Raw genomic sequence first — 142,238 nt, 5'->3', positions numbered from 1 at the left:
CGCCGACCTTCTCTCTTTTTCCTCGCCAGGCTTGAATACAGTGAGAAATGTCTATTGAGTTCCCATAGGCTCAAGGTCTCTTCAGAGCAGAGCCAGGAGGGAATTGGTCTCGTTCTTGATTCTTTTCTTTGTAAGAGTCAAAGGGGAGAGGAGGTCTGCCTGTGCGACTTAGCAACCAGCGACTACAATAGATTAAAATATAACCTCTCCTTGGTTACCTTTGTCTCTGCCTACTCAAGCTTACGGTGTGTGAGTGAGTGTGACCAAGGCAGTGGACCACAACTCCCATCCCAACATGTTGCTGGTGATAACCACAGTCAACCACAGCAGTTTATATATGCTTGAGACAGGCGTCTGTTTGAATGGAAATGTCCATGTTGTGAAATCTCTGTTTGCGTTGCTCTATTGGCTCTGGCCTCAGATAAGACGCGGCCTTTACTTGGTCAGGCGTGAGTGACCTTTATGGACCACGTTCAGTTCACATCCTCCATCCAGTCAGTCTCCCTCTGTCCTCTCTGTTCTGCCCCACTACTTAACAGTAACCTATTGAGACCAGGCTTAAGACACACACAGTGACACACACACACACACACACACACATACAGTATGCTCAAAAACAGTGAATCATACACACACACCAATACTACATCAAACAGCCATGCTGATGTAAGTTACACCTACAGAAAGCAATGCTCTCACACAGCTGCCACTTTGTCTACAAAGGTCATCATAGACAATACATTGTTCGTCGTTTCAAAGATGTATTCCCATATGAGAAGTTTTTGTTTCAACTGGCACAGTTACGAAACAATGTTTTCTTGTTTTCTTGACCCCATGTCACACATTGCTCCCATAGCCAAAACAAATACCCCAAATTACCCTAGATTCTTAGTCAGGTCATCTTGCATGAAGCTAAAGTCACCCATTGTCATTTGACATACAATGGCTAGTTTCTGTGTGTCTCTACGTCTTTGTGTGGGTGTTCCTTTTTGCCCAGGGCGGCGGGTAGGAGGTAATGTGATGTGTGTTTAATGCTCTCCTTACTTACCCCTGAGCCCCACACACACACACACAGCCAGCCTCTTATTGACTGACCTGGCCTGTCCCAGTAAACAAAACAAATCCCATTTCCCTGCAATAGAATGGATGTATATAATGGCATTTATGGGTGCCTCAAGACATTTTTATATCAGCTGAGTTGAATTGAGTTGGAGGTGTCTCCCTGAGTGAGTATCTCTTGAGGTAATGATTGGTGAGGCTTGGATAGAAGTTATTCGGTATTATACTTCCTCCCCATAGTTACCCTGTTTAGAGAAACAACTAGGTAGAAAACTAAGGGATACATACACAAGTCTTAACCATCCGTCTTTGTCTCCCTATCCTCTCTCTCTGCTTTATTGGCATGACTGGGTGGTTGCCACGGTAGCCAAAGCAATGTATATATTAGTATTACACACTGTATTGCACACTGTATTACACACAATGTATATATTAATATTACACACTGTATTGCACACTGTATTACACACAATGTATATATTAGTATTACACACTGTATTACACACAATGTATATATTAGTATTACACACTGTATTACACACAATGTATATATTAGTATTACACACTGTATTACACACAATGTATATATTAGTATTACACACTGTATTACACACAATGTATATATTAGTATTACACACTGTATTACACACAATGTATATATTAGTATTACACACTGTATTACACACAATGTATATATTAGTATTACACACTGTATTACCCACAATGTATATATTAGTATTACACACTGTAAATGAACAATATGTTTGAGCAACAATAATAATATATCAACAAAAACAATTCTACATGGAAAATAATACACAGAAAAAGCAACAATTGAGAAATGTAATCTACTAGGGGTTATGTGTATGACATGTTGGGAGCTTTTGTCTCTGTTGTATTATAACATGGCAGGATGTATAACCTGCAACAACATCTACCGTCTCTACGTTTTCTCCGAACAACTTCTCTCTCTCTCTCCAGGTGGTGTTGGCATCGCGGCCACCCAGCTGTGCCAGACAGTGAAGGACGTGACCGTGTTCGGGACGGCGTCGGCCAGTAAGCACGAGACCATCAGCCAGGGCGGAGTCACCCACTGCATTGACTACCGTACACGGGACTACGTGGAGGAGGTCCGCAAGATCAGCCCCAAAGGTGAGAGGTCAGGGGTCATCTGACCTATCTTACAGCACGGAGATGGGCTGCGTCTCAACTGGAACCCTAATGCCTATATAGTGCACCCTATGGGCCCTAGTCAAAAGTAGTCCACTACATAGGGACTAGGGCGCCATTTGGGACATAAGCATGGTGTGACCCATACTTTCCACAATATGATCCGTGATATAAGTATACTGAGATGGGTAATGGGCCCTGAGTCACGCGACCGTTTGTCCTAAGGAATACTCTGTAGTTGCAGTGTTGTGTTTGTCTTCCATTTGCAGATAACAAACTGCTAGACGTTTCCATTTCGCTGCGTCACGACTCTCAGCCCTGATAGTTGGGGTGCATTTGAGACGGTTGGTGGTGTAATAGGCACTAGACAGAAAAGTGCTTTTCCGCTCAGACCAAGTATTTGAGAAGCCTGTAACTCAGTGTGGATCACATCCCCCAACGTATCCCCAAGGCCAGGGCACTTAAGATCCCTCCCGCTTTCTGCCTTAGGAGACATTCAATTCATCACTCATCACCGAAACAGAACGTCCTCCAATTCCTCAATCTTTACTCACTTACCTCTGGTTTCATAGAAGCAGGGTGGAGGATTTTATACCAGGAGCTCATTTGGTAGTACCCCTCGCAGCAGCGAGACAGAGAAAGAGAGAGAGAGAGACAGAGACAGAGACAGAGAGAGACAGAGAGGGGGGGGATAACTGATATTTTGGACAGTAGAACATGTCAAATTAGCGGCAGGGATCGATGAGGAGTTTGTCAGTCTGTGTGACTGTGGCTCAGTTAGGGCAGGGTCCTCCTGAGAGCCTTGTGAATCAACGGGCCTATCAGCTAATGGACAGAGGAGAGGAGAGGAGAGGAGAGGAGAGGAGAGGAGAGGAGAGGAGAGGAGAGGAGAGGAGAGGAGAGGAGAGGAGAGGAGAGGAGAGGAGAGGAGAGGAGAGGAGGACTAACCCACTTTAAGGAGACCCACATTCACAGAAAAAAAACATAATTGGGAAAGATCGAGGCAGCATGAGCAAAGATATATAAAACGTTGCAGAGAAACTGAATGAGCCTGGGTCTCAAGCTTTAGTTTATTATTTATTCTCTCCAAGAAATCACTACCTGGGAATGGAATGGAACTCCAACAGACTAGGTTAGGATAATGTTTATTCCTTGTCTTATCAGTGACATTAAAATGAGTAGAATTCCAGCGTTCTCTCCCCTCCCGTCATTTGGCATATGTATGAGCTGCTCTGCAAAAACATAGCAAGACCTGCCCTCCTCCCTCTACACCACCGGCATTCTAATACGATACCAACCAAGCAACATTGAGCTGTACTGACTACCTCTCTCTGTCTTTCCTCCTCTCCTCTCCTCTCCTCTCCTCTCCTCTCCTCTCCTCTCCTCTCCTCTCCTCTCCTCTCCTCTCCTCTCCTCCAGGGCTGGATATTGTGCTGGATCCTCTGGGAGGCTCAGACACCCACAAGGCCTACAACCTGCTGAAGCCCATGGGCAAGCTCATCACCTACGGTGAGACAGGAAGGACAAAAGACCTCAATCATACTTTGCTTTATTTCAAGACATATCAATACCAGTGGTTTAGAACACAAATAGCACAGTGTGCACAAAACATACACAAAGGGTTGTGAATTATTAGGCACTTCCTGGGTGCACTGCTTCCCTACAGAGGTCCATGTCCTGTGTGTGTGTGTGTGTGTGTGTGTGTGTGTGTGTGTGTGTGTGTGTGTGTGTGTGTGTGTGTGTGTTGTCTGTGGAAAGGCCTCTGTAGTCTCTCTCTGTGATGATGCCAATTTGCAGCGGGCATGGCATGCATGGGACAGTGGGCTTGGGAGGCATGCCTGGAGAACAGGGCCTTGCCTTCTGCATGTTGCAAAGAAGACTAACCACCCTGATCCATTCAGCCGCTCAACCCTTCTCTAACACCCCCCCCCCCCCCCCCCCCCCCCCCGCTGCTCCCATACCAGTTTATCAGAAGTATGCATGGCGGAACAATGGGCGTTCTATCCACACGGAACCTGGAATGTCTGAATGTAGCAGACTGAATACCTCTCCAGCTCCCTCTCCTCTCTCTAAGCACGCTTTTGTGTCCCATCCACAGGAGAGAGGGAGATAGTGAAAGAGAGAGGATGAGACAGAGCGAGAAAGAGAGAGAGAGAGAGGAGGGCAGAGAGGGTTATGAGAACAGAGATTGAGAGAGAAAAGGGGATGTGTGGAAAGTGAGGCTGGGAGGGAGAAACGAGGACAGAGAGAGGGAACGGGAAAGAGACAGAGCATAAAGGAAGAGAGGCAGAACGGGGGAAAGAAAAGAGGAAGAGAGGGAGTGAGTGAGTGAGTGAGTGAGTGAGTGAGTGAGTGAGTGAGTGAGTGGGTGGGTGGGTGGGTGAGGATTGTAGGCTATGTGGTACCTGCCAGGACCTCAGCCTGGCAATAGAACTGTCCATCGGGAAAATGGCACTGAAATGGGACATACTGAAAAGATAATGTTAAAGAGAGATAAAAGAGGGGGACCCAGCGACAAAAAGTTGAGGGCAGAGAGGGTAAGGCCAGAGCAAGGGAGGTAGAGGGAGAAAGAGGGAGTTGGGGTAGATGAGACTGAAGTGGACTGAAGTGGACTGAAGTGGACTGGGGAACAATGGCTGATCAGTCAATCAATTATACACAGACCCAAACTGACCCTACACTGAGAATAAAACCGACACCAGGACCCCTGCCCCATTCTCTCACACACACACACACACACACACACACACCACACACACACACACACACACACACACACACACACACACACACACACACACACACACACACACACACACACACACACACACACACACACACACACACACACACACACACACACACACACACACACACACACACACACACACACTATTAGAGGCAACCCGTTTTAACGCATTAACACCCTTTAACCCTTTGTGCTTTCTCCCCTTGCAGGTGCAGCTAACATGCTAGCAGGCCAGAAGAAGAACCTTCTGGCGGTGGCTAAGACCTGGTACCACCAGTTCTCCATCCACACGCTCAGCCTGATCCAGAACAACAAGTCAGTGTGTGGCTTCCACCTGGGCTACCTGGACGGAGAGGTGGAGGTCATCCTGCAGGCCATGACCACCATCCTGGACCTCTATAGGCAGGGCAAGATCAAACCACGCATCGACTCCACCTATCACCTCGAACAGGTGGGTGTGTGTTTGTGTTTGTGCGCGTTTGTGCGTGTGTGTGTGTATGGTTGGGCGTGGCTCTATGAGACTGGATGAGATTAGGCACATGTGTCTGTGAATAAAAGTCTCTCCCTCCATCAGATGTCTCTTTGAGTGAAAGAGAATCAGATTTACAGAGAGAGGGATAGAGAGAAGGGTGAGAGAAGGGGAGAGAGGGGGAAGAAAGAGGGGACTGATATGTTCATTGGTTAATGCTAGGGCCAGTCAATGGTTAGGCCTGTGATACTGACCAGAGAGAAGTGTTTCTCTCTCTCTCTGTCTCACTCTCTCTCTCTGTCTGTCTCTCTCTCTCTGTCTCACTCTCTCTCTCTGTCTGTCTCTCTCTGTCTCGCTCTCTCTCTCTGTCTCACTCTCTCTCTCTCTCTCTGTCTGTCTCTCTCTCTCTCTGTCTCACTCTCTCTCTCTCTCTCTGTCTGTCTCTCTGTCTCACTCTCTCTCTCTGTCTGTCTCTCTCTGTCTCGCTCTCTCTCTCTGTCTCACTCTCTCTCTCTCTCTCTCTGTCTGTCTCTCTCTCTCTCTGTCTCACTCTCTCTCTCTCTGTCTCGCTTTCTCTCTCTCTGTCTCGCTCTCTCTGTCTCTGTCTCGCTCTCTCTCTCTCTGTCTCGCTCTCTCTGTCTCTGTCTCGCTCTCTCTCTCTCTGTCTCGCTCTCTCTCTCTCTCTGTCTCGCGCTCTCTCTCTCGGTCTCTCTCTCTCTCGGTCTCTCTCTCGGTCTCTCTCTCTCGGTCTCTCTCTCTCTCTGTCTGTCTGTATCCACAGCTTATTCACTTACTCTCTGAACTCTCTCTTTCTCCGCCTCACACCCTCCCTTTCTCTCTGTGTATCTTTTTCTCATTTTCTCTCCTGTTGCCATGGTAACTCCCCGTTGGTCTGCCAGCGCTTCTGTCTTAGGGAGGGGCCCCGGGTATGACAACGAGAGACAGAATGGGATGAAGGAGTGGAGGATGGAAGAGGGTAGATGAGAGAAGGATAGAGAAATGCGGTGGATAGAGTTCAAGGAAAGATGATTGTAACAGGAAGTGGCATGTAGTAATAGCTGTTACAATTCCTCTTGGTGTGAATTCTATTACATATCATCAGCATAAAACAGCTCTTCAACTTGAATTAATAAGATGGTCTATCGATTAATGTGCCCCGGGGATCCCAGACACCACACCCTGACTCCATCTATCACCCCCCCCCCCCCCCCCTGATCTATCCTGTCCTGCTCCATGTCTGCACTATATTAAACATGTTAACTCATATTGAGCAACTCCGTCAGGGCTTTGTACTGTAGAGCATATCAAATCAAATCAAATTGTATTAGTCACGTGCGCCGAATACAACCGGTGTAGACCTTACAGTGAAATGCTGACTTACCAGCCCCTAACCGACAGTGCAGTTGAGAAATATACGGATGAGAATAAGAGATAAAAGTAACAAGTAATTAAAGAGTAAAAAAAGAACAATATATTTAGGGGGGTGCTGGTTCGTCAGTTCTGATGTCTAGAGGGTCTTACCGTTCTCAGACTGACAGACAGACAGACAGTGCTTCTAGTTGTGATTATTAGTGCATACACTGCAGGGAGGTAGGGAGCCACTCACTGTGAGAACACTCAGTTAGACGGCTGAGGCAGACTTTCAGAGAGAGAGAGCGGAGCAGTGAGTGACTGAAGGCTGGATGCTTGAGTACGAACAACAATTACAGTGCTGCTTCAGTAATTGGGCTCGTTGTGGTTTCATTCACACAAGCTACACTTATAAATCCCTGGCGTCCCCGCCCCTGATTACCGCACCTCCATAGTCTCAGTCCTCTCCTCCTCCACCTCCTCCTCCCCTTCATAGGTTTTTCATTAAAGTGGTGTTCCAGAGCTTTTGTATAATATCAGCCAGTAATTTTGAAAGTAGTGTTCACAAGTCAAAATGGGTCCCCGGAAATTGTGCACAAATTGTGTACTACCATTTATCATGGCATGTTACGTCCTGAAAATTAAAAAATATATAAAAAAATATGTATATATTTTTTTATATATAGCATTTTTGGGCAATTCGTATGATATGTTAATAATTCCAATTCGTACAATATGTTACAAATTTGTAAGTGCTTAAGATCCCGGGCTGCATCTTTAATTAAGCATTCCGTCCATCTGAATATCACCTGAATATCACCTCTCCCTCCTTAACTCCGACATGACTCCCCCTCTTCCATGCCTGTGTGTGTGTGTGTGTGTCTCAGGGCCAAGCTTTGACAAGGCTTTGGGTTGCTAGGAGATGGCCCTCTGTTGCCGTGGCATTGGTCTTTCGGTGGTCTGCCTGCCTGCCTGTGCGGGCTGGCGTGGGTGGGGGGTAGACGGGAGGGGTGGAGTGCAGAGGAGGCTGGTAGGATGATCTATAAGAGGACGGGCTCATTGTAATGGCTGGAATGGATTAAATGAAACGGTATCAAACACATCAAACATACGGAAACCACGTTTGACTCCGTTCCATGAATTCCATTCCAGCCATTACACAGAGCCCGTCCTCCTATTGCTCCTCCCACCAGCCTCCTCTGATGGAGAGACAGACGCAGACATTAGGCAGAGACGAGCGGGTCGGTATAGGGTGGGGCTGGCCTGTCTAGGATCCGCCCCTTTGTCACTATGACTGACAAGTAGGCAAGAAACCTATGGGTCAATCAACCCGGGCTGTGGCACAACCCTGGGGACCGGCCTCTGACGTGACGCTGTGACAGGCACCTAGGAACCAGTCAGTCAATGATGGTAATGTGACATGATCAATACATTGTCCAGCTCTCAATGAGTCCCATACGTGTTATCTATCCTGTGGTTTAATGAAACATACGGGGACGACATAGACAGTTTTAAACTGAAGTACTTTCACATGAAAGTAAACGTCGAATTTAGCAGTGCATTTGAATTTTTAAACACAGAATACGGATTCATAATCCCACCAGTTTTTCTTCGTTCTTTCTCTCGATCTACATGATTCTCCATCTACAGATTTTGCCCTTGCTTTCTCTCCGTCAAGCACTGACTCAGGCTCACGTTTACTCCATCTCTCTCAGTTATTAATACATCCTCCCACTAAAGTTTGTACAAACTTCACTCTCCCATGTTCTGATACTTGCCTCTAGTTTGTTTAAGGAGTGATAGACTGGGCAATTTATGCGTGTGGTGCCTGGCCTCATCTCCTTCTAAGGGTTTGGAGAGCAATTTTAGTGTGTGTGTGTGTGTGTGGGGGGGGGGGGTTATGTGGCTATGTATGCATATTTGTGTGAAAGACAAACCAGCGGTCCTGGACACATGATGATAGACGGATATCTACTCTCCCTCCCCCTCTCCCACTGTCCATCATTCATTTGTTCATGTCTGTCTCTCTGCCTCTGCTTCTCTATCCAGGTGGGCGATGCCATGCGGAGAATGCAGGAGAGAAACAACATCGGCAAGGTGATCCTCATCACCGAGCCCATGCCAGAGGAGGAGAAGAAAGAGGAGAAGAAGGAGGACAAGAAAAAGGAGGACAAGAAGAAAGACGACAAGAAGAAGGATGACTCCAAGAAGGAGGACAAGAAAGAAGAGAAGAAGGAAGAGCCGAAAAACGAGGAGAAAAACGAGGTGAAGAAAGAGGAGAAGAAGGAGGAGCCCAAGAAAGAGGAGAAGTGAGAGTGAGGGATTGATGGATGGATGGATAGTCAGGCAGGCAGACCATCGGGGAGCTCTTGTCCTGGGAGCAGGGGTTTGGTTTGGGAGGGGGTGACAGGGCAGGGGAAATGTGGTGGGGGAGGGAAAGGGAGGTGTGGTGTGTGTGGGTTGGACTTGGGAGAGCGGGGGATGGGGGTGGGCTTTATAGACTCATTGCACAGCAGTCAATCTGTCATCCCTACCATCATCTCTCAGACCCCTCCCCAGTCCACTCTGACAGCGAATGCTCAGGCCTGGGCCTATATCCACCCCTCCCCCTCCTCCCCTCTCTCTCCTCCCCCACTCAAGCAAGGGTCACTTTATTTCTGAATCCTTCACGCTCCCTCATCCCCAGTGCACCTTAATGATAGCCGGGCTCACAAAACAGATCCCGCCCTCACCTCGCCACCATGGGAAAATGACCACTACTATATGCTCTCCTATGACTCATGTCATAACAGTCTGAAGGTGTTGCCTGTTGAGACCCCAGAGAGAGAGTCAGAGAGAGAGAGAGAGAGAGAGAGACACAGAGGGACAGTGTGGGTATAATGCCCAGGCCTGGGGCGCATCACTGTTGCCTTGACAACGATAATTCGACCCATTCCAACTCACACAGCGCCCCTCCTCCCTCCATGTCCCTCTCCATGTCGACTCCCACTATGCTAGATTGCCCTGCGCTGACTTCCACCTGCCACCTCTCCTTCTACTGAGTTCCCCCTACCCTCCCCCTCTCCCTGTGGTATAAACCCACAGACAGACAGACAGAACCACACCCACCCACCATCTCACATACGGTCCAGTGTTGTGTTATGTCACTGTGCATGAGTCAGTCAGTGTTTGCTTGTCTGTGATTGGCTATCAGCTCCCCTGGAGATGTTTGCATGGCTGTGTGATGCTTGACTCCAAAGCCAGTGGTTACAGAACTCCCCTGTCAGTCCCCACTACCCACTCTTTATTTAAGTATATGAAGAAAGGTTAGTGGCACATCCCTTAAATGCCATGGCACTTCTAGTATCACACAGCTCCACCTCACAGCTGAGCCCACACTACATGTCCCATAATCCTAGAGGTGACACACTAGAGACCAGACAATAGCGTGTGACAGGATGAAGCTCCAGACAGAGAATGAATGAGCCATTTGGTCCAGTATTAAATAGGGAGGGAGAAATCAGGGCTTAGTTTTGGTGCTCTGTACACACACTGATGTTTCTAATGAACCAACTGTTGGCAAGCAGCGCACAGTGCCAATTAGGAGAGAAAATTGTTTCTCTTCAAACAAGGGGCACACACACACACACACAGGACGATGTGTTCAAAGAGGCAGTGTTGTGTAGAGACACTAAGACATTTGAATGGAGTAAGATAGAGTGAATGCCGCCCAGTTCCTTGATATCAGACCCTGTTCCTCCCCTGACATTCCATGGCATTCCACTCCTTTCACAGTGACCGCTCGCCTGTCGTTTGCCCTGATCTGGAACAGGGGCGTTTAGAAGGGTAAAAAAACTCCTGCTGGTGTGCATTCTCACCCGTCCCTCCCCCTTCTCCTTTCTCTCCATCTCTTTCTCTCTCTCTCTGGTCGGCATAGCAACAGGCAACAGGCTCGTCAGAGATGGCGCTGTGGTCTATTTCTCAGTCTATCTGAGTGAGCGAGTGAGTGAGTGAGCAGTATTACAGAGCAGTAAAGTGTCTAATGAAACCCCCGGCTTTAGTATTAAAGCTGTAGTACAGAGCAGTAAAATCAGGCTAACATCCTAGTTACTACACTCTGGAAATATTTCTCTTTGTATCAGTATATTATGAGGACATTCAAATCCCATATAGTCTGTGTGGGGGTGGCACACCTCGGGCCACAATCAATAGTTGGCCTCTCCCATACGAATGCACTGCTGCCCCTTGTGGACATAATTTAGAACAGCAAGACTGGTTTTCAGAAGTTGATTATAGGGGACCCCTTTGTATCAATGAAGCAGGGTTTTGTTTTCGACCTCCTCTAAATTATATTGAATGAATCTGATACTCGTTCTCACGTCAGAGATGAATTGTCTATAATACAATATGGACGGAAGCTAAACCTGTTATGAGCAGGAGTCCTGCAGTATGGACTTCAAAAACACCCCACTACTCTCCCATTTGGAAAGATGTGAGAATCCATGCCCTTCACACACTTGCCTGTCTGCCTGCCAGTCTGTCTGTGAAGAGTCTCAAAATGGTGACTAGTGACTTTGTAAAGAAGTTGTTGTGTTAGCATGAGTGGCCTCCCTCATGTTGTGTGTCAGTCACTGTGTGTGAAGATGTGTGTGTCCTCAGGTCGTTTGTCAGGTTACGAAAAAAGACTCCCACCTGCCCCTCCTCAACCCCATTACAACCTCCCCTTCCTTACACTCTTTATCTTCACAGCTGTCTAGCTCTAATCCTCTCTTTCTCTCGCTCCTCCCCTTCTCTGATGAGGCCAATGTTAAGAGGACAGTTGGTATAGGTATTTTGCACTCTGCTCGCTGATCTTAATGCACTTCCAGGCATGGCAGTCCCACTCCAGTCCCGCTGGCTCTGAATCCGCTTCGCTCCTTCCCCACTCAAAGAGACCATACTGTATCTGCTGAAACTCACTGGAAGTACAGCGGAAGTGACACTTTTGCATGCACGCGAAACACAAGCACACATCTCCTCCTCTACCCTCTGCCAGCTTCTCCTGGGTGGCAGCTCAAGTCATACCATTCATCCGGGGCTGTGAAAGGGACGACCCGGTGTAGCGGGGACAGCAGTGGGCCTGGGACTGAGTGTGAGTGCCATGCCGGTGTGGGGAGTGACTGTGTTCTGTCAGGCTCTGGTTAGTGTTCTTTTCTGATCTGCTGGGCTCCTTCTGTGAACCTGTGGACGGTGTTTCTGTTTTCTGAATGCCATGTCAGAAGCTAATGCTTCAGTAAAAGGATGTTTTACTTAATATGTTTGTTTTTTTTGGTTTGACCTATGTTTTTTTTGTTTTGTTTTCCAAGGGGTTTAAAGTTCAAAGTTCATACTCTTTACGGTGGGACCTGCCTAACTACATTCCTTTTCAATGTGATGAGCCTTTCTGTTGGGCCTGACCATTTGTGCCAAACTGTATGTACTCCTCTGTCAATGTCTTGACTACAACGGTGCATTCAATGAAAAGGAGAAGAAAACAAATGTTTTTGGGTACTTTTCCTATGACCTTGTAGAAAAACAAAAACAATCTGTGTATGATTTCTGTCCCAAATGCTTATGGTTGCTGATAGAATTTTGCTACAGTTTACAAAAGGTTTTAGTCATTTCTGATTGATTGGGGTCTTGCTCTCATGCCTCGATCCTAACACACACACACACAGACACACAGACACACTACCTTGTTGAGAGGCACCTCCCTCCATATCCAAACTCCTCACAGTCCTCGCTGATCTCAGATCAGTGAAATGTGTCAACAGAGTATTATCAGGCCTCAGACGTCTACAACAACAAACTGACGCCCACATCAGTCGACAGGCCTATGCGTTAACAACCACACCATGTAATCTCCATAACAGGGATGAGTGCATGGACGAGGTGCGTGGACGATTAGGCTGCACAGCAAAGCACACAAACTACAATCTTCTTAGAATTGCAACCAAAAAACCCTAAAAAGAGAAATAAAACATCCATTCAAAAATATACATAACCAGGTGAATCATGGACCATTTCTTTCATCCACCTCTCTCTAGTTTAGCTTTGTGAACACCACCCTACTCCGGTTTCCTGTTTCTCTTAGCCTGACTCCAAATGGTTTGTATGGGATGAGAGAGAGTGAGGTAGCAGATGTGTAGCGGATGTCATAGCGAGGCCATATTTCACAGCTGCACAGATAGAAACGCAGCTCTAGATCTGTCCCAGACGCAACATATCCGCCCGAAAGCCGATCCCAGTTCACATACAGCCTGTTGGTCTCAGACATTCCACTATCCTCTATTGCACCTCGAGAGCTCTTTGGTTCTAGTCAATTATCAGTTAGCCAAAGCCCCGCCCTCTCCCCTCTCCATACACACACTCATCACACCATACGCACACATCACATTAACATCTGGAATTAAATTGCATGCATCCAATGGCATGTGGTGCAGAGATTATATGTCATTTGATTCAATGTTTTTCTTCCTGTTTGATAGAACCAAAAGGTCTCTTAGATGAACTCAGCTGCAGCACACGGGTGGGTGGGTGTAGTGAGTGGCTAGGGCGTGGGGTGTAACTGGGTGTCAGAGAGGACAGGATGAATCTGATGTTGGCTGTGCCTGAGCCCTAACCCACTCCTCCCAACCCCTAGTGCCCGATTGCTTTTCCAGCTTGGTGAATTTACGTTGTGTGTCAGCTTGAATTGCTTTTCCAGCCAGACACACATTCTTATGCAAGAGCTCTAAAACCAGCGATGATCCTTCAAGAAACTAGGGCATTTCATGCATCGGAAAACATCACAGCTCCCAGCTGTATTGTTCTAGATAACAGGGTTCCTTTGATTGGCAGGTCTTAATGTCACTGTTTCACATGGTTTCTCACAGGTCATTCCAAACAGCTTCCCTTACTCTTGATCAGAAATGACTACATTTGAGTACATCTGTTCTTCGTTTTTCTCTCTCTCACACACACTATATCGTCCTCCTTTCCAGTCTTATGTCAATCGCAGTGCTTGGTGGAGTGTATTCCTAGTTAGAAAGAGAATCCCAGTCTGACGGTTATTACCACATCCAGAGCCGTACAGCCCCCACCCATCCTCCCCCCCCCCCCCCCCTTCCCTAAAAGAAAACCACCCAACCATTTCTGGCTGTCTCTGGCTCTTCATTAGCAATCACTAAAAACTGTTGCAATGTGCCAACTACCAACATATTCCACGACTCTATAGAAATGCTGTGAGTGTCTGGTGCATTTGGCTAGGTTTGTTACGATGTGTATAGTACACTAGGATCTGTGTGTAGGTGACCTGGAAAAAAGGCACGTGTGTATAGTTCATTATTCCTTCCACTGTATAGTTCAGTAGTGGCTCTGTGCAGAGGGAGTCCCTTTCCACCCTCTTCCTCACGGTGCCAACAGCAGCCAAATCCCTGCACCTATACCTGCTCCCCCCCCCCTCGCCTCTCCTCACTGCACCCATACCCGCTCCCATTCCCCCTCCTCTTCCCCCATCTGACACTGTCAAGTCAGCCTCATGACAAGATGCACATGAACCCGTCTATGGGAAAGCTTCAGAAAAACAGGTCCATTGTCACTTTCCCGTCCAGACAGCTCAGTTTCCACACACGGTTTACTGTGAGACAGCTATTCTACCTACACAATGATTTGTTTGCTAGGTTTTCGTTCCTTCTCTCCTTCTGTCTATAGTGTTGTTTTTGTTCCTTCTCTCCTTCTGTCTATAGTGTTGTATTTGTTCCTTCTCTCCTTCTGTCTATAGTGTTGTTTTTGTTCCTTCTGTCTAGTGTTGTTTTTGTTCCTTCTCTCCTTCTGTCTATAGTGTTGTTTTCGTTCCTTCTCTCCTTCTGTCTATAGTGTTGTTTTCGTTCCTTCTCTCCTTCTGTTATAGTGCTGTTTTCGTTCCTTCTCTCCTTCTGTCTATAGTGTTGTTTTCGTTCCTTCTGTCTATAGTGTTGTTTTCGTTCCTTCTGTCTATAGTGTTGTTTTCGTTCCTTCTCTCCTTCTGTCTGTAGTGTTGTTTTCATTCCTTCTCTCCTTCTGTCTATAGTGTTGTTTTCGTTCCTTCTGTCTGTAGTGTTGTTTTCATTCCTTCTGTCTATAGTGTTGTTTTCGTTCCTTCTGTCTATAGTGTTGTTTTCCACTCTTCTATTAAGTTGTCCCCACTTTGTTTTTTAAACCCTTTGAATTGATGCTGCTTCTGTGCTTGACTGGGTTTTACTGCGTACGTGGTGCCATGCTGTCCACAGTATGGGCTCTAGAGCTTGTAATGCTTCAATGTGTAATGTTACCATATGCCTTACATGTTTTCCAGGACTAATAAAAATGCATAACGGGAAGAAAAAAAAAGACTGGACCTGGAGCTGTGGCTTTGTTACTGTGTTATTAGGATGCTACTGTGAGGAAACAATATGGAACTGCAATTCCTTGATATTTTATGGCTCATGTTTTGAGTGTTTACATAATGAATGGGAATGCTATCAGCTGTGGGAGTACAGAAAAGATATGGACGGTACGCGGTTACAGTAAGATAAAGACGGGAATGTTCACTGTCAGAAATCTCTGGAGATCCAAAACACGGTACAGCTCAAATAAACAATAGCTGCCAGGACTAATATTGGTCCAATAACAATAGTAGCTCAAAAAACTTTTGTGCCACTATCATCCGTAAAATATCTGTGTAAATCAACTGGTCCTGATTAAGCATGAACAACAGTACAACTATAAAACTCTTAAGAACCAAAAGGACTTCTCTCATTGGCTTATTACTATACAGACTCACACAAGCGTTCCACATTTCTTGGGAGTCTAGGGACACAGTGCAAAATACATACAGATTAAATTCTTACAACACCGGATAGAAACAAACACCTTGATTAAAAACATGGATAAGACTATCCTTGTCAGGTTTTGTTTTGGTCTTGCGACTTGGCAGGGGCCTCCTCAATCCCATGAGCCCTCAGTACCTCAGACAGTCGACTCAGATAGGTGGAGTCTGGATAACCATTCCTGTGTGGACACAAAATTACATTATAGCGTATATCTCAAATGGCACCCTAATTCTATAGTGCACTGCTTTTGACCAGAGCTCAATAGGGCTTTTCTTACATAGGTTACATCCTAAATGGCATCATACCCCCAAAAGTAGTGACCTATAAAGGGAATAGGGTGGCATTTGGGACACACACTAGGTAATAAAATGACCAGCACATAACACTGACCCCTGACTTTCTGCTCTTTACTGTTGCTATTTCAGTCGAGAGTCACTAATGGGTACTGTGACTCCAGTACTCACCCAGACTTGCCCCCCTGCAGGCTGGTCTTGTGGGGGATGCTGTCCCAGCTGACCCTGGCCCCTGGCTCCCTGCCCGTCACAGTGAAGGTGAGGCCTAGCCTGAAGGCTTTCTCCAGCCGCGGTAGGAGTTTCCTGGTCCTCTCACATAGGGGAAGGTAGGCCTCAAATACTCCCCCCCGAAATGCAGAGCCAGGCGAGGGGTGGCCCCTCTACAACAAGAGAGGGACATGTGGCAGATAGTGGGGTGTGTTCCAGATTGTAAAAGCCACCAGACAGTTTAGGAGTTAAACATGACAACTTAGAAATGCAAAGCAAGCAATTACTGACAAGGAATACTTAAGACTTAACATTTTGATATACCGTAAATTCCGGACTATAAGCCGCAACGTTTTTCCCACGCTTTGAACCTCGCGGCTTAAACAATGACGCGGCTAATATATGGATTTTTCCCGCTTTCAATTTTTTTTTCTAAAAAAAAAAACACATTCTGTGACGTGCTCAGTTTTTTGCCGGCATGAAGCTTTCATTAGACCAGTGAAATTGCCGAACGGGTTAAGGTCAAACAACTTTTTAGTTTACTGTTTAGATTAAATCGAGCGCTCTCAAACTTCCCATCATTCTGATTACGGTAGTCATTTTGTCACCCTCATCATGGCAAAGACACGGAGAAATGCATATGATGCAGCTTTCAAGTTGAAGGCGATTGATCTGGCTGTTGGAAAAGGAAATAGAGCTGCTGCACGGGAGCTTGGTCTTAATGAGTCGATGATAAGACGTTGGAAACAGCAGCGTGAGGAATTGACTCAGTGCAAAAAGACAACTAAAGCTTACTGCTAATTATTATTTTTTGTTACAAGCCGTGTTTCGTTAAAGCCTATTTATTTTTGTTACAAGCAGTGTTTTGTTAAAGCCTATTTATTTTTGTTACAAGCCGTGTTTCGTAAAAGCCTGTGTAAAGTTCATTTGTTTCAATGTACCGGTAGGCACCTGCGGCTTATAGACATGTGCGGCTTATTTATGTTCAAAATAATATATATTTTTTAAATTCAGCGGGTGCGGCTTATATTCAGGTGCACTTAATAGTCCGGAAATTACGGTAAGCTGATTTAATAATGCCAAGAGTGCATTTGGACAGTTGACATGACACGTTTAAAATGTCAACTGTAATTGGCTCATCAGATAGCCTGGTAGAGAAGTCTTGCCCTTACCCCCTGAATGCCATCTGGAATGCAGTAGGTGATCTTAACGACGGGGTCTCTGCCATGGCCTGGCAGGGTGAAGGGCATCTCAGAGTAGCTCATGTTACCCTGGACGCCCTGTGGAACTGCCACCTCAGCCTTGGGGCAAACCCTGCATTGGACGTGGACTTTGAGAAGGCACTGTGGGCACAGGGTCACCCCACACCCTGTCCTCTTCACTGACGCCCCACTCTCCCCACACACACAGATCTGTGTCCGTGCCCCAGACAGACTAGACCTTCCCGGGCCGTGACGTGTCAGAGCTCCCCCTGACCCTGACCTCTCCTGGTTCTCTGCTCCACCAGACTGTCTGTTGTTGTCCTTCTGGGTCACTCTGGATCTCAGGTTGCTTTCGTTTGGGGGCGTGACCATGTCTTGATTGGTACCGCCGCCATTCACCGCTCCCGGGCTTCCTCCGTTACCTATCGCTGAATAGCTTAGAAATGTGTCAGTCTTGCGCCCGTCTGCCTCCATGGTCCCTCCCCTCTCCACTTTCTCCTTTATGACAGGGTCTTTCCTCGCTGGTGATTGGCTAACAACTGTGTTCTTGTGTTCTGATTCGCTGTTCCTCGTCCTCTTGGAAGAATCACTCCTCTGGATGTTTTTCTTCTCCCTGTTGGCACCAGGCCCCTCCTCTCCCCCTCTCTGAGTCTCAGACATCCGCTGAGGGCTATTGGTCTGAAACTGTGTGGAGTTCTGGACCCCCTTCATCTGAAATGAACTGGACTGATTCAAAGTGGAGGTAGAGGGGACAGAGAAGTCCTCTTCTCCCCCCCTCTGGCCTGTCTCTCCAGGGAACACCTCCCTCAGTGCTGCCCCCACTTGAGAGCACAGCTGTTTGGGGCCAATCAGAAACACGCTATCTCTCATTGTCTGGATGGAGACCTTCTTGAACCGTTGCCTCACCTCAGCACAGCACACCTCTAAAGTCTCATCTGCTGGGTCAGACACGCCTAACTCTGCCAGAGGCAACTCCTGCAAACAGAAGTCTGTCTTCACCATGGCAACCAGTTTCTGCATCTCCAACTGACAGGTGTTCACCACAGATGACTCCGCCCCCATAAGGATGACAGTGATGTCACTGCTTTTGTCTGATTGGCTCTCCCTCACATGCAGGTCAGAGGTTATGTCCTGTATACGGGTGGCGTAGGCCTCCTTCATGTAATTCCATATCACCATGGAAATGGTTAGCTCTGCACTGTAGGCATTTCTCCTGTCCAAGCTATTGGACCGCCTGGCTCTGGTTGTGGCCTTCTCAGCCTCACTCTGTCCTGGCTCCTGGACCTTGGACCTGGCCCGACCCGAGAAACTACTGGCCCGCTTCAGGGTGGATCCTGACCCGGAGGTTGAGATGGTGGTGGGGATGGTGCTGCCCCCTGACAAGGTGTTCAGAGTTGAGGTGAATGGGGCTGTCTCACCCTGCTGCCCAACATGTGTTGGTATTGAGCTCAGGAAGAGTCCATTCTCCATAGAGGAGGGGGTGAACAGGGGTTCACCTCTCTTGAACAGTATATCCTCTCCACTACTCTGTGTACCTGGCCTGGAGAGTCCCCCAACACCTGACCCTGCTCTGTCTAAGCCAAACAGGTCATGGCCTAACATGGGTCCAAGGCCCGGTCGTATACTTGGAGATGTGTCCCCTACCGTCACTGTGTCCCTAGGTCTGGTTCCTAGCCCAGCCGGCCCTAATGCCTTGAAGCGGGGGGCAAACTTATACCCTCGGGCCCCCTCTGTCCTCCTCTCCGTCTCATATTGCTTTAGCAGCTTATCTACCCTGGCGTCCAGGGGTGTTCCTGCTGTGGAGGAGAGAGTGGGTTTGAGTCTCTCCTCTTCTCCTGGCTTGGAGGAACCAGATGTGGATGAGGGAGATCGTAACAAGCTGGCTACATCCTCCACCGCCTCCTCTCTCTCCCCCAGGAGGAGGAACTGTTTAGCTTCGGACACATCGCTGCTGTTGCCAACTATGTAGATGTTCCGGTCATCCTCACTGAGCAGCAGCTTGGGCAGCCTGACCCGCAGGACCTCCATGGCCCTGGACAGGCCTCCCCTGGGCGAGAGGACGCTCTTGGGCAGCTGGGCTCGCCGGAGCCTGGCCTCGTTCTCCTGGTAGAGCCGGCTCAGCTCCCCACGAGCCCCCCTCAGACGCTCCAGCTCCTGCCCAATGTCCCCCACCCCGGGGACTCTCTGTAGGAACAGGGTGGTCACCCCCTCTGCGGTCACGTCCACCACCTCTACCCCATGCTGGGTGAGGATCTCCTGGTACTCCTCTCCACACTGCCTCTGCAGGTACTGGAACAAGTCTGCATCCATGATCAGGGAGAGGTCCTCTTCCACCATGGGGGGTTCCTCAGACAGACACAGACCCACAGCACCCCCCTCTGCCTGGGCTGTCCCCTCCCCCTCCCAGCCCTGACCTCCAAACGTAAAGTCCCTATGTGGGCCTGAGCCTAGATCACTCTGCTCATCACCTCTCCTGTGATAGCCTGTCGCCTCCTGGGTATGAGTCCTCTTCGCTTGGCCCCTAGTGCCTCTAGTAAGGACTCCCAGAACATCATTGGCCCCAGGTGGGGGTGTATCTGTGGAGGCCAGGGCCACAGGGAGCCCCAGGATTTGGACCAGTGCAGCCTGGACCTGGGAGTAGAGGCCCTGCAAGGTGCAGAGCTGCTCTGGGTTGTTATAGTGGATCTGGACATCATGACTCCTGTCAAGGCTGGTCAGTGCTGCCTTTCCTCCAGGTAGCTGGCTGTAGTCCACAGTAACAGACATGCTCAAGATGACCTGAACGGGAGAGGGAGAGTGGGCGAAAGAGGGAGAACATGTAAGTCTAAACAAAACGTGTCGCCTTTTTCCAAATATCGTGTCAACAACATACCTTATTTGGGTCCAGGTCTTTGTGAGGTTCACTCAAGGTGAGTTCATACTTCTTCCCGTCCACCTTCAGAATGTGTCGGCCATGTTGAAGCACGCGCCTCGCCACTATGCGGGGTCACCAGAGTACAAGAGCTAAATCAATCTCAGTCAGAGAAACACCCTTACTAAGCACTCCTGCCCCTGGCCTCTCCTTGAAATGTATGCCAACACCCGAGCTCACAGTTAATCAATAGTGACAGGCCATGAAGCATAATACCTTGCATTTCATAGTTCATTTGCAAATGGATGCAAAATGAAGTTTAAAAAGAGTGGCCATGGTCAACGAGCCAGATGGAAATCTACTGCTAAGGAACTTAGCAGTGGAAACGACGTACTGTAGTTGTTACTTTATGACTCTACGTTATGGTGAAATAGTCCATTCATCACCATCAAGTCTCCAGTCTCCTGATCTCTTCTCTCTACCAATTCATCATTCACATTCTATCCCCGATGCACCTCACCAGCTCTCCCCTCCCTGGAGCCTCAGACACACACACACACACACACACACACACACACTGACCTCCAATGTCCTCAAAGGTGATGAGGGCAGAGCCGGGTGTTGCCTTGACAATGGTGACAGATGCTATTTCCCCTCCTCCATTCCTGGCGCTCAGGAAGTAGATGTACAGCTTGTCTGTTAGCCGGTCCTCCTTTAAATCAGTGGGCAGGCCACTCACCCTCACTGTCCTGCACAGTTCCGCCATCTGCTGGGCAAAACCGGGTTACAGACATACAGGAGGAATACATAGGTATACCAAGCCAAGTCTCCCTTCAACCAAAACCACTGATCGTAAATTGTCAATACATTTGTCATTGCCATGTAATAGGCCAACGTAACCATTTTTTTGTGGGGGTTATCTGGATATTTCATTAAATGACACCCTATACTGGACGTTGCCACGAAACTTCATCAACATAATCAACAGAAACGTTGTTTTATTCAACTGCTGTGTCAACGGAGGTCATTGCTATGGAAACAGCTTGAGATACCGTTGATGTTGATAGTATACTGTAAAGAGAGATGTGCGAACTGACTGCTTGAGGTTCAAGTAGGGTCCACAAAAAGCAATCGAGCAGTAGGCACAGTATGCCTCAAATTACTTTCATCCACTGTTTCAGAAATAAATTCCCTTCCCGCTCTATAAAAGAGACCATCACTTTTACCATCAGATCACAACATCTGTGAAAATCAAAGGAATGGGTAAGTGTGACCACGGAGACTGGGAAAATGAAACTTCAAGGAAGTGCACAAATCCAACGACACAATTTAAAATGACCTCAAAAAGTAGAGCTCTTCAAAGGCATTGCTTTTTTTCACAACGATATCAACGCAAATATCCTTACCTTACCTTTTTAGAAGCCTCTCATATCTCTCGTTTCGCACCAAAGACGTGGACGTACTTCACTTGCATGTTGTTCAAAACATGGATGGAAAGTGAAACTGTATGACGTAGGAACTTGAGAGTTAAGATTGTTGTTGTTCTTCATTGCAAACGCCAGGGGGCGAACAGAAGGCCAGGTTCACAGGTCCAAAAATGAATCAATGCATTGGTCAATTGAAAACCTAGATTATAATTGTCTAGTAATGAGATACATTTGTTTTTCAACAAATTGTGTGTGTGTGTGTGTGTGTGTGTGTGTGTGTGTGTGTGTGTGTGTGTGTGTGTGTGTGTGTGTGTGTGTGTGTGTGTGTGTGTGTGGACATGGACGTGTATAACTACACCTGTGAGGACCAGAAGTCTCGAAAAGAATACTAAATGAACAAACATTTGACCAACTGGGGACATTTTGTCGTTCCCCACAAGGTCAAATGCTATTTCTAGGGGGTTTAGGGCTAAGGTTAGAATTAGTGTTAGGGTTAGAATTAGGTTAAGGGTTAGAGTTAGGAGTTAGGGTTAGTTTTAGGGCTAGGGTTAGGAGCTAGGGTTACGGTTAAGGTTAGGTTTTCGGGTTAAGGCTAGGGTTAGGGCGGCACACAATTGGCCCAGCCTCATCCGGGTTAGGGAAGGGTTTGGCCGGGGTAGGCCATCATTGTAAATAACAATTTGTTCTTAATTTGCTCTTAACTGACTTGCCTAGTTAAATAAAGGTTAAATAAAAAAATAAAAAGGATAAGGGTACAGGTTAGGCTAAAGTTTCTATATCCACAGTAAACGAGTCCTATATCGACATAACCTGAAAGGCCGCTCAGCAAGGAAGAAGCCACTGCTCCAAATCCGCCATAAAAAAGCCAGACTACGGTTTGCAACTGCACATGGGGACAAATATCGTACTTTTTGGAGAAATGTCCTCTGGTCTGATGAAACAAAAATATAACTGTTTGGCCATAATGACCATCGTTATGTTTGGAGGAAAAAGGGGGAGGCTTACAAGCCGAAGAACAGCATCCCAACTGTGAAGCACGGGGGTGACAGCGTCATGTTGTGGGAGTGCTTTGCTGCAGGAGGGACTGGTGCACTTCACAAAATAGATGGCATCATGAGGGAGGAAAATTATGTGGATATATTGAAGCAACATCTCACGACATCAGTCAGGAAGTTAAAGCTTGGTCGCAAATGGGTCTTCCAAATGGATAATGACCCCAAGCATACTTCCAAAGTTGTGGCAAAATAGCTCAATGACAACAAAGTCAAGGTATTGGAGTGGCCATCACAAAGCCCTGACCTCAATCCTATAGAAAATGTGTGGGCAGAACTGACAAAGCGTGTGCGAGCAAGGAGGCCTACAAACCTTACTCAGTTACACCAGCTCTGTCAGGAGGAATGGGCCAAAATGTACCCAACTTATTGTGGGAAGCTTGTGGAAGGCAACCTGAAACGTTTGACCCAAGTTAAACAATTTAAAGGCAATGCTACCAAATACTAATTGAGTGTATGTAAACTTCTGATCCACTGGGAATGTGATAAAAGAAATAAAATCTGAAATAAATCATTCTCTCTACTATTATTCTTACATTTCACATTCTTAAAATAAAGTGGTGATCCTAACTGTCCTAAAACAGGGCATTTTTACAAGGATTAAATGTCAGGAATTGTGAAAACTGAGTTTAAATGTATTTGGCTGAGGTGTATGTGAAACTTCTGACTTCAACTGTAAATGTAAACGTATGTCCTGGATGTCAGAAAGCTTGGCCCCAGTGATGTACTGGGCTGTACGCACCATTCTCTGTAGCGCCTAGATGCTGAGCAGTTGCCATACCAGGCGGCGATGCAACCGGTCAGGATGACTTTTTGAGGATCTGGGTACCCATGCCAAAACTTTTCAGTCTCCTGAGGGGGAAAAAGTGTTGTCGCGTCCTCTTCACAAGACTCTGTGTGTGTGTGTGTGTGTGTGTGTGTGTGTGTGTGTGAAACCTGCCACTGAACGTTCTGAAATGATACACAGTAAGTTCAACTTTATTTTCATAATATGTCTCACTAACTGAAGAAGAAACAGTCAAACATATGGCATTATTATGGACTATGCATTATTCTCGCCAAAGAGACGATTAATTCAACCAAAGACAGTACAGTATGAAGATGAAACTGCTGAAACTGCTTCTCCAATAGAAATCCCCGATCACACTTGTAGGCGATGTCATGGCGACAATGGCCTACAAGCTCATGCGCAGAAACACGTCATCGCGTCTAACGGGTTGTTTAGCGCTGAACTGCACTTGTGTAGACCGTCAAATCAAAGGCACTCCTTCGATATAATAACGTATTTTTGACGAACATAAAAACGTGTCAGTTTGTCAGTTTCACGATGTTGGAGTAATAAGATGTTGGCTCAAATATAGATTGTGCCTTTAGATTTTGGGAAAATTAATAACAACTAACGAAGAATTTTTCACTTCTCCAAACCCAAATCCTTGCCTGGTCTGTATGGTCTGTTTCTCAATCTTTCCTGGAAGTCTTGCGATGTTGCACCTCAGTGTTTAGAAACTGTGATTCAACCCTTTTCAAATGAAATAAATATCTAATTATCATTATAAACTGGGTGGTTCGAGCCCTGAATGCTGATTGGCTGACGTGTACCACGGGTATGACAAAACGTATTTTTACCGCTCTAAATTACGTTGGTGACCAGTTCATAATAGCGACAAGGCACCTCGGGAGTTTGTGGTATATGGCCAATACAATACGCCTAAGGACTGTATCCAGGCACTCCACGTTGCAACTAAGAACGTCCCATAGCCGTGGTATATTGGCTATATACACCACACCCCCTCGTGCATTATTGCTTAATTATATCATAATAGTACTATTATCATAGTTGGTGAACTTCAGTAACCAGAATGCTCAGCGATATTCTCACTAGCCAATGAATTGCATCAATAAACATGTCCCGAAGCACTACTTAACCAATCAGAGAGGAGTTTGTTACAAGTTGATGCCCATGCTGTGTAGAACAAAATAACGTCGGCTCCGGTGGAGGTCATAGACAGAACTGAAAAAATAGTAGGTGAGTGCTAATTTAATTCGTTCTGACTAGATACATGTATAAATATATAATTAACAAAGCTCCCTAACAGTCAGATATTGCTATTGTAATGCTGTGTGACTAGTTATGTGGGTAACTATTCAGTAAACCGGGAAGGTAGGCATTGGGTAACATGGACACGAGCGACCGATTTGCAAGTTCATGTCGCTGCGTGAGCATGTAGCTACAGATTGTCATGATAGTGTTTGTTACCCTGATCTAGAGCAATCGCTTGGCATGACATGTCCAGGTGCGACATTCCGTGACAAATGTTTCAATTCCCATAGCTAGTTAAATGGTGTTAGTCGTTTTTGTTGCAAAGTCTGCTTGCTTGGCTAGCTAGTATGGCTAATGTAGCTTTGGCACCATTGACAGACCAAGGCCACCGCGTCAGAAGGGACTAAGTCAGAGCTCTGGAAAAACGAACAACACTTTTATTTGGATAGCTTTAGGAGCTACTTACCTACATGTAGATGTATTATACCACCACATTCTCAATTATATAATTAAGATATAGAGTTTTATCTGGTGAGCTCCAATAGAAATTATAGTAAATGTATCGCTTTAATCTTTTAATATTTGTTTTTTCAGGGCTACAGACATGGCGAAACTATTTGAATCCATCGGGAAGTTGGGGCTGGCCCTCGCCGTTGGTGGAGGTGTTGTGAACTCGGCCCTCTTCAATGGTGAGACATTGAGCTCTGTAAATGGATCAGTTGATGTGTAACCTTTTACTTAACTAGGCAAGTCAGTTAAGAAAAAAAATCTTATTTACAATGACTGCCTGTCTGTGGGTTAAATGCCTTGTTCAGGGGCAGAACGACAAATGTTTACGTTGTCAGCTCTGGGATTCGATCCAGCAACCTTTTGGTTACTGGCCCAACGCCCTAACCACTAGGCTACCTGCCGCCCAAAGGGGATCTTGGGCGGCAGGTAGCACTTGGATGCAATACTAGAAATTACGAATGACATATCTGAGGCTTTAAAGTTGTGAGTTCCATAACACTATCAACCTGAATTGACCTAATATTTCTTCACGTCTCAGTTGACGCAGGTCATCGGGCAGTTATATTTGACAGGTTCCGGGGAGTGCAAGACGCCGTAGTTGGCGAGGGAACCCACTTCCTCATTCCCTGGGTACAGAAGCCTATCATCTTTGACTGCCGTTCTCGTCCGCGCAACGTGCCTGTCATCACAGGCAGCAAAGGTAACTAACATGAGTCACGAGGACCGGCACAATGGCTTTCACACTTTAGTCTTTCTCTGGCATACTAAAAGCTTTTACCTACCTATCCTTCTATCGTTTCATTTCAAGCTCTATCCAAGAGTGTTTTCCTTTTTACGTTAACTGTCCTCTTACAGTTTTATTTTTTGGTAATGTTTTAATTCTCCCGCCACAGATCTGCAGAATGTGAACATCACACTGCGTATCCTCTTCCGGCCGGTGACTAGCCAGCTCCCACGCATCTTCACCAGCATCGGAGAGGACTACGACGAGAGGGTACTGCCATCCATCACCACAGAGGTCCTCAAGTCCGTGGTGGTGAGTGTTAGACTAATGCCACGTTTCCTTTATAAGGTTTTACCCTGGTGTTTGGGGTAAAAACAGACTCCACCTCTATAAAAAAAAAAAAAAGTCTGAGTGGCATTGGGTTGCAGTGAAGTCTACGCTATCCTGTTTTTTCCTTGCGTGTATATTTATATAGGTGTGTTTGTGTGTACCTCACAGGCCCGGTTTGATGCCGGTGAGCTCATCACCCAGAGAGAGCTGGTGTCTCGGCAGGTCAGTGACGACCTGACAGAAAGAGCCAACACCTTCGGCCTCATCCTGGATGACGTCTCACTGGTAAGCTGTTCTTTAAAGGGATAACACACTCAAAACGACTAATACCTATGATTTACAATGTTGAATAACGCTACCTTGTGAGAAGAATACTTTTCTGCGCAAATGTTTAATTTCGTCATTTTAATGAGTAAGGAAGCAACAGTGTCTTACTCAGTGGGTCTGGTCATCACTTGTACATGTTCTGTGTTTTTAATTGAAGACGTCATGTTCCTTCTTCCTCAGACACACTTGACGTTCGGTAAGGAGTTCACAGAGGCTGTTGAGATGAAACAGGTGGCTCAGCAGGAGGCCGAGAGGGCCAGGTTTGTCGTGGAGAAGGTAAGAAGGAGAAAGGGTTTGTTTGAAACATTGACAGAGATTTATTCTGTAAGGTGATAAGAATGATAAACGTGCATTTTTAATACACTTTAAGCTGGAAGTGACCGTAAACAACCAAGTGATTCTGCCCTTGCACACCTTCATAAAGGATGAATAGAAGTAAACAGTGTTTCTTCTCTACTTTCCCAGGCTGAGCAACAGAAACAGGCAGCCATCATCTCAGCAGAGGGTGACTCCCAGGCTGCCCTGCTCATTGCTAACTCTCTGCAGGAGGCTGGAGACGGCCTGGTAGAGCTGCGTAAGCTGGAGGCTGCCGAGGACATCGCCTTCCAGCTGTCACGCTCCCGCAACGTCACCTACCTGCCTGCCGGCCAGGGCACACTCCTCCAGCTGCCCCAGTGAGAACCACACACCCTGACCTAACCGCCCCTCCCTGTGACCAGCCAATGCATGGGCCATGGAGAGGATGTGGGGAGAGGGTGAGGGGAATGGGCGTCCACCTTCACACACTCTCCTCCCACTAACTATGGACTGGTGAAATAATTTCAGCTTGGGAGTGTGGTAAAGTTCTGAAGTTTGGCCGTGTGTGTGTGGGGGAGGAGGAGGGAGCCTGAGGCTTGATCTATGGTAAACTACATATAGTAAGTTCTGTCAAAAATACAAAATTGGTGATGCAGTAAATGATATTGGATTTGTCTAGCAAATTCAGCGCAGTGGCCGAGGGGCCTGTGATATGACAAAGTTGTAATTGTGTTAATTTAGGGAAAGAGCTGTTTGGAATGTCATGAGAAAGATGGAACATTTTTAGCCCTATTGTAACCACCACAGCAATCACAATACTGGGGATTTATTGATCTGAGAGGACAAGCTATTTAATCAACTGGATTTACATTCATCTTAGCCAATCAAACTTCCCTGGGTGAATAAGATCCTGCTACTATACACCAAAGCACCCTTGTTTTCCCACTCATAACTTTAAATTACCTCGTACAAACAAATGATCTGAACTAATCTATCCAGAGCCATATATATATATATATATATATATATATACACCCACCCACCCATCCCTTTGACTGTCTATTGTGTAGAGATGGCCTGTCAAATGTCCTCTCACAGCTAGCTCTCCTAAAATCCTCCCAGTTTGATTGCCATGGAGTCCCAGTGCTGCACTCCCCTCTACTTGATTGGATCCTCTACAGAATCATCTTTGGTTTACTAGCACGTTGTCCACATCACCTCATCCATGGTCCTCAGTGACATGGCCTTCCTAGCCCAGTGGTATGAAACGTGCCTGTAAGATGGTCACGGGTCGCAACCTTCCCTCGTTCTTTAAAGTATGTCGCTGTGTCTTTATTTTGGAGGGAGGATATGCAAGCCACCGCATTCCACTAAATGTCTCAACTTAACAATAAAATTGTCTTATTTCTACAGCAAAGTGACAGCTCTTTTTTTTTTTGTGTGTGTACCAAGTCTGACACGATTATGGTTTTCTCATTTATAGCCACAAGAGGGCCCTGTAAATGTATTGTGAGTTTTGCATCCAATTTCTGAATACCTGTACTTGAGTGCATAAATATAAAATGTAGACCAGATTTAACTTCTGTCTGCCATTGTGTCAATTCTGTATAGAGGTTGAAAGTACTCCCTAGGCATCTGATTTTGAGGTATACATTGAGGCAGAGAACAGAAACATTGTTAGGCTGCCATTGCATAAATACATACAATGTAGTTTATACACTGATAAAACTAAAGTAGTGGTAGCCAGTTTTAGGTTTATATTTCTGTTTCATATCAGATGTTTTTGTTATATTGCCGTTCACCTCCTAGCCCAACAGCCTGATATAGGTTGTAGACATTTTAGGACATTTGCATAAAGGAGTTTTTATTTTATTTTTTTTAACTGCATCATTCTGTCTCGTTCACACGGGATGTAAGTATGATTTCCTGTTCGTTTTACACACAGTCATAGTTATGGGCACTACAGTAAATATTAAAATATAATTAACTTATTCGCATGTCCATAATTGGCATACTTCAAATGACAATTACACATTTCAGTACCTAGGTGAGAGGGGAAAGTTGCTAAATATACAGTTGCACATTATTAAACATTTCGTTTTAAAAGAGTGGTTACAGACGTGAACAACGGCGCAGTCAATCTACTGTGTTTGGTTAGTACAGATATCCATCCTTATAGGCTTCTATGTTTAGGAAATGGGCAATGAAAAGTATAAGGTGAAATACTGTATCCAACAGAAATCTCCGACATTTAGCTGTACATTTCATGCAGTAGTTCGCTTTTTCCAGTAACCGATTCCGTGTGAAATCCAGCTCTGGTTTTCTTATAATTTCCCGGCTAAAGATGGGGACAGACGAGTGCGCGCATCGTGCCCTGTCTGGTTTGGAGGGGAGACGAAAAAATTGTGGCGCGCCTACCCAACCCAGACAGCGGCCTGCCTGTCAGTGCCTGGGATGAGCGAGGTCGGTAACGTTAGTGCGCGCGAGACCTTGTCTGGGCCACGTAGCGATGGATCTACAGTAGCACTGCTAACATATCAGTGTCATACATTCTAAAAATGCATTAGTAAACGCATTTGCAATCGAGCATGCAATAGGATTATCAAACAGTGGTGAACCGCAAGAGTAGCTGGCTCTTTTTGTGCGTCTGCAGCACTCCAGAATCCCTGCAACTCTGATTGCACGAAATGAGAAAGAGGGCGCTCTCACCGAAGGTAAGGTATAATTTATCTACAAGTTATTGTATATTTTTAATGTATTTACAAACATGACATTTGTCTACAATGCAAAACAAAGGAAGGATTTTCTTGTCTTGGTTATTATCAAGCTAGACTGCTGACAATAAACCGTCATTGAGTATGTAACGAGCTGTGCGCTATCATGCTAGGTTTTTCATCGGGAATAGGATTTTCTTTAAAAAAATATTGTAGCTATGATTGTTGAACAATTTTATTAACAAATAATGACATGTTTAACCTTGTATAAGATTTGATACTGCAAGATTGTATACTGGTGTAAAATATCGGTTTAGCCGATTTTATATCTGGGAGGTTTTGGGTTAAAAAAAGTGAAAGTCGTCTGTGATTAGCTAGGATTTGCTAGCTAACGTTAGCCGTGTGCCATGGTAATTCACATTTGCGCTAGCTATGTTAGCTAGTATTATTTCTGGTGAAATGGACAGTGCGTAGCGAGCTTGATTAGCTAGGTAGATATAGTCAAATTGTTTCTGTCTTTTGTTAGTATGTCGATTTCCAACCAATGTAAAATGATAGCTACTGTAAGCTGAATCTACCTTGCTAGTTGTTTGTAAGCTAATAAATTAGTTAGCCGAACGGCCTTCAGTCCGACGGTCTTGACCAACCAATGTTTCCTTTTTGTTTAACCCTTTCTTTGCACTTATTTTTTGAAGTTGGTTGTTACCAACAAAACTGCATTCAACCGTGTAACAGTTGTTAATATGCGTTGTTTTGGAGTTTGTAGGATTCAACTAATATAGCCATGCGTATTTTATCAATTGTTAGTATTTGGAAAATATATCGCGGGTTGGTAAAGTTAGCGCCAAATTGACGTAGTTAGCAAGTTAACCTAGCCAGCCAGCTGGCGAAATAGCTAGCTAGGCCAGATTGATTGCAGGCGAAGCCGAGTTAGCATTCGTGCTAGATAGTCTATTATGTTTGAGAAGGGGGCAAAGGATTGCTTTGCAGTGTGTCAGCCGTGATTTAGGCCCAGCTGCAGCCTTGCCAATTCTTGCGAAACAAAATGTCAACTTTTATTACAGCACAATATGTCGGTTGTGCAGACGCTTTTATGAGGCGTCTTTTGCCATGCACACGTTCGCTGTTGAATATAGCCTAATTTCTAAAACAACATTTAGCTTCCAGTTCCTTCATATCACATTGTCGGACCCAACTTGATAGATAAATGTGTTTGTCAATAGTAGCTAAATGGCAGGCTCCCACGAATGACTGAGACATGTATTTTAAGGGCTTTCAGTATTAGTGTTTTTACTTTAAGGTTGACAGACTTCTCACCTGTCAAAACTGAGACTCACCATGGACCGTCTCATTAGCCTACGTTGTTGCATTTCATCATCCGATCCTTCTTCCTTTCCTGTGTTGTCACAGAGGGCAGTGGTGGAAAAAGTACAACATTCTCATACTTGAGTAAAAGTAAAAATGCCTTAATAGAAAATTACTCAAGTAAAAGTGGAAGTCAACCAGTAAAATACTACTTGAGTAAAAGTTTTTGGTTTGAAATATACTTAAGTATCAAAAGTAAATGTAAATGCTGAAATATACTTCAAGTAAAAGTGTAAATCATTTCAAATTCCTTATATTAAGCGAACCAGGTTGCATCATTTACTGGTTTATTTGAATTTACTGATAGCCGGGGGGCACACTCCAACATTCAGACATAATTTACAAACGAAGCATGTGTTTAGTGAGTCCACCAGATCAGACATTAGGGATGATAAGTGTGTGAATGTTGATCATTTTCCTGTCCTGCTAAGCACCCCAAAATACTTTTGAATATCAGGGAAAATGTATGGAGTAAACAGTATATAGTTTTCTTTAGGGATGTAGTGAATTACAGATACCACAAAAAACAACTTAAGTAAAAATACTTGGAATAACTACTTAATTACTTTACACCACTGAGAGAGGGAAAGAGCGAAAAAGAAAAGTAGGCCATGCATTTGGATAGAGTTTAGGACAGAGCAGAGGCTTGTGGAGGTTTAAAGCATGATCGCCTACCACTGCTGCCCTTCTATCTATACATGTAGAAAGCTTAGGCACAAATACCTACAAGGGCATGGGGCTCTCCTCCTGTGCGCAACACAGTGAGCTGGTTAAGGTCTTATGAGTTTGGAGTCAGGAATGTGAACCCTCACACATTTGCCTCAAAGAGAAAGCTCATTAAGTCCACAGACAGAGGGTGGAATTCAATGATGCAGAATAATGCATTGAAACTAAACCTCTGGGAAGGATTCACCTGACACACTTTGATGCATACCCTCGACATGTCACTATATACATGCAATTTACCAACATGAAGTTGTGATTACCAACTGCACAGGATTTGAGCCCATCTTGCAGACACTTTAGATCATTTTTTAAAAACAACTAATTGACCAATGTCAGTTCAAATACTTGAATTCCATTTTGTCTTTTTCTGTGAGCTCGTTGCAGACATTGCGCAGTTTCTCTAGACACAAATCAGATCAAGCCCGAACTGTGCGATGTAGTATGGAGTTGTAGTTTCCAACAGGCCAATATTCTACAAAGTGAGGAATAGAAAGCAGTTGCTTTGCAAGGTATCTCTAACTGAAAATACATGATCTAAGTGATTGACAGTTGGTATTCAGCAGTCATAACAGTATGCCGTATTTACTTTGAAGAACTACAGAAATAGTGATTTTTGTCAAACTGCATAGGCAGCAGCTCTATAGAGATGAGATGACTTAGGGTGAAATAATAGTCATCAATTAAAACAAATGTAATATACACAACATAAGTATTTGATTAAAGTAATGTGAATAAATGATGGTTAATAAGTGATGAGCAGTAATGGGTAGTCACTACCTCACAGCAGCTTGTATTCATTGTTTTATTCTGTGTTACAGCATTCAACTCACATAATACACAGTGCATTTAATGTACACTGCTCAAAAAAATAAAGGGAACACTTAAACAACACAATGTAACTCCAAGTCAATCACACTTCTGTGAAATCAAACTGTCCACTTAGGAAGCAACACTGATTGACAATAAATTTCACATGCTGTTGTGCAAATGGAATAGACAACAGGTGGAAATTATAGGCAATAAGCAAGACACCCCCAATAAAGGAGTGGTTCAGCAGGTGGTGACCACAGACCACTTCTCAGTTCCTATGCTTCCTGGCTGATGTTTTGGTCACTTTTGAATGCTGGCGGTGCTTTCACTCTAGTGGTAGCATGAGACGTTGTCTACAACCCACACAAGTGGCTCAGGTAGTGCAGCTCATCCAGGATGGCACATCAATGCGAGCTGTGGCAAGAAGGTTTGCTGTGTCTGTCAGCGTAGTGTCCAGAGCATGGAGGCGCTACCAGGAGACAGGCCAGTACATCAGGAGATGTGGAGGAGGCCGTAGGAGGGCAACAACCCAGCAGCAGGACCGCTACCTCCGCTTTTGTGCAAGGAGGAGCAGGAGGAGCACTGCCAGAGCCCTGCAAAATGACCTCCAGCAGGCCACAAATGTGCATGTGTCTGCTCAAACGGTCAGAAACAGACTCCATGAGGGTGGTATGAGGGCCGACGTCCACAGGTGGGGGTTGTGCTTACAGCCCAACACCGTGCAGGACGTTTGGCGTTTGGCATTTGCCAGAGAACACCAAGATTAGCAAATTCGCCACTGGCGCCCTGTGCTCTTCACAGATGAAAGCAGGTTCACACTGAGGACGTGACAGACGTGACAGAGTCTGGAGACGCCGTGGAGAACGTTCTGCTGCCTGCAACATCCTCCAGCATGACCGGTTTGGCGGTGGGTCAGTCATGGTGTGGGGTGGCATTTCTTTGGGGGGCGCACAGCCCTCCATGTGCTCGCCAGAGGTAGCCTGACTGCCATTAGGTACTGAGATGAGATCCTCAGACCCCTTGTGAGACCATATGATGGTGCGGTTGGCCCTGGGTTCCTCCTAATGCAAGACAATGCTAGACCTCATGTGGCTGGAGTGTGTCAGCAGTTCCTGCAAGAGGAAGGCATTAATGCTATGGACTGGCCCGCCCGTTCCCAAGACCTGAATCCAATTGAGCACATCTGGGACATCATGTCTCGCTCCATCCACCAACGCCACGTTGCACCACAGACTGTCCAGGAGTTGGCGGATGCTTTAGTCCAGGTCTGGGAGGAGATCCCTCAGGAGACCATCCACCACCTAATCAGGAGCATGCCCAGGCGTTATAGGGAGGTCATACAGGCACGTGGAGGCCACACACACTACTGAGCCTCATTTTGACTTGTTTTAAGGACATTACATCAAAGTTGGATCAGCCTGTAGTGTGGTTTTCCACTTTAATTTTGAGTGTGACTCCAAATCCAGACCTCCATGGGTTGATAAATTGGATTTCCATTGATTATTTTTGTGTGATTTTTGTTGTCAGCACATTCAACTATGTAAAGAAGAAAGTATTTAATAAGATTATTTCTTTCATTCAGATCTAGGATGTGTTGTTTAAAGTGTTCCCTTTATTTTTTTGAGCAGTGTATAAAGAAATCATTTAAATCGAAAACTGTTTATTTTTAATAATCAAGCTGAAACAGGACCAACCTCAAAAAGCATGAATTGCTCAGCACTACCAAACTGGAAAAAGCGGAGTCATATACGACCGAATTTACACTGAATTTAACCTCGACATCTGACAAGGTAATCGTACAATTACCACTGATATTGTGAAGTCTGCTCTCTTCCTGCTCACCACATCAAAGGGCTGTGCTCTCTCATTGTGAGTGAAACTCTACTGTGACTCATCTAAGTAAGGATTTTTACTAAATACGAGTTGCAGAACCTCAGCTGTCCTGTGTGTGGTTGTGGAACGTTTGCACATGCTCTCTTGCCCCCCCCCCCCCCCCCCCCCCCCCACTCTCTGTTTGATCATGTTAATGACCGGAACAGCACTAAGTTTGTGCAAAGTTGTCATAAGTTCTGGTCCAGTAATTTCTTTGCAAATCTTCACTGAGCAGAACGAATCCTCATTCTTCGGTGTAAGGCACGTGTCAAACTCATTCCACGGAGGGCCGAGTGTCTGCGGGTTTTCACTCCACCCTTGTACTTTATTGAATTAAGGTCACTAATTAGTAAGGAAGTCCCCTCACCTGGTTATGTAGGTCTTAACTGAAAGGAAACACCAAAAACCTGCAGACGCTCGGCCCTCCGAATGAGTTTGAAACCCTTGGTGTAAGGGTAGGCCTACATCTGCCTGCACTACACATCAGGAAAGCCGTGACTCATTTCACACGCACCCCACTCAGAGGGATCATCAATGCACAGGCCTCTTGTCTTCTTGACCCTACTACATTCCTGTGCATAAGCAGCTGTTAAGAGAGTACAGGGCCTATTGAATTGGTTCTGGCAGATCTCACATCACGTCTGCACACGGGGCAGGAGAGCATCTGAGGGAGTTTTTAATGCTCCGGTAGGTGAGACAAGGTGCTGTATGGCGCACAGTGCTCTCCACTCCCTCCTCTTGTGGTTGTAATGCACCTAAAGCGGTCCAATTCTCAGAAAGTCAACATGCACCGGAAGAAAGGTGGTGGGTGGGGGTGTATTGTTTTGCTTTTGTCTAAATGCCTATGCATGTCTGTCCTCTGATTTAAAAAAATAATAATAATAATAATACTAATAATTTGTCAACACATAGCCGTAAGCATTTTGTTTGAGTGCTTGCATGTGTGTATTTGAGTCGGTCTGTTCCAGAATTGTACTTCTCGCAGCGTGAGTGTAGTGGATAGAGGAGGGGGTGGACCCAGAGAGTTTGGGACTGTGTGGGGAGCTCGGCCTCAGACACAGTCCAGCGGGCTAGAGTCTGCTGTTAGAGGGCCTCCTTGACTTGATCAGAATCACACTCCACATCGTCGGAACAGACTGCTTTTAGACTAGGGCTGGGAGTTGCCAGGGACCTGAAGATACAATATTGTCACGATACTTAGGTACCGATATGTATTGGGATTCTCACGATTCAATATGCATTCCGAATCGGTACTGCAAATTTATTTTTTAAATTTTTTCAATTTGATGTTCCAAACATGTTTCTCACTATATGTCTTCTGCAGAGAGATGAGAGAGCATGAGAAAATTAGTTTTGATCAGTCATGGAAATGGAAGAGCTGAAAACATGTTCGCTCACTGTTTAAAAAGATGGGAAACAAACTATAGGATGAAAAATACCAGCGTTTTGACACAGGTTTCTAGGAGTGTGTGTGTGTGTGTGTGTGTGTGTGTGTGTGTGTGTGAAATCATTACTTGGAGTCAAAGTATCAGTAATATAGTGATATGTAACTGTACATTTTCCCCCCCATCACTATTGTAGACTGTCTGTAGCAGAATAGTTATGAAATCATTGCTGGTGTGTTCTCTAATATCACTATCTGTCTTGATTATTGCATTGATTTGAAAGCAGCTGTGGACTCTCCCTGTTTTGAGTTGGAAGGGCGGGGGGGTTTGCTAAGACTTGAGGTGGGTTGTGACGGTTAGACTATATTGGGCCGTTGAGCAGGGGATGTTTGTTGTTTATGAGAAAGGAAATGTTTTTTCTAGTAGCTCTCGAAGTCGTTGCAAGTCAAGAAACCAACTCCAGTGCTGAGTCAGTGTCCGTGCCCAAGGTCATTTGGGGTCAAACGTACATGTGGAAATAACAAAAAGCTTACATTTGTAGCTATGTCTGACTTACTAGTGTCATATCCTCGAGCGCTGTGCCTCGAGGGTCACTGCCATGACAGTGTTATAGGGCAGGCAGTAAAAGACCCCTCGAAAGCCAAGTAACAAGAATAAATGCAAGAGCTTCGTTTACATTTCCAAACACTGTCATATACACGAAGTATATTTGGTCTTTGATCACATGCGCTGTGCAGGCTCGCTCAATCACTCACTCACACAGAGAAGCTGATGTACAGTTTCCTGTGGTTGAGCTCGTTTACAACTCCCATACTGTGGTTATTTGGTGCTCTGTAACTGCCACAATAGGTGTGTGTGGGGGTGGGTGTGTGGGGGTGGGTGACATTTATAGGCGTTAAGGTACGAGTGCAAATCATACATGCATTGACGTTTCACACACCATCAGAGTTCAAGGAGCCAATTGAAATGAGCAAATTGCTTACTTTTTCAATAAGTTTGTCGAAAGATAGGCCTACATAATTGCCAATTGTCATTGCTCCGTCATTTAATCGTTATTGTAAAAGAGACTGTGTTCTCAGTGACTTACCTGGTTAAATAAAGGCAAAGTAAATAAAGCAAAATTGTATATTTCACACCAGCTTACGAATATTGTTATATATGGCAGTGTATTAACTGCTATTGAAATGTGAACGCTGAGATTTAAGTATGGTGGAGCTGGTGTTTTGAAAGCCGACAGGGAAGATGGGCGCTTTCTAATTTAAATGTGACGGTATCATTTTTTATTTTTTTATGATTTAAGATGGCATATATCAAGTCTGGTTAACAAGATGGTGAGATTGATGAAAGATGATTTTGACCTGAAAGCATAAATAGATTGTGAGGAGCAGGAGGAGTGTGTTTTGGGGTTAAGTCCTCTCTCACAGAGCTCTGATGCGTGTGGTTTGGATGTTCACACATGCCAGTGAAACAGTTGCGGTGGAACATGTCTCAGTTCACAACGCCTTCCCCCAGGTTTTAGTTTCACATCAGACACACTCACTCTGAGGCAGCACCTCACGCTTGTCACAAAATTCAGCCTAATCTCTTGTTCTCTGTTTTCGCTTGCTCTCCCAGGCGGCAGATTGCAGGTGGCTCCTGAAACGAGGCACAGAAGTTCTGACTGCGGCTCAAAGTCCGGCGTGAAGCTCCCCCTCGAGACGGAAGCTTAAAGGCTGAAGCCCTAACACACAATATAACGTTGACAGCCTCGAGTGAAGAGACTAACCTGAGAGGCTTCATCTGCGGAGAGACCGACACCTCAGAGGTTGAAGAGCAGACACCCCCAGCTTCCAGAGAAGCTTTGAGAGTCAAGCTCAACAGAAGCCTATGGAACAAAGCTGTAGCAGAATGGCACTCGCGGTCTGTCCTCAGTCTTAAGCATGGATGCCCTGTTTGAATCTGGGTGACGCTTTCTTCCCTTCCTCCTTCCTGTCTCCTCAGTGGCGGGAGGGGTGGGGGATTGCTTCCGTTCCCCCTGCCCCTCCTTACAACATAGCGAGGGTACTCTCACAGTTTAAGAATACCAACACTGCTAACAAATCTCTGGCTGTGCTTCAACTAGCACTACTACAGTCTCCCCCTCCCCCACACATGAAATCCTGCCAGAGCCTGAAGGGAGAGGTGTCCAGCCCAGGTGGGATGTCACAGGAGGGGCGCAGAACGCAGCAGGTGGCCCAGTCCTACTACCACTCCCCAGACCTGGACCTAGCGGGCAAGCTGTACAAGCGGGAGGGCGGGGGCAAGCCATACTCTGTGCTAGTGGACAACAAGATGGCAGCCAAGACCCCCATGGGTGACCAGACCCCCAGTCAGATGTCCCCGCAGCATGTCACCTCCTCCCAGCAGCAGTACTACAGAGAGGGGACAGTAGGGCAGGAGGGAGGCACGCAGGGGTCCCAGGCAGGCAATGGGGGCACCTCCGAGGACTCTGAGGAGGAAGAAGAGGAGGAGGAGTCCTTCAAGCGGGAGCAGATCATCGTGGAGGTCAACCTGAACAATCAGACACTTAATGTATCAAAGGGGGACAAGTCCACCCCCCAAACCGATGCCTCAGAGAGACACTGCAGCGAAAAAGAAGAAGAGGAGGAGGAGGAGGAAGAAGAGGAAGAGGAGGAAGATCTGGAGGAAGAGGAAGAGGAGGAAGAGATGGAGAGCCGCAGAACGAGAGCCAAGAGGGCCCGGCGTGGGGTGGCCCCCGCTACCAGCCAGCCCCGGAGGAAGACCCAGTGCACTGCTCTGAGCACCACCGGCATGACCACCAGGGGCCGACGGAAGAAGACCACCCAGCCGCCCAAGAGGACGCGCCGGACTGCCAGGGAGGGCAAGGGGACCCCCTCCTCAGCTGGCTCTGCCACGGGGGATAAAGCGGATGGGGAGGAGCGGGAGACGCTGGCGTGTGAAAAGTGCCCACGCGTCTTCAACACCCGCTGGTACCTGGAGAAGCACATGAACGTCACACACAGGCGCATGCAAATCTGTGACAAGTGTGGCAAGAAGTTTGTCCTGGAGAGTGAGCTGGCCTTACACCAGCAGACTGACTGTGAAAAGAACATCCAGGTAAGGAGGAGAGCTGGTGTTTGTCCCAAATGACCCCCTATTCCCTATACAGTGTACTACTTTTGACCAGAGCCATGTGGGGGCCCTGGTCAAAAGTAGTGCGCTGTGTAGGGAAAAGGGGGCCATTTGGGACGCAGCCCCGGTCTCTGCTTTTTTAATTAGATGTACAATGTGTTTTTGACCTGAGCAATCAAAACGAGTCCATTGATTAGGTACTTTGGCTACAGTTACGTACCAGGTACAGTGAAACTAAAATCTCAGTTTGTCATCAAGGCCAGATTTCTGGGGTTTGAAGGATGTAAGAAACGATTTGTCCAGCAGAGGGAATCGGAGCGTTAGGAACCAGCCTAGACAGAGATTGTTACAGCAGTGTGGGAAATACCATCTGCAGCTCCATACACTGGGATTGTCTCAGCTGCTTCCTCCTGTTCTTGGATTCTGTCAGGGTGTATCGGGGTAAATCACTGTCACAAAACAACAACAATCATCACCTGTTTCATAATGCATTATCTGTGTGTGGTGTTCTGCCGCTCAGTGCGTCTCCTGCAACAAGTCTTTCAAGAAGCTGTGGTCGCTGCACGAGCACATCAAGATTGTGCACGGCTACGCAGAGAAGAAGTTTGCCTGTGAGATCTGTGACAAGAAGTTCTACACAATGGCTCATGTCCGCAAGCACATGGTTGGTAGGTGGACTCCACTTTGTCTGTTCCTGCTCTTCCTGGTAACTCCCAAATGTCCCTAATAGGATATACAGTGCCTTGCAAAAGTATTCATACCCCTTGGATTTCTTCACATTTTATTGTTACAAAGTGGGATTAAAATTGATTTAATTTAAATTTGTCAACAATTTACACAAAATACTCTGTCAAAGTGGAAGAAAATGTGTAATTTTTTTACAATTTTTATGTATAAGTAAAAAAAAAATATTGTTGTTGCATAAGTATTCAGCTCCCTGAGTCAATACATGTTACAAACACCTTTGGCAGTGATTACAGCTGTGAGTTTTCTTGGCTAAGTCTCTAAGAGCTTTACACACCTTTATTGTGCAATATTAGCCCATTATTCTTCTCATAATTCTTCAAGCTCTGTGAACAGCCATTATCTTGAAAACCTCCCCAGTATTTGCAGATGTCAAGCATACCCATACCATGATGCAGCCACCACCATGCTTGAAAATAAAGAGCCAGTTACTCAGTGACCTGTTGAATTTGCCCCAAACATAAGGCTTTGCATTTAGGCCAAAAAGTTTATTCATTTGCAGGATTTCGTTACTGTCCTGTTGCATACAATGGAATATTTGTATTCTTCTTTTCACTGTCATTTAAGTCATTGTTGTGGAGTCACTACAATGTTGTTGAGCCATCTTCAGTTTTCTCCCATCACAGCCATTGAACTCTGTAACTGTTTTAAAATCACCATGGTAACATCCCTGAGCAGTTTCATTCCTGTCCTGCAGCTCAGTTTAGAAGGGATGACTGTATATTTGACCTATCTGGGTGGTTTAATACATAATCTACAGCATAATTATTAACTTAGCCATGCTTAAAGAGATATTCAATGTTTGATTTGTTATTGTTACCCATCCACCAATCACTGCCCTTCTTTATGAGGCTTTAGGAAAACTCCCTGGTCTTCGTAGTTGAATCTGTGCTTGAAATGCAAAACTTGACTGAGGGACCTTACATATGTGGTATGTATGGGGGACAGAGGAAGGGTTAGTCATTTTAAAAATCATGTCAACCCTATTATTTCACACAGTGAGTCCATGTGACTTTTATGTGATTTGTTAAGCCACATTTTACTCCTGAACTCATTTCGGCTTGCCTAAACAAAGGGGCTGAATACACGGAATTATTCTTCCACTTTGACATTAGAGTATGTTGAGTAGATTTTTGACAATTAAATCCCACTTTGTAACATTAAAATGTGAAGAAATCCAAGCGGTAGGCATACTTTTGCAGGGCTCTGTACATCATCTCAATTGGAAGTAACTCACTCGCTTGCCTTTCTTGCTCTTTCGTGGAGCTACATTCAGATCTCTCTTTTATTGAGAGAGAAAATAAATACTCTTCGCTTTTGAGCACCATCAAACACTGTTTTAACGCCCCAATATCTGCCCCCTGTCCCCCTCTGGTAGTTGTCCTCCTTTAACCTGTTCCTTTCTCTCTGCAGCTCACACTAAGGACATGCCGTTCACCTGTGAGACCTGTGGCAAGTCGTTCAAGCGCAGCATGTCCCTGAAGGTTCACTCGCTGCAGCACTCTGGGGAGAAGCCCTTCCGCTGTGAGGTGAGCTGTTTAGACTTGCAGTCACACTGTCCCTCCCACACTCAAACACAAACACACTGAAACAGAAGATTTATTTCACTTTATAGAGTATTGGAAGAGATGTCGACACACTGTCAAAAACAAAAAGAAAAGAAGAAATCCAAAACTGAAGCTTGAAAGCAAAATAAAGATGTTTATTAAAACCATCATGGTGCCCTTCAAAATCATAAATGAAAGATGACAACAAAACACAAATGTTTCGGCCTCAGGTCATCATCATTCGGAATCGTCGGCACGCACGTCTGGCTTCTCTTTCAAGAATAATTGCATGTCACATGATCCAGCAAGAAAACACATCAGAACGTCTATGAATCAGTACCTAGTACAATAGAATGCATGTTCTAGATTATATACAAAAGCGAACAGAGAAATATCATCAAATATTGATTTTACATATACCACGTGATGATTTCCTCAGAATATATAACACAGGATTGTAATAGAGTAGGGTGCTAGAGAGACCACTAGATGGGGGTAGGAAACACCGATAAGTGGCAATATACCAGTTATAGAAACCCTTCAATAACAATTCTTCATTCATGCATGATGGATGGAGAGTTTTTAAATAGAACATCCACCTGCATTCTGTCTGGAGAAGACTAAGTTCAAGATTACTTTATAGAGTGTATACACTTTTTTTTTTCTCATGAATATTCGTTTTATAAGGACAGTGTTTAACAGAGAATGAATAGTATTCATGTCCAATGTATTCATATTTGTTTTAGAATCCTTAAATATTGACTTCCAGCTGGTGAGGTTTGAATTGCTAACTCAGACAAATTGGGCAGGATTCAGACAACTATGGGTTGTTTGAACAGAGGAATATGGCCTGCTGCACTGTGACTGCTCCAAAATGGTGATTACTATTGAACCAAGGCACACTTGACTACATATAAACTATCCCTAAATGTTTATGGTCACAGTTGTAGCAACGGCTAGCTGGTGTAAGCAACCAGGTCTAGATGCAACATGTCCATGTCAAACATTAGCAGACCATGAAAACACATGGTGTACAGAATAACTGGAATAAAAATACAGACGGGTGAAGTTGGATTTTTGGACTGTTTACTTTTTTGAAGAACCAGTGCAGTCAAAACTCTGTTTATTCTGTGTTTTGTGCGATATTGTTGAATGACAGCTGCTGAAACTAACACTATAAAAGTGTGAAAACATTTGATAGGTGTTAATTCCTCCGTTTTTTTCTGTTTTTTTTTCAACCAGCAACTATCTACATAGGACCTTCTAATCAGTGGAGCCCTATACAACGAATCAGTATGAGCAGTTAGAGAGGTAACTCTGGTCAACTCTTGAGTTCAACTCGGGATAACCAGTACAGCGAGGCTCACCGTTTAGCAAGGCACATTTCTATGCCAAGGAATCCTTCATAACTACCTGCCCTGGGTCAAGTAACTTCATTTATACTGAATGTCTGAGCTGTGAGTTGAGGACCAATAAATTCAGATTCCTTCCCTCTCGCATCATCCCGTTCATGTGAGGAAGATGACTGAATATTCAATTGTAATGTTAAAATACCTATCACATTACACATTTTAGTAACGACAGAATGCATTTGAAACTTCACACGCAGTAAAACTTTTTGTATGACAATACAATTATTATATCGCTTGGAGTGGGAGGTGCTTATGCTTTGAAAAGCACAGAAAAGCCGGCATTAACGATAAGTAATAAAATAAAAACAGCACTTTTAAAAGCCCATTTCAAACCATAGCCTGCTAAATTTGCAGTACAACATTTCTTTCAATTAGATTTTGGCACAAATTAAAATGTGGTACCGACTTGCCCATGGATTGATGTTTCAGCTTGGTCTCAACAAAGAGTTCTGCATTTACTAGCCATGTGTGACATTTACACGCAGTTATAAGCTTGCTAGAGTTAGTGGCAGGCGGACGAGCAATATCCACCATCGTAGTATGGATTAAGCCTGAGCTTGAATGTGAAGCTAACTGAAGCTGGCTAGCCTTAGAAAACCCTGAGTAGATCTAGTTCCCTTCGTAGTATACCCCTCAAGTTTTGCATGGATGGAGTTTTGGTTTGCCTGGTGACATCACTAGGTGGTGTAAGTTAATAGACCAATAACAGAGTTCCAACGTTTGCTAATATACAAGATGGCGCCGAGGAACATGGCTGACGTTTTACATTCTCCCAACCAATTGTGCTATTATTTTTTTGTGTGTGTTTTGTGTAACTTATTTTTTAAAGTTGCTGCTACTGTCTCTTATGACGGAAAATAACTTCTGGACATCAAACAAGGATTACTCAACGCGGACTGGAAGAAATGTTTTCCTTTGGCGAGTCCTTCGAGAGGGATGTCCTGCATTCACTGGAACAGGCCTTTTGCGTCAAGAAAAGGGTGCCGCAGATCGGACAGCCTTCTGAGAATCCGTAGGCGAGCGAGTGGGCTCCCACTGCCATCCGTTCTTCTTGCTAGCGTGCAATCATTGGAGGGTGGAATTGATGACCTACGATTGGGATTGTCCTACCAACGGGACGTCGGGGACAGTGCCATCTTGTGTTTCGCCGAGACGTGGCTGAACAACGATACGGACAATATAGAACTAGCAGGATTTTCCATGCACCTGCAGAACAGAGACGCTACCTCTGATAAACGAGGGGTGGGAGGGGTGTCTATTTGTTAATAACAGCTCGTGTGCAATGTCTAATATTAAAGAAGTCTCAAGGTATTGCTCGCCTGAGGTAGAGTACCTTACGATAAGCTGTAGACCACACTATCTACCAAGAGAGTTCTCATCTATATTATTCGTAGCCGTCTATTTACCACCACAGAACGAGGCTGGCACTAAGACCGCTCTCAACCAACTCTATAACGCCATGGGCAAGGGAGAGGGTGCTCACCCAGAAGCGGCACTCCTGGTGGCCGGGGACTTTGATGTGGTTAAACGTATACGTTTTACAATTTTCTTTTTACTAGCATGTCACATGTGCAACCAGAGACAAAAAAAATCCTAGACCGCCTTTACTCCACACACAGAGATGCATACAAAGCTCTCCCTTGCCCTCCATTTGTCAAATCTGACAATAATTCTATCCTCCTGATTCCTGCTTACAAGCAAAAACTATAGCTGGAAGTTCCAGTAACTCGTTTAGAACAGTCTGACTGAGTGGTGATAGGCAACAGCAGGCTCATAAGCATTCATTCTAACTTTACTGCGTTTGCCAGCAACTCTTAGCAATGCTTGAATCACAGCGCTGTTTATGACTTCAAGCCTATCAACTCATGAGATTAGGCTGGCAATACTAAAGTGCCTATTATAACATCCAATAGTCAACGGTATATGAAATACAAATGGTATAGAAATAGTCGACGCGTCATAATACCTATAACTACAACGTAAAACTTCTTAACTGGGAATATTGAAGAACTGGGAATATTGAACCACCATCATATGTGCTGAGCAAGGAACTTAAATGTTAGCTTTTTTTGCATGGCACATTGCACTTTTACTTTCTTCTACAACACTGTTTTTGCATTATTTAAACCAAATTGAGCATGTTTCATTATTTATTTGCGACTAAATAGATGTTATTTATGCATTATATTAAGTTAAAATAAAAGTGTTCATTCAGTATTGTTGTAATTGTCATTATTACAAATATATATGCACATGGGGGCAAAGATCGTACTTTTTTGGATAAATATCCTCTGGTCTGATGAAACAAAAAATAAAACCGTTTGACCATAATGACCATCGTTATGTTTGGAGGAAAAAGGGGGAGGCTTGCAAGCCGAAGAATACCATCCCAACCGTGAAGCACGGGGGCGGTAGCATCATGTTGTGGGGGTGCTTTGCTGCAGGAGGGACTGGTGCCCTTCACAAAATAGATGGCACCATGAGGATGGAAAATTATGTGGATATATTCAACCAACATCTCAAGACATCAGTCAGGAAGTTAAAGCTTGGTCACAAATGGTCTTCCAAATGGACAATGGAAGCATACTTCCAAAGTTGTGGCAAAATGGCTCAAGGACAACAAAGTCAAGGTATTGGTGTGGCCATCACAAAGCCCTGACCTCAATCCTATAGAAAAGTTGTGGCAGGACTGAAAAAGCATGTGTGAGCAAGGAGGCCTACAAACTTGACTCAGTTACACCAGCTCTGTCAGGAGGAATGGGCCAAAATTCACCCAACTTATTGGGTGAAGCTTGTGGAAGGCTACCCGAAACGTTTGACCCAAGTTAAATAATTTAAAGGCAATGCTACCAAATACTAATTGAGTGTATGTAAACTTCTGACCCACTGGGAATGTGATGAAAGAAATATATCATGAAATAAATAATACTCTCTGCTATTATTCTGACATTTCACATTCTTAAAATAAAGTGGTGATCCTAACTGACCTAAGACAGGGAATTTTTACCAGGATTAAATGTCAGGAATTGTGAGTTTAAATGTATTTGGCTAAGGTGTATGTAAACTTCTGTCTTCAACTGTGTGTGTATGTATAATCTGAATCGGCCGATTAATCGGTATCAGCTTTTTTTGGTCCTCCAATAATCGGTATCGGCGTTGAAAAATCATAGTCGGTCAACCTCTAGTTCCAATATATCCAATAACAACAGTAGCTGCATTTGTTTTAAGCTCTTTTCTAGTGACAATTATTTGGACACATCCATAACAATGAGGTAATGCGGCGCAATTTCGCCTGGCATAGAAAATTTGCTCTCTCGTCAGGAAACTATTGTTCAGAGAAGCTAGTCAACAACACAGCTAACACAATCACTTCAAACTGAAGCAGGAAAGACTGCAAACTAGCTGCACTTTGTCTTTTTACCTTTTCTCAATTTACATTTCTTTGTATATATCCATAAAATGATACCAACCGATTTCGACTGACTGAGAAACGCTGCCTGCCTGTCTAGTCCTGACTCCTGACATGTTCTTTACTATGAGACACCTGTGGTAGCCATGCTGGTTAAGTGTGCCTTGAATCAGTGTCACCAGCAAAGCACCCCCACCTCCTCCTCCATGCTTTACGGCGGGAAATACACATGCGGAGATCATCCGTTCACCCACACCGCGTCTCACAGACACGGCGGTTGGAACCAAAAATCTCCAATTTGGACTCCAGACCAAAGGAGACATTTCCACCGGTCTAATGTCCATTGCTTGTGTTTCTTGGCCCCAGCAAGTCACATCTTCTTATTGGTGTCCTTTTGTAGTGGTTTCTTTTAGAGGTCGACCGATTATGATTTTTCAACACCGATACCGACTATTGGAGGACCAAAAAAAGCCGATACCGATTAATCAGACCAAAATAAATTGTACATTATTTTTTATTATTATTATTATATTTTTGTATTTATTTGTAATAATGACAATTACAACAATACTGAATGAACACTTATTTTAACTTAAGATAATACATAAATAAAATCAATTTAGCCTCAAATAAATAATGAAACATGTTCAATTTGGTTTAAATAATGCAAAACAAAGTGTTGGAGAAGAAAGTAAAAGTGCAATATGTTCCATGTAAAAAAAGCTAAGGTTTAAGTTCCTTGCTCAGAACATGAGAACATATGAAAGCTGGTGGTTCCTTTTAACATGAGTCTTCAATATTCCCAGGTAAGAAGTTTTAGGTTGTAGTTATTATAGGAATTATAGGACTATTTCTCTCTATACGATTTGTATTTCATATACCTTTGACTATTGGATGTTCTTATAGGCACTTTAGTATTGCCAGTGTAACAGTATAGCTTCCGTCCCTCTCCTCGCTCCTACCTGGGCTTGAACCAGGAACACATTGACAAAAGCCACCCTCGAAGCAGTCTTACCCATGCAGAGCAAGGGGAAACAACTACTCCAAGTCTCAGAGCGAGTGATGTTTGAAATGCTATTAGCGCGCACCCCGCTAACTAGCTAGCCATTTCACATCGGTTACACCAGTCTAATCTTGGGACTTGATAGGCTTGAAGGGGTGGAACGTTCCAACAGGAATCTGTTCCAAAAAAAACGTAAACCAAAAGGTTGCCAACCAACAACGCATACAAAGTAGCAACGCATACAAACCTAGCTAACTAGCTGCCGAATAGGCATCAACTCACCACGTAGCTTATTCTTAATGTTTGTCCATAGGCAACCAGAGTGAGGACAGACATTTTTCGGAATTAACGTGATGAGTGAAAAATGCAATGAAATAGACCACTCACTATCCGGTATCTTATTCTGCCACTATACAACTTTGTATGCGTTGTTTTTTGGCAACCTTGTTATTTACAAAGTTTTTGGAATAGATTCCTGTTGGAACGTTCCACAAATTATACCCACCCGGCTTGAAGTCATAAACAGCTTGAAACACAGCGAAGAGCTGCTGGCAAAACGTACGAAAGTGCTGTCTGAATGAATGCTTACGAGCCTGCTGGTGCCTACCATCGCTCAGACTGCTCTATCAAATCATAGACTTAATTATAACATGATAACACACAGAAATACGAGCCTTAGGTCATTAATATGGTCGAATCCGGAAACTATCATCTCATCTCGTGGAGTGCAATGTAAGGCAGGTGGTTAGAGCGTTGGACTAGTAACCAAGGTTGCAAAAAATGAATCCCCGAATCCCCCCTGAACAAGGCAGTTAACCTCCGTTCCTAGGCCGTCATTGAAAATAAGAATGTGTTCTTAATCTGACTTGCCTAGTTAAATAAAGGTGTAAAAAAAAAAATACTGATTACCGATTTGTTATGAAAACTTGAAATCGGCCCTAATTAATCAGCCATTCCGATTAATTGGTCGACCTCTAGTTTCTTTGCAGCAATTCGACCATGAAGGCCTGATTCACACAGTCTCCTTTGAAGAGTTTGTGTTGAGATGTGTCTGTTACTTGAACTCTGAAGTATTTATTTTGGCTGCAATTTCTGAGGCTGGTGACTAATGAACTTACCCTCTGCAGCAGAGGTAACTCAGCGTTTTCCTTTTCTGTGGCGGTCCTCATGAGAGCCAGTTTCATCATAGAACTTGATGGTTTTTGCAACTGCACTTGAAGAAACATTCAAAGTTCTTGAAATGTTCCGGATTGACTGACCTTCATGTCTTAAAGTAATGATGGACTGTTGTTTCTCTTTGCTTATTTGAGCTGTTCTTGTCATAATGTGGACTTGGTCTTTGACCAAATAGGGCTAACTTCTGTATACCACCCTTAACTTGTCACATCACAACTGATTGGCTCAAATGCATTAAAAAGGAAAGACATTTCACAATTGAACTTTTAACAAAGCGCACCTGTTAATTGAAATGCATTCCAAGTGACTACCTCATAAAGCTGGTTGAGAGAATGCCAAGAGTTTGCAAAGCTGTCATCAAGGCAACGGGTGGCTACTTTGAATATAAAATATGTTTGACACTTTTGGTTACTACATGATTCCATATGTGTTATTTCATAGTTTTTATGTCTTCACTATTATTCTACAATGTAGAAAATAGTCAAAGTAAATAAAAACCCTTGAATGAGTAGGTGTTCTAAAACTTTTGGCCGGAAGTGTACGTGCCTGTGTCGGGTCTAAACTGCCACTACAAATAATGAAGTGGCCATTTAGGTGTTCAATTACATGTAGTAGTATTAAGAGCAAAGTCATTTTCAGTTTGAATATTGCCTCTTAAAAAGCCACGGTATTCCTTACAAAAAGGAGCCGTTTGCGGCTTCATTGTAACGTTTTGGAATGTTTATTCAAATCGTTCAACTAAAATTGTTACTAAATAACATGTTCGGGGGAAACAAAACCCTTGTTGAACTCACCTCAGGTGTTCGTCTGCATACCCAGCATTCTGGTTTATAGGACATTCTGTAGGAAGTAGGTACCACCTCCCCCAGGGGGGGCCTCTGTGTGGCCAACCACAAAGGGAGGAGGGTTGTCTGGGAACATGTGGTTGGTTGGATTGGTGGTGCTGTGGGGGCTCCATGTGGTTAAATAAAGCAACTCCACTAACGTGTCATTACATTGTTATTAAAGAGTATTGCAGACCCAGTACTGCATAGTGGGCTCCTCCTTCCACTGCATCTGTGTTAGGTATATATTATGTGTGTTTATGTATGTATTATGTGTATATTATTATATAGTAGCCCTTATGAATTTCCATTCCAGGCATGATTTGTGTATGTGCTATGTAGTCTAAATGGCTACGTCCCAAACGCCACCATATTTCCATATATAGTGCACTACTACCCCCTATGGGTCCTGGTCAAAAAGTAGTGCAGTTACTAGGGAATGGGGTGCTGTTTGGGACACCCTAAATGTCTTTCTCTCCTCCCTGTCTCCCTATAGAACTGTGCTGAGAGGTTCCAGTATAAGTACCAGCTACGCTCCCACATGAGCGTCCACATCGGACACAAGCAGTTCATGTGTCAGTGGTGTGGCAAGGACTTCAACATGAAGCAGTACTTTGACGAGCACATGAAAACGCACACCGGTGAGACAGTGAACACACACACAGCTGTTTACACTCACACACTCACTGAGGAATTTGTTTGACACAAACGTGCAATTACAAAGCACACCCTCAAGGACCTATTCCTATAAAAGCCTTTGCACTTTTTCCGGTCATCAAAATGTTTTGAAACCAAATATTCAGACACTAGTCTTCCAATAATGTTAGAAGCCAGACCTCTTCAGTCTTCAACATTCGGAAATGCTCCCTGACCAAAGCCATCCCATTTACTGGAGAGTCTGCATGGCCTTCAGTCTTGATCCCTAGTCAGCCAGTGAGCCTCCGTAGATGCTCTATAAACAGGGCGTCCCAAGACGAGCGGTACCGAGACCTCGCCCGGTCTACATAATGAGAGGGTGGCAAAACATCAGTGTTGCCTCTCCTCCATGTCTACTTATAATGACTACCCTGACTCATTCTATATTACATCTTGCATTTTCTCCCCTGCCGCAGGCCTGTTCTTTTTCAGTCTTTATGTGATCTCTCCCTCCCTAGTGTGGCTGGATTCCCTGCACTCTGCCCTGGTGGTTATTTTTGTATGGTGTAATAATTTGACCCTCTCTCCTGGGCCACCGCTGACCAATTTGGCCTCGTGGTCGGAGACACACCCAGTGATGCCTTGTAATACACGCTCTTCTCCTTCTTCGTCCTTCTTTCTTCTTCCCCCAAGGTTGATCCTTTCCTCTGGAACTTACCTACTTCACAGAAGTTGCAGAACATTAACACGAGGCTCCAGTATAATTTGTCACAATTAAATGATCCACTGTCATACTGTAAATGGTTTACCGGAGCCTCTCAGGAATAAAAAAATGCAGCTCAGATTAAAGCTGAGAGTTGCTTTGAGTATGCTGTGAATGAGTGTATGGGGGCGGTAACGGGTACATTGAATGAAAGGGTAATGAGAGCAGCTCTCGAATGGACAGCCATTGTTCATTTTCACATCTCATCCCAAAGTGTAAACTGGCATCGCTGAGTGGGTGGTTAGACAGCAATGACCCCTAGTACTCTCCTACAGGGACCTTGTCTGATTGCAAAGTTAACTTGTTCATGAAGTTCAGAGAGCTTTAATCAGCACAGGACCAAAAAGGGTTGCCAGGTTGTATATTATTCTTCTCATGCGTGAAGTTCTGGGACGTGTGAAAGTTAAACTAATTGGGGTGATTTAGTCCCTGACTCTCCTCTCTCTCGCTCTCTCCTTTCTCTCCGTCCCCTGCAGGAGAGAAGCCGTTCATCTGTGAGATCTGTGGGAAGAGCTTCACCAGCCGGCCCAACATGAAGCGCCACCGCCGCACCCACACAGGAGAGAAGCCCTACCCCTGCGAGTTGTGTAGCCAGCGCTTCCGCTTCTCCAACATGCTCAAGGCCCACAAGGAGAAGTGCTTCCGGGTCACCAGCCCTGTGACTCTGCAGGCCAGCAGCCTCCCCCTGCCTCTCCACCTCTCTGCCCCCTCCTCCTCTGGCCCTGGCCCGGCCCTCGCCCCCTCAGCTGCCGCCACCTCCGCCCCTCTGGGCCTCAGCCCGGCAGGAGGGGCTCTTCCCCCACGCGCCCCCGTGGGACACGCCACCTTCTCCCACCTGCACATGACCCCCTCTCACCATCTCCCTCACCACCACACGTCACAACAGCAGCAGCACCACCCTGGCACGCCCCTGCCACCACCCCCTCTCCCCCACCACCACCTGCCTGTGCCCCCTGTCTCCCCTCCCCCCGCCCTCTTCAAGAGTGAGCCCCTCACCCACTGTGGGCAGGAGGACAGCAGCTACCTGCGTTACATGGCACCGCAGGACAAAGGGCCTGGGGCCCCCCAGCATCACTGAACCCTATGTGGGCCCTGGGTTCCAGGCCTGCCTGCCACGCCTCGATTACCCCCACCCCAACTCTCCCTGGCCCCTGGTGTAGAACGGCCCCTCGAAGACTGATAGGAACAAGACGCTCAGTACACACCAGTGTGTGTGTGGGAGAGAGTGAGGGATACAGGCAGGTACACTTTCAGTCTACACTTTAGATAAGTGAGTGACCCACTTAGCTAGAGACCCAAGTCAACTGACACAGATTTTACAACCTCTTTGCTCATATCTTTTCTTGTGAAAATATTATTCGAAAATCCTGTGTTCTTAGACAACCTGCCTCCCATGGTAGAAGGCTGTGTGTGTGTGTGTGTGTGTGCCGGTATGTGAGTTATCCCTTGTTTGTGTACATTTTATCCTCTCCACTGACAGCTGCTAATGTCATTATTCTACTAGTGTTTCCTTATCCAGGTAGTGGGTCAGAACAGATCCATTTCATCAACTTAGTCCTTCACGTCGACTGACTTAAACAACGGTTAAACAGTTCTGGGGGAGTTGTAAGTCCTGGTCCTAAGGCTGACCCGTAGGATCATGGGGTCACCAAGGTATTGTTGAATGTTTACCATCCTGGTGCCAACTGGGTCTCCCACTGTCTCCCTAAGGAATTCCACACTGGCTCTACCAGCAGTAGGCCAGGAATCACTGCCATAGGTCACAGTGGGGAGGTTAGAGAATGCCTGTTAGTGCTACTACTAGTCTGTTGCAACAGAGATTCTGCTTAATTGGTGCTTTCCATTGCAGTACTACACACAGTTCTATACATAGGCTAGGTCTCGTAACATCTGGAGTGTAATGTAACAGTGTGGGATTGGTTGTGTTGTTGTGATGCAGTTCTGGGATTTGTCTTCTTGACTGACATGCAGCCTTAGAGCTGACACGGTCAGACGTTCCCAACAGAACCAAACTGACGAACCTGAACGTGCCGTCATGTATACACACACGCTTCAAAAAGCAGTACGTCATCACTGGTCTCACTTCACACAAAATGCTTGTCAAGAGATTATTTGTTATTTTTTTGTCTTCTGTAATCAAAACAGTTAAATACCGCCACTGTGACGGGTTATCACATACGACCCAACCTGGACCTCGCATGTCTCTCTCTTTCTGTCTCGCTCGCTTTCTTTTTCTCTTTCTTTCTTTCTCCGTCTCTCGCTCCTCAATCTCTCTCGCTTTCTTTCTGTCTCTCGCTACTCTGTCTCTCCCCCGCTGCTGCTGCTGAGATAATACGGGTCACCCTGTAAAAGGTCATTAAAACACAAGGTTCTGACTTTTTCAGCACAACTCTTAACTGAAAAATCTGTATTTTTCCAACCAGCCTATCTTCCACAGCTTGATCTGGAGCAGGACACTTTTTGTTGTTGTAATGTAACGGTTTGTTCTCTTTAGTGTTACATATACTGTATAAGGTTACACAAACATTGAGGCCCTGTCACACACATGGGCAAATAATGATGAATCAAAACATGTTGAATGTTGCCTAGATGTAGTGATATGGGCTAACGGTTTACCAATCAAATGTGTTATTTTCTAGTAATATTTTCTGGAAATATGCTACATTCAGTTTCAGACTGAAGAATTGTTCTCATCTCGCTCTGAACATACTGTTGAGTGGTAGTCATAGGAAAGGTTAGAGGGTATGTCTAACATGCGTTTCAATTTCTGGTGTAGATACATTTACTCAAGTTGTACATTTACTCAAAGAAATCACATTTGTATATGTAACCTTTTTATTGTGTGAATGTTCCGCTGTCCCATTGTATGACATTCTGACAGTCCGGTTGTTGTTAGTATTGATGAATGACCGAGAGAGATTCTGTCTTGTCAGATTGTTGGTAGTGGGTTGTAGGGTGAAGGAGGGCGGACAACATCCTGTCTGGGACTGTTATCAGATAAGACTCAGTGTTGAGGAGCAACATTAAGGTGTGTGTTTGTCTCAGTAATGGCAAAATGGAAACCCTCTGGTGCCGTTGTAACAAAAGCTGCTTTTACATAGTCTGGCCCTGGCCGTGTTCTTTCTGCCGCTCAACTCTCTGGGTCTCTCCCTCTGTGCACTTCCCTGCTAACGCCGTGCCATCTGTTGAAGGGGGTTCTGAGGGGGATTTTTGTACACACACACACAAGAATATGTCTGACATGTTTCTGCGGATTGACACAATGGATATAGCGTAGTGGTTCAGGCTGAGTGGTGGATCAGGTTACTGTTTGTATATTGGGAGAAACTGAAGAGGAACAGTAGCAGTCTATTAGCAAGTCCCTGTACCACCTTGAGTTGCGGGTATTTGGCCCATTGGATTTGGTTTAACAGATGCCCCTCGTCTAGAGAGCTACAACCATTCTGCCATTACTGTGGGTCTGTTAGTTGGGCCTCTGTATCAGCTTAACCATGAGTTACTTACTGTTTTTCATGGCGTTTCAATATGAGGCTTTTTATTTCAGCTTTTTTTTTTACGTTCGTTTTAAAAAGCTTTTCCATTTGTGTGTATCCTCTGCACTTTACTTCTGCGTGAGCGAGTCGCAGTGAAGGGAGGGACTGACGACGCATTGTGTGAGTGAAGTGATGTGTTGGGTCATGGAGGAGGGAGGTGGTTGGTTTGGTGAGTGGCTGTTTGAGTAAGGAAAAGGAGGAGAATCAATCTGGAGGTGGATAGCGTGGAAGGGACCATGGCATAAGGAAATGTTTTGTTTAGTTCATATATTTGTTGAATTTTTTTCCCCTGTAAGTCAATTGACTGGCTCTAATATGGACTCCCAAAGAGTGATCGAGTAGCGTTGTTCCTCCTGCTTTGGCGATGTTTACACTAGCCCCTCCCTGCTTCATCTGATCTGAAATACATTGAGGTGTTTGTCTGCCTCATATCCAGACCTTCCTCTTTGTTGCATAACATTTTCTCTTCAGATTTACTGTATGATTCTCCTCCTTTCATATTTGTTATATAGAATGCACTTTTGACAAAAATCCTGGCTAGTTAAGAAAAATAACAATGTATATTCTTTAAAGATGTTTAAAAAAAAAAAAAAAAAAAAATATATATACTTTTTCCCCTCATGTATTTTTAACCACTTAATGTAGCATTGCATATTTTATTATTGTGAGTATCTGGTACAAAATTGTGCAGCTTTATACTGTCCTGGGTTGTTTTTTTTTTGGGGGGGGGGGGGGGGGGGGGGGGGTTTTGTATGTTTGTTTTTGGAGATTGAGGAGAAGTTGTAACGTTGGGCCTTTTTTAATAATGTACATTTAACAGACTGCTAACTTTCAGAAGTAAAAAAACGAGTAGCCATAATTATCACATATTTGTGTGCTGTCGTGTGTTCTTCTCTGTCAGATCCTATGTGGTATTGGTAGCTTCATGTGCATTTGACAACTAATCTTTGCATTAATGGTATCCTGTTCTCACAGCTAATGGAATAAAATGTCAGTCTCAGCTAGGGCTGCACAATTATTCGAGTTATTATCGAAATTGCAATATTGACATGTGCAATAGGCATATCGCAAGAGGTTGCAATTTATTCTTAAATTGCCATGAATGTAACGTTCAAATGTAATGAGGGTCCCCTGGGAAACTGAACAACACTGGTTCCTACCCTGTCACAACAACTTCTACATTTTACATTTTAGTCATTTAGCAGACGCTCTTATCCAGAGCGACTTACAGTAGTGAATTCATACATTTCATTTCATGCATTTTTTTTTCTTATTATTTTCTTTTTTTTTCTTACTGGCCCCCGTGGGAATCAAACCCACAACCCTGGCGTTGCAAACACCATGCTCTACCAACTGGGCCACAGGGAAGGCTACTGTACCTTGCTTGTTCTTTAGTTGTCATGCCAAACTACACTAAGCATAGAATTGGAATACTATTTTTATTTCTCTGATTCCAACAGTTTACCAACGTGTTTTGATCTAAATTGCAAGTTAAATCATAATCGCAATATTTGTTAAATATTGTGCAGCCCTAGTCTCAGCCCTACATCACATTGTCTTTTGCAACGGTGACCACAGGAGTCTTGTATACAGACAGGTCGCAACTGAGGAAGTGCATCATGTTCACTAAGAATGTGAAGGAAACATTTTTTTTTTACCTTAATTTTAATCTAAATTCAGACCCCCCCCCCCCCCCCCCCGGAAAGCTGTGGTTGAAGTTGTGCACCATGTTGAGAACCAAAAGTGGGTTTGCCGCCAAGCCTTTATTTTATTTTTAAAATGTTATTTAACCAGGTAGGCCAGTTGAGAACAAGTTCTCATTTACAATTGCGACCTGGCCAAGATAAAGCAAAGCGGTGTGACAAAAACGACAGAGTTACACATAAACAAACGTACAGTCAATAACAATAGAAAAATCAATGTACAGTGTGTGCAAATATAGAAGATTAGGGAGGTAAGGCAAGTAGAGGTACTGGGGTGCAAAAGAGCAAGAGGGTAAGTAATAATATGGGGATGAGGTAGTTGGGTGTGCTATTTACATATTGGCTGTGTACAGGTACAGTGATCAGTAAGCTGCTCTGACAGCTGATGCTTAAAGTTAGAGGGGGAGATATAAGACTCCAGCTTCAGTGATTTTTTTTAAAATTTGTTTTGCAATTTGTTCAAGTCACTGGCAGCAGAGAACTGTAAGGAAAGGCGACCAAAGGAAGTGTTGGCTTTGGGGATGACCTGTGAAATATACCTACTGGGGCGCGTGCTACGGGTGGGTGTTGCTATGTGATCAGTGAGCTGAGATAAGGCGGGGCTTTACCTAGCAAAGACTTATAGATGACCTGGAGCCAGTGGGTTTGGTAACAAATATGTAGTGAGGGCCAGCCAACGAGAGCATACAGGTTGCAGTGGTGGGTAGTATATGGGGCTTTGGTGACAAAACGGATGGCACTGTGATAGACTACATCCGCTTTGCTGAGTAGAGTGTTGGAGGCTATTTTGTAAATGACATCGCCAAAGTCAAGGATCGGTAGGATAGTCAGTTTTACGAGGGTATGTTTGGCAGCATGAGTGAAGGATGCTTTGTTGCGAAATAGGAAGCCGATTCTAGATTTAATTTTGGATTGGAGATGCTTAATGTGAGTGGAAGGAGAGTTTACAGCCTAACCAGACACCTAGGTATTTATAGTTGTCCACAAATTCTAAGTCAGAACCGTCCAGAGTAGTGATGCAAGTCGGGCGGGTGCGTGCAGCGATCGGTTGAAGAGCATGCATTTAGTTTTACTAGCATTTAAAAGCAGTTGGAGGCCACGGAAGGAGTGTTGTATGGCGTTGAAGCTCATTTGGAGGTTTGTTAGCACAGTGTCCAAAGAAGGGCCAGATGTCTACAGAATGGTGTCGCCTGCGTAGAGGTGGATCAGAGAATCATCAGCAGCAAGAGCGACATCATTGATATACAGAGAGAAAAGAGTCGGCCCGATAATTGAACCCTGTGTCACACCCCATAGACTGCCAGGCCCTCTGATTTGACACACTGAACTCTATCTGAGAAGTAGTTGGTGAACCAGGCGAGGCAGTCATTTGAGAAGCCAAGGCTATTGAGTCTGCTGATAAGAATGTGGTGATTGACCGAGTCGACAGCCTTGGCCAGGTCGATGAAGACGGCTGCACAGTACTGTCTTTTATCGATGGCGGTTATGATATCGTTTAGGACCTTGAGCGTGGCTGAGGTGCACCCATGACCAGCTCGGAAACCAGATTTCTTAGTGGAGAAGGTACAGTGGGATTCGAAATGGTCGGTGATCTGTTTGTTAACTTAGCTTTCTAAGATTTTAGAAAGGCAGGGCAGGATGGATATAGGTCTATAACAGTTTGGGTCCGCTTGTCAGCTTTTGCTTTATGAAACAGGGCTGTTGCCCAGAGTTAATCCTAGGTGGCTGTATTATTCATTACTACATTGATTTAATCAACAGGGTTTGTGCTCTAATTGCTTAGTCATGTTCTTCGATACAGGCTCCAGACGTCTACAGCTCTGATTCTGGTCGTTCCTGTTACACGGGGTGCTGCAACTCACTGACCTCTTTCACTCCTTTTGCAAGCTGGCTCATTCTGTATATTTTGTTCCCTTTTTCTATTTTCTTCTGATTGTTCCATCTCTGGTTGCAGTCAGTTTAGTGTTTTGTCTGGTGACGTTTTAGGATCACTTGACAAGCTCGACTCTGTTGATCTCTGCGAGTGTTTCTCTGCGAGTGTTGTGAGTGGATGTGATTGTATCAACAGAAGGAAGCTGATACTGATCAAACGGCTGAAATCGCTGCATTACCAAACAGAGGCTTTCCTTTATCTCTCACAAATTGAACTGTGTGGCAATTCCTTGTCTGTGGCAACAGTGGGTAGTTACGACCTGGGTCTGTGGTAAGTGTGTAGTAATGGCCTTGTGTTCCATTCCAAATACTGTAGGTCAAGTCTTCTACACCCCTGACCTTTTAGATGACCTGACTTACTCCGTTGTTACCTGGCCTCACAGCATTAGAAGCCGTAATGGCACAATGTCCGCGGGGGATTTTCCTCAAGGAACCATTCTAGGGATGAATAAAGGAAAGGCTTGCACAAACGCAGCTTGACATTTTCCAAAAATGGGCTTTAATTTGAAGCACCACAAGACCACCGCTAATAAGCCTTGTCGTAAGCACTGCAAGAACACTTAGAGCAGTCTTTGTGCATAACTAGACAATATTATGCACCCGTTTTATTTATTTATTAATAGAACTGGGTTTGCCTGGCAGGAAGGAAGCGGGCGTGAAGGTTGACATTGTCATGGAGGACGCCACATAAATCATATGAAAACACGTGATCTTGGATACAATCAAGCTATTTTAAGTAGCTTTCAATGGGAACAGCAAGTCTTCTAACAGCAGTGTGTTTGGCTACAAGGTTTGTGTGTGTGGATATGAAATGTATGTTAGCCTTCAGGAAAGGGGAAGTGAAGATCATAAAGTGCACGTGCCAAGAGGTGGGTCCACGCCACATCAACCAGGTTAAAGGACACCCCGCCCATTAGTCCCTAGAGTGCGTGTCTAGCTGTCTGTTTCGTGTTTTTTGTTGTTTTTTTGTCTTCATGAGTGTCTGTGTGTTCTAGTGCTTGCAGATGTTTACTTGTGTAATCCTGTAGAGACCCTGTAGCCAGAGCAGACTATTAGAGCAAAACCTAACAAAGTTTATTTTCAAAAACTTGATATGAGAGAGTGTATTACTGATACTGAAATATCGCATCTCAGTTCCTTGTTGACATCACAGGGTTAGATGAGAGGAAGTGAGTCCGTGTTTGTGTTCTATGCAGATGAGAGCGAGAAAGAGACAGCACACAGCTAGCACATTTGGGTCCTTGGAGGTTGTGGGAATGCACATTTTTGGTTTCCCAATTGGTTTTGGGAACAAAGCCATAAGTTTTCTAAACGGTTAAACTGAATGTTTTTTAGTTTTTTTTTTATGTTCTGAGAACAGAAGTTAACATTTTAGCCTATTCTGGGAACATTTCTAGGTTGCAGGGAGGTTTCTGGGAGTGTTTTACTCTGGTTCCTTCAACGTTTTTTCTTTACACCTTGACCAAACCGTTTCCTGCGCATGTTGAGTTTAACTATCCCCACCAGATGCGTTCATGATATGCAGGTTAAAATACCAATTTATTTGACAGGTCAAAACACAAATGAAACATTCATGGACATTTTAGATAGCTTGCTGTTGCTAGCTAATTTGTCCTGGGAGATTAAATGCTTATGGTCCTTTTCTTTTGCCCATTTTGAGTCCTACAAAAAAAAGGGGTTTCTACTCTGACAATTAATCCACCCATTAGTTGGGAAACCTAGTTCGAGTTGAGTAAGATTTCTCTCATTGAAGCTTTCTTTTTCTTCTCAAGATTTTAAATGGTGTTTGGCAAACAACTTTTAAGTTGTTACTTCCAACTGGACTGGAATGTGGACCTTGTTCGTCTTTCAATCACCCACGTGGGTGAGGTGGCGCGTTAAGCGTCTAAAATAGAGCCAAGTTCTGTTTTAGCGCCTGGCTACGCAGACGCACGTGAGCAGTTGGGATGAAATGATTGAATAACATGTATATGTACGTTTATTTAGCACGCAACGCGGCTGGTTTAGTCTCCATCTTAAAGTTTCAATAAGACATTTAACACTACTAGCTTGTTTTGGGTAAACTTTTTTTATTTCTTTTTTTACAGATAGGACACATGGAAAATAATTTCCTTGGGCTTCAATCATGCAAACACTTATTTTTTATTATGACACGGCATCTGTGAGATTCAAAGTTATAATCGGATGTTCTCTATCCATGGAATTAGTCCACTACTCCACCAGGTGGGAGCTAGCGTTCCATATTTTTTTACATATACAAAGCAACATTCCCAGAAAGTTGTGGGAAGGTTGTATGCAAAATAACCATTGGACAACCGACAGCAGTGGAAAGTGTGAGTGACTGACTCACCACCGCACTGACGCTGTTTGTGAATATGTGAGTGGGTGGTCAGGTTCATTCTCTTGCACTGTGAGTGGGAGAGGGCCGGGTGATAACACAGCACCAGATAAGTCTGGACTCCCATCTGCGTTCAGAAATAGTCACCTCCCAACTGCTAGGCATTATTGGCTCGTGGAGGAGAAGCAGGGAGGCTGTGTGTCTGAGAGGAGATGGAGACATGAGGGAGGGGTTGGGGAGGGTGGCCTGCTGGGTCGAAGTGGCTGAGCATTCAGAGGTGCAAATGTCTTGCTTTCACCTTTTTTTCTAAACCACTTGTAAACCATTCAGTTTATTTTACCATAAATTTGAACATTGCGTTCTTGGTGTCACCCTTGGGTCAATTAGGGATGTGTGGTTTGCACACACAGCAAAAAAGGCTGTAAATGATCTCACATAACAGGCTTATCATGTGTACATACCACCTAAGCAGTTTTGTTAAGCATACATTGAGAGAACACAACAAACGGAATCTCTCCGTGTTCTCTCTGGAGACTGCTGAGTGATATTCAAACCAGAATCAACCAACCTGTCTACTGCTTCTATGGGTTCACTTACACAAGATCTTGGAGGCGGGCGCCAAATGGGCCGGTGTTGCGTAGCCCATGACGTCATAACCGTAGCAAGCTCAGTGGTTTTGACAGCCAATAAAACGAGCTGAAAGCACTCTATTCCTCGACAATCAAACCCGTACATAACCAAGTAATGTTCAAGACTGGACAAAGTACAGCATGTCGGCGATCAATTCAAGAACATAGGCGACTTTTAGAGAGACCGCGAGGGACAAGAATGCCGTCGGGTATACTGTTTGTGGACATACATTCTTACTGGTACATTTTTGCTATGGTTCCTTCGCTCTGCAAATAAGATGAATTATTTAGTAAACTAACCTTCAGGACGTTTTCCAGTGCGTAAATACAGCGCGTTCACTCGTGGATTAGGAAACATTTGCATGAAGGCTAATTTATATATTAGATGTTCATCAGTCTACTCCGTTTTTAGAACAAATTGTTATAGCATAAGTAATTGATATTCCTGTGAAATGGCATAATTTAATGCGGTACTGTACTATATTCATTGTATGTAGCCTAACATTGTATGACGACGGTTACATTATTAGCCTACAGTAAGTGCTGCAGAGCGCGCTGCATTTTCTGGCATTGTAGATAATTACAACATTGAACAGTGTCCGTCGCTTGGGGGTTATTTACAGGCTTGTACCTATATTATCCTCACTTTACAGATCCCATGTATTGGGTGATAGTGTTCTAGGAACCCTCTGTTGACAGCACGGAACATTGAAGGTCAGTACAGTATGTTCCTTTCCTTCACTTTTAACTGATTCCTTGCAGCTTCAAACAGATCAGCATCGCATGACTTTTAGGTTGATGTTGAAACTGTCCTGATATTAAGATATTCGTTTATTTTGTATGCTGTTGACTCATCGTTTGTGTTACTTGCTCTTTATTACATTTCCCAATGCAATGTCCTGCAGCTGCACAGGTACAGAACATCGCCCCTAATCACTGACATGATAATGTGACTTTAGATTATGGCATTTCAAATGGTCAAAAAAATCAGTGTTGTAGTACTCTAGTCCAGGACCCGACGTGACTCGGAGTCGACCAGTAGTGTCTGAAAATCTCTTTGATGCATAATTTAACATACTAGCAACAACAGCAAATGTTAGAGAGCTAAATTATCTAGATATCCTTACAATGTAACAACATTTAGTATATTAAAACAATTATTGGATGACAGCTTAGCATTGCAAGCACTGACTCGTGACTATAAAGGACTCCACTTCAAGACTTGGGACTTACTCGGACTTAATGTGATTTCAGGGGTATAAATGTGTTTGATGTTTTAGTACACATGTTGGCTGGCTACCAAGCAGAAATGCAACCCATGCTGATATTGGCACAATTATTTTTTTCTCATTCTACCTCTAATCTTTCTAATTCAGGTCCATTGGGGAAAAAAACGTTTCTCTAAATGTTTGTATTTTGTTTGTCTTTTCCTCTTCAATCTGTACTTTTTTTACTCTGCTTCCATCCTCTCCTCCTCCCTGGCCTATTATACACTAATTCTTCCCAGAACCCCTACCTTGTGTGTTTTCCAACCTGCCTCGTCGTGAACGAGGGACCAAAAGGTGCAAAAGAGAGGGATTTTGGTGCCACTCATCTCAGTAAGAGGTTGTGTCAAAGCCAGTCATGAACTGCTTTGGCTCTCCCCCAGGCGAGGACGTTCCCCCACGTTCCAGACGCTCCGCAAACAACATGGCTGCCAACTCAGCAACACCCCCCTCTGACAGGCGCTTCCTCATCTTCTTCGACTTTGACGAGACCATTGTAAATGAGAGCAGTGATGATGTGGTGGTGCAGGCGGCCCCAGGGCAGAACCTCCCCGCCTGGCTGAAGGACACCTACCGACCGGGCCACTACAACGAGTACATGCAGCGGGTGCTGGCCTACATGGCAGAGAAGGGCGTGACCGAGAGCGCCATCCGCTCCGTCATCGAGAAGATCCCTGCCTCTCCCGGCATGCAGGCCCTGTTCCAGTTCCTCCGCCACCGCCCCCCGCAGGACTTTGAGGTGGTTCTGGTGTCTGATGCCAACACCTTCTTCATCGAGTCCTGGCTCCGCCGCGTTGGGGCCCGCCAACTCTTCATCAAGATCTTCACCAACCCTGCCACCTTCGACAAGGATGGCCGGCTGGTGCTGCGCCCCTTCCACTCCCACAGCTGCCTGCGCTGCCCGGAGAACATGTGCAAGCAGGTGATCTTGAGGGACTATGTGATGCGGCGGACGCAGGAGCGTGGGCGGCCGTTCCAGAGGGTATTCTACGTGGGCGACGGGGCCAACGACTTCTGCCCGTCTCTGATCCTGGGCCCCCGGGACACGGCGTTTGCCCGGCGGGACTACCCCATGCACCGGCTGATCACTGAGATCCACGAGGCCAGGCCGGGGGAGTTCAAGGCTGTTACTGTGCCCTGGGCCAGTGGGGATGATGTGGTGGAGCGACTCAGGAAGCACGCAGAGGAGAAATGATGAAGCTAGGGGGCGGGGAGAGTACACCGCCTGCTCACACACATACACAAATACTCACACACAGCAAATCACATTCCCAGATCAAATACCCACAAAACCACATACTGACACACAGTGAAAAACCACTCTACTCTCAAGAATAGAGCATGCCAATTGAACAGGCTTTTGATATATTGCCTGCACCAGTGTCACCCTTCCGCTCAGTCCATCTGTCTTACTCGGACTCAGCCATAGAGCTAGAGATACTGTAGTCTTTCAGTCCACCTCCTTACACTCTAGGCTTAAAGTCAATCAGAAACACCAACCCAGGAAAAGCATCAACTCTGTCAGTTATTACAGAGACCTATGCCTTAGTTGATATCCTACCAATCAGGGCAGTATTGTCAATCTTTTAGAGGGATTGATCCTCTTACGCTGGACTGAGAGGGAAGAGGAACAAACATACATCATTGACTGAATAGGGGGTTCTGCAGTGACACATTTAGGACTGATGTATTACCTATATTCCTTTGTTGACACTAAGCTTTATTGGTTTATTACAGTTTTCAATTGCTAACAAACATCGGTCAATACTGAAGCCACTTTTTCAAAACTCTTCACACAGTCTGCATTACCAACATGCATCTTGGCCAGACAGTTAATCTCACCTCAAACTCAATCAAACATGTCTCAAAATAATCTTGTTCGGCCATAACGCTGGCAACAATTGTCACTCATAACACACTGACAGGGAGCATTACATAAATTAACTTCTCTTTGAAGTTAAATGATTTTCCACATAAATCAGTATTTCATTATAGAATAACACCTTCACTTTGACTGTACTAAAGTATATTTAACAAGAATGAATCAGAAATGCAGCAATTTGCTTCAATAGCCTTTTATTTTTTTCTATGTCTTCACATATAGTAGTTTACTTGTGAAAAATAAAGTTGAAACAAAAAACAAGTTCCTGAAATTCCAGGGCTGCAATAATAATAATAATTTTAAAAAAGTATAGTATAATCACTCATACTGTACAGTACTGTGAGGGTTCTAGTTCTCCCTCTCTCCTGCATTTGGCCACAAGTTCTCAACATCACATCTTATGTCTTCTCTGGCAAGGCATCTTGGAAAGTATCTTCTGGAATGTCTAATCCAACCCTTGCAGTCTTCAGGAGAAGAGTCTCCGCACCCCACATTCATGGCATCCTGTAAAGGACATCTGGTCATGTGGATGGTGGTCATAAACCTTCCACCTCCACACAGAGGAAAACTCCTCTATGGGGTTTAGGAAGGGGGAGTATGGAGGTAGGAATAGTACTAATACATTCATCCAGAAAAGAAATGAGCCTCTGTATTGTAGGGCCCAATGAGTGGTTTGTGTAACAGCAAACCATCATTGGGCAGTGCTGAACACATTGATGTTAGCTCCTCTCTGGCCTGGAACATCCACGGTTGCTGTCTGTCCAATCACATTTCTTCCCCCTGCGGCATTGTTTTGCCAGATTTGAATCCAGCTTCATCCACAAAGATGAATGTATGTGCAGTTTGCCTGGCTTCCATCTCCATTAATCTTAACTACAGTAAATCCACAGTACTTTACATTATGCATAGCTGTGCATGTACCCTGTTTGGTTATTGAACAGACATCTTACCTGGACATATTAATACTGAAGTTCTTTCACACGTTCACAGTTTCTCTCAAAGGGTACAGTGTACAACTGCTTCATCCTTATTTTATGTTTCTCTAGGACTCTGGCACTTGTCGTTGTGCTGACCGTATTCACATTCCCAAAAGTAATATTGTCTGCCAGCACTCTGTCACAAATTTCCCACAGTTTTATTGCATTGTTGCCAATCACCATGTCAACAATGGCAATTTCCTGCACATCTGAAAATATTCTGCCTCTCCCTCCTGTGGGAGGCAACCTTTGGATCCTACTGAAAAACAGAAAAACAAGTCAATATATGTAAAAATGTCGGTACATGTAAAAATGTGAACATACTGTTTTACGTAGTTCAATTATCATTGAAGGATGCACATCTCACCTGTTGTTTTGCCGGAAACTTCGTACTATTGATGCAACTGTTGAACGCTGCAGATTTGGTTGCACCCTTAAACCGGCCTCACTCGAAGCGAGACCATGGTTTACAACATGGTCAATAATTGTGGCCCTTATCTAATCAGAGACCACTGCTCTTGGTCTTCCTCTCCTTTGTCCTCCACGCATTCTCCATCTCCCTGCCACTCTTCTTTCCCCACCAACCTGTCTTCCTTGATCCATGTTTCCAAACTAAATCATTCCGAAGCCGTCCTCTTTTGTCTGTTTAGTAACGAGACTAAAAACAGGACACTGGGGAGGCTTTCAGTTGAAATTGCAATCAGCTGTGTTTGGAATGATTAAATATTCTGATGATATGTTCTATGTTTCAATCTGGTTCCTGCAGAAATGCATAACATTTGCCATCATTCTGTTTTGAATGTGTTTTTAACAGTTTTGGAAACGGTGTGTTAGCATTTGAAAACATGCTGCAAATATATAGTTTTGCAGGTGGTGGAGTATGAATGAATGCATTTTGTGTGAAAGCAATGAAAAATTATTCACAGTTTGGTCCACATACACTTCTGTTTCGCTGACTGTGAAGAGTTTTGACAATGCATGTCAGCAATTGAAAAAAAACTAACAGTCAAACTGGGTCAGTAGGGAAGCAGATCCGGTTAGATAGTGTCCCGTTCTCTGACTATAGCCCTCTCCAGTCCACCCAATGGCATTGTCGATGCTAAATGAATGGGTGGCTATTCCAGTGTAATTCTTAAATCTCATATTATCAATAATAAATGGTGTTGTTTACTCGTTAACAGTGCTCTTTGTGAAATAGAGAATTGACGACTGATCAGGGAAAATGTAATGTGATAACATTGCCATCTACTGGCAGACTTACAGATTTCAAATGGAGACCAGTTTTAAAGGAAAATAAATTGAAATGGAACCGAAAATGTACTGTACCATATGGCATAGCTATATAACTAAATATTGTCGTTTTTAAAACATGTATGTATTATTATTATTTGTGCATGTCTGTTTTTAATATGTACCCCATACTTGTACCTACATGTTCCACCACCAGCAGGAATATAAAGCCATGAACTAAACTTCTGAGTCTGTACTTTGTCTTATCCCAACACACTGTAATTGCACCCCGCTATATTTCTCTCTACACATAAACTCCACTGGAAACAGTGTTCCTTGAGTAAGGCAGCAGCACAATAGGCTTGAACACCATTTAGATACATGCCCACCGCGATGCAACAACCCTCCCTCTCTCAAAACATTAGACCACGGGGGATAATTAGCTGTGAGATAGGTTTTGGCCTATGTGATAAAGGAAAGGTCTAAATAATGTCTCCAAAGTGGGTGAAAAATAGTAGACCATAACACCAAAGAGATTATGAATTTATTCTGTGCAATCGCTGATAAAATGCATACTTTCTTTCAACATATCACAAGGCCTACTGAATTACAGAGGCACATTTGTCCCTCATGCCAGTCATCTGACACCCCAGAACTATGCAATTATCAATGAACAATTATCAATTTCTACAACAAGCACTGAAATAATTATAATTGTGCCAACACTGCTTGAGTCCCTGAGAATGTATCCATTGTTTGTATTATAAGCAGGCCTAGCCCATCTAGAATATATATATGACACTAGCCTATCTAAAAGATATGTATGGCATTATACAGAATTTGAGAACAAGAACAGTCACTTGTATTGTTTCACATAATGACTGTAAGCACTTAAACTGTCTACCAACAGCCGTCTATTAGAGAAAGCTAGTTGAACAATTTATATAGTGTGATAATGGTTGCAATATATCTGCATTTGGCAAATAAATGACTGCCATCTCCACCTTAAAGGCCCAATGCAGACGTTTTTATATCAACATCAAATCATTTAAGTCCCTTACTGTAATTCTTTTCCATTAAAATTATCAAGAATAAACAAAAATAGCTTTATAGCAAAAACCTATTTCTCAAACAAGAATTTAGCTAGGATCGTCTGGGAATGGTCTGAGTGGGGTGGGGAAAACTGAAAACTAGCTGTTATTGGCAGACAAGTTTGAAACGCTCTTTGTTATTGGTCTATTAACTTATTTGCTGCCTTGTGATGTCAGCAGTGAAGCTGAAACTCCACCCATGCAAAAACCTGATTAGATGGTCCTGTGTAGATTGCATGTTCAACCAGCAACTATTAGGAAGTAGCCTAACTGTAACCACGTTTCCATCCAACCATTTAATGTGGATTAATTACCTGATGTATGAAAAAAGTCACGACCAGGCTAATGGAAACATGAAATTCTGGTAAAATTGTATAAATGCTGACAGACAGTTTGTTCGTTCGACATGGTGGGATCTTTCTGTGTCTGTGAAATTAATTATGCGGAAAATTGCGGTGGAATGCCTTTATGTGCAAATATTGATATAATAACCATCATATTAAAGTAAACTTGGAGTCACACGATTATATTGTGTGTGGTCCTCCCATGACAACTCAGGAAAGCTTGCAGTTTATTGGGCTACAGAGTGGGCTCCCGAGTGGCGCAGCGGTCTAAGGCACTGCATCTCAGTGCTACAGGCATCACTACAGACCCTGGTTTGATTCCAGCCTGAATCACTGAGTCTCATAGGGCGGCGCACAATTGGCCCAGCGTTGTCCAAGGGTTGGCCTGGGTAGGCAGGCCATCATTGTAAATATGAATTTGTTCTTAACTGACTTGCCTAGTTCAATAAAATAAATATTAAATAAGTTATGATTAACTTAACAGGGTGGTGAATGTGCAAGGTGATGAGCTTTATGCTCCATTCCAATAAATATCAAGGGTCTTATTCTAGTGACATGATAATCGATGCCGTTTGACAAATATAAATAATATCTATTTTATAATATAATCTCATAATGTAGGTAGCATATCTATGAGCTGTTGGCTAGAGTGCATGTACCAAGACCATAGTGGACACATTTGCTATATAACGAAACAGTTTTTGTGACAAAACCATAAGTAAAGTTGAAAATGCGATGGAAACCCATTTAACTTGTATTTGTCATTCGATACATGTGAATTTAACAGCAAAAGTTATTTTTATGTGCACTATGTCATCAGGCACAGCCTTTTATCCGCAAAAAGTCAGTTTGATGGAAACATTTATGATGGAAACAGTTTGATGAAAACATTTCTGGTGGGAAAACGCTCATATTGTTTTATGCAGATTTAAAAATATTTGCATAAAATCTGTCTCATTGTTTGGAAACCTAGCTACGGAAAAAATATTTTTTACTGATAAAATGTTTTTGTTACAGTGTTAGTTTCATTAGCTGTTGTACAATAGAATCCAAAATATAAGAAAACCTACATTTGAGTGCACTGGGCCTTTATAACATAAACCTACAACCCATCAGACACAGACATTGCCTTTCAGTACACAAATATCGATCCTGGGTCATCTCGCTTGTTGTTCATGTAAAATATGCGCCTGCACAAAAAAATGTCGCCTAGACTCGAGACTTCACGCGCATGAACATTTTATTCCAAATATATTAGCAAATAAAACATCTGTAGACTGTAAATGCTATATTATTTTTCTAAAACAAATCACCATATATATTGTTTTTAATATCATTTTTTTATGCATTTGTACTTTTACAATAATATACAATCAGGCAATGTGAAGATAGTCTACATTTTTGCGTCACCTACGCTCGACGTGCATTTGCATTGAGGGGTCCTACATGTACATGGTTTGGAAAAAAGGAGAGAAAAACATTGTGATTAGTTCAAATAATTAGGAAAATAGCGATACAAATTTGAAACTACCGCACGTTTTGCACATAAAGGTAACGTTAAGTGTTTTTGTGCTGATATATTCTCCAAAACAAGGTATCTACTTTATTGTAGAAAAGCGAAACATCATCCACCACAACGCAGCATGGACGTTGGTTAGGGATGTCATTCATTCCCTATATAACCGCTATGGCTAACTAGCTAGCGATCCCACCAAAACATAGCTAACTAGCTAAGAGATTATTGTAACTACTGGATATCTGTATTACAAAGTTGCACATTTTAGGCCTTTTTAAATTGAACCGTTGTTTTTGAGGTGTGAGTTTGATGGGTTTCTTTTTCATTATTTTCTCAATTTACCCGCCAATGCATGTAGTATCTAGCTAACATTAACTTGTAGGTGTGTGTGTGCGTGTGTACCTGAAACGTTATACATGAACATCTGAACTAATTGCAGAGTTAAAGTAGACCACATTCATTGGTTTGTAGCAGGTACTCTTTGCAGAAGGATAAATCATGTGGGTGTGTGTGATGCAATTTTAATGCGAATCCATTATGTTTTCATCTTACCCAGTCCCTTTCACAATGGAGACGGACCTGTATGACGAGTTTGGGAACTACATTGGGCCAGAACTAGACTCTGACGAGGATGATGATCTGGAGGCAGACGACAGAGATGCGGATGAGGTTTGGTTACTGAAATCAACAGACGGCGTAGACGTTAATGCACATTACAATGCAGTCTAACAAAAATGAAGTAGGTGTGTTTATAATGTCTGGTCATTTCATGACATGCTTGTGTCCCTCTGCTTTGTGAAGGCTGACGAGGATGATGAGGATGAGCCGGCTGATGCTGATGAAGATGTCCCAGGAATGGAGGTAGTTCTGCACGAGGATAAGAAATACTATCCTACAGCAGAGGAAGTGTACGGGCCGGAGGTGGAAACTTTAGTCCAGGAAGAGGACGCACAGCCCCTCACAGGTCAGACACCACACACACACACACACACACACACACACACAGATACAGTTTCACTAATACACACTTAAACACGTGGATGCATTAATTCAGATACGATAGTGATAAACTGATTCACATTTTCTCTCCATCCCCATCAGAACCCATCATCAAGCCTGTAAGGAACAAGCAGTTCACTCTGATGGAACAGGAGCTGCCTTCCACTGTTTATGACATGGAGTACGTAATTAACCGGTCACCAGTTTGACTGTTGTAAACTAGACCTGCGTCTGTCTGTCTCTACTCACAAAAGGTCGATGTTTTACCCCACCTCTCCTCCTCTGCGCAGGTTCCTGGCTGACCTAATGGACAGTCCCGAGCTGATCCGTAATGTCACCCTGTGTGGCCACCTGCATCACGGCAAGGTCAAACACTTAGCAATTGACCCGCTTTAGAGCCAGACCTGGCTGGATCGTGGATGTCATTAGCTAGGTTGTTATTGTGATTTTAACGGATTTGTTTCTTGTCTGCAGACGTGTTTCGTGGACTGCCTGATTGAACAGACACACCCAGAGATCAGGAAGAGAGACGACATGGATGTGAGTTTACTCTCCAGCTAGACTAAACTGCCCCAAAGTTGTTGCTCTCCTTTCATCCTAATTTGGAGAAATCCTCTAACCAGTTGTAATCTGAAATACTCTGTGTATACTGTAAGTGAGCCATTAACTCACTGCATTTTCCCGTGGTATTTCAGCTCCGTTACACAGATATCCTCTTCACTGAGCAGGAGGTAAGTTGTTATTGTATTCAGAGCTATGACAAGTTCTTGCAGAATTGTGCCTCTCCCGTAATAAGTACATTGTACAGACTCCTATGTTGTGCCTCCACAGCGAGGGGTTGGTATCAAGAGCACCCCCGTCACAATGGTTCTTCCAGACTCCAGAGGCAAATCCTTCCTCTTCAACATCATGGACACACCAGGTATGCAAATCAAAATCAAATCCAATGTCATTGGTCACGTACACATTTTCAGCAGATGTTATTGCGGGTGTGGCGAAGTGCTTGTGTTCCTAGGAAACGTAGGGGAGATTAAAAGAGTAATCAAGGGCGGTTGATTGATATAATCTCCCGCCTCGCGGCGTGTGACGTTAGGTCAGCTGCTTTAGAAAGGCAGAGCGGGACCTCATACCCTTTGTCACCCCTGCAGGCCACGTCAACTTTTCGGATGAGGTGACGTCAGGCATCCGACTCTCCGACGGCATCGTGCTTTTCATCGACGCGGCAGAAGGAGTGAGTCCTCTTGTTTTTTTTTCTTTTTAGTTCAAATCCCCATTCAGCGCATCTCCATCTTGTGTCGCACTTCTAGTATCAGACTTTGCTTCTGTTTGGCCTAAAGACGCAGGCTTTTTGTGTTTCCACCTCTGAGGCCTGGCCCCAAAAAGTCAAATGTACCATTCCTAACCCAGGCCTCTGCTCCCCTGTGTGTCTTTAGGTGATGTTGAACACCGAGCGTCTGATCAAGCACGCAGTCCAGGAGCGTCTGGCCATCACCATCTGCATCAACAAGGTGGACCGCCTCATCGTGGAGCTCAAGCTGCCCCCTACAGACGCCTACTACAAACTACGCCACATAGTGGACGAGGTCAACGCCATGCTCAGGTACTGACGTGGGGAGGGCCTGGTAACCATGGCTACGGGGCTGACACTGAGGGGTGTGGAGGAAAGGAAATATCGACCGATTTCAGATGAGATTGCGACGAGTAGCAAGCAGAGCACAGAGCATTTGTAAAGAAGATTCCAGTGCAGAGTGAAACCATGAATGTGAAAACTACTAGCATTGAGATTAGCCTGTTGTGGTATAGTGTTCCAGTGTGTGTCATTGACTGTGGCTCCACTCTCCCCTTTCCGTCAGCACCTACTCCACAGACGAGAATCTGGTGGTGTCTCCTCTCCTGGGGAACGTGTGTTTTGCCAGCTCTCAGTACTGCGTTTGCTTCACACTGGGCTCCTTCGCCAAGATCTACTCTGACACCTACGGTGAGACACACACTGGTCACTTTCTCCCACACCTCTTGATATCTGTAACTGTAAACACATTTCTGACATGACCAGACCTGGTAGGTTCTCGTTTTAACCCTAAAAACAACTGTTCAAAATGCCGCTGTTAACCCTTCTCTCTGGTGTCGCAGGTGACATCAACTACACAGAGTTTGCCAAGAGGCTGTGGGGCGACATTTACTTCAACCCCAAAACGTAAGTGCTTTTCATTTAGGGTCATTTAGGCTTTTTATCTGTAATGCACGGCGAGAACCCTGTTTTGCCTTCTCTTCTCAGGCGCAAGTTCACTAAGAAAGCCCCCACCAGTAACTCCCAGCGTAGCTTTGTGGAGTTTGTGCTGGAGCCTCTGTACAAGATCCTATCCCAGGTAAGACCCCTCTAACACAGTCATCTCCTAGATAGAAAACCAATCTTATACGCTACGAAGCACAGATGAGCACTTTAGGGTAGACGTGTCTGTTCCCTGAAAAACACACTATTCCTGAGAGTCCAGAAAAGAAAAGGTGATTGCATCTCCCCTAAAAGACCAACCGTTTTTTTCAGTTCACGGTGCTCTTACTTAAAAGCTGAGGCATTGCGACCCTGATCGGTCTTTGTCACAGAAAGGAAGCTTTGAGAAAGACCGAGCGAAACACAATTTTATGAGATCAATCGGAGCACCGTGAATTGAAAAGTGTTGTTGCGGCCTTTCATGGGAGATGCCGTCACATTTTCTTGTTTGAACTGAATGACTTTACCCAGATGACCACCCCATTCCATAGAAGCCTTTTAAGTAGCGCTAGCACATCTAGAAATTACACTACCCCCTTCTCTCTCTCCCCCTCTCTCCCCTCTCTCTCCCTCTCTCCCCTCTCTCTCCCTCTCTCCCCCTCCCTCTCTCCCCCTCCCTCTCTCCCCCTCCCTCTCTCCCCCTCCCTCTCTCCCCCTCTCTCTCCCCCTCTCTCTCCCCCTCTCTCTCCCTCCCTCTCTCTCCCCCTCCCTCTCTCTCCCCCTCCCTCTCCCCCTCCCTCTCTCTCCCCCTCCCTCTCTCTCCCCCTCCCTCTCTCTCCCCCTCCCTCTCTCTCTCTCTCCCTCCTCTCTCTCTCCCTCCTCTCCCTCTTCTCTCTCTTCTCTCTCTCCCTCTTCTGCCTCTCCCTCTCTTGCGCTCTCTCTCTCTCTCTCCCTCTCTCCCTCTCTCTCGCTCCCAGGTGGTTGGTGACTGTGACACATCTCTGCCTCGGGTGCTAGATGAGCTGGGCATCCACCTGGTCAAAGAGGAGCTGAAGCTCAACATCAGGCCTCTACTCAGGCTGGTCTGTAAGCGCTTCTTTGGAGAGTTCACCGGTACGCACGCCATCCGCCGCCCCCGTTTCCTCTCTGACCTCCACTGCCTCCTCATATACCACTCAGTAACTGTATCTCATGTTTAATCTTATTCACAGAGGTCATTTACAGTTGAGCCATGTTTATCTTCTGCCTTTTAGAGAGGCTTAATTCTGTTGTACGCGTTCTCATTATCGACTCACTGTACGTGGTTACCGTGCTAGCCAGTGTATCTGCCTACAGCCTTGGATAATCAGTGGTATAATTGCACACAATGTTATGTTTCTGGTGAATGTGACAAACACGTTCGTTCATGTGAAGCCGAGCATGACCTTCCCTCCTGCAGGCTTTGTGGACATGTGCGTGCAGCACATCCCCTCACCACAGGGGGGCGCCAAGAACAAGATAGAGCACAGCTACACTGGAGGACTGGATTCAGACCTGGGGGAGGCCATGGCAGAATGCGACCCTGATGTGAGTGTGACGGAGTGGGGAGAAACACAGGGGCTGTGGGAGTGAGTGAGTGAGTGAGTGAGTGAGTGAGTGAGTGAGTGAGTGAGTGAGTGACACACACGGTAGTTGTTTTCTAATAGGTGGAATCTGTTTTCAGTGTTAATCAATAGCCTCATTGCAATTAAGCAAGCAAGCGGGCCATTGTAATTGACTGGGAGTGAAGAAATAAATCGATCACAAACATTCCAAATGCCCTTCAGAGATCCTCTAGCCAATAATGAAGGGAGAGGCTTGAGATGTAACAAATAGTTGCTCTGCTAGACAAGGTTAACTAAGCTTATCTATTTCCTTTTACCCTCTTTCCTCTCCCTTTATCCCTTCTTGTTGCTTGTTCTCTTTCCCCTCTTCTCTCCTCCCATCCAGGGTCCGCTGATGTGCCACACCACTAAGATGTACAGTACTGAGGACGGGGTGCAGTTCCATGCGTTCGGCCGGGTGCTGAGCGGTACCATCCAGGCGGGCCAGCCAGTCAAGGTGCTGGGAGAGAACTACACCCTGGAGGACGAGGAGGACTCGCAGGTCTGCGCGGTGGGACGTCTATGGATCAACGTCGCCAGGTAATGAGAGTCATTGTTAATGTGCCGCCTCGCGGACACACCACTTGGCCTGCGTTCCAAATGGCACTCTATTCCATACATGGTGTACTAATTTGGACCACAGCTTAATGGGCCCTGGTCAAAAGTAACGAGCTGAACAGACCCGACACGTCGCGTGCATGAGCGTTGCAAAATAAATTTAGAAATCCATGTTATTCAATTATTGCACCCACACTGCTCGCGCGCGTCAACGAGCGTCTGCGTTGCCAAGAGCTAAAATAGAAGTCATTCCTATTTCTGACGCAGATCGCGATGCAAGTCCTGCCTCTCCCATCTCCTCATTGGTTTATAGAAGCAGGTACCCATGTGCCATCTCCTCATTGGTTATACCCACTTGGGTGATTGAAAGATGAACAGTTTTGCCGGTTGTCGTGGTAATACTATGAAAATTTAGATGCTGATCACCATATAAGTTCAAAGATGAAAAAGCCTGGAAGGAGGAGAGATGTCTAAAAACAATTCAGTTGACTGTTTTATGTGTGGATTAATTGTCGGAGTAGAGGACCTTGTGCATTTCAGGTAAAATAACAACTCAATGTTTATATCCCAGGACAAATTAGCTAGCAACAGCAAGCTAGCTAAATAGGACAAATTAGCTAGCATGTGCAAGCTAGCTAACTAAATTGCCATACATGTTTAATGCTTTCCGACCTGTCCCCAAATTAATGTAATTTGTTCAGAGTTTGTTTTGATATTTTAACCCGCGTGTCGTGATCACGTTTGGTGTGGGGGGACAAAATAAATTTATGCACGATGGCGCACGTGCACAGCCAGTTTAGGTTCCGTGTAACGTGCTATATAGGGAATAGGGGGCCATTTGGGGCCAAGCATGAGTGTTCATTATAGCAAGTTGTCTTATGTGTTCATTAGTCTAACCCCTCTTTATGTTTCTTCCCTAGTCTCTGGTCCTCAATATTATTATAATAATTTGGTGGGTGCTGATAATTGTCCTATTTCACATGTACAAGTGTGTATTATACATTTACATTTTTGTCATTTAGCAGACGCTCTTATCCAGAGCGACTTACATTATACACATGTGAATTAGAGATGGTTTTTTTTGCCTATCCCAACTCCCCCTGAGATGTCATTATATGTCATCTCTGTGTTCAGTATGAGATGTTGTTTGTCATTTACCCCAGCAGTTGTAGCTCAAACCCCTTCACGTTCTAAACCACAGGTACCAGATAGAGGTGAACCGTGTCCCTGCTGGCAACTGGGTTCTCATTGAGGGCTGTGACCAGCCCATCGTCAAGACGGCCACCATCACCGAGCCCAGAGGGAACGAGGAAGCCCAGATCTTCCGGCCGCTCAAGTTCAACACGGCGTCTGTCATCAAGATCGCTGTGGAGCCAGTCAACCCGTCAGAGCTGCCCAAGATGTTGGACGGACTGCGGAAGGTCAATAAGAGCTACCCCTCTCTCACCACCAAGGTGGAGGAGTCAGGGGAGCATGTTATCCTGGGTACTGGGGAACTCTACCTGGACTGTGTCATGCACGACCTGCGGAAGATGTACTCTGAGATCGACATCAAGGTCAGTTCTCGCTCTCTCACATGTCTCTTCACCCAATTGGAACAACAAACTAATCTTCCTGTATCGGGATTGTAACGTCTTAAACAAAATACCCTTCATGTCTAGTGTTATTCCTTGATTGGTTTTCCAGTACTCAATGTCTCCCTCTCTCCTCTTTCTCCCAGGTGGCTGACCCCGTGGTGACCTTCTGTGAGACGGTAGTGGAGACGTCGTCTCTCAAGTGCTTTGCCGAGACGCCGAACAAGAAGTAAGCATCCACCATCATCTCCCATTGGGTCACCAGTGACCTAGCCTACAGTACACTAGTGTAGACTTGTGTGCATCCCAAATGGCACCCTATTTCCTTCTGTGGTGCACTACTTTTGACTCTGGTTGGAAGTAGTGCACTATATAGGGAATAGGGTGTCCTATGGGGACGTATTCTGTTTCATGTTGAGGTTAGTGTGACGTGTCTAGACCAGCTGGATGGGTGACCTGAGTGCTGTGACTGTTTGCCTGTGTGATTGACGGCTGTGTGTTTTGATTGACAGGAATAAGATCACCATGATTGCCGAGCCGCTGGAAAAGGGCCTGGCTGAGGACATAGAGAACGAGGTGGTGCAGATCACGTGGAACAGGTACGGGACACACACACACACACACACAACTGCACACTGCCTATTCATACGAAGAGTTCACCTGCTGTATCCTCCTACCTGTCCACATGTCAGTGTCTCAACCCAGACAGACACCTGCCAATACAGAACACCTGTCTTGACCATACCTTGAGGCATATCCTCCTATCCGCAGCTGTAGCCCAGTGTATGTGTGTGTGTGTTTTGGAAGTGGGCAGTGTCCGGCCAGCTGTATGCTGCTCATCTGTGAACCCATCTGGGCCTGGCATTGCCAACATGAGCCACGGTGCCAAGGCAGTGACACACTTTAACTTGACTTGATTAAACAAACTCTGTTCCTCTTCCTGTCACCCCCCCCCATCCCCATGGACGCCACTCCTGTTTAATCTCTGGTTCCAGGAAGAAGCTGGGAGAGTTTTTCCAGACCAAGTATGACTGGGATCTACTGGCTGCCAGGTCTATCTGGGCCTTTGGGCCCGACACCACCGGGCCTAACATCCTGGTAGATGACACCCTGCCTTCTGAGGTGAGACCAGGGCTCTGGGGTTGGGATGGGTAAGACTGGGCTAGGAGTGGTATGGAGGGCTGGTGGTCTTGGTGTCATCCTGGGCTGAGGTGGGTTGGGCAGGCTAGGGCTCTGGGGTCAGCCTGCCTGTCTCTAGGCCAAACTGTAAACAGACGGAGTGCGTGTTAAAGTGATTCAGAATGACTGCTCTCTAGCAGACGTGTGAAAATGCATCGATGGATGTGTCAGTGTGTTTGGCCCTCTGACACCAGTGTGACCGTGGTGACATTGACCCATTGAGTGGCACGGACAGCAGTGCCCGGTCATCGGGCGCAACCACCTCTGTATTTTTTTAGTGTTATGCCACCTGGAGTCAAGGAAATATGTTCTCGTTGATGATAAATCAATCTCTCCATAGTGATCTTTGATTATGACACTGAATCACACTGTAGGGTGTATTGAAGGCAATTTTGTGTCCACTTGTATTCATACGTGTGTAGCTTTGCGTGAGGGATATGTCTCCAGATAGTTGACGGTGTGTTGTTGTGTGCAGGTGGACAAGGCACTGCTGGGCTCGGTTAAGGACAGCATCGTCCAGGGCTTCCAATGGGGCACCAGGGAGGGGCCTCTGTGTGACGAACGTAAGTGTCTTACCACTCTTTTCACTCACTCACAATCACCTAACAGCTAAACTCAGCAACAAAAAAAACATCCCTTTTTTTCAGGACCCTGTCTTTAAAAAAAATCCAAATAACTTCACAGATCTTCATTTGTAAAGGGTTTAAACACTGTTTCCCATGCTTGTTCAATGAACCGTAAACAATTAATGAACATGCACCTATGGAACGGTCGTTAAGACATTAACCGCTTACAGACAGTAGGCAATTAAGGTCACAGTTATGAAAACTTAGGACACTAAAGAGGCCTTTCTACTGACTCTGGAAAAACACCAAAAGAAAGACGCCCAGGGTCCCTGCTCAGGCATGCTGCAAGGAGGCATGAGGGCAATAAATTGCGATGTCTGTACTGTGAGACGCCCAAGACAGAGCTACAGGGAGACAGGACAGACAGCTGATCGTCCTCGCAGTGGCAGACCACGTGTAACAACAACTGCACAGGATCGGTACATCCGAACATCACACCTGCGGGACAGGTACAGGATGGCAACAACAACTGCCCGAGTTACACCAGGAACGGACAATCCCTCCATCAGTGCTCAGACTGTCCGCAATAGGCTGAGGGAGGCTGGACTGAGGGCTTGTAGGCCTGTTGTAAGGCAGGTCCTCACCAGACATCACCGGCAACAATGTCGCCTATGGACACAAACCCACCGTCGCTAGACCAGTCAGGACTGGCAAAAAGTGCTCTTCACTGACGAGTCACGGTTTTGTCTCACTAGGGGTGATGGTCGGATTCGCGTTTATCGTCAAAGGAATGAGCGTTACACTGATATCTGTACTCTGGAGCGGGATCAATTTGGAGGTGGAGGGTCCGTCATGGTCTGGGTTTGATGTGTCACAGCATTATCGGACTGAGCTTGTTGTCATTGCAGGCAATCTCAATGCTGTGAGTTACAGGGAAGACATCCTCCTCCCTCATGTGGTACCCTTCCTGCAGGCTCATCCTGACATGACCCTCCAGCATGACAATGCCACCACGCACAGAACGAGCAGTATGGCTGATTACCTGCAAGACAGGAATGTCAGTGTTCTGCCATGGCCAGCGAAGAGCCCGGATTGAACACGTCTGGGACCTGTTGGATCGGAGGGTGAGGGCTAAGTCCATTCCCCCTAGAAATGTCTGGGAACTTGCAGGTGCTTTGGTGGAAGAGTGGGGTAACATCTCACAACAAGAACTGGCAAATCTGGTGCAGTCCATGAGGAGGAGATGCACTGCAGTACTTAATGCAGCTGGTGGCCACATCAGATACTGTTACTTTGAGAACTTGTTCAGTTTATGTCTTATGTTCATACTAGAGTTCGACCGATTAATCGGAATGGCCGATTAATTAGGGCCAATTCCAGGTTTTCATAATAATCGTTAATCGGCCATTTTTTTTACACCGATTATGGCCGATTGCACTCCACGAGGAGACTTCGTGGCAGGCTGACTACCTGTTATGCGAGTGCAGCAAAGAGCCATGGTAAGGTGCTAGCTAGCATTAAACTTCATCTTATAAAAAAAACTATCAATCTTAACATAATCACTAGTTAACTACACATGGTTGATGATATTACTAGTTTATGTAGCTTGTCCTGCGTTGCATACAATCGATGCGGTGCCTGTTAATTTATCATTGAATTACAGCCTACTTCGCCAAACGGGTGATATAAAAAAAGCACTGTCGTTGCACCAATGTGTACCTAACCATAAACATCAATCTCTTTCTTAAAATCAATACACAAGTATATACTTTTAAACCTGCATATTTAGTTAATATTGCCTGCTAACATGAATTTCTTTTAACTATGGAAATTGTGTCACTTCTCTTGCGTTCTGTACAAGCAGAGTCCGGGTATATGCAGCAGTTTGGGCCGCCTGGCTCGTTGCGAACTGTGTGAAGACCATTTCTTCCTAATAAAGACCGTAATTAATTTGCGAGAATTGTACATAAATATGACATAACATTGAAGGTTGTGCAATGTAAGAGCAATATTTAGACTTATGGATGCCACCTGTTAGATAAAATACGGAATGATTCCGTATTTCACTGATTTTCACTGACCGTATTTTGTTTTCTAAATGATCGTTTCCGGATTTGACCATATTAATGACCTATGGCTTGTATTTCTGTGTGTTATTATATTATAATTAAGTCTATGATTTGATAGAGCAGTCTGACTGAGCGATGGTAGGCAGCAGCAGGCTCGTAAGCATTCATTCAAATAGCACTTTCCTGCATTTGCCAGTAGCTCTTCGCTGTGCTTCAAGCATTGCGCTGTTTATGGCTTCAAGCCTATCAACTCCCGAGATTAGGCTGGCAATACTAAAGTACCTATTACAACATCCAATAGTCAAAGGTATATGAAATACAAATCGTATAGAGAGAAATAGTCCTTTAATAACTACAACCTAAAACTTCTTACCTGGGAATATTGAAGACTCATGTTAAAAGGAACCACCAGCTTTCATATGTTCTCATGTTCTGAGCAAGGAACTTAAATGTTACCTTTTTTACATGGTACATATTGCACTTTTACTTTCTTCTCCAACACTTTGTTTTTGCATTATTTAAACCAAATTGAACTTGTTTCATTATTTATTTGAGACTAAATTGATTTTATTGATGTATTATATTAAGTTAAAATAGGTGTTCATTCAGTATTGTTGTAATTGTCATTATTACAAATATATAAATAAATCGGCCGATTTTTAATCGGTATCGGCTTTTTTGGGTCCTCCAATAATCGGTATCGGCGTTGAAAAATCATAATTGGTCGACCTCTAGTTCATACAAATATTTCCACATGTTAAGTTTGCTGAAAATAAACGCAATTGACAGTGAGAGGACGTTTGTTTTTTTTTGTTGCTGAGTTTCTATATCCCCTCCCTAGCTATCAGAAACGTGAAGTTTAAGATCCTGGATGCTGTCATAGCGCAGGAGCCTCTACACAGAGGAGGAGGACAGGTCATCCCCACAGCCAGGAGAGTGGTGTACTCTGCCTTCCTCATGGTGAGATCATCCCCCTCTCTCTCTACCTCCCTCACCTTCTCCTTTCTTCCACCTTTCATTAACTCTCGCTCCCTCTTGTTTCCTATCCTTTTTCTCCTGAGTTTTTCTCCTGAGTTTCATTACCGTGATTGAAGTGCTGATTTCGTCTGACTTTCTCTTTTTTTTTGTATTGACGTGTGATAGCTTCCCTCTCAAGGGTTTTTCTCCTTTTTTGTTGGTTCCTTGCATCCCTCCATCATTGCCCGCCTCTCAACTTCTCTTCGACTTTCTCCGCTGTTCTTTCCTCCCCTGTCCTCTATCTTCTTTGGCTCTCCCTCCTGCCCTCCTCTGGTTCTCCTAATGGCGGTCCCAATTACTGTCCCTCTCCTGTCCCTCCCAGGCCACCCCCAGGTTGATGGAGCCCTATTACTTTGTCGAGGTCCAGGCCCCAGCTGACTGCGTGTCTGCTGTGTACACAGTACTGGCCAGACGGAGGTGAGGCCCGCAAACCACTAAATAACAATGTCTCCTCTGTACCATCCCAATTACCCCACCCATAACTTCTTGACTGACATTTTTAAACCTTCACCTGGAAATCTGAACGTGGAAATATTGTGCAGATTGCTCAGATGTGTTTTTTTTGTGTTATTTTCTTTGTTACAATTCTATCTGCTGTGTTTTTTGTGTTGTGCCCCAGAGGTCATGTGACCCAGGACGCCCCCATCCCCGGGTCTCCCCTCTACACCATCAAGGCCTTCATCCCAGCCATCGACTCGTTTGGCTTCGAGACTGACCTGAGAACACACACACAGGGACAGGCCTTCTCCCTGTCCGTCTTCCACCACTGGCAGGTAGGATCACACGGACGGACACACGTGTGCCCTCTTTATTTATGCCCACTAGCTGTGTTAACATGCACATGCACACGCTCGGACACAATGATGCCAGCCACTGAGTGAATTAGTTTGGATGCTGACTAGAAGGGTGTTGAGTCAGCAGCTGTTGTGTACACTACAGTTGTCTCTGTCTCTCTCCCTCTCCTCCTCTTTGGCTGTGTCAGGCAAAGTGAATTTGCTCTCGTCGCCCTCATTTGCCCCAGCCTGCTTCTCTCCTCTAGTCTTCCCTCTTCTGTAAAGTGAAACGCAGGCTATTCCTCCTCCGTAGCGTGATCATCACCCCCTCCCAGTGTGTGGAGAAACAGGGTGGTGTGACGGCGTTTAGCGGCCCTGCTCCATCTGTTCGTTGGGCTGCAGACGCTCCATTGATTTTCCTCCCGTTCAATCTTTCCCCCCGCAGGCCTGGGGTTTTGTTACAGCACAGTCCTCGGGATTTGTCCCAAATGGCACCCTACTCCCTATTTAGGCTAGTGCGCTAATATTGACCTGGGCCCATCGGGCTAAATAGGGAATAGGGTGCCATTTGGGATTGGAACGCAGCCCCACACGGAGGAGGGAGTGAGAGATTGCAGAGTTGGCGAAACAACCTCTTGTCTGATTTGGGGCCAAGAGACTCCCTTGTTCTCCCTCCAACAGCCATGTAACATTTACACATGAAAACAGGATTGAGGTGTCGGTGAAGATGACAGGTTTAAGTCATCATTTTAAAACGCCATTCTACTCAGAACTAGATGTGCTAACGTCGCAGCGATGAAGAGTGACGTGACAGAGTGACGTGACAGAGTGACGTGTTAGTTTTGGCTGGCTGTAGGTGACGGTAAATCCCCCTGACTCAGTGACATCGGGAACGCCGGCTGACTAGTAAAGAATGAATTACGTATTTGAGTGGCGAAACGTTTTAAGGACCGTGGTGGTGACTATTATACGAGGCCTCTGCTCAGATTTCAGCTTCTGTATGTCTAGTTGTCCGTTTGTTCCATAATGTGACGCCGTAGACTAGATGTGGAATTTCTCAAACTGAAATTGTCCTTTGCACCCCTTTTCTTTTCAACCCTCTCCTGACCCCCGTTTCTTCTCTCTCCTCTCCCCCCAGATTGTCCCTGGTGACCCCCTGGACAAGAGTATCGTGATCAGGCCGCTGGAGCCCCAGCCTGCCCCTCACCTGGCCAGAGAGTTCATGATCAAGACCCGCCGGCGCAAGGTACGTATACGGCCCACCCCCTTCACCATGGCTGAGGGAAGGTGTGCCTTAAGTATGTACTGTTGCCTATTGACCCTGCACATCACGACCATGTGACTGACTGACTCCCTGGTTTCCATGCAGGGTCTGAGTGAGGATGTGAGCATCAGCAAGTTCTTCGACGACCCTATGTTGTTGGAGCTGGCCAAGCAGGACGTGGTGCTCAACTACCCCATGTGAGGCGTCAGGAGACGGGGAGAGAACGACCGGGGGTGCTACCCTCCTCCACCAGCACCACAACCAACATCCCCACACCACACCGTATGGGACTCAAAACCCCACTGAGGTGGGTGGACATTGTCACAGAGGGATGCAGGGTCAGCCAGTTTTGTTTCCTGCCTTCATATTGGCGATTTATGTGGACTTTGTTAACCAGGTGAGGTCACTTACCCTCATCAATGACTTAAGTTAATCAATGAAGCACTGATATGGCACCCGACAGACCCTGCAACCTCCTGTTAAGACTTTGCCCACCCGTGCTCTCCTTGTAGGAGGGACTTTTATTATGATATAACTGCATCTAAGGTTGTAGGGGTTGGCGTGATGTGGGATAGCAACATCTCTGACGCCTCTCGTCATCAGCGCAGTGAATAATACTGCTGAGGTGTTTCCCCTCTCATCAATGTCTAGTTTATTTTTTTACATGTGAAAATTCCCAAATATTTTGTAGATGTAAGATGACTTGAAAGCAGGCTTGTGTGTTTGATGGGTTATTTTTATTATGAAATTGGATGTCTTAAGCCTGTTTTGAGTAATAAAAAAAATATATATGCCTGTGAAATGAGTTTTATTTGGATCCATAACCAACTGAGGTAACTTTAGGTTCTTCACTTCCTTCCAGGCGTTTAGTTTGGTTCACATTCAGGGTCCTTTTCTGTAGTTACTGTAAGTACCTCATGACCTTGGTGTGTTGCACTGTATGTATATGGGCGGTGGTGTCGGGCAGAAGTGGGCGTGTACAGTGCGGAGTGCCATGTTGGAGCACAGGCGTCCGTGTGAATGATTGGCATGTCTGTTTGGGGTGCTGTGTGGGCCGTGACTGATGGACAGGCCTCTGGATTGGGATAGGCAGGCACGGAAGATGGATGTCGGGACCAGGGTCACACGCACCACAAGTGTGCTGCCCTGTGCTGGAGCACAAAGCCTCCATCTTAGACTTTCTGTGATTCATCACATTCTATCTCCTCAACTGTAATTGGAGGTGAAGGTCCAAGGTCCCTCCCCGTAGGACCTCCTTCTCCAGTGGGTTTTGAGAAGGAATCGAGCACAGATTGAGAAAGGTAGCACGATGGGAGAAAGAAGGTAAAACAAATGGACAGACTGATGGTTTTATTGCTGACTGCGCCTCTTGGTGCCCTGATGATAAATGTTAGAGTAAGTATGAAGTCAATGATTCCCAATGCTTTTTCCACTGTGGCCCAACTAAAGTCTTGAGTGCACAAGGAATTGGCTCTGAGATACACAATTTGGCAAAGACTTGTGACATATTTGCATAATAGCGTAAATATAACCACTATGTGAGTGTTAGGAAGCAGGGCTTGTTTCAGTACACTTGACTAATAATGGGTTATTCCCTTGTTTTGATGACTTGGTGTATGGTTAACTCTGGAGGTCACACCTAGAGAGCTCTGACATCTCAGCTGTACGCCCATCACGGTGACTAGAATGGACAGGGAGACGCAGGGTGGGGACAGGACTGGACCTGGAGGGTTAAAAAAAGGTCTCGGGTAGCTTTGACATTTTGACTGAATGTCAATCGTGAGAACTCTGTGGGTGTGGTTTTCATTGGCGGAGACACCGGTACATTGAGATATGGGTATTGCGATATCTTCTGTGTATAGTCATGTAAAACAAAAAATGTATCCGGGTCTCACACACTGTTGAATGTTCCAGCAGGTTATTAAAAGTGCAATGCAGCCATTTTTATCTAGGACATCAAATCATTTCTGGGTAACAAGTGATTGTGTTAAATTAAAATGGTAAAAAAAAAGCAAATAGCTTCTTACCAAAGAGCAATTTCTCAAGCAAGAATTTGGCTAGGACTGTCTTGGGGGGGAACATTTTTAAATAGCTGTTATTGGCAGAGAGGTTTGGACTCCTCTTTACTTATTAGCCTATTACCTAATTTACTAATGTCACCAGGCAGGTCAGAATTCCATCCCACCAAACAGGCTGAAATTTCAGCCGTTCTTTTCAAACAGCTCTTGCACTAAAAGAGCATTATCATCATTTTCACAATTTCACAGTATTATTCCAAACTCATAGTGTGGAAATTGATATAAAACACGAGGAAATCATGTTTTTGACTGCACTGGGCTTTTAAATGCGTTTATAAATGTTTTATGACTTTACTTTTAGGATCTTGCACATGTAGACCATCCAATGTCGTCAGTGTTGTCAGTGTCAAACACGGCATTTACAAGAGTCAGTTTGTTGCTATATAACCAAGTCCCCTCCCCTCCTTTGATGGCGTCTGTTGTGACATTGTATATGATCAAATCCCTCTTCCACACTGCTGGTATGTACTGTACAGTGTGTGAATGGTACTGTACAGTGTGTGAATGTGTCTTTTAACCCTCTGCAGTGGTTCTATCTCTCTCCCTACCCCATGCTGGCTGGAGTGAGTTGTGATTGTACGTGGCCCTGGGCAGCGGGACGGATGGCAGTGGTTCCTGCCAGTCTGAATGCACGTCCCCTGAGCGCTCGCTGCAATCTGTGGTCTCTCTTGCTAAGTATAGACGAGAGACACTAGAGACTGCTCTCTGCTATGGCCTGGCTAAGGGCACCCTCCCCAGCAAGGCCTTCCCTCTCTCCTCTCATCCACTCTCATCTGTCTCTTTTCATCCTCCTTTTCATCTGCTCGATCCCTCCGCTTTTCCTCTCCTCTTTCATCTCCTCGGTCTGTCTTTTCCACCTCTGGTTCTGTCATCTGCCTCCCTCTCTTTGTCTCACCTCTCCCTCTCCTCTACATCACCAGCAGTCACATACATTCCTCTCACATCCACCCCCCCAGCAGAAAACATATGTCTATTGTGATAAGAAATGTAATAATATATCATATTATTGACATTAGTTTTAGTGCGACCAACCACAGTACACGTAGACTGAGCAGTGAATGGTGGCTAAATGCTAAATCCATTTCTCCCTTTATCAGCAGATGACTAGAGAGTGGTAGACAGGAGGTGGCTTGATGACAGAGCTGTATGTATACGTAGAGGTTATTACCTAATCCTTTAACGGGGTGGAGGGTTTGTGGCTGCCCTGACCTCCCCTCCATCCTTCCCTTCCTGAATAGTCGCACATGTCCTAAAGACACACGGGGGCGCCATTGCTGCCTGGCCGGCCGGTCCGTGGCAAGTGGTGGTCCGGCAAGGTCGGGAAGACTGAACAAACAAAGGGAAAGAAGAAAAAAAAACACATGACTGTGTGACTCCCTCACCCCTAGGGCACCTGAAGGACCCAAAACACTGAATCATCATCCTCCGATGATGATGAGAGATCACAGGATCTGTAGAGGTCAGGCCACACTGCAGAACACAGCCAGCTAGGCAGGGAGAGTCGGGCTGGGGATGGCTGCACAGACACGTCTGCCCGAAAAAGCGAGACAGGGTGGAGTATATTGGAACCACACTGAAGAATTAGGCCTCAAACTTAACCAGCCTTGTTTCAATTAGCCAAATTAGCCATGTGTTCCCTGGCTTGAGGCTTCACAAAGGCAGGTCAACACCAGACCCCACCTCTCTCAGTACTGAGCAGTTAGTTAGGGAATGGAATGGCATGGATGGAGTGGCTATGTTCCTTTCCAGTATGTAGCAGGAGTGAGAATGTTAACGTTCTTTCCAGTGAATCAAGAATGGAAGATTTGACTCCATGGGATCATGATATGGAAGGGACTCTTTGGAACTTAATCTTCTCCTTGGTAGACTGTTGTCTTGGGCCTGGCGGTGGAGACTGTCAGTTACACTCTGCATTATGGGTCATCCAACAGAGTGAAGTCATGAAAGTCGTATTGGGATCCCAACTTTCCTCTCTCCTCGGGCTCTTGGTGTTGAGCAGCAGCAACTGAACAGAACTAACGAGTGTAAACCTGGCATCAGCCTCTTCTCTGGGCGCCCTCACAGGCAGAGCCCAAACCCAACCAATCCTGTCAAGCCTGTCCTGATTTGACAGGCGCTATCACTATGGAGAGAGGATGAGGGACTGCCACTGGTCACAGCGGGAACCCGGTTCCGTTGTCACACTCCGTTTCATTGCCCCAAGGTTATGTCAAAAAGGACCTGCATTGTTCTACGGTTGGAACTTTCCGTGTCTCTTCGCGCGCTTCTCAGTGACGGAAGAAGTAGAAAACGTGTCAGCGCAACAGCTCCTTTCATAAGAAACGTAAATCTTACATCAGGCATTTTTAGGGTAAGTACAGTCAATTCGATTTTTAATTGGCCATTGAGGCAATGTTAACATTCTATGGGTTTGTGAGTTCATAGGGAATTAGATGGGGATTGGGTTGCTCTAACATAAAATCTAACAGTTCATTTGGAGAAGAAATAGCCTACAGGTTATGACAATATTGTTCACCTTGTTTTTATGCACATCTAATTCTGCAGACAGTTCAAGGTAAGGTCATTAAGTTTTACACGATTTAATTTGTTTAATTGAAATGTTCCCTCCCCCAGATATAGCTCATATGTTTAAATAGTTATCTGTTAATGCAAAGGAATTGGCTCCGCAATGTGCGGCGATGTTCTGTATGATGAGTTCCAAAATGTGTACAATCCAAGATGTGTAAACTGACGGGCACGCGCACTGTCAAAGATGCGCAACATCCCACCGTTCTTTCGCATCACATCGACATCACTGCGCTTCTGACGGAAAATCGAGCTGTCACTCTCCGGTGTCATCGTATCTTCAACCAAAACGTGTCACCTCGAAGTCTAGTCAGCGACTATGCCATGCCGAATGGTAAACAAACGTTCGTCTGCCATAATAAATACGTGAGGAGAAGTCACTGTCGGATTGAGGTGGATTAGACCAGTTGAAATCACTTGCACAAGACATCAACTCTCTGGTTTTCCGACGATGAACCAACCCAAGAAGGAACAATAAGATGTGAGCGATTCATGGCTTTGTTCGAAATTTAGAGTTGCGGCAAGCCAATGCAGCGACAGACATGAACAAAATAACGATTGCTGTCAATTTTTCTGAGAAGATGATGCTACTGTTCCATATGCAAAGAAGCCTTTAGACCCGACAATAATAGGCTACCAAAATGACAAGACTGTTCTGGAATGCGCTCATTGGGATTTTGGCATGCATTTTACGCAGCAGAGAACTTCGCTTTAATCGACGTACTTGTATCACGAGATAATACTAGTTATCCGAGGAACATGGACAAAGAATGCACATGCTTTCCCTGATGTGATGAGATACTCTTCAAGTTCTCTTGAGAATTGGAGCCAACCATATCAACACCGACAAATTCAATTTTGGACTGTCTGTAAAGCCAGAACCGACAACTAATTTCACGGGAACACCGTATCTATATTAAAGCATCTTCACAGACTCGCATAGCGGTAAGAATTTCCTCCCTATTCAATAATGATACTGCTCTTTATTTGCCAATTCATTGTCTGCACGAGGTTGTGTTCCGTAGTGCGTGTTGGTTAGCCTTGGGTAACTAATGCGCTTTTGCAACAATGACAAATCGAACGCAAATTTTTGCATGGTCTTTTTTTTTTCTTCATAATTTGTGATATACATTTGGCATTGCCTGTTTCACCGTTATGTTGCCTACAGGCCTACTGTACCTTAGTATCACCAGGAGGGCAACTCTCAGCCGACCACACCGGCATGCACATGTGATTGGAGAGGCGGATTGCGCGACGTCAATCTATTGTGTGCGTGCAATCCGTTTGCCCATCTCAAATGAATAGTCTACCACTGGTTAATTGTATATATGGTTATTTAAAATTAGTGTATTGGTTTACATGATAATACGCGCTTCATTAGCCTTTTACAGTATATTGACAGTTATGTTGGATTATGATCATTTTTAGTATGCATTAATTTAAATGTATATAGCCTTTAGGAACTAATGCTTGGCTACTCCATAGATTTATTAACGATAATGTGCAGTGCGCTCAATGAATGGGATTAGCAAGCGTTCCTTAGCCACAGTCAATGAGTTGGGGACAATAGGCTCTGGAGCGTTAGCTACTGTTCATACTGTTTGGTGTTTACTACTGTGCGCCTTTGCACAATAAGACAATACACAAAGGAAATGTAGTTGTCAAGATGTACATATAACTTTTTATTTTTTTTGGAAAGGTTGTTAGGCTATTCAGAATATCTTAATTATGTGTTTTTGTCTCGTGCGAATATGGTAACATTAAACATTATTTATCCTTTACTTTGTTATGACGTTAGTATTATATAACAATTCAATTATTATACATTTTTATTAAAGGAGCAAAAGTGAGTCGTAGACAGTGGAAGAAGCTATACTCTGATTTTCAGAAATGGCCCTCCTTCCCATAACCAGCTATTCCGTTTCTCTCCATTCTGTGGGTGTTGCTTTATTAACCACCTGATTCTCTAATCCATGCAAGTATTCATTTTGAACAACTTCCCTCTCCCTGGATATATTTACTTTATCTGTAACTGGTTCAGTCAGAGGCACTCCCATCACTTAATATGGTTAACCCCAGACATAGCCTGGATATTCCATTTTTATGTTACTGTAATTAGTTCCTGTTCCATTATCCTGTATGCACTTTAAATATACACTGAACAAAAATATAAACGCAACATGTAAAGTGTTGGTCCCATGTTTCATGAGCTGAAATAAAAGATCCCAGAAATGTTCCATACACACAAAAGCTTATTTCTCTCAAATGTTGTCCAACTGTCAATGAGCATTTCTCCTTTGCCAAGAAACTGATTTGAACAGCATGATCATTACACAGGTGCACCTTGTGCTGGGAACAATAAAAAGACACTCTAAAATGTGCAGTTTTGTCACACAACACAATGCCTACCGATGTATCAAGTTTTGAGGGAGCGTGCAATTGGCATGCTGAATGTCAACCAAAGCTGTTGCCAAATAATTTCATGTTAATTTCTCTACCGACGTTGTTTTATAGAATTTGGTAATACGTCCAACCGGCCTCACAACCGCAGACCACGTGTATGGTGTTGTGTGGGGGCGAGAGGTTTGCTGATGACAAACCTTTCTGAACAGAGTGCCCCAAGCTACAGACAATGAACACAATTGCATTTTATCAATGGCAATTTGAATGCACAGACGAGATCCTGAGGCCCATTGTCGTGCCATTCATCCGCCGCCATCACCTCATGTTTCAGCATGATAATGCACAGCCCCATGTCGCAAGGATCTGTACCCAATACCTGGAAGCTGAAAATGTCCCAGTTCTTCCATGGATTGCATACTCACCAGACATGTCACCCATTAAGCATGTTTGGAGTGCTCTGGATCGACATGTATGACAGCGCTTTCCAGTTCCCGCCAGTATCCAGCAACTTCACACAGCCATTGAAGAGGAGTGGGACAACATTCCACCGACCACAATCAACAGCCTCATCAACTCTATGAGAAGGAGATGTGTCGCGTGAGGCAAATGGTAGTCACACCAGATACTGACTGGTTTTCTGATCCACTCCCCTACTTTTTTTTAAGGTACTGTATTTGTGACCAACAAATTCATATCTGTATTCCCAGTCATGTGAAATCCATAGATTTAGGGCCTAATTTATTTATTTAAATTGACTGATTTCCTTATATGAACTGTAACTCAGTAAAATCTTTTAAATTGTTGCATGTTGCGTTTTATATTTTGGTTCAGTATACATCCGGTTTCTGTGTAGTATCTAACACTGACAGACTAGGATTGACTTCAATGTGTTAGAAATGACTTTGCACCAAGCTGCAGGAACACAATACAATGTCTGTCTACAAAATGCAGATACATTTTACATAGCACAGAAAAAGCTCTAGTCATGAATCCTACTTATTGGTATGTGTTAAATATGGATGATATGTATTTATTCTGTGTCTCCTCTTTGGTGAGATGACCATTGAGTCATCCCCCCATTCGCCCCTTATTCCCCAATCTCTTCCTGTCCTCCTCTCTGCTTTTTAGATTTACTAGGTGTCTTTTGACCTTTCTCTTCATTTCTGTGGTACACATTTTTTTAGGCAGTCTATCTCTGTCCCCCTCTACAACCCCTGGACCAGCCCCCTTAATCCTGAGCTCTCATTTTAGTCCCTGGAGAGTGTGTGGGAGACCCGGCCACTGTAGGGATGAGGGAGGGGGGTCAGCAGGGAGACCAGCCTCCCTGGCCCCAGTGCTGAGAGAGGGATGAGTAGCAGATTCTGCGTGGCAGCAGACAAATGAACACCATCCCCCCCCCATCAGTTCTTTATTATCATGACTGATGTGCTCTTCTATTTCCATTCAAAACACACACATTGCTCTCTGTTCAATCATCTGTTGGGGGAAACCACTGGGCCAGACTTATACTGTAGAGAATGAAAAAGAATGGGATAAACCAATGGAATAAATCATGGATATTAGAGTCTGCTAGGTGGTAGAAGAGAGGGATTCGTCTCCCCTTGAGTAATAGTGTAGAATGTAAAATAAATCATAGCTGTTGTAAAATAGTAGGCTAATCATGGACCTCAAAATGGTCTAGGTCTGAATAATGGTGTACGCCGACAGACTGTATCTTGCAAAATATGTCCTGGAAATGTAGTGTGCTCTTTCAGAAAAGGATTTGAAATCCACCTTCTTTAAATAGTAAATGTCATTGTAGAGGGTTCCTCAGTCTCCGTCCAATTTTCTAGCTGCATGGCACAAGAGCTGAAATGCCTAGGCGTTATGTGTATATCCAGTTTAGCGGATGTAAACACACCTCCGATTTAACCCTGGTCACACAGCACACAGACAGAGAAGACTGAGGCTTTGTGTCTGAAATGCAAACGCTTTAGATTCCCTCCATTTTCCTCTTGGCTAGTGCTTTTAGACTTGTCAAAAACAAAAAACAGAGAATAATCTTGAAGTAGAAATAAGGGGCCTGTTTAATCAAATAGTGTAAATGGTTGTTGTAAATTGGGTTTGTTGTGTGGAACTAACAGTCTTGGTCTGGTATCCAGTTTTGGCAAAATTTGAATAACATACAGTTGGGGGGAAAAGTATTTGATCCCCTGCTGATTTTGTATGTTTGCCCACTGATAAAGAAATGATCAGTCTATAATTTTAATGGTAGATTTATTTGAACAGTGAGAGACAGAATAACAAAAATATTTTAAAAAAAACGCATGTCAAAAATGTTATAAATTGATTTGCATTTTAATGAGGGAAATAAGTATTTGACCCCATCTCAATCAGAAAGATTTCTGGCTCCCAGGTGTCTTTTATACAGGTAACGAGCTGAGATTAGGAGCACACTCTTAAGGAGTGCTCCTAACCGCAGCTTGTTACCTGTAAAAAAGACACGTCCACAGAAGCAATCAATCAATCAGATTCCAAACTCTCCACCATGGCCAAGACCAAAGAACTCTCCAAGGATGTCAGGGACAAGATTGTAGACCTACACAAGGCTGGAATTGGCTACAAGACCATCGCCAAGCAGCTTGGTGAGAAGGTGACAACATTTGGTGTGATTATTCGCAAATGGAAGAAACACAAATTAACTGTCAATATCCCTCGGCCTGGGGCTCCATGCAAGATCTCACCTCGTGGGGTTGTAATGATCATGAGAACGGTGAGGAATCAGCCCAGAACTACACGGGAGGATCTTGTCAATGATCTCAAGGCAGCTGGGACCATTGTCACCAAGAAAACAATTGGTAACACACTACGCCGTGAAGGACTGAAATCCTGCAGCGCCCGCAAGGTCCCCCTGCTCAATAATACATATACATGCCCGTCTGAAGTTTGCCAATGAACATCTGAATGATTCAGAGGACAATTGGTGAAAGTGTTGTGATCAGATGAGACCAAAATGGAGCTCTTTGGCATCAACTCAACTCGCCGTGTTTGGAGGAGGAGGAATGCTGCCTATGACCCCAAGAATACCATCTCCACCGTCAAACATGGAGGTGGAAACATTATGCTTTCCGGGTGTTTTTCTGCTAAGGGGACAGGACAACTTCACCGCATCATTTGACGGGGCCATGTACTGTCAAATCTTGGGTGAGAACCTCCTTCCCTCAGCCAGGGCATTGAAAATGGGTCATGGATGGGTATTCCAGCATGACAATGACCCAAAACACACAGCCAAGGCAACAAAGGAGTTGCTCAAGAAGAAGCACATTAAGGTCCTGGAGTGGCCTAGCCAGTCTCCAGACCTTAATCCCATAGAAAATCTGTGGAGGGAGCTGAAGGTTTGAGTTTCCAAACGTCAGCCTCAAAACCATAATGACTTGGAGAAGATCTGCAAAGAGGAGTGGGACAAAATCCCTCCTGAGATGTGTGCAAACCTGGTGGCCAACTACAAGAAACGTCTGACCTCTGTGATTGCCAACAAGGGTTTTGCCACCAAGTAGTAAGTCATGTTTTGCAGAGGGGTCAAATACTTATTTCCCTCATTAAAATGGAAATCATTTTATAACATTTTTGACATGCGTTTTTCTGGATTTTTTGTTGTTATTCTGTCTCTCACTGTTCATATAAACCTACCATTAAAATTATAGACTGATCATTTCTTTGTAAGTCGGCAAACGTACAAAATCAGCAGGGGATTAAATATTTTTTTCCCCCACTGTATGTTCTTTTTTTGGTGGGGGGGGGCTGTATAACTGACCTGCCTAGTTAAGTAAAGGTAAGGAAATGTCTCTGGGTTTTAATGTGGTTTATCTTGTGGAACAGTTATGATATGAACATATTGGCTATGGATTGAGCCGGTCTTGTGAAACTGTTTTGCTCTGGATGATGAATTTTGCTAGTCTTTTGGAACTGTTTCAATTTCAGTAAGATATTGATATGATTCATTGAACACTTGACCGCCATTTTGTGACACAAAGCATTCCTCTATCCACTGACGGAAGGTCATACTGTGTGTGTGTTAAGGAAGCGAGTAGAGGATTTTGAAATGTGTGTGGGGAGTGTGTTAAAGGAAAGTGCCTTTTTTGAGAAAGACTTTGACCTTGCTGTTTTTTTTAAACGAAAAATGCATTTTTTTCCCTTCCAATTAATGTGTAAGATTAATGAGTGTGCACTCCAACTACACACTTTCTTTGTTCTTGCTTGTTCTTAACACTGACACAGAAACGCGGTGGGGTGGCTGTAGTCCAAAACACAAGATTAACATCACTTTATTTGGCAATCGTACACAAACGGTCCGACTGAAATTTGACTTCGGCTTTATCCCAACCCTTCCGAACATTCCAACAAAACTACACAGTGAGCAGTGGGGAGAGATCGTGTCCTTGTCCTCATGACTCATGATGACTTGACGTCAGTCTGAGGAGAATGTCCCCTGCAGTCACCCCCCCCACCCCCCCTTAAAACACAAATGTCCGTAGTTGGCATTCCATGTATAACGATGAGTCTGTCATTTTGTTAAGCAACAGAAATTGCTCACTTTTCTAACTAAGAGAATCCGTATCGTCACGATTCATACACCATATTTATCAGGGTAATTTTTCGGGGGGAAAAAAGTAAACTGTCATTTGTTCATTTACTTGCACCACCCCTCAGATATTGTAGACTTGTAGACGGGCTTATATAGAGCCATGAATGTTCGTCAGACCAGACGTCAGAAACTGTATATCAGTGTTATAAAGGTCTGTAACGCAAAGGAAAATGTCTGTGTGTGCATGTGGGCGTGTGTGCGTGTGTGTGTGTGTGTGTGTGTGTGTGTGTGTGTGTACAGACTGTGATGTCTGGTTTACCTCAGTGTGTACTCCTGAGGGGAGGTGAGCAGCACAGCAAAATGCGTACAGCCATTAGACTCCTTCCTACTGGGAATGTCATTGCTGAGCACGGGGATCCGCTCAGACACATGTGCCTCGTGTAACACACACACAGCGGCTCTCTCTCTCTCTCTCACACACACACCGTCTCTCACACAACCTCACAGATTCACACGCGCACACCGTCTCAAACACACACAGATTCACACGCTGCTCATACACACAGAGACGTTTACGCTCCGTTCATCGTGGGACATACATATTCACACGGATTTCTCAGTCTCGTGAGTCAGAACGCCGTGATGCATTCACATACAAGCATGGAGGAGACGGCACGGGCCGTAACGCGTGGCGACAGGTCTCATGCCTACCGCCCGCAAGTCACTAAAGGGGTGGAGCCGCAAAGCTAAAGGCCGGCTGCACTACACACAGTAGAAAGGAATTTACTTTAAAACACAGAGGCGCTTGTCATTCACTCAATGAAACTGAGATCTATGTGTGTCGTGTGTGGGTGTGTGGACGTTTGCGTGTGAGGTGCAGCTGTTGCTAGGGTGAAATATAACCAGGACGGAGGATGCACAGTTACACTGTTCAAACATAACCGCATACTCAGTGCCGCTTGAATCGTATTATGTTGCGATACTGTATTTTGGCTCCTTAAACCAAAGCCTTCCTTCGCCTGCCTGAGTTCTAAGCTCTGTGGCTAATACGTAGCTCTAGACTAGCACACACACACACACACAGTGTGATACTAAGGTGAAACACGCTGTGACACACTGTGACAAATTATCAGCAGGTTGTCTCTGCTGTGGTGGAACACACAGAGAAAGCCCTTTCACACACAAACATACACACACAATATCAGCACACGCAAGGGTCATCTGCAGGGCCCAGATACTGATGTGGTCGTCAATAAGAATCCAATAGGGGATCTGTGTCACAGTGCTGTGCGGATTTGTCCAGCAGCGCTCACTGCTCATGCCCCATTGCTTTAGCTGGGCCAGACGTGTCTGCATGGGCTCTGTCTCTCTGTGTCCTCGTCACCAGGAGAGGAGAGCTGAGCACAACAGCCAAGCTCAGGGGCCACCGCAGCAGAGACAACCTGTTACTCCCTGGCAGCCAGACACAGCTATACAGAGAGGGGAGGAAAGGCACAGAGAGAGAGAGAGAGAGAGGGAAAGGGAGACATTTTGTTTGCTTCTTTGCTGACAGAAGTTTTTTTTGCTTATTCACAGTATTCATTTATGTCAAATCTGACATAATGATCTTACAACGAATAGATGTGAATGAGCAGCGGAAAACATACACTGTAAATGTCTAGTCTGAAACCAATGGTCTTGCAACTCTGAGTTGTCCAAGGGAATCCTTCCGGTCATTTGAGCATCTTTAAGGGTCTGCAGTACACACGACCAAAATGGAAGAGATAGAGACAATCTGGCACAGGGTTATTTTTAGCCACTGCTACATGTGCAGTAAGGGTTATTTTTCTGAGACATCCCACTGCCTTTGGTCATGTAGCTGTCCATCCAAACTCCATATGGTGGATAGGCAAACAGGTGGATAGATCTGCAAGATGATATCAGAGATGGTAATTTATGTTAAATGGTCAAACAATCATGCTCAGTCAAGCATTACAGTAGTCCTTCACTTGCAAGATCTGATCAGACAGGTAAATATTCTCCAATGGGCTGAAATATTCAAGAGGAATTTCTCCATTTACACTGTGATCAGATCACAGACAAATCACCGAACTGACGTTCTCCACAGCTCTTCTCCCTGAAATAGGCTACATCTATATGCTGATATGCCATTAGCTTTGTAAGCATGCATATTTTACTGGCCTGACTCACTGTGGTGTGGTGGGTCAGTTAGAAAATGACTATGTTACACTTAAAAGATATGGGTAGGGTTGTAGAGAATCGAAGGACCATGAATGCAAAAAGAAACCTTAGGTGCTGGTTTAAGGCCGGAAGCAACCCGCCACCGGCCTTAAGAACAAGGATGAGGCGGATGTCCAGGTTCAGGGGAGTTTAATGGAAGGAGACATTCATACACACATCACACATATCTGACCACCCTTGGTTCTCATCCAGTGAGAACGGACATGAATTGTGTCTGAAAATGATTGTGGTTCTGAAAAGAAAGAATAAATACATTTAGGCTGTAGCACTGATATAATATGCGTGACATGAAAGTACAAGCTAGCGTACAACACTGTAATAAGGCCTAGCATAAATTAACTAGTAAACAGGCCCCATAAACTAGAGGTCCTGTACATAAACAAATATATAGCAAATACAGCAATGTAGAAATGTCTACAGAATATAATTAGAATATAACACAGATTATTAACCGGGTGGTTCAAGCCCTGAATGCTGATTGGCTGAAATCCGTGGTATATCAGACCGTATACCACAGGTATTACACAAACGTATGATTTACTGGTCTAATTACGTTGGTAACCCGTTTATAATAGCAATAAGGCACCTCGGGGGGTTGTGGTATATGGCCAATATACCACGGCTAAGGGCTGTATCCAGGAACTCTGCATTGCGTCGTGCTTAAGAACAGCCATTTATCCATGGTATATTGGCCATACACCACAACCCCTCTGGCCTTATTGCTGAATTATAGCATGAGCAATATACACTAATAATATAGCCTGTCACCATGCATGAGAAATGCAAACAAACGGCTAATGGCTAAAAAGCATGCTAAATCCTAATGCATTCTGAATACAAATGCTAATGCTAGCACTAACGCAAATGGGAGTGCGAGCCAACTAACAAGCTCAACACAATATAATTATTGACAACAGACGCTACTTGGCTCCAAACCCACAAGACATAAAGATCTCTTGGCACTTGCGTTAAGCTGCAGTCACAATAAAACATCCAAACTGCAAAGGTATGTGACCTCATGCAGGAGAACGAGTAGCGTGACCTTGACCAATAAGAACTCAAATAAGTCTAGGACTTTCTGAATGACTGAAAAAGACCAGTAGAGTGTGCTAGAACAGCTGACTGAAGCTGGCTGTTTTGACCCTACTCTTCTGTCCACTTCTGTCCTTTCGCTCAACTTGTCTGGTTTAGTCACTCTTCTGCATAAATCCTTTTCTCTCCTCGTCAAACTCTAGGGAGTCAGCACCAACTACTTATGGAAGGCTACTCCATGATCTGAGTTGAGGCAGAGAGAGAAGGGGAGGTCAATTTGAAGGGTCTTAGCTATGGGTTACGTTTAAGGCTGTCACAGTAACATTGCCCTAATCTAGGCATCTCTTTATCACTCATTGACCTATTCTCTTCAAATCAGCTGTCAGTCAGTTGTCAGGCCCCTGTCAGATAATGACCTTTCATCTAAACAGATTTATGGAACAAACAAACAAACAGACACAGCCGTCAGCTACGCACAGAGGCAGGTTGACAACAACATGAAACGATTGGGCAATAATTGAAAACAACCACAAAAAAGTAATGGCACGCTCATTGTCTTCCAACAGCCTTGTTACATCCCCACCATGAGCTAGCTCTCTCAGGACGATCCTGTCCTCTTCCCCCCTCCGGCCCGCAGTCTCTTCTCCTCCCCCAATCTCTTTCCCTCTTTTTCCCCAAGTCATTTTTCAGCAAAGTAACATTCCTACATGAATGGGTTTCCATGGCCATGGGGTCTGGCGATTATCTGGTGGTGTGATAGACAGGAAAAGGCCCAAAGGGCTGTGCAGATGCTACATGCTACTCGGGGAATAGCTTCAGAGCTAACGCTTGGAGATTTCAACAACAAAAGAGAGAGAAATTATGGGCTTGACAGAAGCACTCAAGGCCAAAATTGTTTATTCACAGTATTAATTTGTGTCATGTCTATGTCAAATCTGACATAATGATCTTACCATGAATAGATGTGAATGAGCAGCGGAAAACATACACTGTAAATGTCTAGTCTGAAACCAAGGGTCTTGCAACTCTGAGTTGCCCAAGAGAATCCTTTCGGTCAATTGAGCATCTTTAAGGGTGTGCAGTACACACGACCAAAATGGCAGAGATAGAGATACAAGCTGGCACTGGGTTATTTTTAGCTACAGTGGCAAGAAAAAGTATATGAACCCTTTGGAATTACCTGGATTTCTGCATAAATTGGTCATAAAATTTGATCTGATCTTCATCTAAGTCATAAAAATAGACAAACAGTGTGCTTAAGCTAATAATACACTAATTATTGTATTTTTCTTGTCTACATTGAAGACATCGCTTAAACATTCACAGTGTAGGTTGTAAAAGTATGTGAATCCCTAGGCTAATGACTTCTCCAAAAGCTAATTGGAGTCTGGAGTCAGCTAACCTGGAGTCCAATCAATGAGACAAGGGATTGATCTGTTTATACTGTGATCAGATCACAGACAAATCACCAAACTGACGTTCTCCACAGCTCTTCTCCCTCAAATAGGCTACATCTATATGCTGATATGCCATTAGCTTTGTAAGCATGCATATTTTACTGGCCTGACTCACTGTGGCGGGGTGGGTCAGTTAGAAAATGACTCGAAGTCCGTCTTTTCTGTCCTCTTCTGTCCTCTCACTTCACTTTTGGGGTTTAGTCACTCTTCTGCATTGATCCCTTTCTCTCCTCTTCAAACTCTAGGGAGTCAGCACCAACTACTTATGGAAGGCTACACTGAAAGCCCTTCCTGATTGATGCTGTCTCCATGATCTGAGTTGAGGCAGAGAGAGAAAGGGAGGTCAGTCTTAGCTATGGGTTGCGTTTAAGGCTATCACAGTAGAAACAATAGTTTAACATTGCCCTAATCTAGGCCTCTCTTTATCACTCATTGACCTATTCTCTTCAAGCTGTCAATCAGTTGTCAGGCCCCTCCAAGATAATAACCTTCAATAACAGATCATGGAACAAATCAAATCAACGATTATTGGTCGCGTACACAGATTTGCAGATGTTATCGCAGGTGCAGGGAACTGCTTGTGTTTCTAGCAACAACAGCGCAGCAATACTGAGCAATACAAAACAATACACACATAATCCAAAAGTAAAAAGAAAGAAATTAAGACATGTCAGAATTAATCCAATTAACAACACAAATAGCACTGTAAAAGTAATCCAAATGGAAACTGTATGTATCTACACTGGATTAATGTACACAAGATATTCTAAGAATGATATGTACAATACATTAGTAGATATGTTAGAATCCAGTATATAAATAAATATGCGGTGTGTATAAGTGTCACGGATTGCTTCGGTAGTTCTGCTCATTCCGTGCACCAGTTCCGGAGTTCTACGTCACCGGCTTCCAGGTGTCACTGAACTGGTTCATTACCACCAACCCTGGACTGTCTTGTCTAATTACGCACACCTGGTTCCTATTTCCCCCTGATTAGTAATTGTATATATGTGCCCTCTGTTCGCCATTCTGTGGTCAGTTAATGTTCCAATGTCCGTTGGTCTTGTGAGTATCCAGTCATTTATGCAACGTGAAAGAATAACCGACCCTAAATGGAGACAGCGGGAATGGCCTGTCCGATGCCGCCGCAACTTCGTCAGCTGCAACTGGCTCATCCCCGTGCCTTTTCATGGCATGTTGTATTTTTGGGTGCCGTATTAAAACCCCCTATTACGTATTCCTGCGCCTGTCTCCAGTCATTTATACAACGTGACATTAACCGACCCTAAGTGGAGACAGCGGGTATGGAGACTTCGGCAGTGGCAACCGTCCAGTCCGACGCAACCTCGGCAACCGTCCAGTCCGACGCAGCCGCAACCACGACAACTGGCCAGTCCGACGCTGCCGCAACTTCGGCAGCTGCAACTGGCCCGTCCAACGACGACGTGACTTCTGCAGCTGCAACTATCTCATCTGACAACGCTACCTCTGAAGCTACAACTGGCTCTCCACACGGAACCTCCCCCTCTGCCTGCCCTGACTGACCCGCACCTCATCCCTGTGGTTGTCCCTCAGGCCAGTGTCGTCCCGCTGCTAGTGCAGTGCGTCAGGGGGTGGGGGGTACTGTCACCGATCCCTCCGGTACTGCTGCTCATTCCGTGCACTAGTTCCCGAGTTCTACGTCACCGGCTTCTAGGTGTCACTGAACTGGTTCATTACCACCAACCCCGGACTGTCTTGTCTAATTACGCACACCTGGTTCCTATTTCCCCCTGATTAGTAATTGTATATATGTGCCCTCTGTTCGCCATTCTGTGGTCAGTTAATGTTCCAATGTCCGTTGGTCTTGTGAGTACCTGTGCTTTGTTGTTTCGGCTTTCGTGCTGCGTGTATTGTGTACTCGCTATTACGGTCTCGTCCCGTATATTGTTTTACGGGTCTCGTCCCGTGTATTTATTAGAAGTTTAACCTCGCTCTTTTGTTTGGGTTACATCCCTGTGTTTTTGTATACGTGTTTGTTTTGGACTTCGTCCCCGTGCCTTTTCATGGCATGTTGTATTTTTGGGTGGAGTATTAAAACCCCCTATTACGTATTCCTGCGCCTGTCTCCAATCATTTATACAATAAGCAGTGTAACTAAAATGCAATGTACAGTAGTAGAAATATTAGAGTGAGCTCTGTCTAGAATACAGTACAAAACCCCATAGCAAAATGGATAGAATTGCAGGAAATTAGCTTCCGGACCTGAGTATAAAGAATATTATATAGGATGAGCCATGACTAGAATACAGTATATACATATGAAGTGGGTATGGATCTGTGTACATATGTCAGCAGTCTCTAGTGGTTGCCGGCTAGTGACAATGTCTGAGGTTCAGGACCGGGTACTGGGCGGAGGCCGGCTAGTGGTGACTGTTTAAGATAAACAACTTCTATCTCCAGGCTACCAGTTTCTCAGTCCCAGCTTTGATGCATCTGTACTGTCGCCGCCTTCTAGATGGTAGTGGGATGAACAGGCACAGCCTGTCGGCCTGCCATCAGCAACGCACGGAGGCAGCTTGAAACAACATGAAACGATTGGGCAAGAATTTAAAACAAACTAATGGCACGCTCGTCGTTTTCCAACAGCCTTGTTACATCACCACCATGAGCTAGCTTTCTCAGGACGGTCCTGCCCCCCCCCCCCCCACAATCTCTTCTCCTGCCCCAGTCTCTTTCCCTCTTTTCCCCAAGGCATGTTTAAACAGTAATACGAGTGTGTTTCTATGGCCACGGGGTCTGGCGATTATCTGGTGGTGTGATAGATAGGAAAATGGCCCAAAGGGCTGTGCAGATGCTAGCTAATAATGGGCGATAGCTTCAAAGTAAACTTTGAGATTATACCCTTTTTTTATTTTTTATTTGAGATGAGCTTGACAGAAGAGCTCAAGGGTTAACTTTAAATGGGTCTGGATTTCAGAAATGTTTTGTAATTGTTTTGTTGTAGTCCCCTCACCTTAGTTTCCACCGTCGAATGGGAAGGGCATGGATTCGGGGAAGGTCCTCTTACATCAACAGCCTTAACTCAAGAGTGTTTACAGTACGACAAAGGAAGGGCTGATGGGGAATGTGTTCTATCTGAAGGTGATAATGACATAGTGTATGTTATGGTGTGGGGCATGGGGGAGAGACTGAGTAGGGGTCCTTGGCTGGGGCAGTGGAGTTGTCTGGATCTCATCTCGTCTACTGAACTTGGCAGCAGAGGACTCCTGGAGCAGCCGGTCCTCTCCCCTACACTCTCCACCCCAAGTCATCCAATTATTGACCCAGTGAGGGACCAATGCTGGAAAACCGGTCAGTTTATGTGTGTGGAGTCACTGGCAGCCCTGGCAAGACTTAGGCTCCACACATGAATAATAACTGGAGTTCGAGCTACACATAGTGAGCCAGGACTGTGCTTCTTCAGCCCAAGTCTGTAATCCTCCAGCGTGCCTCTTATTGTTATTGTAAAGGAGCACGCTTCTCCTTCAAACATTGGTTACTGTGGAGAACGACAACAATGAGATTACATGGAAACTAAGACCTTCATGGCCAATGAACAAACCAGAGACATGACTTTATCTGTCTGCTTGCCTGAACAATAAGCATCAGTGTGTGTGGTCTTGGATGTGAGGCAGCACAACGTACAACAGTAGGCCTACAATGGTGTAGTCATGGTATGCTCTTATGCTTTAACCTACACCGTTTTAGGTCAACAAGGGATTATTTATTTTGTGAATTCACTTTGTTACTGTTTTTGGGAGTGAATCTACTCCTCCCTTACTCTTCCACTCTCTACTCCATTCCTCTCTCCTCCCTGGCGCACACAGTCTTTTGTGGAAGGTAATGTGATTGCATAGTTCAACATAATGCTCTCCATCTGTTGAATTTGGCTTCAATTAGTTTCAATTGAATAAGTTGGTGTTGGAATCTGGCTCTGGGGGCCTTTGGCGTCTCACTTAAATAAATCCATGGGAAAATATTTTTCCAGGGGAAAGTCCTACACTTTTCCATTTTTTTTTATCCCTTACTTAGCTATGGGATGTTTACTCTGTTTGCCACTATCAATTACCTTTAACTAACAGTTGTGTTTTCGTCTTTGCTGAAACAGGGAACCCTTTCACATCAGAAACAGATACACTATAGTTTATAGGGCAGCTCTACTGAATATCTCTCAAATTCAATGATGTTGATCCTTTTTTTCTTAAAGAGATTTGGGTTCTTGATCAAAATTCCTAGCCACTTAAAGTGGGTCATTAAAGAGCTGGTGTTACGGGGTAATGTGGGGTGTCCTTTGAGAAGAACTACTGCCGGTGTGTTAGAGTGTAATGGCCAGGAAGATCCTTGTCCCAGTTCCACTGGCCCAGTCATGGCCAGACAGTCACAGGACTGATGACTCCTGGATTTATCGATACGGCCGTCTGCTCAGGGTTAGAGCCTCTGGCTGCCCCGTCAAAACACCAGGAACACATAGCTCACAGTCCCAGAGAGGACACGAGGCATCACTTTTTTATATATTTTTTTATTTAACTAGGTAAGTCATTTAAGAACAAATTCTTAATTACAATGACGGCCTACCCCTGCCAAACCCGGACGACGCTGAGCTAATTGTACACCGACTCCCAATCACAGCCAGTTCTGATACAGCCTGGAATCAAACCTGGGTTTGTAGTGACACCTCTAGCACTGAAATGCAGTGCCATAGACCACTGCGCCACTCGGGAGCCCCGTAGAAGCTGAAGATTTTACCGGCCAGACTGAGAGAAGGTCTAGCACTTGGAGAGCGGTGAAGCAGAGAGAGATCAGAGGAAGGAATGGAGTGATAGAGGCAGCATGTCGGGGAAGAGAGGGAGGACAAGGACAGGGAGAGGAATGGGAGGTCAGGTGAGTCCACAGCCTTGCGGGTTTATAGGTGTATATGTCCTTGGTAAAGACCCCCCCCCCCCCCCCCCCCCCCCCGCACAGTGGATGACTGCTCCACTCTGTCTGTCGAAGTGCATGATGGATGTTCTACACATGATGATTTTGACTCACTGGCAGGCACGTGCACAGATAGGGGTCTTCCTGTGCCCTAGCACCTGCCCCTTTTCCTTAGCACTCGCCAAGTGCCCTTTTGGGTGGTGGAGATATACACTGCTCAAGAAAATAAAGGGAACACTAAAATAACACATCCTAGATCTGAATGAAAGAAATAATCTTATTAAATACTTTTTTCTTTACATAGTTGAATGTGCTGACAACAAAATCACCCAAAAATAATCAATGGAAATCCAATTTATCAACCCATGGAGGTCTGGATTTGGAGTCACACTCAAAATTAAAGTGGAAAACCACACTACAGGCTGATCCAACTTTGATGTAATGTCCTTAAAACAAGTCAAAATGAGGCTCAGTAGTGTGTGTGGCCTCCACGTGCCTGTATGACCTCCCTACAACACCTGGGCATGCTCCTGATGAGGTGGCGGATGGTCTCCTGAGGGATCTCCTCCCAGACCTGGACTAAAGGATCCGCCAACTCCTGGACAGTCTGTGGTGCAACGTGGCGTTGGTGGATGGAGCGAGACATGATGTCCCAGATGTGCTCAATTGGATTCAGGTCTGGGGAACGGGCGGGCCAGTCCATAGCATCAATGCCTTCCTCTTGCAGGAACTGCTGACACACTCCTGCCACATGAGGTCTAGCATTGTCTTGCATTAGGAGGATCCCAGGGCCAACCGCACCAGCATATGGTCTCACAAGGGGTCTGAGGATCTCATCTCGGTACCTAATGGCAGTCAGGCTACCTCTGGCGAGCACATGGAGGGCTGTGCGGCCCCCCAAAGAAATGCCACCCCACACCATGACTGACCCACCGCCAAACCTGTCATGCTGGAGGATGTTGCAGGCAGCAGAACGTACTCCACGGCGTCTCCAGACTCTGTCACGTCTGTCACGTGCTCAGTGTGAACCTACTTTCATCTGTGAAGAGCACAGGGCGCCAGTGGCGAATTTGCCAATCTTGGTGTTCTCTGGCAAATGCCAAACGTCCTGCACGGTGTTGGGCTGTAAGCACAACCCCCACCTGTGGATGTCGGGCCCTCATACCACCCTCATGGAGTCTGTTTCTGACCGTTTGAGCAGACACATGCACATTTGTGGCCTGCTGGAGGTCATTTTGCAGGGCTCTGGCAGTGCTCCTCCTGCTCCTCCTTGCACAAAGGCGGAGGTAGCGGTCCTGCTGCTGGGGTGTTGCCCTCCTATGGCCTCCTCCACGTCTCCTGATGTACTGGCCTGTCTCCTGGTTAAAAATCAATCAGTCATTTGATCAATCATTTGTGCAGTGTTAAAAACGTTTCTGCTAAAGTCTCCAGTCATGTAAAATTACATAGAATTGCATAAAAATGCTCCTAACACAAGGCAAAAAAAAGGCTACTATAAATTGTCCCCAATGTGTGCAACTTCTGTAAGTGCCTCTACTTTACTGCTCTATGCCACCAATGCCCCGATTTACAAAGTGGGCCTAAGCACTGAACACAGGTAGTTTATATTAGCTAACAACCATATGCTAAAATATCCACACAAGCCACTATCCAGACAGCCATATACTGTATCATGAGGTAGAAGATGTATATTAGGCTATATTATGAACTTATTATTTAAGAGCATTAAAGATAAATCAAAATCAGCCCCCAAATAACAAGGCAGTTAACCCACTGTTCCTAGGCCGTCATTGTAAATAAGAGTTTGTTCTTAACTGACTTGCCCAGTTAAAAAAAAAAAAAAAAGGAATTGAAAAAATGTGAGCTAGCTAACTAGCAGATTTACGTCAATCATCAACATCAATGATCACCTGATAGCCCACCCTCTTTTCCCCATGTCAATCATGTCTTTAGAAGGCACTGTAACTAGCTTGCTTACCATTTGTGGTGAGTGTGTTGTTGCAGAAATAAATAGGCCGATGCGAAAAATAAATACAGTAATCGCTATAGAGGCAGTTAGTATGTTATGAATTTTGAAATATTCATTTTGAAAGTCGATTTTGTGTTCTGTGCGTTCTTCACCAAACTGTCGGTGTGAAGGGACCATTTCAGGTCCTCAGTGATGTGCACGCCGAGGAGCTTGAAGCTTTTGACCCTCTCCGCTGCGGCCTCGTCAATGTGGATGGGGTCGTGCTCTCTCTGCTGTCTCCTGTAGTCCACGATCAGCTCCTTTTGTTTTGTTGACGGTGGCAGGCAGCCTACCGGTTAAGAGCGTTGGGACGAAAGGTCGCTGGTTCAAATCCCCGAGCCGACTAGGTGAAACATTGGCCGATGTGCCCTTGAGCAAGGCACTTAACCCTAATTGCTCCTGTAAGTCGCTCTGGATAGAAGTGTCTGCTAAATGACAAAAACGTTTGAGCACCTGCCCCCTGAAAGGTCTGTGCACTGCTCACTGGCCTTGTTGTGTGTGTGTAGGTGCATGTACTCACGTCTGCACAACACTTGCATGTTTTTACTGACATGTACAAGGCGATATGAACCTTGTGTGAATGTGCACACACAGCTAAGTGCCCTCCCCCAATGCGAGTTCAGCCCATAAGCATCTACTCAGCGCTCAGTCACTATGATGGCTAGAAGAATGTCTCTACTTATCTGGAACTCACCATTCAACTGAAGCTGGCAACACTGTCGGTGTGAAAGGACCATTACAGGTTACTCAGTGATGTGCACGCCGAGGAAGTTCAAGCTTTTGACCCTCTCTACTGCGGCCCTGCCGATGTGGAGGGGGCAATGCTCTCTCTGCTCCTGTAGTACACGATTGAGGGAGAGGGTATTTTCCATTTGACAAAGGCAAGTACCTCCTCCCTATAGGCTGTCTCGTCGTTGTTGGTAATCAGGCCTACCACTGTTGTTTCATCAGCAAACTTGATGATTGAGTTGGAGACATGCGTGGCCACACAGTCATGGGTGAACAGGGAGTACCGGAGGGGCCTGAGCACGCACCCCTGTGGGGCCCCCGGGTTGAGGATCAGCGTGATTGAGGTTTTGTTGCCTACCTTCACCACCTGGGGTCAGCCTGTCAGGAAGTCCAGGACCCAGTTGCACAGGGAGGGGTTCAGACCCAGGGCCCTGAGCTTAGGGATGAGCTTGGAGGGCACTATGGTGTTGAAGGCTGAGCTGTAGTCGGTGAAGTCAACAGAGGTACAGACCCCTGGATCTTAAAGTTAACTCACCCTCCTGTATGTAAGATGTCTGCTTTGACTCTGCCGGAGGGAGTAGCCAACATTGATTCATTCATTATTCAATTATAATTCAATTCTGTAATAACTCATGTGTGTTTTGAAAGGATTGAGTCATTTTCACATCCCAAATGAAATGTTCACAGCTCATGGCAATAGCTTTACTGCCAATTTAGCACTAGTGAAAAGACAAGTTCATCTAACGACTTGTTATAAGGTGAAATGTCAGGTGCTGCTCCATCCTATTGTTAATAATATTACACTCATTTCACTCACTAATCAATTTCTCATTTGTGTTGTTACGTTTTTACCATGCCGATGTCATCAATCATGGCAATTGGCAACACCGTTTGGTATTCATTTCTCATTCAGTCATTTGGCTTTCATTTCAAAGGACATGAAACAGCCCATACAGATTAGCCTCAGTCTGCCGCTGGTATCTGGAGCAGAGATGGTGAATATGTTCAGATCCCAGGTCAGTTGGGAGCGTTCAACTCTGTGACAGAGCAGCAGGGGGTGAGCACATTTGGCAGGTCTCAGTTCTGCTTTGGCCTCAGGCGATGTACCAACTACTAACACAATAGAACCAGGCTTCTGGGAGCCTGAAATCACATCCTAATGCTCTTTATGGCCTCTCCTGACTCTCATGGCCAATTTCTCCTATTCTCTTCCTTCCCATTCAATTGTCTCTCAGGTTAATCTGGGTTTGCTCTGCTCTGACAGCAAGCTCTTTGTCCAGTCATAAATCACCATTCTAATTCTTTTGTGTATACCCAACATTCTGCTGTAATGGTCTCCTCCACAGCACTGGAAATCAATCTCCTCAATAAGGGAATCTTCCCACTGTGTGTGTGTGTGTATCGACCCTGGTTCAGAGTCTCTGATTCCCGCCCTGTTTAATCTCCAGGGGCCTTTCCTCCACAGATTGTTAGCAGCACAGCTCACATCAGAGGCATGTCTGCCTTAAAAATCCCCCCCCCCCCGAATTCAGGAGTCAGCTATAATGAATATGTGTCGGTCTGTATTTGGAAACATTTGATTCACCTAAACACTGAACACAGAGGCTAAGAGTTGAATGACATACTGCACATGCTCCAAAGAGCAATAGACATACACCCACACACTGATGCTGCGTGTTAGATGTGGAAGGAGGGAGTCTACCTCCTCGGGGTCGTTGGTGGATGATGAGGAGTTCTGGTGAGGAAAGAGGGGGATGGGAGAGGAGAAGAGAGGAGGCCTCGGTAGCGGGGGATTAGGAAGGGGGGGGCTACAGCTACAGACATGGTGTGGTGGATGGGGGCTGGGTGGCGAGGGGAGTTGGGGAGTTGGGGGATGGGGAGTTGGGGGAGGGGAAGAATGTTGTTAGAGAGCTGATGATTCCCCTCTCTGAGTCCACACACAGACAGCTTCATTTTGTGCCCTGGATGCCAGGCTGTGAATGAGTTGGTGAGGGCAGCATTGTGTCTACTGGGTCCATGGTGCCACGGGCTCACAGACAGACACAGCGCCCCATTCATACACACTCTACTGGCGTAAGACTGTGGGCGCCGTGTGTGTGTGTGTGTTTAGTGTTGCCATGTGTGAGAATCGCTCAGCTTGCAGGTTTTTCTTTGCAAATGTATGTATGCGTTTCGGCATCATTTCACTATCTGTGGTTAGCATGGTTTTGTTTAAAAGATAGTCGGCATGGAGGGCTGGAGGGATGGGGGGATAAGATAAGACTGAGGAGGAAGGAGAGAGGGGGTGGATGCTTCTCTCTATCTTTTTCTTTCTCTCCAAACCCTATCATCAAGGCTGTGTCTTTCACCCCTCAGGCCCTTGTGGAGATTTCTGCACGCATTGATGAGTGTGTTAAGCTCGCAGTGCCTCTTCCCAAAAACGATGCACAGACTCGCGTAGTGTATACATAGGGTACATTCCCATTCACATACTGCTGTGTGAGTCAAATGCAACGCCCAGTACAGTTCAATGGTGTCCTCAGAGACGCCATCGCATTTCTGCTTTTAAATCATCTGTCAGTGTTTCTTTCAGATGACAGAATGTCCCTCACAGTACTAGAGACCCAGGGTGAAAGCTGCTGCAGCTGCTACACCAACCCCCCCCCCCCCCCCCCCCCCCCCCCAAACCGTGCACACACACCACCGCTGCACTCGCTGCCCCTCCCCATTTGTCTGATGTTTCGCTTTGCTTTAATAACAGGACTGATGCCATTTAAATCTCTCGCTTCACTTAACTCAGTGGAAATCCAGCTGCATAATTGGGTTGCTGTGTTCTCCTTTTTCACCAAAATATGATAAGGTACCGAATTCAAGTCATCGTGTGAGCGCAGCTATGAAAAGCTGTAAATACAAATGATATTATTAATGCTAATAGCACTACTGCTAGTAATAATGATGCAGCTACTATACTACTGTAGCAATAATAATTTCAATGCAACACATTCATGTCCAAATGTATAATCATCTAATGATACAGGATCTACACCATTTTTAAAAATATTCACATTTGATTGAGAAGAAAAATAGAATGACAGTATTCATAGATTCAAACCATTCATTTTGCAACGCGTTACATGAACATAATATTAGCAAATTAGCACTGAGTAACGCCAATTGCGATTAGACATATGGGGCGAAACTCTTAGGTTTAGGATAGATTTTATGAGCTGTGTCCTGACTTGGTTTGAAGGAAACCTTGCCACCCCCACTGCCCCCTCTCCCCCTTGCCTTCCTCCCAGGGGGTGCCAGCCACAGTACCCAGCACCTAGGCTGTGCCCTCAATTCCCCCTCCCTAACCAGCAGCCAGACTGTGCAATTCAAACCCACCCCCCCCCCCCCCTACCCAGCGCCCAGGCTGTGCACTTCAAACCCCCCCCCCCTACCCAGCGCCCAGGCTGTGCCGCCAACTCCCTGAACATTATGCATCCCAACGCAGCCAGATGGTAATCCATCTCTATAACTAAAACACATCCTCATTTAGGAAACAGATTTGACGTTAATGAGTCTACGGGATGTTATTTAATAAAAACAGCCTCTCCTCCTACATCTATGTTTTCTCTACCAAACAAAATTTGTTCAATGGAAGGTATTTTAACTAATGCTTATTAATTAAATCACCACAAATACTATACAAAGTATATTTCAATTTAGACTAAACAAAACCAGGAAACTGCTGAGTGATGTATTAAATCTTATTTGAATGGCAATGGAGGTTTGGACTTGAGGGGTGTGTGTGTGTGTGTGTGTGGTGCACTCTGTCTCATACATCTCTACCCTAGAGAATAACCACTACAACAGTGGAAGCTGGTGACTTGAGACCCACGGTATAAGTGTGGACTGCACAGACGACAAAGCGGGTTTCAAAAATCGGCAAATAAATTATTTTAAACTTAAACATTTCAATAAAGACTTTATAGTAAAATATTATGGGGAATGGGAATGAGAGGGCTACTTACACACTGTTGGGAAGGGACCACAGCAGTGATTAAATTAGTTGAGGTGTTCAGAGGCATGACTTCAGTGCAGGGCAGGGGTTGAGGTGTTCAGAGGCTTCAGTGCAGGATAGGCTCATCAAATCATTTATTTATATAGCCCTTCTTACATCAGCTGATATCTCAAAGTGCTGTACAGAAACCCAGCCTAAAACCCCAAACAGCAAGCAATGCAGGTGTAGAAGCACGGTGGCTAGGAAAAACTCCCTAGAAAGGCCAAAACCTAGGAAGAAACCTAGAGAGGAACCAGGCTATGAGGGGTGGCCAGTCCTCTTCTGGCTGTGCCGGGTGGAGATTATTCATTTTCATTTTAGTCATTATAGCAGACGCTCTTATCCAGAGCGACTTACAGTAGTGAATACATACATTTCATACATTTTTTTTCTTTTCTCGTTCAGGGTATCATTCACTATGTTTCATTCTAAATGGACTAGACAAGTGATTGATTAGCAGTATAAATTGCAAATACAACAGTGCTAAGGTTACACCACATAACACGTGGAGACAATACAATCCTTTTCGTATTTTTATAATTTTTTTTAACCCAAAAATATTATGGTTAGCCTGTTTTAACAGTAGACTAATTATTTTAGGTCACAGAAGAAGTCTAAGATAGTTACTTACTGGCCAGGCAAAACTGAACGGCAAAACTATCCTCGATCTTTCATTCCTCGCAGAGCTCTTCAAAGAAAATCCATTCCCTCCCAGGACAGGCGTAGCACATGGCCAAGATGTTCAAATGTTCATAAATGACCAGCATGGTCAAATAATAATAATCATAGTAGTTGTCGAGGGTGCAACAAGTCAGTAACACAAGAGTAAGTGTCAGTTGGCTTTTTCATAGCCGATCTTTGAGAGTATCTCTACCGCTCCTGCTGTCTCTAGAGAGTTAAAAACAGCAGGTCTGGGACAGGTAGCACGTCCGGTGAACAGGTCAGGGTTCCAGCAGGTCTGGGACAGCAGGTCTGGGACAGGTAGCACATCCGGTGAACAGGTCAGGGTTCTATAGCTGCAGGCAGAACAGTTGGAACTGGAGCAGCAGCACGGCCAGGTGATCTGGGGACAGCAAGGAGTCATCAAGCCAGGTAGTTCTGAGGCATGGTCCAAGGGCTCAGGTCCTCCGAGAGAGAGAAAGAAAGAAAGAATTAGAGAGAGCATATTTAAATTCACACAGGACACCGGAAAAGACAAGAGAAATACTCCAGATGTGACAGACTGACCCTAGCCCCCCGACACATAAACTACTGCAGCATAAATACTGGAGGCTGAGACAGGAGGGGTCAGGAGACACTGTGCCCCATCCGATGAAACCCCCGGACAGGGCCAAACAGGTAGATATAACCCCACCCACTTTGCCAAAGCACAACCTCCACACCACTGGAGGGATATCTCCAACCACCAACATACCATCCCGGGACAAGGCCGAGTATAGCCCACAAAGATCTCCGCCATGGCACAATCCAAGGGGGGGCGCCAACCCAGACAGGAAGACCACGTCAGTGACTCAACCCACTCAAGTGACGCACCCCTCCCAGGGACGGCATGGAAGAACACCAGTAAGCCAGTGACTCAGCCCCCGTAATAGGGGTAGAGGCAGAGAATCCCAGTGGAAAGAGGGGAAATGGATGGTGTTGGAGAAGAGCTCAACTCTTCCACTGAGGGCAGGACAAGATTTAACTGGGAAGACAAAAAACCATTACACTACACAATTAGACAAAAGAGTTAAGAATGAGTTAGTCCAAGCACGGATTAAAATCACATTGATGTGAAATAAAGTGATTTGTTGATTGACTCTACATACAGTAGTGAGAGAAAATTGAGAGGAAACATTCAATGTGCCAGATGAGACATTGTTTCAGTTCATATCAGGAGAGAGTTGACACTGGTAGTGGAGTGGTCATCCCCTCTTAATCAGGGAACAGGAGGGGACTTGGCTGTAAATACGAATAGAAGATACATTCCATTACAGCCGCGCCATCCTAGGTTTGGGCAACAAGTTTCTCCACGGAGTTAGACTCAGAATTGATATTCAAACACAGACTGCACATGTCGCCCACTTAACACATCAAAGTAGCCAAAGAAAAGTTTCTGAATAAAGCCCTGATCATCCATATACCTGATGATAACTAACAACTGCCCGCGACACCGGATGTCTGTGGTTTCATCCATTTGCCATCCGTCAACCTCTCTTTCAATCTTTTAAAGCCCAAAAATGCAGTATCCCTTTTTCTTCTTATCTTCTTGTTGTGTTGCGCAGTTTGAATACGCAGACCGTCGTCCATTACATGATCAATGCGTCTTTTTCTCAGAAGCTTGAATCTGATGTGGGCAATGAAAGGGGGTTCATCAACAAAAATTCCACTATGTTGTTCCACTACAGCGTTGGCGTTAACTACCCATTCTGGCGAGAAAAACGGCACTCTAGTATCTAGCTAGCTAATTGCTACTAAAGTTAGCAGGGCATTAATGGCACTAACTCGACACCAAAATAAAGTTATAATACCAAGAAAACAACATTATCTACCCCCTCCGTCTCCTGTAGTTTGAAGAAACACATTTGAATTGAATAATGTAAAAAAATATGCTAAACTGTCACTTCACTATCTCAATCTCATTCTATCCAACAATGTCACCAACTCACAAAGCTTCTAAATCAGACATGCCTAGTTCTCTTAATTCTCTGATCCTTTGATTGGATGGACAACATGTCAGTTCATACTGCAAAAGCTTTGATTGGTTGCAGGATGTCCTCCGGAAGTCATCATACTTACCATGTAAGTCTATGGAAGGGGGTAAGAACAATGAGCCTCCTAGGTTTTGTATTGAAGTCAATGTACCCAGAGGAAGATGGAAACTAGCTGTCCTCAAGCTACACCATGGTGCTCCCCTACAGAGTGCTGTTGAGACAACTGTAAACCTTCATTGCAAAACAATGTGTTTTAATCTGGTATTTGGTGACTTGTGGATACAGTATATATTTTTTTCACTGAGTAGGATTGTCCTCCCATTCCTCATCTGAGCAGCCTCCACTGCACAGCACATACAAACACTCATCCCTTCTACTCCCATACCAGTCACTTTAGGCAAAGCACTATGTACACACACACACACACACACACACACACACACACACACACACACACACACACACACACACACACACACACACACACACACACTATTCACGCCTCAAGATACAACAAGAAACACTCACTCCCATCCTGGTTCACAAACACAGTAAAGTATTTTTCAGCCTGAAGTTGACTCCCTCTATCCACAGCATTTTGCCTGTGGTTAGTTACAACTGGGATGACCTTTATCTCTTTATTATAGCCTATACATACTGTACGTAGCCAACTCACAAATACTTAACATACACTACAGTACCTGGCTTTCCGTTATACCGTTCATGATCCCACCCCCACACAGACACACAAACACACACACACACTTACATACAGACACACCACACACACGCACTCTTTTACACACTTCCAGTGGGACGTCCATGAAACCCTTGCCTTTACGATCCTGTCTGTCACAGACCATATTAATAGGGGACAGACATACGTATGCAATAACCCTCCAAAGTGTACGCAAGCACATGTGCATTCTCTTATACACTGACATGAACTCTACTATCCCCTCCCTCCCCTCCTCCTTCCTTCATCTCTCCCTCCCCTCCTCCTGTCCTGCCTGCTAATGAGATATCTTTCTAGGAGCTCGCAAGTGAGTCGGAGCTCGCGTTGCAGAGGTGTTTGCGTATGCACTTGTGTGTGTGTGTGTGTGTGTGTGTGTGTGTGTGTGCTTACAGTGCAGGCTGATAGTGCTCCTAGCCTCACTTCACCCCCAGGTCGACTCATTTCCTGAACACTAACTACAGACAAGAATCTCAGGAAAGCTTTTGGTGTTTAAAGGCTTCCATGAAATTACAGTTTTATGGTATGGTTAAAGTCTGCATTTAATAAAGTAATTAGATTTATAAGATATAAACTCATAACTGCATACTTGAGTATAGTTATTTAAAGGTAATGGTTTTCTGTACCATTATATTGTTGTGCCTTTATTTAATAGATAATACATTTATAAATTATAATCATTTATTAATAAACCTGGCAAACTAACCAGGGCCAGTCACAAGTGACAGATCACCACTTAGAAAACAAGGTTACTACACAGAGTCCACTTTTTGTGGATTTGTGAGATGTGATTTGAATTTTAATACACAGATTTTTCTTTCCATGGGAGATGCTGTAAAATGTGGTGATAGGAATCTGTCCACTCTCAATAGAGAGAGAACAGAGCTGAGTTAGCCCTTAACTCTCATTTACGTTACACCAGAACCACTGGTGAGTGGATTCCTACAATACCAACAAAATCGTATTATTCTCAGCAGGGAATGATTATAACTCTATGAAGGTTTGAAAAGGGGAAGTAAGGGATGGAGAGATGAAGTGGGGAAAAAGAGATTAGAAGGATGAACGTGCTAATTTTGCTCCTCTGTATTCATTGCTGTCTTGATGCTCTTATTGTACCCTACCATTCCAATCATGAAGCTTTTCTTCCCCGTACACTGTCTATTCTAATAGATTCTACAAGGTCACTCCTTCTGCCGCGGACAGTTAGCAATTATACCGCTTATATTACCTTCTTCCAATACCCCCTCTCTTACCACCTCTTCTCCCTCTCATATCACTATCTACCCCCCTCTTCTTCAGGGGGATCTACCATAGAACCCCACCCCACCCCCATCTGGGCAGGTAGCCTAGTGGTTAGAGTGTTGGACTGGTAACCGAAAGGTTGCAAGGTCGAATCCCCGAGCTGACAAGCTAAAAATCTGTCGTTCTGCCCACTGTTCCTAGGCCGTCATTAAAAATAAGAATTTGTTCTTAACTGACTTGCCTAGTTAAATAAAGAATCCACAACCCTTGTCTGAGGAGATGAATGGTAAGTGTGGAACATTGTGTTTGCCTCAGAGAGACCGGATGCTCTCTCTTTCATCGGTGCCTCACACTTGGTTAGACATACACACTGCTTCCTTGTTTAAGCACATGGCTCCGTGGTCATCTGTGTTTTGTGTTGTTTAGTGCGTTGGGATTAGGCCAGGGCACTGGGACGCCAGCTCAGGTTAATTTAAGAAGTTGCTAAAGGAGACTGAATAATAACATTAAGGAAATAAAGAGATGCAGAGGAAACACAGAAACCGGCTCAGAGAGAAAGGAGAGAGCTGACACGTCCGGGCTAGGAGTGAGGGTATGTCGCCTCCCTATTTCTCCTTGTCGCGCCTTTTGTTTATGTGTGTGCACGCGTGTGTGAAAGAAACAGACTGTGTGTGTGAGACCTTTTGTTTGTTTACTTGTTCATTTAGTACTGGAGCTCTTGGGAAGATTCAGTCTTTACTTGTTAATGTAATACTGGAGCTCTTGGGAAGATACAGTCGGACAGTTTGTTTACGTGTGCGGTGTTTTTTTCTCAAGTTGAGGAGAAATCCCAGATGCCTACAGTACAGTGCCACTCAGCCCCAAGAGAGGAGAAGGAGAGCCTGAGAGATTGTTCAACTAGCAAACATATGGAACAGCTTCATGGTTGCCTTCACTCCCTTTAGGATGCTGTAAAAGACAGAATTCCTCACAATCTGTAAGCCTACTTTCCCACGAACACAGAGAAGCTTACACTTCTCCCTCCTTCCCTCCTCCCCCAAATGTCCCAAGCCATCTCTCCAAAGACATCCGCATTCTCCGACCTGATTCCTCACATGGACAATGGTCCAATACATCTGACCGGATGGGAGACTGTGCTTTTCTTAGAAAAGGTCAGAGGTTGTCCAACGCTGCATCCATATTTACCCTCTAAGGAGAAAGATCTGTGTTATTCTTGATGTCTCATAGTGAAAACATTCTTTTTCCTCCTCTTGGTCTTTTTATAGAACAGTTGAGGCCCAAATGAGGGTCTCCCCATCCATCTTCTCTCCACTGTGGAATGAACTGTTGTGTTTGGGGCCCTTGTGTTTGGTTTTGATTTGTGTGTGTCTGTACAAGTGCCTGATCATTTCTTATGTCGCATCCCTCCAATAGCGTTCCAGACACTTGTAGAATATATGCCAAGGTGCATTGAAGCTGTTCTGGTTCGTGGTGGCCCAACACACCTGATTAAGACACTTTTTGTTGGGGTTTCCTTTATTTTGGCAGTTACCTGTATGTCAATGTGTAACTGAAGTATATAGGCATCTAGCAGCATGTTTGCGTTAGATGTGGAGAGAAGGACTGTCTGAGAATAGGAAGTCAGCTCTTTGTAATGTGTGATCATAAACACTGATAACCGGCTCAGTTTAAACCCAGCTGTGTACCGTCGTTTTTGGCAGACATTCTTACATATCTGCTTATCCACTCCCAGGGTTATTGGTTGGTGCTTAGACAAAATAACAGGCAAGGAGACATGATAAGAATTACTTTATTAACTATGCAGTGATTTTAATAATTGGAATATTCCTGAACATTTAACAAAGGGGCTAATCCAAACCCCCTAGCTCAGATATGATAGGGTAACCAAGCAGGAGAGAAATCCTGTGTGTATTTCCTTAAGGGTTTACCATTGCGTCCCCTGCTGGCTGGAAGAAAACAACTTCCTCCCCCAGCCAGCTGTCTCCAACAGTCCTGGTTGGGTCTGTGCTCACTAACATTAAATCACACAGATGTGAATTGCTCTCTCTCTCCTTCTCTCTCCCTTTCTCCCCCTCTCTCTCTCCCACTCTCTCATTCTCTGTCTGTCTGTCTGTCTGTCTGTCTGTCTGTCTGTCTGTCTGTCTGTCTGTCTGTCTGTCTGTCTGTCTGTCTGTCTGTCTGTCTGTCTGTCTGTCTGTCTGTCTGTCTGTCTGTCTGTCTGTCTCTCTCTCTCATTTCTGTCTGTCTGTCTCTCTCATTTCTCTCTGTCTGTCTCTCTCTCATTTCTCTCTGTCTGTCTCTCTCTCATTTCTCTCTCTCTGTCTCTCTCTCATTTCTCTCTCTCTGTCTGTCCTCATAAGACCTTCCTCTAGTGTTCATTGTTGTTACACCATACTGGACATTATACTGTGCATAGTGTTGTGTGTTATGACTCTGTATTAGAAGATGGCTCCCTCACATTAACCTAAATATACCAATTTAAAGGGGTTATCTCTTACAGATGCCATCCCGGCTGTCAGTTTAGCAGATTACTATGGTGTGTGTGCAGAGCCGGTCCTGACCTCCCTGGGGCCCTAAGCAAAATTCTGCTAAGGGGCCCTCCTACCTGACCCGTGAGACATGTAAACCCTTTGCCACTGCCACACAGTCATACCTGACACCCCAGTGCTCCCACTACAATCCTCCCTCCTTTTAAACATCTGTCGGTCTAAGAATAAGTAGACCTATACAGAACAAAATTAGGTACAGTTGAAGTCGGAAGTTTACATACACCTTAGCCAAATACATTTAAACTCAGTTTTTCACAATTCCTGACATTTAATCCTAGTAAAAATTCCCTGTCTTAGCTCAGTTAGGATCACCACTTTATTTTAAGAATGTGAAATGTCAGAATAATAGTAGAGAGAATGATTTATTTCAGCTTTTATTTCTTTCATCACATTCCCAGTGGGTCAGAAGTTTACATACACTCAATTAGTATTTGGTAGCATTGCCTTTAAATTGTTTAACTTGGGTCAAACGTTTCGGGTAGCCTTCCACAAGCTTCCCACAATAAGTTGAGTGAATTTTCCTCCCATTCCTCCTGACAGAGCTGGTGTAACTGAGTCAGGTTTGTAGGCCTCCTTGCTCGCACACGCTTTTTCAGTTCTGCCCACAAATTTTCTATGGGATTGAGGTCAGGGCTTTGTGATGGCCACTCCAATACCTTGACTTTGTTATACTTTAGCCATTTTGCCACAACTTTGGAAGTATGCTTGGGGTCATTGTCCATTTGGAAGACCCATTTGCGACCAAGCTTTAACTTCCTGACTGATGTCTTGAGATGTTGCTTCAATATATCCACATAATTTTCCGTCCTCATGATGCCATCTATTTTGTGAAGTGCACCAGTCCCTCCTGCAGCAAAGCACCCCCACAACATGATGCTGCCATCCCCATGCTTCACGGTTGGGATGGTGTTCTTCAGCTTGCAAGTGAATATTAACATTAACATAAATAAGAAATTGTAGAAATATAAAATGTAGAAAATAATAAAATATTACACTGAGCTTTGGCTCTGCTGCCTGGTAATTAGTCCAGTCCTCACAATATTATACACTTATCTTTGTCTATACGATGTAAACATAAGCCTATAGGCAATGGTTGCAGCTATATGTCTCAAAATAGTCAAATAAAACCTGTACACCTGTGTGATTAACTTTGGGCCCCTTTACAGCCTGGGCATTTTCAGCATCAGCATGGGCACCAGTCTATCTGGACTGTCTGGAAGAAATTGAGAAAGTATGTCACATAGTTAGTTAAGCAGTCATTTACACAAATGCACTTCTGCCATACAATCTTAAATGTTACTAAGTGTGTAAACATTTGAATGTTTGAATTAAAGTCTTACCATCAAAATATTCCTCTTCTGCACTTTCTTGAGGGAAAATCATCAATGATGTCGTCATAGGACATGTGTTTCCCCACATCATGATTTTTGCTCATGATGGCCAGACCACTCAAACCTTCCTGTGACATGGAAGACCTCAGGTAGCGTTTGATGAGCTTTCATTTTGAAAATCTCCTCTCTGCCGATGCTACTGTTACTGGTAGGGATGCTACTGTTACTGGTAGGGCTATCCAAAGGTTAGGATAGAGTTCCTCCAGGTTTTTCTCACAGAGAAAGGAAAGCAGCTCAAAGGCAGTCATCATATCTGATGACAGATCAGGTCAATTCTGAATGTCGTGTGCCAGATCCATTCCACTGACGTCACAGTCATCTCTGAAGGTTAGAGTGTTTTCAACTTCCATGCAGTGAGCCTTTAAAGATTCACTGGGCATCTGAGAGGCAGTGCTGAAGTTCCGCACACTACATATTTTGTTTTCACCTGGTTGAGTGTTTCAAATCTCTCATCCATGGATGTCTCAGCAGAGTAGATCACAATGTTGAAATAGTTAACTTCAAGGTTTTCCAGTGCATCAGTCACTGGTTCATCATAGCTGAAATGCCTCTTGCTGTTTCTGTCTCTTCTCTTTCAGAACAGCCTCCCCATTCATTTCTTCACAGATGCTTTTGCTTGTTGTCTGGGCCTCCAAAGAATCCAGTTTCCCTGTATGTAGCGAGGGAGGCCTTTGCATTTGATATTAAATTCACTACGATATCCAACTGCATTGAGGCGGATTGGAAGAGCTTGTTCACCTTGTTTTTCATTGTCAGGATCTCACACCATACGACACAGCAAATCAAGAAGCGGTAGGACCAAACTTCCTCTGCATGCGCTTGTGCCTCCACTTTGGCCACAGGATCGTTGATCGTCTGTCTGGCTTCCAATAATGCCTCCCGAACCTCAGAAGCCTGATACCTGATTGCATGAACACTTTGGAGCCTACTCTCCCATCTTGTGTCACTCCATGACTTCACGGTTATGTTCACGTGTTTCTTCAAAACACTCCATCTTTGTGTGCCAGATGAAAAGAAGGTGAAGAGCTTTTGCAAATGCCCCAAAAAACCCAACTGCGTATTTTGAAGATTTGGCAGCATCTGCAATGACAAGGTTTAGAGTATGTGCTCCATATGGGACGAACACGGCTCTGGGATTTTTTTGGAGCAGTCTGGCTTTACTCCTTGGTGCTTGCCCTTCATGTTGGCCCCATTATCAAACAGTAAGCTTGCCGTCTGCAATCTTCAAATGGAATCTTCAGCTCATTCAGCTTATCTAAGATGAAAGTGGACAGATTCAAGCCTGTTGTAACCTCAACATTCATAAAGCCGAGGAGGTGCTCCTTGATCTCTGGCTTTCCCTTTAAAGCCACGCTTCTCAGAATAATGGACATTTGCTCCTGGTGACTAATGTCAGGTGTACAGTCCAAGATAAATGGAGAAGTACTTTGAGTCTCTTACTTGAGTCACTATTGTTTCCAGAATATTGTCACTCACAATCTGTGTCAGCTCATTCTGTGTGCGCTTCCCAAGGTAATGAGCATGTGTCTCCATCTTTAATTTTGCTGAGATGATTTTCCATAACGGGGTCAAATTTTGCCAGTAATTCAACCTCTTTTAGGAAGTTTCCATTATCTGGTCGGAAGAGTTTGTCTGAACCCCTGAATGCTAGGTTTCTTTCAGCCAGAGACTGGGTGATACTTATTAAACGTGTAAGGACATCCCGCCATCTCTTTCTTTCAGCCTCCAAAATTGTAATTTGTATCTGGTCAAGAGTCTGTCCCCGACTTAGGCACAGATCAAGTTCTCTCCACTTAATCATATTGTTGTGTGTTCAGGACTACCCTCATGGTGTTTCAGAATGGCGTTGATATTTGACCAGTCATTCACACTTCCCTTTATTATTTTGTAGTCTTTTGTAGAAAAGAGCTTACAGCAAAAACAATACACAGTGTTGTTTTTGATTGAGTATGAAAGTCAGGTAGTCTTTTCCCCATTTGACAGCTGTCTGTAATAAGCCTGAATGGAAACCTCTTCTAGAATTGTCTTTAGGGTAAGAAAAATCCAGTCCTGGTTTGAAAGGACCTCTGCGCATTATCTCAGTCCTCATAAAGTCTGTTAAGACTGGGGGCCAATCTGCTGGCCCCCAGAGCAGCAACTGTTCTATTAGGGTCTGAGCTGCTTGTATCTGATGCCTGCTGTACAACTCTGGTTGTGCTAGTAATGACTGAGGCTGCCTGTACTTCACCTGGGTCTGTGTTAGTACTTGCTGAAGCCAGCTGTACTGGGTCTGTGTTAGTACTTGCTGAAGCTACCAGTACTGGGTCTGTGTTAGTACTTGCTGAAGCTACCAGTACTGGGTCTGTGTTAGTATTTGCTGAAGCTGCCAGTGCTGGGTCTGTGTTAGTACTTGCTGAAGCCAGCTGTACTGGGTCTGTGTTAGTATTTGCTGAAGCTGCCAGTGCTGGGTCTGTGTTAGTACTTGCTGAAGCCAGCTGTACTGGGTCTGTGTTAGTATTTGCTGAAGCTGCCAGTACTGGGTCTGTGTTAGTACTTGCTGAAGCTGGCTGTACTGGGTCTGTGTTAGTATTTGCTGAAGCTGCCAGTACTGGGTCTGTGTTAGTACTTGCTGAAGCTGGCTGTACTGGGTCTGTGTTAGTGCTGGATGTGGATCAAATGAGTCTGTGCTTGTACTGGCTGATGATCCAGCATCTCATCTACTGACAAACTTAAGCATAGCACCTATAAATTATAGATAACAATACTATTATTAATTTTATCATCTGCATCAGGCCCATTCAAACTGGCTCCCCCAGATTTCCTTTTATACATTCTCAAATATAAAATACTATTTATACTATGGCTTGGCTGAATACTTGATGGTTATTATTTACTGAGAGATGTGTATCCATATTACCCGGTATGCCCAGCTAATCAACATGTTAAATTCAATATATAAATCAAGTCAATGTCAATCCATTGATTTCCATCTTTTATTAGTCCAGAGTTGTAACTAAAACCTTGACTGAGAGACTAGATAATCATTGTGTTGTTTTAAAATGATGTGCGCCTATGAGGAGTGCCATCACGCCCGTATATGGTCTGGACGGGTCCTCACAGAGGTTGCTGCTGGAACGCTTGAGTTTCATTTTGTGCACGTGCATATGAACGCATGTTCAGGCGCGACGCGGTTATGTTTTCCGAGCTGTCGTTAATAAACACCGTTGCCCGTTGGCGTTTTATCAAACTTAATAAATAGTTGTATTTCACTCTCACTTTTGTCAGGCACAAAGTCACAAAACACAGTCCCGGAAGTGGCTGGAAAGCAAGCAAGATACAGACAGACCAAGAGATGCACTGCCCAGCTAGGTTAGCAAGACAGACAGACTAGAGAGAGATGCACTGCAAGCTAGGAGATCAACTTAACGTTACTGTTATTTGCTGACATCAAACTTGGAGAGGAGAGAACACACGTTTACCTGATTGCTGTTCCCGCAATTCAATCTCATTGTGTTTTTTTCTTTCTCTTTTCGTGACCAGAAGGATAGTTCCGCTTCATCCTCTCATCAAAGTTGTAAACATTAACACCCACTTTGACATGAGGGGGAGGCGGGGCCCTTGCATAATTTGCAGGGTCCTACGCAACATGCGTAGTGAGCGTATAGGGCCGCCCGGCTCTGTGTACGTGTCTGCGTTTGTACATATGCGTATGTGTGTGTGTTGCTTGTGTGTGGAATGTGTGTGTTTTACATGTGTTGAAGCATGTTTCTGATTTGGGGTGTACAATCAGACATGGAGTCGACTGCCAGCTCCCCATATGGTAGTGCCAATTAGGACATGGAAGTTTGGAGTGGATACAGGAATGAACCTGAGGGAGATTTGGCATGGGTTTAGGAATGAGATGTTGTGACGAGTGGGAGAAGGGAAGGGAGAGAAAATAATGAGATGTTGTGACGAGTGGGGGAAGGGAAGGGAGAGAAGAAGAATGAGATGTTGTGATGAGTGGGAGAAGGGAAGGGAGAGAAGAAGAATGAGATGTTGTGATGAGTGGGAGAAGGGAAGGGAGAGAAGAAGAATGAGATGTTGTGATGAGTGGGAGAAGGGAAGGGAGAGAAAATAATGAGATGTTGTGACGAGTGGGGGAAGGGAAGGGAGAGAAGAAGAATGAGATGTTGTGATGAGTGGGAGAAGGGAAGGGAGAGAAGAAGAATGAGATGTTGTGATGAGTGGGAGAAGGGAAGGGAGAGAAGAAGAATGAGATGTTGTGATGAGTGGGAGAAGGGAAGGGAGAGAAGAGGGAAAGGCAAAGACAAAGGATGTCTCCTTTGATTTCCTGTTATTGTCACAATTTGCCTAAAAGAGAGGCTGGCTCTCACATGGCAAGCTCCAGCAGTGTGCTTTTAGTTTGGAGGAGGAGCAAGAGAAGGAGGGATCAAATCATAAAATGTATTTATAAAGCCCTTCCTACATCAGCTGATGTCACAAAGTGCTATACAGAAAGGTGTAGAAGCACGGGGGCCTAGAAAGGCCAGAACCTAGGAAGAAACTTAGAGAGGAACCAGGCTATGAGGGGTGGCCAGTCCTCTTCTGGCTGTGCTGGGTGGAGATTATAACAGAACATGGCCAAGATGTTAAAATGTTCATAGATGACCAGCAGGGTCAAATAATAATAATCACAGTAGTTGTCGAGGTTGCAACAGGTCAGCACCTCAGGAGTAAATGTCAGTTGGCTTTTCATAGCCGATCATTCAGAGTATCTCTACCGCTCCTGCTGTCTGTAGAGAGTTGAAAACAGCAGGTCTGGGACAAGTAGCACATCCGGTGAACAGGTCAGGGTTCCATAGCCGTAGGCAGAACAGTTGAAACTGGAGCAGCAGCACGGCCAGGTGGACTGGGGACAGCAAGGAGTCATCAGGCCAGGTAGTCCTGAGGCATGGTCCTAGGGCTCAGGTCCTCCAAGAGAGAGAAAGAGAGAGAAAAAGAGAAAATTAAAGGGAGCATACTTAAATTCACACAGGACACCGGATAAGACAGGAGAAATACTCCAGATATAACAGACTGACCCTAGCCCCCCAACACAAACTACTGCAGCATAAATACTTGAGGCTGAGACAGGAGGGGTTTGGAGAGGCCAAACAGGCAGGATATAACCCTACCCACTTTGCCAAAGCACAGCCCCCACACCCATAGAGGGATATCTTCAACCACCAACCTACTATCTTGAGACAAGGCCGAGTATAGACCACAAAGATCTCCCCCACGGCACAACCCAAGGGGGGGCGCCAACCCGGACAGGAAGATCACGTCAGTGACTCAACCCACTCAAGTGACGCACCCCTCCTAGGGACGGCATGGAAGAGCACCAGTAAGCCAGTGACTCAGCCCCTGTAATAGGGTTAGAGGCAGAGAATCCAAGTGGAGAGAGGGGAACCGGCCAGGCAGAGACAGCAAGGACGGTTCGTTGCTCCAGTGCCTTTCCGTTCACCTTCACACTCCTGGGCCAGACTACACTCAATCATAGGATCTACTGAAGAGATGAGTCTTCAATAAACACTTAAAGGTTGAGACCAAGTCTGCATCTCTCACATGGGTAGGCAGACCATTCCATAAAAATTGAGCTCTATGGGAGAAAGACCTGCCTCCAGCTGTTTGCTTAGAAATTCTAGGGACAGTAAGGAGGCCTGCGTCTTGTGACCATAGAGCACGTGTAGGTATGTACGGCAGGACCAAATCGGAAAGATAGGTAGGAGCAAGCCCATGTAATGCTTTGTAGGTTAGCAGTAAAACCTTGAAATTAGCCATTGCCTTAACAGGAAGCCAGTGTAGAGAGGCTAGCACTGGAGTAATATGATCAAATTTTTTGGTTCTAGTCAAGACTCTAGCAGCCGTGTTTAGCACTAACTGAAGTTTATTTAGTGCTTTATCCGGGTAGTCAGAAAGTAGAGCATTGCAGTAGACTAACCTAGAAGTGACAAAACCATGGATCCATTTTTCTGCATCATTTTTGGACAGAAAGTTTCTGATTTTTGCAATGCTACGCAATGCTATGTAATGCTATGTAGATGGAAAAGAGCTGTCCTTAAAACAGTCTTGATACGTTCGTCAAAAGAGAGATCAGGGTCCAGACAAACGTCGAGGTCCTTCAACATTTTATTTGAGACGACTGTACAACCATCAAGATTAATTGTCAGATTCAACAGAAAATCTCTTTGTTTCTTGGGACGTAGAACAAGCATCTCTGTTTTGTTTAACCTGTTGAGGACAGACGTTCCGCTAGTGGAACCCCGTTACACCTGCGGAACCCCTGCGGAACCCCTAGACAACAGCACGGCACGAAATACAAAACCAACTAAAATACCACAATTCAATTTTCTCAAACAATCAACTATTTTACACCATTTTAAAGATAAGACTCTCGTTAATCTAACCACATTGTCAGATTTCAAAAAGGCTTTACAGTGAAAGCAAAACATTAGATTATGTTAGGAGAGTACATAGCCACAAATAATCACACACCCATTTTCCAAGCAAGCATATATGTCACATAAACCCAATCCACAGCTAAATGCAGCACTAACCTTTGATGATCTTCATCAGATGACAAACCTAGGACATTATCTTATACAATACATGCATGTTTTGTTCAATCAAGTTCATATTTATATAAAAAAACAGCTTTATACATTAGCATGTGATGTTCAGAACTAGCATACCCACGAAAAACTTCCGGTGAATTTACTAAATTACTCATGATAAACGTTGACAAAATACATAACAATTATTTTAAGAATTATAGATACAGAACTCCTTTATGCAATCGCTATGTCCGATTTTAAAATAGCTTTTCGGCGAAAGCACATTTTGCAATATTCTGAGTACATAGCTCGGCCATCACGGCTAGCTATTTTGACATCCGCCAACTTCGGGGTCACCTAAACTCAGAATTACTATTAGAAGAATTGGATTACCTTTGCTGTTCTTCGTCAGAATGCACTCCCAGGACTTCTACTTCAACAACAAATGTTGTTTTGGTTCCAAATAATCCATAGTTATATCCAAATACCTCCGTTTTGTTCGTGCATTCAGGTCACTATCCGAAGGGTAACGCACGAGCGCATTTCGTGACAAAAAAATTCAAAATATTCCATTACCGTACTTAGAAGCATGTCAAACGCTGTTTAAAATATTTTTTATGCTATTTTTCTCGTAAAATAGCGATAATATTCCAACCGGGCAACATTGTATTCATTCAAAGACTGAAAGAAAAACATGGCGAGTTCTCGTGATTGCGCATCTCCAGTCTCACTGTCCCCAGGCTGACCACTTACAAACTCTGCTCCTATACTTTGTCCAGAGACAGCAGACACCCCATTCCACTTTCTGGTGGCTTTAGAGAGCCAATGGAAGCCTTAGAAAGTGTCACGTTACAGCACAGATGCTGTATTTTTGATGGAGATGCAACAGAAGGACAACAAATTGTCAGACAGGGCACTTCCTGCATGGAATCTTCTCAGGTTTTGGCCTGCCATATGAGTTCTGTTATACTCACAGACACCATTCAAACAGTTTTAGAAACTTTAGAGTGTTTTCTATCCAAATCTACTTATTCTAGTTTCTGGGCAGGAGTAGTAACCAGATTAAATCGGGTACGTTTTTTATCCGGCCGTGAAAATACTGCCCCCAATCCCAAAGAAGTTAAAAGTAGAATATTTGCCGCCATCCACTTCCTTATGTCGGAAACACAGGCTTCTAGGGAGGGCAATTTTGGGGCTTCACCATGTTTCATCGAAATGTACAGCTGGGTGTAAGGAAGGAGGAATGGTGGTGTTCATCAGGCTGGGACCGTGGTGCCGGGAGAGAGAGGGAAGTTGTGACCCCGAGCGTGTATCGACATTTGTGCGCTGCAGGAGGGATCTCTATTGTCATTGAATGTTTTTCTTTGTGTTTTTAGGTGTGTTTGTCTGTTTTGTGTATATAGGCTTCATGCTCCAGCACTTTCACTTCTGTGAAGTCTTCCCTCCCCAGCTGGAGAGACAATCACTATTTCCCTCTCAGGAGGATTTTCATACAATTTATGTTCATTATCCAACTGCCCGCCCACATTTTCCTTCTAACGCACACAGTAGCAGTGTGTATTTATGTGTGAATATGCAGAGCCCGGCGGCAGTTATTGTAGACAAGCAAATGTAAAGTCTCTCGTTCCCTTTGGGGGTGTGTCAATTCAACCTTGAGAGAGAAATAACACAAGAGAGAGAGAGTGAGAGAGACACAATACACTGCCTTGGGGAGTGAGGGGGAAGGGGAGGGGGAGGGGGAGAGAGTAAACATGCATAAGATAAATGGCTGTTCGTCATGTTAGTTTACAGTTTATGGTGATTCTATGTAGTTATTTGTCTAATGTAGCCTATCCACTGTTCAACAACACCCATGTAAGATATATCTGGATACAGTATATCCAGTGACACAAACACATTCCCTCTCACTGGGCTCTCCTTCCATCCCATCCTCACATGGAGACACGACCCTCCATGCTCAGCTGTTCTGCTTTAGGACAGGGTTGGGGTCAAATCCATTTCAATTTCATTAAATGCTTTTCAATGAGGAAAATGTAGAATTGGAATTTAGGGCTCGATTCAATCCGTATCGCAGAAGATTAGCGTTAAAGGCAATGTTTCCCCGTACGTGGATACTGCATTCACGGTGAATGCTGCATATGTTGGCTCAATCGGAAATTACCTTTAAATTTCAACCACGCTACAACACAGATCTTCCACACTACAGACTGAATCTAGCCCTTGGTTTACTTTCTGAATTGACTGGAATTAATATTTTATTGACCCCCAACCCTGGTCCCCATGCTCCCCTATCCTGTCCCATATCCAGCCCCATGCTCCCCTGTCCTGTCCCATATCCAGCCCCATACTCCCTTGTCCTGCCCCATGCTCCCCAGCTAGCAATGAGGAATCGGCCCAAAAGCGGTCCTCTTCTGGGGGGCCGGAACTGATTGAATCGGCCAGGAATCGGGTGTCGTACTTGGCCCGGAATCAAAATGAATGACTGCCCAGAATCGGCCCAAGTACATCGGACCGTTTCCGTCTACTGGAATTCAGCCGACTTTGCCGGCATTTTACCAGAATCCCCCTAGAATCAGCCCGATGCAAATTTAAATTAATGTATACAAAATTACCTGATTTTTGTAATTTTCAATATTACTATTATACATTTTATACATACAAATTTTACCCGTCCACAAAACAAAATTGTCTCTGAGGAAAGACCATACACCTGGTGACCGTGCATGCGCCTAGCCCAGCACAGCAGTCACTACAGCGCGATGGGACAAGGACATCCTGGCCGGCAAAACCCTCCCATAATTCAGATGACACTGGGCCAATTCTGCGTCACCTCATGGGTCTCCCGGTCGCGGCCAGCACGGGTTTCAATCCAGCATCTGTAGAAACGCAGTTTGCACTGCGATGTAGTGTCTAAGACCGCTGCGCCACTCGGGAAGTTCAAAATGCTAAGCTTTTCATTCTTATCAGTTGCCTTGCACAAAGTATCAAAATACTAAAATACTACACAGGACTATTAAAGAATTTCATTTAAATGTTCATTGTATACCCCTACGACAACTTCCGGTGAAATTGCAGAGCGCGAAGTTCAAAATACTAAAATCGTAATATTAAACATTCATGAAAATACAAGTGTCATGCATCATTTAAAAGCTTAACTTCTTGTTAATCCAACCGCGTTGTCAGATATCAAAAAGGCTTTACGGTGAAAGCATACCATGTGATTATCAGCACCCCACACAAAACAGCACCCCACACCAAAACACTTTTTCAACCAGCACATGCATCACAAAATCACAAACAGTGATTAAATCAATCCCTTACCTTTGAAGATCTTCCTCTGTTTGCAATCCCAAGGGTCCCAGCTACACAACGAATGGTCATTTTGTTCGATAAAATCCTTCTTTATATCCAAAAAAGTCAGTTTAGTTGGCGCCAATGATCTCAGTAATCCACTCTTTCAACATGCATACAAACAAATCCAAAAAGTTACCAGTAAAGTTCATCCAAACAAGTCAAACGATGTTTCTAATTAATCCTCAGGTACTCTAATATCTAAATAAATGATAATATTTAAGACGGAGAATAGTATGTTGAATAGGGAAGATAAGTAACGAAGTGCGCGCACCTCATTCCCACACCAACAAGACCACTTTTCTAATGAGAGACTCCTTGGAGTTCTTCAAACTACTGGTTCATTTTTTTGGAAAAATGAACAAGTAGTTTGAAGAACTCCAAGGAGTCTCTCATTAGAAAAGTGGTCTTGTTGGCGTGGGAATGAAACCGTTTCTAAAGACTGTTGACATCTAGTGGAAGCCATAGGAACTGCAATCTGGGTCCTATCTATTTATATATCTCATAGGCAACTATTGAAACAACCTGTGACCCCAAAAAAAGAACAATTTCCGGATGGATTTTCCTCTGGTTTTTGCCTGCCATATCAGTTCTGTTATACTCACTATTTCACTCATACTCACTCATTATTTTAACAGTTTTAGAAACTTCAGAGTGTTTTCTATCCAATGCTACCACGTATATGCATAGCCTAGCTTCTGGGCCTGAGTAACAGGCAGTTTACTTTGGGCACGTCAGTCATCCGAAATTCCGAACAAAAACCAGTCTCCAAAACAGGTTTTAACTAGGCAAGTCAGTTAAGAACAAATTCTTATATTCAATGACAGCCTAGGAACAGTGGGTTAACTGCCTTGTTCAGGGGAAGAATGACAGATTTTTACCTTGTCAGCTTGGGGATTTGATCTTGCAATCTTTTGGTTGCTAGTCCAACACTCTAGCCACTATGCTACTGAGTAACCCGACTCTTAACCTGAATCGGCCCAGATCCACTGGGCTAGCTGGGTCCTCTGTCCTGCCCCTTCTCCAGCCCCATGCTCCCCTGTCCTGACCCCTTCTCCAGCCCCATGCTCCCCTGTCCTGACCCCTTCTCCAGCCCCATGCTCCCCTGTCCTGACCCTACCTCCAGCCCCATGCTCCCCTGTCCTGACCCCTACCCTCCAGCCCCATGCTCCCCTGTCCTGCCCCTACCCTCCAGCCCCATACTCCCCTGTCCTGACCCTACCCTCGAGCCCCATGCCAGCTCCAGCCCCATGCTCCCCTGTCCTGCCGCTACTTCCAGCACCATGCTCCCCTGTCCTGCCTCTACATCCAGCCCCATGCTCCCCAGGAGGACCAGTGTTTCTCTGGCTGCTGAGGTTACATTGAGTCACAGCTGGCCCCTCAGTCCTCACCAGGACACACACTCCACTGCTCTGCGCTGTCTGTTGGGAGACTACATACACAGATGGTCCAGAGTAGGTTGTGTATGAGGAGGGACATTCTGTTTGATCTCTGAATTAGTACTCTACTTCTCTGAATTAGTATATACACTCCAAGCTCTTTGGTCAGAATGCAAGTGTTTAACAGAGTGGAATTTCTGCCTTGCAATTTCTCTCAGGCTCACCTGTAAACATCACAACTGTAAATGTAAAAAAGGACTACTCCAGGTTGCTGTGAGTTTGTCATTTTCAACTGTAGCTGTGCTCTTGTGTATTTGAGTGAGTATGTTGAGGGGCAGACAGCTGTTTCTATGTGTGTATGGTTGTGAATCGTGACGGGTATGGTTGCGTGCACATTTGTGCACGCTTGTACAAGCATGTGTTAGTGTGGAGGTTGGCAGGCCATATCATATCTAGTAACACAGAAAGTGATAGACATAGAATGATTGAGAAAGGGAAGGCCAGGATGTGGGGGGTTGGTAGGATGGTAGGGGGAGGCAGCTGGAGCCATATGCCCATGTTGGAGGCTCTCGCATGGGCAGGTGGTGGTATGACGGCTCCAGGCTGCTAGTTCTTTCCATGGAGCTCCAGGCCTTTGAGTGCAGAAAGAGGCTAATCCTGACTGCAAGGCAGAGGACACTCTGGCCATCTAACATGGTGCCGTCTCTCTGTTCACAATCACTTTCTGTTACTTTTTCACAGTCACACATAAATGGATTCCACATCTAGCTCACACACAGTTGCACATGTGTGAGCACACACACACACACACACACACACACACACACACACACACACACACACACACACACACACACACACACACACACACACACACACACACACACACACACACACACTTTGTTCGCTTTCACTTTCCTCCAACACATGCACAAACACACACCTACTGTACACACACATGGCACACAGATATAACACACACACACACTCACACCTTCCCATTCCAGAGAGACAGCATGTTAACATCCAGGGGTCTGTTACCCAGATCTTCCTTTCACACGGCGATGACTAATTGACAGGTGTCACTCAAGATCCCGGCTAGCGCTGACAGATAAGAGAAACACAATGCACATTCAAGAAACAGAAAACTTGATTGGGCTTACACGGCAGAAACTTCCAAAAATAACTCATTTATGGTCAACAGGCGTTGGAGCACTCAGAAAAAAAGGCTGACATATTTATCTTCTTACGCTCAGGCTGTATTCAAACACGTATACTGACATCTGACGGATCCTCAGTGACGTCTTCCTCAGATGAAAAGATCCCCGTCCGTGTCACACTGTGCAATAAATTACAAGTCACTTAGTGCCGTTTATTAGCCTCGGACTGGGGGATTGTACGGTATGTGTCTAAGTGTGTATAGGGATAACAGATAGCAGAGGGATAACAGTGAGGGTTCTATAAAGACGGTGTGTATAATGATGTCATGCAGGAGAGGAAAGGCCAGAGCCAGACAAGAGTCCAGACGGTTGAAGGACAAACTGCCTAATTGCTCTATGTGTTAATGTCAGCTCAACTCCTTTCCTCACTCTCAATATGACCTCATGATACTTATTCATCCATGTCGGGTATGAAGTGTTAGTACTGGTGCAATACTCACTTTTCTGTTTTGGAAATATATTATATATATATATATATATATATATATATACACTACCGTTCAAAAGTTTTCTGGTCATTTAGAAATGTCCTTGTTTTTGAAAGAAAAGCACATTTGTTTTGTCCATTTTTAAAATAACATCAAATTGTTCAGAAATACAGTGTAGACATTGTTAATGTTGTAAATGACTAAACGGCTGATTTTTTTTTATGGAACGTCTACATAGGCATACAGAGGCCCATTATCAGCAACCATCACTCCTGTGTTCCAATGGCACGTTGTGTTAGCTAATCCAAGTTTATCATTTTAAAAGGCTAATTGATCATTAGAAAACCATTTTGCAATTATGTTAGCACAGCTGAAAACTATTGTTCTGATTAAAGAAGTAATTAAACTGGCCTTCTTTAGACTAGTTGAGTATCTGGAGCATCAGCATTTGTGGGTTCGATTACAGGCTTAAAATGGCCAGAAACAAATAACTTTCTTCTGAAACTCATCAGTCTATTCTTGTTCTGAGAAATGAAGGCAATTCCATGCGAGAAATTGCCAAGAAACTGAAGATCTCGTACAACGCTGTGTACTACTCCCTTCACAGAACAGTGCAAACTGGCTCTAACCAGAATAGAAAGAGGAGTGGGAGGTCCCGGTGCACAACTGAGCAAGAGGACAAGTACATTAGAGTGTCTAGTTTGAGAGACAGAAACTTCATTAAATAGTACCCGCAAAACACCAGTCTCAATGTCAACAGTGAAAAGGCGACTCCGGGATGCTGGCCTTCTAGGCAGAGTTCCTCTGTCCAGTGTCTGTGTTCTTTTGCCCATCTTAATCTTTCATTTTTATTGGCCAGTCTGAGATGTTTTTTTCTTTGCTACTCTGCCTAGAATGCCAGCATCCCGGAGTCGCCTCCTCACTGTTGATGTTGAGACCGGTGTTTTGCGGGTACTATTTCATGAAGCTGCCAGTTGAGGACTTGAGGTGTCTGTTTCTCAAACTAGACACTCTAATGTACTTGGCCTCTTGCTCAGTTGTGCACCGGGGCCTCCCACTCCTCTTTCTATTCTGGTTAGAGCCATTTTGAGCCTGTAATCGAACCCACAAATGCTGAACCCACTGGAATTGTGATACAGTGAATTATAAGTGAAATAACGTGTCTGTAAACAATTGTTGGAAAGATTACTTGTGTCATGCAAAAGTAGATGTCCTAACCGACTTGCCAAAACTATAGTTTGTTAAAAAAGACACTTGTGGAGTGGTTGAAAAACTAGTTTTAATGACTCCAACCTAAGTGTATGTAAACTTCCGACTTCAACTGTATATAAACTCAGCAAAAAAAGAAACGGACCCTGTCTTTCAAAGATCATTCGTAAAGATCCAAATAACTTCACAGATCTTCATTGTAAAGGGTTTAAACACTGTTTTCCATGCTTGTTCAATGAACCATAAACATTTAATGAACATGCACCTGTGGAACGGTCGTTAAGACAGACGGTAGGCAATTAAGGTCACAGTTATGAAAACTTAGGACACTAAAGAAGCCTTTCTACTGACTCTGAAAAACACCAAAAGAAAGATACCCAGGGTCCCTGCTCATCTGCGTGAACATGCCGTAGGCATGCTGCAAGGAGGCAGGAGGCCTGCAGATGTGACCAGGGCAATAAATTGCAATGCCTGTACTGTGAGACTCCTAAGACAGCGCTACAGGGAGATAGGACGGACAGCTGATCGTCCTCGCAGTGGCAGACCACGTGTAACAACACCTGCACAGGATCGGTACATCCGAACATCACACCTGCGGGACAGGTACAGGATGGCAACAACAACTGCCCGAGTTACACCAGGAACGCACAATCCCTCCATCAGTGCTCAGACTGTCCACAATAGGCTGAGAGAGGCTGGACTGAGGGCTTGTAGGCCTGTTGTAAGGCAGGTCCTCACCAGACATCACCGGCAACAACGTTGCCTATGGGCACAAACCCACCGTCGCTGGACCAGACAGGACTGGCAAAAAGTGCTCTTCACTGACGAGTCGCGGTATTGTCTCACCAGGAGTGATGGTCGGATTCGCGTTTATCGTCGAAGGAATGAGCATTACACCGAGGCCTGTACTCTGGAGCTGGATCGATTTGGAGGTGGAGGGTCCGTCATGGTCTGGGGCGGTGTGTCACAGCATCATCGGACTGAGCTTGTCGTCATTGCAGGCAATCTCAACGCTGTGCGTTACAGGGAAGATATCCTCCTCCCTCATGTGGTACCCTTCCTGCAGGCTCATCCTGACATGACCCTCCAGCATGGCAATGCCACCAGCCATACTGCTCGTTCTGTGCGTGATTTCCTGCAAGACAGGAATGTCAGTGTTCTTCCATGGCCAGCGAAGAGCCCGGATCTCAATCCCACTGAGCACGTCTGTGACCTGTTGGATCGGAGGGTGAGGGCTAGGGCCATTTCCCCCAGAAATGTCTGGGAACTTGCAGGTGCCTTGGTGGAAGAGTGGGGTAACATCTCACAGCAAGAACTGGCAAAGCTGGTGTAGTGCATGAGGAGGAGATGCACTGCAGTACTTAATGCAGCTGGTGGCCACACCAGATACTGACTGTTATTTTTTATTTTGACCCCCCCCCCCCCCCCCCCTTTGTTCAGGGACACATTATTCCATTTCTGTTAGTCACATGTCTGTGGAACTTGTTCAGTTTATGTCTCGGTTGTTGAATCTTGTTATATTCATACAAATATTTACACATGTTAAGTTTGCTGAAAATAAACTCAGTTGACAGTGAGGATGTTTTTTGCTGAGTTGCGGCTCAGTTGGTAGAGCATGGTGTTTGCAACGCCAGCATGGTGTGTGCAACGCCAGGGTTGTGGGTTCGATACCCACGGGGGGCCAGTACAAAAAAAATGCATGAAATGAAATGTATGCATTCAATACTGTAAGTCGCTCTGGATAGGAGCGTCTGCTAAATGACTAAAATGTAAAATGTATATACATGCAGTCTTGCTATACTACTGTAATGTGAGACAGGTGTTAAAAACACTCCTGTTTATGTGCAGCAGTTCTAGTAAACACACTTGTGGGAACGTGTACACACACACACACACACACACACACACAAAAAACCACTCTAAAACAGCAGTATGCACAGCATTCCTGACATGTACAGTACCTCCTCTATCCAAGGCAGGCCTTTTATGGTCACAGTGATCAATACCGCACATGTTTTATAGTGAGTCCAGGAAGGCAGCTTCAAACATTCCCATCTCTAACTCTCACTCCCTTCCCTCTCCTCTCCTCTCCTCTCCTCTCCTCTCCTCTCCTCTGTTCTCCTCTCCTCTCCTCTCACACTATTGACGAAACTAACCAGGGGTCTGAGGAGCTCCAGCACAAGGGTTGTGTGCCTATGGGCCCTGGTGAAAAGTAGTATGTAGGGAATAGGGGTCCATTTGTGACACATCCTACAGTACGTCTACTAACAGCCAACAGCCAAGCCTCCACTCCCTCCAGCGTTCAGCAGACCATTCTTGGCCTCCCTCTATCTGGGCTCCCAACCTTCCTGTGAGGGGGAAGGAAGGCAGGCGCTGTGGAGCTCCTTTTAAACCTCAGCCCAAGCTATTGTTTCATGGTTGGGTTCAGTTCGACTCACAATGAGCCATGCACCATTGGAGCTACTTAGCAGGAAGGTGTGACTCTGTGCAGAAGGCAACCTGGCTCTGGACACCTGTTCCCTCACCACCCTCACCCCCCTCACACTACCCTGGAGGCAGGCAGGAGGGTTAGGGTTCTGATCCAGTGCCTTGCCTAATGTGGGTCTACGGTGTGACTCCGTGCTCCACTTGTTTTGGCCAGGCCGCCTGCTGGTTTAACTGGTTCAGTTGGACTGGCTGCATGGAGCCCACGGCTAATTTACATAGACAGGCTTCATCTCTCCCACACACACATCCATTTTAATATAGCACTACACACAACACCACACCACACTCCACTACACAATGCCATTTACACACCAGAACAACACAGTTAAGTCAACACAATCTGCACCTCACAAAGAGGAGCAAGAGGATTTATTCCCCGTGTGTTTGTGTGAGTGTAAAATGTGTTCTGTGATAGCTCAGTTCCTATTGGGATTATTTTGGCTCCCCTCTCTGCTACATTTGAGCATCTTTTTCTTTGGTTTGATATCCTATTGTTGTACAGTACAGCCCTTCAAAATACCCCCATTTATTTCACTGTGCTGAAACTGTGTTGTTGGGTTGGAACGTCTATTCATTTGGGGTATACCAGAGAGTAGAATGGATCTAATGCATGTGGAGATTGCAGTCTGTCTCAATTTCAGAGAGAACACTTGTTTGGATTTAGGCTTTTCTATCTGTCTCCTCTCCGTAATTGATCTGTGACTCCTTCTGTTGAACTTGAATTCTAACTGTACTATCTCTACATTCCCTGTCAAAATCCTCTCACTCATCCGCTTTCATGATAAGAAATTGCACGCTCATATTTCTTTGCTTCCTTCAAAATTTTTGAGACATATTGGTAGGCAGTACGTTATGTATAATGTCCTTTCATATTTGACTAATTCTTTCTTTCTCTCTCTCCCTCTATCTCTCATCCCCCTGTCTTCATCACTCCCTATTCTTCTCTCTCCTCTCTCTCTCTCTCTCTCTCTCTCTCGCTCTCTCATCCCTCTGTCTTCATCACTCCCTCTTCATCTCCCTCTCTATCTCTCTCTCTCTGTCTTCATATCTCTCTCTCTCTCTCTCTTCATCACTCCCTCTTCATCTTGCTCTTGCTCTCTTTCTCTCTCTGTGTGTCTCTGTCTCTCTCTCTCTCTCTCTCTCTTTGTGTGTGAAGAGTCTGTGAGCAGGTGAGTGCGGGACCCTGTCTGCCCCACTGTCCAGTGACATAATGAGCTGGAGCTTCCTCACGCGGCTGCTGGAGGAGATCCACAACCACTCCACCTTCGTGGGGAAGCTGTGGCTCACCGTGCTTGTCGTCTTCCGCATCGTCCTCACCGCCGTCGGGGGAGAGTCCATCTACTACGACGAGCAGAGCAAGTTCGTCTGCAACTCGGGCCAGCCGGGCTGCGAGAACGTCTGCTACGACGCCTTCGCGCCGCTGTCGCACGTCCGCTTCTGGGTCTTCCAGATCATCCTGGTGGCCATGCCATCTCTCATGTACATGGGCTACGCCGTCAACAAGATCGCCCGGCTGGACAAGGGCGGAGGAGGGGTGGCCACTGAGACAGGGGGAGGGGGTGGAGGGGGCTACACCCATCGGAGGCCCAAGAAGATCTGCTTTGGGGCGCGGCAACACCGGGGTATAGAGGAGGACCAGGACCAGGACCAAGAGGATGACCCTATGATCTACGAGGTGCCTGAGCCCGAGCCCCCTCGCCGGGTCGACCCGCTAGCCCCACGGCCCAAGCCCAAGGTACGCCATGACGGGCGGCGGCGTATCCAGGGTGACGGGCTGATGCGTATTTACGTGTTGCAGCTGGTGACTCGCACGGCGCTGGAGGCGGGCTTCCTGGCGGGCCAGTACCTGCTGTACGGCTTCCGCGTCATTCCCGTGTTCGTGTGCTCCTTCAAGCCCTGCCCCCACAGCGTGGACTGCTTCGTGTCGCGGCCCACGGAGAAGACCATCTTCCTGCGCATCATGTACGGCGTCACGGTGCTCTGCCTCACCCTCAACGTGTGGGAGATGCTGCACCTGGGTATCGGGACCATCTGTGACATCCTCCGCCGTCGCCGCAGCCCGCCCCAGGAGGACGAGTACCAGCTGGGGCTGCTGGGACCCAGCGTGGGGGTCTCCGTGGGGGTGCCAGTCCCGGAGCCGGGCACGGGGGGAGGGGTGGTGGGGGACGGGGGTGCTGACTACGTGGGGTACCCGTTCTCGTGGAACGCCCCGTCGGCTCCGCCGGGCTACAACATCGTGGTGAAGCCAGAGCAGATCCCCTACACGGACTTGAGCAACGCCAAGATGGCGTGCAAGCAGAACCGGGCCAACATCGCCCAGGAGGAGCAGCAGCAGTTTGGGAGCAACGAGGACAATTTCCCCACGGGAGGGGAGGCCCGTGTGGCCCTCAACAAGGACATGATCCTGCATGCCCATGACCAGCTAGAGGCAGCCATCCAGGCCTACAGCCAGCAGCACAGGGCAGAGGAACACCTGGGGGACAACCATGATGACAAGCCCCGAAGCAACATCACCCAGGCCCAGGCCCAGCCGCACCCTCACAAGGAGCGCAAGCACCGCTTCAAACACGGCAAGGGGGGCAGCAGTGGAGAAGGGACTGGGAGCAGCAGCAACAGCAGTAGCAGCAAGTCAGGGGTGGGAAAGCCTTCTGTGTGGATTTGACCCTGTACACACACAAATAGACAAATACACACACACACACACTCCAGCCCTGGCCTGAGCCAGCACTGACGGAGCCCCATATCCCTGTAGAGTATGTGTCAGTGAGGGAAGGGCTGGCCCCGAAAACGCCAGGACCGGCCCTGAATGGAGGGCTGAGGTAGTGGGATGTCATGTTGTCTTTCTGTGGATATTTCAACACCATGTTGTGCCTTTAAAAATCCCACAAGCTGGAGGAGACTAGCCTACAGTCTTAGTATGTCAGTGAGGACAGGTGAGGACAGGTGTGTCAGGAACATTAGTGATTTTGTAGCAGGCGGCAGTTTGTCTGGGCTGTCGCTGTCTAACCTAAAACACCCCGACACAACTCTCTGAAACAGTCTCTAGTGTTTCTGAACTCTTCCAATTCTGAAGCAGACACTTGTTCTCTGTTGTCTTTCTACTGTCCCGTCTTCCAGTAGCCTGATGACTCACACTAAATGATTCTGTAGTTCTCTGCATACTTTTGTCTGAACCTGCCATCGTTGAAGTCATTTGTGGTGACGAAGGGCACATGGGGCATTGTACAAAACAAAATCATCAGCGATTGGATCGTCTCTAACCACTCAGAGCCCATGGGCGCCGCTTTACCCATGTGTGTTCTGGCTCTGGCCCAACCCATCGGTTTCTGGACCAATCAGATGGCCTCGAATGTGTTTGCATTCGGTGAAGGGTGCTCAGATCCAGACTGATTGAGGAGAAGAAACTAACATCCGTGGGCGTGGCATAGCGTCTGGCCGGAGCAAGGATTCTGGGCAACCAGGCAAGTCTTCCAGAGGATATTGGGCTGAGAAAATTACTATATCTTTATCACCATCTTTTTTTTCTGATGCATTTATTTATATCCCGTCCGTTCTCTTGGTGATCCTGATTTCATTCCAGATTTCGATCAAGCTAATCTGTTGGCTGACTTTCTGCAAAGTCACAGACTTTGTAATACATTGGCATCAGAATGAATGGACATCATAATGCAATGAATGACATCGTAATACAAAGACAGTCTAAACAATGACTTTATAATGCAATGACATCATAATGCAATGACATCATAATGCAATGACTTCATAATGCAATGACTTCATAATGCAATGACTTCATAATGCAGGGATAATAATGAAAAGGTCAATCATAATGTGGATGTTCACCTTCCCTGAAGGCTATTGTGTAACTATTATCTCTCCAAGGTCACTGATGTTTAGTGTGTGCGACTTTATATTTGACCCAGGCCAAGTCTTTGAGTGCATGCATCTTCCAGGTGGAGGGACAGTTGATGGCTTGATCAGATGAAAGTGGTCAGGGATATGGTTGATGTAGACGGAGTCTGGTGAAGAGTGCTACTCTAGTACCCACTGGAGTTCCCCCTCCTTCACAATGTGTATGAGAATAAATTATTCTCACCATTAATTAATACCACTTATTGACAACTCCTTCTGTAAACCTGCAATCTTTTCACTTTATTTTCTCTGTGTTTCTCCATCTCTAGTTCTCTCCAGTTTGGACCTGTGTAAGGTTTCTCAGTACTGGGTTGGCATTTTATCTGTCTGGTTATTGAGTGCCCCCTGGTGGTACAGCTTTTAAACTAAGGATTTATCATCCCCTTAGTACAATATTGCTTACTTTAATTTGTTATCTTACTAGTACTTACTAATGTCGAGTTACCAATGATCACCCAGCATTCCAAACACCTGCGTTAGTCTCTCCAGTTACACAGTAGGCCACTGTTTCCCTTCCAACCTCTTCCTTACAAGAGTCTTCCGTACAGTGTTCTATATGAGACCAACAAGGCTGCAATAAAAACAGCTCTCTAAACTAGCTGTGTTGATGATCTGCCTCTCTGTTCTCCTCTGTCCAAGTATTTCTCTGAACTGCCATATAGGCTGCGATGCAATCCTAAATAGCACCCTATTCCCTATGGGTCGTGGTCAAAAGTACTGCAATATATAGGGAATAGGTTGCCGTTTGGGATGAAGCTATAGAGACCAAACACTGTTCGTGTGATGAAGGCAGCGTCACTGCCATTGCCAAGACAACGTTAGCTACTATGCAGCCAGGTTGTGATGCAGCTTTGCCAAGGAATACTGTGGCCATGCTACCTGAATCACAAAGGAGAAGAACATGTGTATGACCAATCCTTTGTATTTTTTGTAAAAGTCGCTATTTTTTTTATTATGTCTAAGTGTGTTTTGGTGTGTTTTGGGAGGTCTAATGTAGCAGAGGTGAAATTGGTTTGCGTTTAATTTATATTTTGACCAGTCGTGTTTTTCAAACAACTTTTTTTTTCTTCAATAAAGATTTTTCAAATTAACAATAAAGATTGTATTTACAGATATCTTCTAGAATTGGTTATTTTATTGCCTTCACATTGTAAAGATAATATATTTTTATAGGTACAGTAGTTGTGTATCATGTTGTTGATGTGTAAAATAAAAAATACAATTGCCAAATGTATCCTTGTATGGAAATAGACTCGTATTTGCAGTGTAGCAAACTTCTGGGCCCATATTCAATAATCACCTCAGGGTAGGAGTGCTGATCTAAGATCAGTTTGGCCTTTTAGATTGTAATTACACTCAGTGTACAACACATTATGAACACCTGCTCTTTCCATGACATAGACTGACCAGCTGAAAGTTAGGATCTGTTATTCATCCCACTTGATAAATCCACTTCAATCAGTGTAGATGAAGGGGATGAGACTGGGTAAAGAAGGATTTTTAAGCCTTGAGACAATTGAGACATGGATTGTGTATGTGTGCCATTCAGAGAGTGAATGGGCAAGATAAAATATTTGAGTGCCTTTGAACGGGTTATGGTAGTAGGTGCCAGGTGCCAGGTGCACCGGTTTGTGTCGAGAACTGCAGCGATTTTGGGATTTTGATGCTCAACAGTTTCCCGTGTGTATCAAGAATGGTCCACCACCCAAAGGACATAGTCAACTATACAGAGCTGTGGGAAGCATTGGAGTCAACATGGGTCAGCATCCCTGTGGAACGCTTTCGACACCTTGAAGAGCCCATCCCCTGATAAATTGTGCCTGTTATGAGGGCAAAATGAGGGGTGAAGGTATTCTTAATGTTTTGTACACTGAAGATCAGCGTTACTACTCTTGAGACGCTTTGTGAATACGGGCCCTGGTCTGTATCTTATTAAAAAGTTCTGAGTAGTGAGTAGTGCTGACCAGCTGTGTGTATAGAAGCGTACCAGGTTTTGGGAATGGGGGAGAAACTGCCAAGTCTTTCTTGGCTCTGCTTGACAGTAACTTTTCCCAATTTTAGGACTAATAATCCTGCTCTCTCTGTCCTAGTTGTAGTGTTGGTTTATTATGGGTAGACCTTTCTCCTGATAGGACTCTCTTAAATCTCACAAGCCTATGTAAACTAACAGTACTTCATAACTTATAGTAACCAATTAAAATTTTAAAAAAGCACTCCGTGTAAGTAATAATCCTATATTCTATTGCACATGTTCAGTGCCATGTGTCCATGGTGATAAGGCAGGCATAAATGACAGGATGTACTCCGTCCAGTCAGCTTCTCCTCTGGCAGTGACTGGCTGATTGGCATGGATGCCAGGCAACCACTCACTCTGCTCTGATCCCAGCAAGCCGCAGGT

At 44.9% G+C, this 142,238-nt stretch overlaps 7 protein-coding genes across 10 annotated transcripts in view; 6 read left to right on the top strand and 1 right to left on the bottom strand.

Moving 5' to 3' along the window:
- LOC115197593 (synaptic vesicle membrane protein VAT-1 homolog) overlaps positions 1–12,789 on the top strand; it is a 38,469-nt gene extending 25,680 nt beyond the window's left edge. The window contains exons 3-6 of the mRNA XM_029759259.1: positions 2,041–2,211; positions 3,649–3,738; positions 5,188–5,429; positions 8,847–12,789. Of these exons, the coding sequence (XP_029615119.1) occupies positions 2,041–2,211; positions 3,649–3,738; positions 5,188–5,429; positions 8,847–9,110 (767 nt within the window). The 3' untranslated portion in view covers positions 9,111–12,789. The remainder of the gene's footprint in view (positions 1–2,040; positions 2,212–3,648; positions 3,739–5,187; positions 5,430–8,846) is intronic.
- Positions 12,790–14,738: 1,949 nt separating this feature from the next.
- On the bottom strand, positions 14,739–21,677 carry LOC115197579 (uncharacterized). 2 transcript variants are annotated; one of them, XM_029759248.1, is made up of 6 exons: positions 21,585–21,677; positions 20,761–20,944; positions 20,200–20,303; positions 17,298–20,105; positions 16,090–16,298; positions 14,739–15,803 (listed from the first exon to the last, which is right to left on the bottom strand). In XM_029759248.1, exons 2-6 carry the CDS (start codon positions 20,942–20,944, stop codon positions 15,698–15,700), a joined length of 3,411 nt encoding a protein of 1,136 aa, XP_029615108.1. In that variant the 5' UTR covers positions 21,585–21,677; the 3' UTR covers positions 14,739–15,697. The 2 variants fall into 2 exon arrangements, with proteins under 2 accessions (XP_029615108.1, XP_029615100.1); XM_029759240.1 differs by having other exon boundaries at positions 21,590–21,677.
- A 2,903-nt stretch (positions 21,678–24,580) lies between these two features.
- On the top strand, positions 24,581–28,462 carry LOC115197569 (prohibitin). 2 transcript variants are annotated; one of them, XM_029759217.1, is made up of 7 exons: positions 24,581–24,683; positions 25,293–25,387; positions 25,747–25,908; positions 26,102–26,244; positions 26,431–26,547; positions 26,770–26,865; positions 27,055–28,462. In XM_029759217.1, exons 2-7 carry the CDS (start codon positions 25,303–25,305, stop codon positions 27,265–27,267), a joined length of 816 nt encoding a protein of 271 aa, XP_029615077.1. In that variant the 5' UTR covers positions 24,581–24,683; positions 25,293–25,302; the 3' UTR covers positions 27,268–28,462. The 2 variants fall into 2 exon arrangements, with proteins under 2 accessions (XP_029615077.1, XP_029615087.1); XM_029759227.1 differs by having other exon boundaries at positions 24,589–24,679.
- An 831-nt stretch (positions 28,463–29,293) lies between these two features.
- Positions 29,294–54,494, top strand: LOC115197562 (zinc finger protein 652). Its single transcript, XM_029759206.1, has 6 exons — positions 29,294–29,600; positions 37,373–38,854; positions 39,390–39,537; positions 41,027–41,142; positions 49,481–49,625; positions 50,860–54,494. Exons 2-6 carry the CDS (start codon positions 37,682–37,684, stop codon positions 51,459–51,461), a joined length of 2,184 nt encoding a protein of 727 aa, XP_029615066.1. The 5' UTR covers positions 29,294–29,600; positions 37,373–37,681; the 3' UTR covers positions 51,462–54,494.
- A 5,801-nt stretch (positions 54,495–60,295) lies between these two features.
- On the top strand, positions 60,296–66,114 carry LOC115197547 (probable phosphatase phospho1). Of its 2 annotated transcripts, none has more exons than XM_029759195.1 (3): positions 60,296–60,758; positions 61,172–61,232; positions 62,167–66,114. In XM_029759195.1, exon 3 carries the CDS (start codon positions 62,208–62,210, stop codon positions 62,976–62,978), a length of 771 nt encoding a protein of 256 aa, XP_029615055.1. In that variant the 5' UTR covers positions 60,296–60,758; positions 61,172–61,232; positions 62,167–62,207; the 3' UTR covers positions 62,979–66,114. The 2 variants fall into 2 exon arrangements, with proteins under 2 accessions (XP_029615055.1, XP_029615047.1); XM_029759187.1 differs by having other exon boundaries at positions 60,298–60,758; positions 62,026–66,114.
- A 2,604-nt stretch (positions 66,115–68,718) lies between these two features.
- On the top strand, positions 68,719–83,455 carry LOC115197538 (116 kDa U5 small nuclear ribonucleoprotein component). Its single transcript, XM_029759176.1, has 26 exons — positions 68,719–68,858; positions 69,380–69,492; positions 69,625–69,787; positions 69,925–70,003; positions 70,113–70,188; positions 70,297–70,362; positions 70,518–70,553; positions 70,654–70,744; positions 70,971–71,053; positions 71,256–71,422; positions 71,676–71,800; positions 71,953–72,016; positions 72,098–72,188; positions 73,009–73,144; positions 73,470–73,597; positions 74,000–74,193; positions 75,413–75,767; positions 75,932–76,014; positions 76,298–76,384; positions 76,781–76,907; positions 77,440–77,527; positions 80,441–80,559; positions 80,939–81,033; positions 81,236–81,389; positions 82,528–82,635; positions 82,759–83,455. The coding sequence occupies exons 2-26, from the start codon at positions 69,391–69,393 to the stop codon at positions 82,852–82,854; spliced, it is 2,913 nt and encodes a 970-aa protein (XP_029615036.1). The 5' UTR covers positions 68,719–68,858; positions 69,380–69,390; the 3' UTR covers positions 82,855–83,455.
- A 4,077-nt stretch (positions 83,456–87,532) lies between these two features.
- LOC115197531 (gap junction gamma-1 protein-like) lies at positions 87,533–140,955 on the top strand. Its single transcript, XM_029759164.1, has 3 exons — positions 87,533–88,241; positions 137,085–137,985; positions 138,082–140,955. Exons 2-3 carry the CDS (start codon positions 137,139–137,141, stop codon positions 138,588–138,590), a joined length of 1,356 nt encoding a protein of 451 aa, XP_029615024.1. The 5' UTR covers positions 87,533–88,241; positions 137,085–137,138; the 3' UTR covers positions 138,591–140,955.
- The last annotated feature ends 1,283 nt before the right edge of the window (positions 140,956–142,238 follow it).

The sequence above is a fragment of the Salmo trutta genome, chromosome 1, assembly GCF_901001165.1.
Source record: "Salmo trutta chromosome 1, fSalTru1.1, whole genome shotgun sequence".
Taxonomy (NCBI): Eukaryota; Metazoa; Chordata; class Actinopteri; order Salmoniformes; family Salmonidae; genus Salmo; species Salmo trutta.
This window is presented reverse-complemented; position numbering and strand designations above follow the sequence as displayed.

Bases quoted from the DNA above. Each gene is read 5' to 3' on its own strand.
- LOC115197531 (XM_029759164.1), top strand. From the start codon at position 137,139: ATGAGCTGGAGCTTCCTCACGCGGCTGCTGGAGGAGATCCACAACCAC. The intron at 137,986-138,081 runs GCCCGCCCCAGG...GCACGGGGGGAG, and splicing joins CATCCTCCGCCGTCGCCGCA to GGGTGGTGGGGGACGGGGGT.
- LOC115197547 (XM_029759187.1), top strand. From the start codon at position 62,142: ATGAACTGCTTTGGCTCTCCCCCAGGCGAGGACGTTCCCCCACGTTCC.
- LOC115197569 (XM_029759217.1), top strand. From the start codon at position 25,303: ATGGCGAAACTATTTGAATCCATCGGGAAGTTGGGGCTGGCCCTCGCC. The intron at 25,909-26,101 runs GTAACTAACATG...CTCCCGCCACAG, and splicing joins TGTCATCACAGGCAGCAAAG to ATCTGCAGAATGTGAACATC. The intron at 26,548-26,769 runs GTAAGCTGTTCT...CTTCTTCCTCAG, and splicing joins TCCTGGATGACGTCTCACTG to ACACACTTGACGTTCGGTAA.
- LOC115197579 (XM_029759248.1), bottom strand. From the start codon at position 20,944: ATGGCGGAACTGTGCAGGACAGTGAGGGTGAGTGGCCTGCCCACTGAT. The intron at 20,304-20,760 runs GTCAGTGTGTGT...GACCCCGCATAG, and splicing joins CACCTTTGAGGACATTGGAG to TGGCGAGGCGCGTGCTTCAA. The intron at 15,804-16,089 runs GTGAGTACTGGA...GTGTCCACACAG, and splicing joins CTGCAGGGGGGCAAGTCTGG to GAATGGTTATCCAGACTCCA.
- LOC115197562 (XM_029759206.1), top strand. From the start codon at position 37,682: ATGCCCTGTTTGAATCTGGGTGACGCTTTCTTCCCTTCCTCCTTCCTG. The intron at 39,538-41,026 runs GTAGGTGGACTC...TTCTCTCTGCAG, and splicing joins TGTCCGCAAGCACATGGTTG to CTCACACTAAGGACATGCCG. The intron at 49,626-50,859 runs GTGAGACAGTGA...CGTCCCCTGCAG, and splicing joins GCACATGAAAACGCACACCG to GAGAGAAGCCGTTCATCTGT.
- LOC115197538 (XM_029759176.1), top strand. From the start codon at position 69,391: ATGGAGACGGACCTGTATGACGAGTTTGGGAACTACATTGGGCCAGAA. The intron at 76,385-76,780 runs GTACGGGACACA...CTCTGGTTCCAG, and splicing joins GTGCAGATCACGTGGAACAG to GAAGAAGCTGGGAGAGTTTT. The intron at 77,528-80,440 runs GTAAGTGTCTTA...TCCCCTCCCTAG, and splicing joins GGGGCCTCTGTGTGACGAAC to CTATCAGAAACGTGAAGTTT.